Source organism: Asterias amurensis, chromosome 14 (assembly GCF_032118995.1).
Source record: "Asterias amurensis chromosome 14, ASM3211899v1".
Taxonomy (NCBI): domain Eukaryota; kingdom Metazoa; phylum Echinodermata; class Asteroidea; order Forcipulatida; family Asteriidae; genus Asterias; species Asterias amurensis.
This window is the reverse complement of record NC_092661.1, coordinates 10,266,437-10,410,615: the sequence shown is the minus strand read 5'-3', so window position 1 is coordinate 10,410,615 and position 144,179 is coordinate 10,266,437. Positions and strand designations below refer to the sequence as shown.

Sequence of the window (144,179 nt, the reverse complement as noted above, 5' to 3'; positions counted from 1 at the left end):
CAAACTGTGAGACAGCAATATGTTTCCATTCAAGGAGTTGTCACTACAAAATGCTTCAACCAATGGAGGATGTATATATCCATTGTTAACAGCAGTTGATGGCAGCAAGATCCTTACAAACGTTTTGTCATTCCTTCCATACACTCACTGCAAAGACTTCAGGAGATTGATTGATTGATTCTTCACAATGTGAGACTGCAAAGATAGAGTAGTCAATGATTGAAATCACATTCAACATCAACAGAACTGTCCGCAGTAACAACAGAAGACCTGTAAGACTGCAATTTGCTGCGCAGGAACGAAATGATATTAAACAACATCAACAGATCTAAGATGCCAGCAGACCCTTCAAAATGAGTCTGTGATGTGATGCTATCAAGGAATGGAGTTAAAAACAATGACAGCTGATGGCATCATGATTCTTGCAAATGTTTTGCCAGAACTGTTATCAATAGTGAATGGAGATGAAGGAATGCTCAACATCACACCCAAGACAGCGTTGAATTCCATTCATCCATTCCAATTAAATATTGTAATATAAACTATTGCATATGACCAGGATAGCTGTAAAAGTTTATGTAAAGTCGTAGCTTCAAATATTTAAAACATTTAAGGGGAAAGTACAAGAAAAACACATCGCATTCAAAGTTCTCAAAATGAAGACTTGCTGTTAATTTCTCACAAAATTAAAGTCCTCAACCTTTTATTGGAGTTTTCCTTAGAATTTCTTTGAGTAACATTACTAACAGATTCTACATTTAAGCAGGATCACATTATGGGTCTTTGCATCCAAACATTTTTGTACATTCCCTTTAAATGAATATTTTATATAGCAAGGACCTTTCAGGTTCTTATTTGGATTCACAGGTTGACTGAATAGTAGGATATTTGGCGAGGCATTGTCATTCGAAATTTTAATGACTTTTCACACATTGAAACTTTCATCATCACATAATTAATTTTATAATCAATGTAAGTGATTCATGTAGATTGAGAAACAAATGCTTCCATTCTTAGAAGGAAATTTTTTTTAAATAAATTAAAACTCAATCCATACTCATAATGATTGCCGTTTCATGACAGAGAGCAAAAAGTCAAAAAGTACATTCTGGCCTATATCCATACATAATACTCATAGGGTATCAGTACATTTCATTTCAAGATATCTTATCATAACACCAATTTTTCCAATAGATTTATTGCTTTCTACTTTTCCATTTAGTCTTTCAACTATTTTACTCGCATTTGCTTTGTGCAAAAATTAGTTAGCGGCCTAACATTTCCACCCTAGCAGAATCGTTCTAGAAGACTAAAAATCATTGTTTTTCTCATATGATTCTTTCTTTTCCCTCATGTCTTTCACCTCTTAATAACCAAGTTTGATAACTATACTTGACCATGACAAGAATGGGTTCCAAATCCCTTCCCGACCCGACTTCCCTTCCCGAAGATCTTGATTTTCCTCTCCTTTCTTCAACTGTGACTTTTATTTTGTTCATTCTTAAAGACCTTTTATCTAGTGTGTATACCAGTTTGGATTTACAATTTTGAAAAGGTGAAGTCATACAAAAGTGAAGTCATACAAAACATTACTCATTTTGTAACCCTAATCCCCTACACTTATGTGTATCATGTTGCCATGAGCCCATTTTCAAAACCACAAATGGAGGGGCATCCCCCATCTTTTATAATATTTACAGCTCTACACAAAATCAAGCCCCAACAAAGTATACAGTGTTTGAAAATGTACAAACTTCTCTTTATTCTCATTTGAAACTAATCATGTTTCCTAATTAATATCAATAGTGCAATGCATGAAAATAGTGGCAACAAAATGAATTTCATAGTTGACAATTCTCTGTTTTTATAATTCAATTAATAAAAATTACTTGACTGACCAATGCAAATATTATTATTTTTTAAGCTTTAAAATGGTGCATTAATTGGCCTGACATCAAGCAGCTTAGCAAAATGAGCCCTTTTAAAAGTTTAAGGAAGTTGAAATAATTACCATTATTTGGTAAGAGATTGTTTGGAAAACACCATAGCCTTTACGAAACTTTGCCCATCAACAAAGACACATGTAACGTCCGAAGCAACATTTTTACCTGATTAACCTTGTACAAGCCATACTATGGTAATTATTGGTAATGAAGAAAGTTACAAGACAGTTTGCTGTCTGTTTCACACCCAAATTCTCCATCAAACCCCATTCATTCCAAGCTTCATGTTTGGGGTGTTCACAATGAGTTGTTTATCAGTATTTCTCTTAGTACAGCCTAAAACTTCTGATTGTTTTCCTCTGAAAAGCTACAAAATTCACAGAAAAGTCTGATGTCACATAACAAAAAATGGCTGGCAAAAACAGCATGACATCCCTGCTGCGATACTTTACAAAGGCAATGTTTCATGTTAAAAAAGCATAGCTACATGTACTTGATTATCCATAGCTCAGCATTTGAAGTGTTCTTGTGTACTATAGTGAAACACAACATACAGAGTTCGGCAGATATCTGTTAAGAATTAACAAGGGAGCTTTTAACTTTAAAATTCTGTGTGGAGTACAGAATGAAGAATGGAAATCAAGCTAAATTGAGCACATTTAAGTTTGACGTTGTGCCATGATCCATCCTCAATTCCCCTTCGAACTCTCTCCTGGTACCTCAGAATTTCTAGAATATCACAATCACAATAAACTGCCTCAACTGGGTCAATGATCAGAGTAACTTAAGAGTAATTATTGTACATGTATGCTTAATGTGATTTTAGAGCTTGAGATTTTTATTTAATATAATATGTGTAAGTGTTTCAAATTGTTACAGATTTGAATTGATCAAGGCAGGGTACAGGATTTACAAATTCAAACTGAATTTGAAGAAGTCAAAATATTACTGAAATATCACCTACTTATGAGAGTTTATTGTGCAGCGCCATGAGCAAACAGTGTGGGAATGGCTCCTAAATGATATCAGTGATTGATGATGCATGGTTCATGAACTGAAGACCCTTCTTTACAAACTGCATTTCAAAACTGACTATTTGCAAACAAGTAAAGTGCTCAATAAGAACAACAGCAGTGACTGCAAAGTTTTTCTCCTAGAAATTTTTCATGCGTTACTAGCGGTTCTTTCTGAAATTTGAAATTGGACAACTTAATCTTGAAAGAGAACATTACGCGACCTCATCCTGTACCCTGTCTTTCAAAAACTTCATTACCTTGAAAATCTAATGCATTTATTGCAATTCGTTTGCAGTGAGCTTTTGGTGTAGAGGAGATGGATCAGCTGTGGATGGAACAATTCTTGATCATTGATGTCTCATCTCACTGGATCTTCAGGAGTGTTGTCTGCAACAGACTCTTCTAGTCTACACTAAAGCATCAAGGCAATGGGATCTAGAATGGTATAAATGAAATAGCAAATCCATGTCAATGGGAGGAGACTTTGCACTTTGGTGCACATCTCAACTTGAAATTCTATCATTTCCAGTTCTATGTGCGATTGGACAGTTATGTTAAGTTACTCACCAATCAAACTTGTGAGCAACAAATCTCTATCCATTAACACCAGTCATTGAAGACTGTTTGAGAATTGTGAGTTACTAACAGGTCAACTTTGAACCATGGAGGTAGAATTAGACTCTACCTCCATGTTTGAACCAAGGCTTGGAAACAAGGCTCATCGATTGTTTCCATCCTAGATCATGTGGTAACAAATCATCAAAGAGTCCACACTTTGATTTCAAAAAATATTTTCAGGCAAAAATTCAGGCAGAATTCTTAGCTTCTCTCCAGTACTCCATTAGATTCTCATTGACATGGATTTGCTTAAATTTGGTTCCGATCGGAAAAAGTAGAATATCAAATTTATAAAAAACATCAAATTCATGCCAGGCACATGGTAGGAAAGGCCCCTTGTTATGGATTCCTTAAGCTCAGATAATATTTATGTAATGTGAAATCACTTTCTGACTATTTGAAAAGAAGATCATCTTTCTTGAAATGTTAACTAAAAGTTTGACGTATCATCTTCCAAACAAACTGCCTCTTGTGACTAATGCTACAATTTTGTAATTTCTGTTCTGGCCAAACAGAAATTATAAACAAACAGTCATCCAAGTAGGGAAAGGATTATTAACAGCAATACATTCTCTTTGGTTTGAGCTGATGGTTAAATGTGAGCTAGAAACTCATTTGGGTAACTTTTCTCCATGTGCCTGTCTTAAAGCCAAAGCGCAGCATCCTTTAAAACAAATATAAGCTCCTCCGTTAAAGCAGTACCTGCAGTTGAAGACTGTATTGAAGAAACACACAGCAGTGTGAAGATATATATGTGTAAATTGCAGGGGAAGGAATACCCCTTTAACAATTGCAAACTGGACTGAATGATGCTGGATCAAATTATATATCTAATTGTCTTATTATTCCATTCAAATGTTTGGAATTATCGTGTCCTCTCTTAAAAGGACTTTCTCTATACAAGAAAAATGCAGATTGTCTGACACAGTCAGTTTTCTTATTTGGTGCACAAACATTGGCATGGTGTAACCCCCCCCCCCCCCCCCCCCCCCCCCCCCCCCCCGTTCCCCCCAGTAGTGTTTTCATTCTGTTTCAGTAATCTGAGAATTCAGTAAGGATGCTGTGCTTTGGCTCATTGCAAATTTGGTTTGACAATTTGGAGATTGATGCTTGAATTATCGTTAAGTGGACATTAGTCATGCCTATTTTGAATATTGCATAGAACAGAATTGAACAATGTGTAGAAATATTCCTATTTGACATAAAAATGTACACTGGCACATCATATTTAGTTTGTATGTTCTAATTGTATCTTTTCTGGTGAACCTTTGAGTATGTGAAGACGCAGTCTGGTATAGCAACAACCTCATTAATACAGTTTATAACAAAGCCGAAGTAGTACACAGCAAAGCATTGTGCATAAACCATAAAGAGCATAAACTTCAAATGTATGGAACCAAAATGGAACAGTTGTTCATAAATCACAAGCAGGGCACAACAGGATGCATTTGATGCAAAGCATCGCATCAGCCTATCACTTGAGTGTGATGAAGCACTACACCAAACAGGCAAGAGTCACTGTATTACAGGACTGGTCCACTCTGAGCAAAAATCAAGCAACAACCAGAACTTGTGCTTAGCTAGTTGCTAATACGAGCAGCTATGATTAAGGACTGATATTTGCTTAGCTTATTGCTTACAAGCAGCTATCATTAAGCACTGATATGTGCTTAGCTAATTGCTTACGAGCAGCTATCATTAAGCACTGATATGTGCTCAGCTAATTGCTTAAAAGCAGCTATCATAAAGCACTGATATGTGCTTAGCTAATTGCTTACGAGCAGCTATCATTAAGCACTGATATGTGCGTAGCTAATTGCTTAAAAGCAGCTATCATAAAGCACTGATATGTGCTTAGCTAATTGCTTAAAAGCAGCTATCATAAAGCACTGATATGTGCTTAGCTAATTGCTTACGAGCAGCTATCATAAAGCACTGATATTGATCGCTCTTACCTAAAGAGTGAATGAATTGTTCTCAAGAAGCATCTGATTGCAATGTTACAGAATCGATACAGCTCTGATTTCTGTGACTTTACAAATCAAGCAAACCTGCATTGACTGCAATCATGATCTACTCTACTCCCGCTGTCGTGTATCAAGCGTTGACTTGAGTTAGCTGACAACTTTATCCTTAATAATCTATAAGTTTTAACAGTACAGGGTGCACACACTTCCCTCATATGAAATAGTTTGTGAGAGGAAAAAAACATTGACATGTCAAGACGAAGACTTGTATTGCATACAAAAACTCTTTGAAAAATCTTTGAAACATTACATGGTACCAACTTGATTATAGCGGAGGTATATCTTGAAATAATCAACTCACTTTTCAGTTATCGAATCATTATGAACCAATGGTGGTGTGTGTACCTTTAGTAAAGGAATATGATGTGCCAGTGTACATAGTATTTAGGGAAATAAAAAAAAAGAGTCTGTTGTGTTTATTTTGTTGTCTGTTATGTGTTGGGAAGCATCTGCTTTCTATTTCAATCTTGTTGCAGCACTGGACCTTTATCACGCAAACGCCATCTTGTTTTTAGTACTGCTTTTTTTTCATTCAGCTTAACCTAGGCTGGAAATCAGATTCTAGCAATTTTGATCTTTGTTGGTGGATCTGTCAAGAAGGAACAAAAAACGTTATGCATAGCATTGAAATATTGCTTGTGTTGTCACAGCGATATTGCTATTAAAACTCGCAACTGTGGCCCCTCAAATTATTAGCATCACAGATGTGATTGGCAGAGCAGCATTGCCAGTGGCATGTAGAGCCTGCTCTTGCTGTTGATAAAGTCAACCTACCTGAGGCAAAGTTGTTGTTCCAAATACAAGTTGAAGAGAACAATCTGTTTTTAAACAGATGATGAAACATTGCCGTATCAGATCACCTGAGTGAGCATTGAACAAAAAATTCAATATCATATCATAATAAATTTTTTAAGGGCAAAGCAACGTCAAAAAGACAAGTTAGGCTTTTTAACAGAATACGTTCAATCTGTGTGTACACAAACAATGAAACAATGGCAAATCAAGTCACCAGAGCAATGACCTGAAAGTTCAACATCAGATCATTAATGAAGCAATATCAATCAGACAGTTGTTTCAAATGGACAGAAAAAATACTGTCCGAAACATTGAGTCAATCGGTTCCATTGGAACCACACATACTCAAAGAGAGATTTATACTACTCAGTGATATCACAAGTATCCTTACTTATCACTAGTGTCATCTGTTTGTACTTAGACGATGAAACCGCAAATCGGAACACAGCAAGAAACAAATGCAAAGTTTTAGCGTCACTTATTAGTACGCAATAATTACAAACATTTTTTACCAAAACAAGTTGCTTTGCCCAACAAGATGGCGTGATAAAGGTCTAAGACACTTCTTGTATATATGTGAACGGTGAGTGCAAGGGAAGGTACAATGTTAGAAACAATTTATCTACGACCAAAAAGGTCACAAGGTTCAATGACCTTAATTGATGGAAACAATTCTCCGCTAAAACTACAATGAGTTGTTGGACAACATCTTATTGTAACGCATGAAAACCAGCATGTGTGTTTTCTCACAAAATGGTGAAACTTCAAGGAGACATGTGTTCCTTTCAAATTAAGAACAACTTCTTGGAAAAATCAAATAGTGTGTTCTCTATCACTTAAAAAAGTGACTTACAATTCAATCAAATTTGTTATGCAGACTGAGCATTTTAACGCAAGCAACACTTGCGTTTATTATCTAAAAAACGTGTCTAACAGTTCCAACCAAATTTGTTGTGCTTTTTAAGCAAACTATTTATCTCATAAAGTTGTCCAACGATTTCAAACAAACTTCTTATGCTGTTTGAGCATTTTAGCGTAAAAAAACATGGCCGACAGTTTCAACTAAACTTGTTATGCTGTTTGAGCATTTGAACACAAGAAAAACTTGTGTTTTTCATCTCTAAAAGAGTCGCACAATTTTTACCAAAGTTCAAACTGAGCATTTTAATGCAAGAAAAACTTATTATTTTGTCTCTAAAAGATGCCTGACAATTTCAACCAAATTTGTTGTACTGTTTGAGCATTTTAACATAAGAAAAACTTATGTTTTTTATCTCTAAAAGATTCGCACAATTTTGACCAAAAAGTCACTGTTTGAGCATTTTAATGCAATAAAAACTTGCTTTTTTTTCTCTAAAAGAGATGTATAAAAAGGCGACAAATAAACTCTTTGAAACTTGTTAGACAACTTAAACTCCTTGAAAATAGTACCTTCCCTTTAAGTTCACATGTAAACTGGTGCTGCAACTTGTATTGAAATAGAAAGCAGATGCATTATGGGGGGCCTAGGGACTTTATATGGGGAGGGTAAGGACATAGAGGGCAGTACACACCACTTAGAGGGGCAGCAGAGTCTGAAATAAAGACTAAGTATACACCAGAGTTCATGTCTCTTGTTATTTATTCACATCTACTTATGAATATTCACGATAAAATTTAAATTTGACCTTTGACCTTTGACCTTTATTAAAAAAATGAACAGCACCCCAGTGCATGCAAGCCCCCCCTGGTTTTCACACAAGTGTTCCCCGCCCACAGGTGTCAACAGACTATGTCAGAGAGTGCCCTCTTTCAACACCATTCAGTGATAGACTTAGCTCAGTGTTCAATTGTCCCCAATATATATTAGTCTGTGTGGCCAAAGCCCCATCTGTTGACCATAACAAGGGAAGGATCTAATGAACTCTAATAATTAATTAACTTAACACTGAGTTAGATGTATCTATCTCCAACTCCTGACATTACATATGGAAATAATACCCTCAATGTCTATTCTGAACTTACATTTGCATAATTTGCATCCTGGTTTTTGATCCTATCAAATGAAATATCAAACAAATGTACATTTTTTGCAAGTGTTCTTTAATAGTTTGCCATGTTCAGATTAAAGGTCACGTTTTGTTTTCAACCACACCTATCGTATTTGCCAACGCCACAAAGAAGACCCTATTAATTCTCTGCCATTTTTAGGGTATTCCTAAGCTTGTTTTAAAACAAATATCTATTTATTTTATGACTAGGCTTTGCTACTAAACGCTGTTTTAATGATTTCCCACTCGAGGAAATATAAGTTGTCGTGTAATAATGCATTTAGCCTTGGTTGGAGTTCATCAGCACAAACAGTGAATTGTTTTTAGTATGTGTAATTAAAACACGACGACGACGAGGTGACTCTATTTAAAAGTTTTTTTTGCAAATGATTTTAAATGAATGAGCTTTTCTAATTATAGAAACTGTAAGAGGTATTTAAGTGCATTGGGGCCACTTTCTATCTACAATTTCAGTGAATAAAGACATATGCGCACATATCTTCAAGGATGTCAAAAACCAGAACATTTTAAGTTAAACTATTTATTTCAAAAAGTTTAACGTTATAGGTTGTGAATATTTTTAAAAGCTTTTGAAAACTCTAAGTGGAGTTTCTTATTGATTTGGTTGCCATTTCTACTTGAAGTTGAGTTATTTCGCCGAGTGTAAAGATTTGAACAGCAGCAATTCCTGCATCCTACTTTTGAGGCATTTTGTGTTAAATACAAGGTTCCAAAGTCCGAATGATTTAAATTGATTTGTTACATGTTATCTATGGTGCATGTTAATTCTATTTCACTGATTTCAAGCAGGTTATTATTTTTGTTCACCATTTAGACTTGAGTGACGTCAAACTAATTTTTAACTTGTAACTTCAGTAAAAACAATTTTTCCAAGTTTCTGGGGTGCCAAACTCTCCTGCTACTCAAAACAATGCAAGGTTCTCATGTATTTATGAGTCCAAAGTACTTCACTAAACAAGTCCAGTCCATAAACTGACATGTTTCCCAAATGATAGTTGGTGGTTAAGTGTGAGCTTCCATAACTTCACTTATGTTACTACACTTCAAACTGAGTTACAAAAGTTTATGCTTAGGTTCGAAAATGAGTTAACAAACTAAACTTTGCTAAGTTTCGTCTGCAAAGACATATGTTAATGAAGATTTTGTCTTCTTGTTCGCTTTTTGAAGCACTGACTTGTACTCCTGTACTCCAAATAGTTTGATACAATCATTTGTATTTTTGCTTGAACTTAGTGTAGACTAAATTTTGTCTTATAAGTTTCCTTCGCGCATCTTGATTGCCTGATGTAACCACTCATTCTTTATAGAGTGTTTCTTATTGGGTTTTAGTTTTTCTTTGTTTTCCTTGCACTGTTTTGAGTAGCATATTTTCTCTGTAACATGGTCCTGGGGTATCTGTTTGTGAGCACCATACTCAGTTTGTGGCTCAATTTTTGACAATGTGGTGGAAAAATTTAATGTGACGGATCCATGGGAGGTCCCGTCTTTTTGTGTTGGACCTCCCTTCTTTTTATTCCTTACAGTTTGCCGGAAAGCCCTGTCATGTCTATTTCTTCTTTTTCTATGTTACAATTGCCTTACTGTACTTTTGTACATTTTCTATTTTGTTCCCCTTTTATGAGGGGGGGGGGGGCAATTTACAGATTTTGTCACACAATCTTACAGTTAATCCCTTACAAGTTTCAAGTACTATTTTCCGCAATATGCAAAATACTTTCCTTATTAATTGGAATAAAGTGTAACAAATTACTTTATTGGTTTTATGTAGTATTTGAAAATACCGTTGGCTCATCTCAACGCATTTATAGCGTTATGATGACAACCAAAACTAAACGATCTATGACATGAAATTTAAGACACTTGCTACAAAACAGGCGTCTTGCTGGAATGTAAATCTTAATTTTCTTGAAATATTATAAAGACTACAAAAGTTAGTAAGTTTCAGTCTCATTTGGTGAATATATCTATAAGGTTTTTGTGTGATTTCCATTAAGTTCACTTCTACTATAAATTGTCCATCTTTGATTTTTATCACTCGTCTAAATGCGAAGTGCATTTTAGACGCAATCCTATGTGTGACAAATCCTAAGTCCCCCCCCCCCTTTCATGACAGGACCTCCGGCCAATTTCACCTCCTCTTTTTTTTCTGATTCTGGATCCGCCCCTTTTAAATCAGCCCCTCAGTATCAAGGGAAACTATGGTGCCTTTGGTGACACAGGGTTTGCCAGTCCTGCCTTCTTTTGTCCATGGTAAAATTAATTGAAGTTTTTACAAATTCATGCACTGTACATTTTACTATACATCCTCATGTATAACAGATACCTTGCACCTTTTAAAGCTCACATGTAAACAAATAGTAAACAGGCCCTGGGAAATATACCACAAAACTGCAAGTCAATTTGCTACGAATAATAACCTGTTTATAGTTTCTAGTCGCTTGTCTAATTATTACATTTCCTTTGAGTTGTTAAAGGATTGTAGCTTTGCATTTAGTTTGCTTTGTTAGTTTGCATTACAACCTACTGTGCTTTCTGATCAATCAAATAATCTTATTCTTCTACTAACACTAAAAGGAGAGTTTCATATTGACCAATCAATATCAACTGATTCTGATTGCTATTTTATTGTTACTTGAGGTTAAAGAACAAACAGTTCATCGAAATAACATTCAAGATTATATTATTGGAGTCATTAGAACTGAATGTGTATCTGCTGTGGGCAGATATTATACTGATGGCTAAAATGTTTGTTGTACTTCACTTTACCACCGTCGAGGACAGCAGTTTATTTGAATTTTTAATAGAACTATTCTTGTCTTCTATTTCAGCTCTACTTGAAGTAAAAGCATATAGCTTCATGTTTGATGCCTTCTTTTGTCCATTTTTGTTAAACTCCTCATAAAACTACCCTGCTTAAAACTAACAAAGATTTTTACAAGTGTTTAGCCCTAAATTTGTTTCTGCTGAGCAAACTGATTGGAACTAGAATGACAGATGCCTAAACAATAAATGTTTCTTCACTTCAGATATGATGAAGTGAATCCTTAAACAACAGTGTAGGCTTTCCCAGGGCCTGCAAGAGTCTCATGCATACAACTGTTCCTTTTGAATTACATTTGTACATCTTGTACAAACTGAACAACTATGGCCTGTGCTTAGTGTAATAGCTGAACATGCCTGATGTTGGGGTAGATATACTGTCTTTATAAGGAAAGCTATGCCTGATGTATTAAGGTAGCTACATTGCCTGATGCTATTATCTAAACTAACTCCATTTTCTGTGGTTGCAGCTTCTTGACATAAATTGATTATACCATCAATTGTTTCTTGAGCAAGGTGTGATCAAAAATGTATTTGTTATGTAATCCTAGTACATCAATCCACTTATCTTAATTTCTACCCCCAAAAAACAAAAAACACAGACTGATTGTTAACACTGTTTGCTATGAAGTAGTTTATACCCCAAGAAAGAACCCATACTGTAGGTCAATTAATGTATTAGTCTTTTTATTTCTATCTTTCCAGGACTGGAACTTAAAACTGAGATTTATTTGCTTCGTACATAGTTCATATGAAGTTCCTTTGCTGATCTTTTCCTATACTATACAGAATCTCGTATAAGATGGACCTTCAATACATGAGTGTAACTGATGAACTAATGAGTGATACTAATTACCATCCAGCGGGGTATCTACACTCCTATGATTAGTATGTACAGCTACTGGAATATTCCATGTACCAAGGTAAACAAATCTACTTTGGTTTATTAAGTTCAGCAATCCAAAAAGACCCGAGACTACAACTGTCTGGGCTTACATGTCTGGTATTTAAAATCATAGTAGCAAGGCCTTAGTCCTAGAGCTAGTTGTATGCATGGATATTGGATAGACTGTATACACCACTGGTTTAAAATAATAAGTAGTGACAGAGCTGGAATCCTATGGGTAATTACATCCAAGTATTTGGCTCAAATTACCACATGTGAACTTACACTCACAATAGAGTGTTAGTAAAGATATCCTTAACTTGTTTTTCACCTTCAGTATCTTTTTCAGTTCATCTTTAGGATTATTGAACTTGATGCAGTTTCATCTTTCTACTGTACTGATTCAAATCATCCTTCAAGATTTGTTTATGTTTTTGTGACAAATCTTTCAAAGTGACAACCCCAATGAATTTGAACACGGGATCCAGTGATCAAGTTCAATGTTAAAACTGACTTGTGCTAATGCTTTTGGCTCATTGTTTAAAGACAAGTTTGCGCTGACACTTTTACAGATTGATGTCTAAAATGATCTGGTTCTGATAGTTTTAATGCATTCCTTGAGATCAACAAAAGATGAATGAATGTTTTTTTTCCAGCTAAAATTTGTCTAAGTATGGGGTGTCACTATTCTCTGTCAACATTTGATGATGTGGTTTACAACTTTAGTTTCACCACTCAACTTATAAACCAGTGGTGTATACAGCCCTAAACATTACATGGAGCTTATCGATAGTCTTCAATCAAACACTATTGACCTACCGCCATTCATATTATGATAGCCATTAACAGTGCATTAAGCACATTGTATGATCAACCTGATCTACAATACTGGAAAGTGATAACCTATCGCATACATACAAGATGTATGTACTTATTCATGTACATACCTGACGTACAATGTGCCTCGCCATTTAGCACACAGGGCAATGAGATGTACTTATCCTACACGAAAACCGTACATGATGCTCATTCATGTGCAGTATGTGCTCATATTATTCATAGCATTTTCATCAAAAACACAAAAAAAATGAGCATTTTCATCAAAAACACAAATGAGCATTTTCCCTTTCTTTTTACTTTTCAAGCAGTATACATGTATGTAGACAATACATGATGGAACTCATACATATCCAATATGTGTTTCTTTATTCATGTAAATTTGCCCATTATTCTCTGACGAAAAAAGTACATCAAATGCCTGCTGTACACCCAAAAATTCATTTGCATCTACTTCCTGAGAGTGCTTGTTTTAACTAGTATCACTTATTTGTCCTAGATATGGCTGAGTTGAGAATGGCGATAGGTCAATGTTAATTACCTCGTTCCCATGGTAATCCATCACACAGTATTTCACTATGACATGGAACTGGTTGAATATTTGAGAATATTGGGAGTAGTGATTGCGTTTGCTGATCAATCACTTTGCCCATATATGGGCTGACAGGGCATTTTTATGGGTATAACTAAATAACTTGTAGTTTTGTGAACAAAGTGTGGGTCACCAATGATCAAACACTTTACCAACTGGGTCTTGTTGCAGGTTGTTGGTTGCCCAACAGGGGCTAGTGGTAAGAATTGTTGGTTGCCCAACAGGGGCTAGTGGTAGGCGTTGTTGGTTGCCCAACTGGGGCTAGTTGTAGGTATTGTTGGTTGCCCAACAGGGGCTAGTGGTAGGCATTGTTGCAGTTGCCCAACAGGGGCTAGTGGTAGGCATTGTTGGTTGCAACACTTGGGCTAGTGGTAGGCATTGTTGGTTGCCCAACAGGGGCTAGTGGTAGGCACTGTTGGTTGCCCAACAGGGGCTAGTGGTAGGCATTGTTGGTTGCCCAACAGGGGCTAGTGGTAGGCATTGTTGCAAATGCCAGACAGGGATGGTAGGCATTGCTGCAAATGCCCAACAGGTGCTAATGGTAGGCGTTTGTGGTTGCCCAACTGGGGCTAGTTGTAGGCACTGTTGGTTGCCCAACAGGGGCTAGTGGTAGGCGTTGTTGGTTGCCCAACAGGGGCTAGTGGTAGGCATTGTTGCAAATGCCAGACAGGGATGGTAGGCATTGCTGCAAATGCCCTACAGGGGCTACTGGTAGGCGTTGTTGGTTGCCCAACTGGGGCTAGTTGTAGGCATTGTTGGTTTCCCAACAGGGGCTAGTGGTAGGCATTGTTGGTTTCCCAACTGGGGCTAGTTTCAAGAATTGTTGGATGCACAACAGGGGCTAGTGGTAGGCATTGTTGCACAGTTGCCCAACAGGGGCTAGTGTTAGGCATTGTTGCAGTTGCCCAACAGGGGCTAGTGGTAGGCATCGTTGCAGTTACCCAACAGGGGCTAGTGTTAGGCATTGTTGCAGTTGCCCAAAAGGGGCTAGTGGTAGGCATCGTTGCAGTTACCCAACAGGGGCTAGTGTTAGGCATTGTTGCAGTTGCCCAACAGGGGCTAGTGGTAGGCATTGTTGGTTGCCCAACAGGGGCTAGTGTTAGGCATTGTTGCAGTTGCCCAACAGGGGCTAATGGTAGGCATTGTTGCAGTTGCCCAACAGGGGCTAGTGGTAGGTGTTGTTGGTTGCCTGACAGGGGTTTGCAGTTTGTCTACTGCCCAATAGGGGCTAGTCGTATAGGTGTTTTGTTTACCATCAGGGGCTAGTTGTAGGCTGGTCCACCCACAGGGGCTACTGTATGTAGTTGGTTGCCTAACATGGGCTTGTAGGTTATCAGTTGCCCAAAAAGAGGTTAATTGTAGGCTGTAGTTTGCCAAACAGGGACTAGATGTATGTTACTGGTTGCCACACAAATAAAAAGTACCTAGAAGTGGCCACTTTTAACCTAAACTTTGTTACTCATATTCGGGTCTAGTGGTGGATGTAATGTGTGGATCAATTAAGGCTGGTGTTGACCACTGTCACCTTGCCCAGTAGGGCCTATATTGGTGGATGTTGTGTATATAAGTTCACCTGACAAGGTACAGTGACAACATTTTTAAAATTGCCTACTCGGGTGAGGCGGGGGGGGGGGGGGGGTAATTAAGGCCGTACCCATTATTTGTGTCTAATAGATTACCATGTTTCCATAAAGGGTCAACAAACAAAATAACAACTGGTCCATTTTGGACTAGTTGTTGGGAACGAGGCTGGGCAATACCAAGCAAGGTTGAATAAGAAAATGTCCTGAAAGCTCTTCACAATATCTAAAAGGGCCACAACTACAAAGTCAAGCTTGCTGTGCTTTACTGGCATTTGTGATCTAAGTAATGAGCACAATGTTGTCTGATACTGATTAATATCCTAAGGACTTGGTTCATTCCTGGTTGTGATCAGCTTATCCTGTGTTTTTGGTTATTCAGGACATCACATTAATAATAATTGCTCCTGCATTGTTAGTGCCAACTGGAAGGCAACAACTTACATGTGATTGCTATTGAGTAAGTTGGGAGAATTGTTAACTGGCTCTAGAGCCAGGAGTGAAGTCAAGACTCCACATATTTCTCCTTATACTCAAAGGTTAGCTAAACTTTTACAAATTTACTGCATTTTATATCCAATTGTGTACATAAATGTGAAGAACTTTCAGGACTATTATTGTATAAGGTACAAACCTACTATCAGTTTAAGGACAAACCAGGCTTGGGGTTTTGTAAGAAAGTTAAATATTACCAACAAGGTTGGTAATACAGATTGTATGATTGACTGCATTAATTGCTTTTGTCAATACTATAATGAGTGGATACTTTCTAGTTTCAGACCAAGAGTTTGGAGTTTCCAACTTGTTGTTTGATTGGCAAAGAAAATTCTTTCTAAGAGTTATATTGGTTTCTTCAAAACCTTCACTGATTAAATGAAAGCAGTGATAACAAAAAAAAAATAACATGAAAACCCCAAGCCTGACTTAAAAGTTTAAGGGTGTCTAGAATTAGCAAAAATCAATCAAGGCATTGACCATTCAAATTAAGAAACCTCTGCATGAGGTTTTTCTGTTCAACTAAAAGGACGTCAAAGTGTCCTCACAAGTACATTCATGCACAGGTTTACTGGCAGTTAAGATGTTGACACTTTGCTTTGGGAAAAAAAGCCTCATGATGCATTCCTTGTTTTGGTGAAATTTATGACCTAGTTCTCTCGGTATAACTGACACTAGCTACTGGGCTAGATATCGTCCCTCTCTACCCAGGATATGGGTATCATTGAGGGTAGTGTCTGTATGACTTCTGCAACTGTAATAGCTCTTTACCCAGTTAGGGTATCTAGGTGGACTGTGCCTGCATTAGCTTTGTAACCCTCTAATGGGGGTATCAGGTTGGGCTTTGCCTGCCTCATGATAGCTTCACTGTACCCATCAGGGATATTTCAGCAATTTCATATCATGTATCATCACCAAAGGATTGCCCTGAATATGTCTACCATGCTGCATGAACATTGTCTGCAACAATGTTTATCTTCATCAAGTGAAATGTGGCCATCTTGGTTTGTTGAGTGGTTCAATAGCCGAGTTCAGGGATTTTTTACAGCAATTATCATGTTTGTTCTTGAGAAAAACTTCCATATTCAATGTAAAGATTGCTGGTTATAACTTAATTATATCTAAGATATTAATTGCAGGTACAGATTGTGTTTTCTTATATCTATGGAAACACACCGGTCTGAAGAAAGCCCGTCACAATTTCAAACCCTAAGACATTGGTCAATGCCTTGATTGATATTCAACCCTAACATGCTTGGTATTGCCTTTGATTGAAGACTATCAGTGCATGAGTGAGGATGTATAGTTACAGTACATGAATTCCTACTTCAATTAAAGTTACCATGGACCTATCTAACAGGACTGGGACCCCTGTGTCGACACCACAGTTTTACCGTCGAGACTGAGGGACCCACCACATTGCCCATGTGCAGCCCTAGTTTATAGTATGGTGCTATACTTTATCACCCCAGGCCATCCTTCTAAGAGTAGTTAAAAGAGTTTGGCACCCCATGCTTTCCCGGTGTTGGGATCAGTTCCACAGTTTGGCCAAGAGCCACTATTTCACAATGTGGCAAGGAACTACCATGAGTTAGCAATTTGATCAAGAACTACCATGGTTTTACAGTTTGGCCAGGAACTACCGCGTTTTTACCTGGCACAAGTATTTTACGTTACAAATACTTTTTTCTGAATTTTTACATTTCAGCTCAAATACTGACTATTCTTTGGAGTTACAAGTTAAAATGGTTTACTACGCCACTGAAATTGGATCATTATCCAAGGTAAGCAACTTTGATTTTTCTGATATTCAAGTCTATTTGAATCACATTGAAGCTCACGTCTCCAATAGACTGGTGCCCTTCTCAATCTGTGATTCTTTGATTGGTGATTGTTAACAAGAAAGCTTGTTTTCTGTAACGCATTGACACGCAGGATACAATTTGAACTGATTTTAAAATCTCCGTATTGATATTTTGCTTTTGTTTCTATTTTTTGGGGGGCCTGCTTTGAAATAGTGAAATAGACTTTCGAACTACCTTTTTTGCAGTTCTGTTCATTGTTTTAATAATTATTTTGAAACATCTTGTATCAACAGTTTTTTTTTCTTTTGAAAGAATTTGGTTTGCTTCACATCAAGAATATCAAATTGGATTTGAAGATTTTTTAAACATCATTTGGACTTTTTTTACAGAACCTAGATTTGTCTCTTCAGTAAGAGATAGTTTGAACAAACTTGAGTTTGTTGCAAAACATTTTGAACATAAGTTCAGACGTTACTCTTTTATGTTGAGTATGATTTAGCCTCGAGGATTTATTTTTTAACAAACTGCAATTTGGCAGTGTAATTTTTTAGTGTTAAGGGAGTCCACATCTTTTGAATTTGATGTATAATTTCTTAGTGCTATTGTTGAAATGGCAACCGTTTCAGTTCTAGTTTGACAAAACTTTGGTATCTCTTGTTTAGGACTTTTATTTAGATGTTTTTCCCCTTTATTTAACATGATGCTAGGGTGAATTTATGATTTTGTTTTCACAAAAAAAAGTTCAAAAAAATGCTCATTCACTTATATTTCTACTCATTTGTTATAGTAAATAAGACTGGTTATTTTTTTTGTGGATTATTGAAATATCATTGAGAATTAATTGTACAAATTTTTATTTGTTGGTTCGTTTTTACAATCATTTTACTTCATTGATTGGAAACGCCGTTGTTCATTGTTTGTGCTGATGAACTTGTTTTTCTCATTTGATTGACTTTAAATAGATTTATTTGCTTTCAAAAAAAGCGCGCTTTGTACATTTTTCCTTCAACTACAAAACTTGATTTTTGTTTTGCAAGGCAGAGAGTGGTTTAGGTTGTGATCGTTCAACAATTGATTGGCTGGTTTAAACATTGTGACCAAAATCCCTATGTATGGCAAACATCGCAGAAATACTTGCAAAAGTGTACATTTGTAGATATTCCATTCTCATGGATCAAAACACCAGAATGCAAATCATGAAATGTAGAGTTCAGAGCAGACTTGAAGGCATTTCTTCCATATGCAATGCCTGGAGTTGGCGATGGACACACCCTCCTCTGTGGAAAGAAAATTAATCATCATAGTTCAAAGGATCCTTACCATGTTGCAGTCAACTGTGGGTCTCTGATTCATCCAGACCGCCAAGTATTGGGAAGGTTGACACATCACAAACAGTCACACACCTTCAAGTGCATTCAGAGGGCAACTCACCAACCAGCCTGCCGACACCTGCGGGCGGGGAACACTCGTGCAAGCACCAGGATGGCTTGCATGCACCGGGGTGCCAAAAGGGGAGGGGTACATTCATGAGCTGTTGGTAAATTACAAATAACTTTTCGTTAGTAACAGAATTTTTCACTGAATTAGATGGGCAAAATAAATGTGTCATTTTTTACTTTTAAATGTAAAAGGAAGATCCAGAATTCAGATTTCAGCTTTTGTGGACTTTTTGTCAATGCTGCTAAAATTTCAGATTTTGGTGTACAAGATTGGCTAATATACATTACTTCGTAATGAGTTTTAAATTTGTAATAAGTAAATGAAGTTAAACACAATTTATTTTAATTTGAGATTTTGTCTCGTAAGCTTAGTTTAGAGAGCCACTTGGCCCCTACACTTCAATGCATAACAAGCACGTCAGAAAAGTGTAAAATTTGTAAATCTTTTTCTTTACAGGATGGCTCTCATTTTGGTTCCATTTTGAATACTTTTGGTACATGTGTATAATATAAAAACTGCAAAATTTTGACTAGCAGCATAATATCTTTGACTGAAAATTTGTTTGGTTGAAATCAATATTAATAACGTTCTGTTCCTGATTTCACAAAATTAAAAGAAAGATCCAGAATTAACATGCCAGCCAGCTTTTGAAGACATTTCGTCCATGCTGCTAAAAAAAAAAGATCAAGTGAAATTTGTTTTTGTCTTTTGCAAGGTTTTTTTGAGATCATTTGTAATAGTGGGGAAAAAAAAAGATAGTAGGGACAACAATTCCATCAGCTGTGCCAGCCAATGTGTTGTACCATCAAATGTTTGACTTTTTGAGTCTGACGGTTTGGAGTTCAGAAGTACAGTAAAGACCAATCTTGTACCCATGTTACCAACAGACCTTATAGAATAATCCCTCCACTCTCTAACTTACTTATTAAATTAGCTTACAATGTTTAGGACAGACAAGCCTCTCACAAAAAAGCTTCTAAAAAAATTGTTTCTCATGAAGTTTGAATAAGTTACAAAAAAAGAAATTTTGCTTATATGACACAATGCTAATTAAAAAGCTGAATCCAATGGAAATCTGATTGCTCGTTAGTTTTGGACAGAGTATTCAAATACTCTATTAACACACAGTGAACCAAAGTGTTACCAGAATAATTTGTTATCTTTGGTGGTCAAGGTTTTGCTTGACATTGCCTTGTCGGTTTTAGTTACTTGATTTATAAAAGTTTGGGTTTCTGTGAGAGGCTTTTCATTTCATAACTTAAAACTACAAGTACTATTACTTCTCTGTTCATGCATGAATTCCTCTGTGCTAAATTAACTGAGATACACTTAGATTGTAGGTCAAATTCAACAACATTATTGACAAGTAACTTCTGTACTTTCCTATTGTACAACTTGTGTCTTTCAAGTCATGAATACTAACATTGGTTAAATTAATTTTGAAACATTAAATTGAACTTGAAGTATTTCATTTTAACTTGAATTTTCTGCCCATTAAGTAAGACTTAAAGTCTTTGTATGGTAGGCCTACATGAAGCTAGAAGTTAGTAAAACTGATGGATATGACTCAAATGAATTCAATCTCTTTCAGGAGACGTTATGGCTGCGAGAAGAAGCAGGGTTGATATATTGTACAGTCTTGACATTTCTAGAAGAGTTTCTGCTAATGTTCATGTCATTGTTCATCTTGAAAAATTTACATGTGAATTCAAATTGATTAAGTGTCACTTATTGTTTCTTGTTTGCTGTAAAAGTACAGCTGATGTTAGGGAGAGTTGATAAAGTATTTATATACTATTCTTAAATCTCACCCATTTATAGCCAGCTGATGTAGAGCCAGGCCAGAAATACAATTTGTTTGAGTCCAATCAGTCACATAAGACTTTTGTTGGATTAAGGAGAAACGTTTGACAAAAGGTTAATGGAAACTAGTGGTAGCCTATTTTGAACTAACTATTTGGTTGTAGCCCTACATGTTTTCCATTTAGCGTCCCTGTTGCCTTTAGGAATAGAATGTATTAAAATTAATAGTTATACCATTTTTTCAAGTTCAAGCTATTGTACTACGCTAATCCTGTATGTTCATGCATGAACAGATGACTATACCCTGTTTTACTTTAATATATATTTGTCAAAGATATCGTCACCGTTTTTTACAAAGAGCACTTTAGCCCCTGCAATGAAACTATGTCTGGAACAAATTGAATTGATTTTAAAGAAACTATTAGTTTGGAGACTGTTAGTCACTTAATCTTTTGTTTTGATGAAACATTTAAAATTGAAGTTTTAGCAGTTTTTTTAGGATGTTTTTTTTTTATCAGAGCACATCTGATTATCTGAGACAAGATTTTCTCTTCAAGAAAACTTGTCACAGATTGTTTCCTTTCTGAAAATCAAGCACTTTTTTGGATTGATGTTGAAAATTTCATGTTCAAGAAATGAACTCAAAAATAATCCTCGTGTGATTTTATCTGTGTACTAGTATGTGTACAAAGCTAAGAATTTAAACAGGTTGAGAAAAATGTTGGTGTCACCAACATAAAAGTATGTAAAAAATAATATTTGAACCTTTTTAAATGATTTTTTTTTCAAACGGTGACGATAATCAAACTACCATTGGAAGTGTTGTGCAATGTCCACTGTAACGATTGTTACTTTTGAACATTGACATTACTTCATTAGTTTCTTGATACTATACAAACGATCTGCTCCTTGTAGGTTGATCACATTGAGGTTCCAAAGAGTGCACATTGAAGGTGGGCTCACAAATGTCTCTAGCCTTGCATACACATAGTGTCTTTGCAGAACTGATAATGTATCTTCCTCATCTCATTTGTATCTCAAGAGTTCAAAGAGCCTTCAGGAATTATGTCTCTAATCCAGGCTTTGAGATGTAGCCTTAGAGCTGCATCTCAAAGCCATTAGTGAGTTTGGGTTTAATTCAAGTCTGAATTGTTCACAGAGTCATTGCTGCAATGTTGGTTTCCTCCAGCTTGGCGTAGGATCTTGCACCATGGGTTGATGATGTTCCAATATTCAGAGATGTAGCATAAGAGCTGCAGCTTAAAGCCATTAGTGAGTTTGGGTTTGTTCATGTCCACATTGTACACAGAGTCGTTGCTGCAATGTTGGTCTCCTCCAGCTTGGCGTAGAATCTTGCACCATGGGTTGATGATGATTCACTGTTCAGAAAATCCTTGCAGAATTGATGTTATAATCTCCTCAAGCAGTGCATCTTGAAAATCTTCCTCCCCACTTGAATTCTTGATTCTGCAATTAAAAACCAAGAAAACAAAACACATTAAGTTAGCAGTTTTACAATATACCTTAGGATTAATATACAAGTATGATTCTGTAATCTGCATCAGCTTTATAGACAGTGGACACTATTGGTAATTGTCAAAAACCAGTCTTCTCACTTGGTATATCTCAACATATGCATAAAATAACAAACCTGTGAAAATTTGAGCTTGATTGGTCCCCGGAGTTGCGAGATTACTATGAAGAAAAAAATAACACCCTTGTCACACAAAGTTGTGTGCTTTCATATGCTTGATTTTGAGACATCAAATTCTAAACTTGAGGCCTCAAAATCAAATTCGTGGAAAATTACTTTCTCAAAAACTACGTCACTTCAGAGGGAGCCATTTCTCACAATGTTGTATACTATCAACCTCTCCCCATTACTTGTCACCAAATGAGGTTTTATGCTACAAATTATTTTGAGACCTCAAATTCTAAACTTGGTCTCAAAATCAAATTCGTGGAAAATTACTTCTTTCTCAAAAACTACGTCACTATAGAGGGAGCCATTTCTCACAATGTTGTATACTATCAACCTCTCCCCATTACTTGTCACCAAATGAGGTTTTATGCTGATAATTATTTTGAGTAATTACCAATAGTGTCCACTGCCTTTAAAGCAAGTGCTTTCTAGTGTATTTTTGAAGTGCAATTGAAGGAAAAGGACTGTTACCTTTTGGTAAATCAAAACTTATTTCAAAGAGTTCAAAGAGCAAAGAAACCGATGGCTTTTTGTGGTTTCCATTTTGTTTTAAACAATCCATGTAAAATTTGTCCGCATTGTATTTTTTCTGCAAAAGGGTATTTTTCAGCATTGCAAGGAACAAAGAACAAGTTGTTGTATGATTTCTGTTCAAATGAAAAGTTTCAAAAAACAAAACAAAACATGTTACTAGTTTATTGTGGGTACTTTATGGAAGCTGGGTGAAATGATTCTCAAAATAATATGTAGTCAGTGACAGCACTCCATGCATTTATTGGTACATGATTGCGACAAAGCTTTAGCACTAACGGTGTGGGGTCCAGGGCGCCCGTTCAAGGGTCCCTGTTGGGGTCCAGTGACAAAATGAGGGTTGGACTGATTTTAGGTTTTTAGCTTGTCTGGAAGCTTAAAGTACTTACATTGTGGGGTCCAGCCGTTGTTAGTACAAAACTCTTCCTTAAGACTTAAGACTAATCTTGGGACTTAGGGCAAGTTCCAATCCTGCACTGTAGCATGCAGACCTTAAGATTAATCCTAAGTTAAGACGAGTTACTCGTCCTAACTCGAGATAAGACGAGTCCTAACTCTATGTGAAATCGACCCCAGAGCCCATAAAAGTCTCCTGGTGGGGTCCAGTGAACAAGAGCGGCAGGGGTTGAGGGTGGACAGATTATATGTGTTTAGCTCCTCTGAATGCCCTACACATAGAATCATTGGTACTTGGCACTTGAACTCTTTACCCTCCATGTGGGGATTGAAAATAAAAAATGTGACACAAGGGAGACGCTTGCAACTGGGACCACTATAATGTTTTGGTTTTTCTGCTTTTGTAGCTGCCTGTGGGGTAAGGATACAATGGTTCTGGTTCATTCTAATCATACAACTGTACAACCACTCACCATTGAAATCCTCCTCACATCAGGTTGTGATGTAGACAGAAAGGCCATTGCAAATACAGTAGTTGAGATCCTCAAATGTGTGATGTAGCTTGTTCAGGTTGCTGGCTTTTCAGTCTGTAGTTTAGTTGACCTTGTGGCCACCTCATGTTGCCCAATGTGTCATGTCATGAGGAGTGTTGACAAATCAGTCTGGAAAAAAAGAAAATTGAGACAAAAAACTTAGATGTGTGAAAGATGATTAAGCAAAGCAAACCATAAAATAACTTTTGTTTCTATTTTAAAAACAAATTTGCCCATAATTTGCCCAATATTTGTGATGACCAATGCAAATTAGGTCAATGTGATGACCAATATAAATTAAGTCAACAGGGTACATGTACATGTAGGCCTCATAATCTAAAAAAAAAAACAGTTTCAGATTCTGAAGTGCACAAAATGAAGATATAACTGGGCCCAATTTCATAAAGATGTTAAGCAGAAATTCTACCTTTGCAAATATCTTTGCAAAGCTAAAAATGAGCAGGATACCAGTCACAGTAATGGTAAAATGTACAGTATCTTGGCTGGTAATTTTTTAAATTTTGTTTTATACTAAGCAAGAGTTTTCTGTGATTAGCAATTTGTTGTGCTTACAAGCTATGTGAAATTGGACCCAGGTGTCTTTAACACTTTTTTTTTTTTTTTTTTTTTTTTTGGGGGGGGGGGTAACTTTTACAGTGAAAATCTACATCACAAAATGTTTTGTTTCTATAACAGGTATTGTAGGCCTACAGATAGCATCATAAGCTTGGTAAAGAGTGTTGCTTCAGAGACCACCTACTATTTAAAAGAAAAATCTAACAAAAATAAGCTGGCTTTGACCTTTTGACCTAAAGCATGATTGAAAACATATAATGTTGGAAGTTCTGTATAATAAACAGAACTTCCAATATTATGTGTTTTTAATTGTGCAAATTTTACTTTTATTAAAAAGGAACACGTTGCCTTGGATCGGACAAGTTGGTCTATAAAAAGCGTTTGTAACCGTTTGTTATAAAATACATATGATTGGAAAGATGTTTAAAAAATAGAATACAATGATCCTCACAAATCTGCTCGAAATTGCGTGGTTTTCCTTTTATGGCCATTTGACTGGATAAATGGCCGACCGTGTTAGTCGACGAGGTAAAAGGAAAACCGAGCAATTTCGAGGCATGTTTGTGTGAATCATAGTATTCTACTTTTACATCATCTTTCTAACCATATGCATTTTAATTTTTATAACAAACGGTTGCAAACGCTTTTCAAAGACCAACTCGACCGATTCAAGGCAACATACGTGTCCCTTTAATTTGGCTTTGAGCGAAGGATTTCAACCATGAGTGAGATGTTTTAATTTACTGGTGCTCTACCAACTGAGCTAAATCCAGTCCTATATTGGCAGTTTCCCTACTTTTTCAATAACTTTTGTTTGGGGTTTCTTCTTTGAAATGACCTGAGCCCAATTTCATAAAGCCTGCTAAGCACATACAAAAACAGACAACATTTTATAACTTTCCTTTTTCTACTTATAAATAATAATGTAAACAGTAGTTTCTGCTTCACAGCTTTGTGAAATTGAGCCCTGCTGATTAGTCTAAAAAATTCCACACATTGACAATTTCTACAATTTGATGACTAACCTGTGCCTAATTTTACCTGCAAATTGTCTCTCCAAAATCACTCATTATCACATGGGTTGAGAAGTTGAACAAAGTTATACTATCAGCTTTAGAATGTTTAGTAAATTGGACTTTAAGAAAGATTTTACAAATTGTACCTCCACATAACTAACCACATGCAGCATCATGGCCATTTTAAAATGGAAGATATACATGAACAAATGGGGGCGCTGTAATTAACCCCCAAAACATCAGGAAGTCTTTTAAAAATAACATTATTAAGTTTCAGAATTATTTTAGTTCATTGGGCAACTGTATTTTTAAATGAAAGGGTCTAATTGTTTTCTATTTATTTATGATTATTAGTAGTTTTTAGACTGGTATCATTCTTGTGCAGTAAGGCTTTGCAAACTATGTAAGTCTTGGTGTCAAGACTTATCCAGCAGACTCTAAATGGTAACTGGTAGGTGTGACCTGGTTTGACCTCATCAGTATAGAGTCATTGAATGGGTCTTGTAGATTGCACCTACTGGTTATCTTTTAGTGTTTACTCTGTGAACAATGAAACACATGGGCAGGAGCACATGGTTGGTGTTATGATTGTAAATGACAGGTCAGAGTTTGTAAATAACCAAGTTTTTCAGGGTAATTGTATGCTTTATTTTAAGGTTAGTGATTTAAACTGAGATGAAGAATTAGTTTGTAGGTTTCATGATTGTTTATAACATTCTGATGTAACATTGAATGATTTTTATATAAGTTGTTTTTATTGACGTTTTTGTTTTGTTTTGGGGTAGAATGGGGCTCATATTATTAATTAACTTAGCTTAGCTTTAACTTAGCTATAGATTTAACATGATTTGATACGTATTTTCTTGTAGATTAAATGTTGTTTAAATTATTCCTTTTTAGACCCTTGGTCAAAATATCATAATGTTTTAATAAAAATAATATTGTTTTTGTTGTATGTTGCAAATATCATTTTGATATGCTTATGAGGTTCTTCACAAGCACTGCCAAAAAAGTGACTTTTTAATTATTTTACACACACTTTTTGGAAAAGAGAAGTTTTCTTTAAGCTGCATTGTAAAACATATTGTTTGAATTGTATTGTGTTAACAACAAAAGCAATTTCACCCTTGTTAAAATTGACTTTGCAACTTATCCCATTCAGCCTATTCAAGCCACCACCACTATTTCAAAACACCATTTATTATTCTGCAAAGCAGACATCTGAGTTGTCAGTCGTTTTGTTCTGAATCATATTATTCAATCAATTTAAATGTTATACCATTTTGTAGTCATTACTAAAAAATTAATGACTACCAAAACTTCTTGTTGGTGCAAAGCACTGGAAAGCCTTTGATTGTATACAGCATTGTTTGAAGCATTAACCCCTTTTGAATTTTTTTTATCCAGGGCCATGATTAGACAAATCTGGCTGGCTTGTGTTTTTCAGTTGAATATCAATAACTTTATATCAAATGTTGACTTTGAGTCTGATAATTAATATTTAGATTTTTTTCCAGAATTCATAGACTAATCTTCCCCTTAGCTAGTGCTTGTGCAAAAAAAAAAAGTTTAACTGTTTTTTACAGAAAATTATTTCTCATTTAGATTTTTGGCTTCTTCAAAGAGATTCTGGTCCTGTGAGAAAAAACTTAGCTCCCAATTTTATCCCAAATTTGAGCAATGAAAATGTGTCTACAATATTCTTGTTAGTTGTGAACCTTTTTGGATACTAGTTTATCTTTATAGAGTGTAAGGTCTTACCGCCAGGTCCCAAGTTCACAGAGCTTCTTATTGACCCCAAAATAAGCATATACTTATGTGCAATGGTAACCTTTTTCTGGTCAGCATAAAAACCTTGTTGTACAATTGTTACATTTTTTTTCTGGCAAGCATTACTTGTTTTGTGCTTATTAAGTAGTTCGTTGGATTTATGCCAAGAGCATAGGAATGTTTGTGGATCCTGATGTAAAAAAAGGAATTGATATTGAACAATGAAACGTTACTCGACTCACTACAAACCAAATTAGAGGGGGAAATATTATTTTTTGTAACTTAACAACCAGCCCAATATTTTTTACAAATATTACAAATATTATTAATTTTGTTCACAGAGATGGTGCATCATTTCCGGACCAGTTTCACCGCTGTTTTCACAAGTCTGGTGGTATTTCACAGAGTTTCCAGAACTGGTGCTACCCAAGATTGCCGCTTTTTCAAAGCTTCATATCATAAGCAGGTTACCAGAATAGTATTAAGATTTATATTTTTTATTAGACTTTGTATTGAATGTAATGTAACTCTTGCATATGCAATTCAGTGTAAATGAAAACAAAACACGGTGCACTTTAACAGGTCCCAATGTTCCCATAAGTATGTGCATGAGACTTTAACAGTGTATACACTGCAACAACTAGGGTGTTCTCATTGACACTATGTGTGCTATCAAATCATAGATACTCAAGAGAGAATCAGACTCCATTTGGTATTGGTGTTAAGTAACACCATTGAAATTGTGTTGGCAGAATTAGTGATATTTTAACACTCTAAATGTGTGTAACAAATTTGAACTATTTTTGGTATCAAATGTGACTAAGCTTGGGCGATTTATTTTATTCATGATATATCGCCGACAATATACAATATGTTCTAATGACCTATTCTTCTGGTTTTACTCCAAACCTATGGGGTGCAAGATGTCTCAGCTAGGAAATACATCGCGATATTACGATACTTAATCGATTTGCGATATATCACGATATATCGATTTTTCGATTAAAACCAAATCGAACCAATATTGAAATCGTTTCCAAATTAGTATCGCGATATTCGATAATATCGTGGTGTCGCCCAAGCTTAAATGTGACCACACCCATGGTATAAATTTTAACACCCCAAATGTTTCATAGTACATATAATTTGATTTACATTAAAGACAGTGGACACTATTGGTAATTGTCAAAGACCAGTCTTCTCACTTGGTGTATCTCAACATACACATAAAATAACCAACCTGTGGAAATTTGAGCTCAATCCGTCGTCAAAGTTTCGAGATAATAATGGAAGAATTGTACCCTTGTCACACGAAGTTGTGTGCGTTTAGATGGTTAATATCGAGACCTCAAATTCTAAATCTGAGGTCTTGAAATCAAATTCGTGGAAAATTACTTCTTTCTCGAAAACTATGTTACTTTAGAGGGAGCCATTTCTCACAATGTTTTATACCATTAACCTCTCCCCATTACTCGTCACCAAGTAAGGTTTTATGCTAATGATTATTTTGAGTGATTACCAATAGTGTCCACTGCCTCTAATATCATACCAAGATTTCGGAAAAGCAATATTTCATTTGATTAAATCACACAAATTGCTTTGAAGGTTTAGGTCATGATTTTCAGATAAATAATTTAGAATCTGAATCCAAAAGAGACTTACACTAAATTTACTGGCCTCAGGCAACTTGCTTGACTTGTACAGAGTTTACTGGCCTAACATTAAATTTACTGGCCACAGGCAACTTGCGTGACCTGTACAGAGTTCAGTGGCCTAATACTAAACTTACTGGCCTCAGGCAGCTTGCTTGACTTGTACAGAGTTTACTGGCCTAGTAATAAATTGACTGGCCTCAGGCAGCTTGCGTGACCTGTACAGAGTTCAGTGGCCTAATACTAAATTTACTGGCCTCAGGCAGCTTGCTTGACTTGTACAGAGTTTACTGGCCTAGTAATAAATTGACTGGCCTCAGGCAGCTTGCGTGACCTGTACAGAGTTTACTGGCCTAGTAATAAATTTACTGGCCTCAGGCAGCTTGCTTGACTTGTATAGATTTTACTGGCCTAACACTAAATTTACTGGCCTCAGGCAACTTGCTTGATTTGTACAGAGTGTACTGGCCTAGTAATAAATTTACTGGCCTCAGGCAGCTTGCTTGACTTGTACAGAGTTTACTGGCCTAGTAATAAATTTACTGGCCTCAGGCAACTTGCTTGATTTGTACCGAGTTTACTGGCCTAGTAATAAATTTACTGGCCTCAGGCAACTTGCTTGATTTGTACCGAGTTTACTGGCCTAGTAATAAATTTACTGGCCTCAGGCAGCTTGCTTGACTTGTACAGAGTTTACTGGCCTAACACTAAATTTACTGGCCACAGGCAACTTGCTTGATTTGTACAGAGTTTACTGGCCTAACACTAAACTTACTGGCCTCAGGCAACTTGCTTGATTTGTACAGAGTTTACTGGCCTAGTAATAAATTTACTGGCCTCAGGCAGCTTGCTTGACTTGTACAGAGTTTACTGGCCTAACACTAATTTACTGGCCACAGGCAACTTGCTTGATTTGTACAGAGTTTACTGGCCTAACACTAAATTTACTGGCCTCAGGCAACTTGCTTGACTTGTACAGAGTTTACTGGCCTAGTAATAAATTTACTGTCCACAGGCAGCTTGCTTGACTTGTACAGAGTTTACTGGCCTAACACTAAATTTACTGGCCTCAGGCAACTTGCTTGACCTGTTCACTGGCCTAGTAATAAATTTACTGTCCACAGGCAGCTTGCTTAACTTGTATAGAGTTTACTGACCTAACACTAAATTTACTGGCCACAGGCAACTTACGTGACTGGTACAGAGTTTACTTGCCTAACACTAAATTTACTGGCCTTAGGCAACTTGCTTGACTTGTACAGAGTTTACTGGCCTGACACTAAATTTACTGGCCTCATACAGCTTGCTTGACTTGTATAGATTTTACTGGCCCAATACTAAATTTACTGGCTTCGGGCAACTTTCTTGACTTGTACAGAGTTTACTGGCCTAAAACTAAATTTACTGGCCTCAGGCAACTTACTTGATTTGTACAGATTTTACTGGCCTAACTCTAAATTTACTGGCCTCAGGCAACTTGCTTGACTTGTACATTGTTTACTGGCCTAATACTCAATTTACTGGCCTCAGACAGCTTGCTTGACTTGTACAGAGTTTACTGGCCTAACAATAAATTTACTGGCCTCAGGCAACTTGCTTGATTTGTAGAGTTTACTGGCCTAAAACTAAGTTTACTGGCCTCAGGCAACTTGCTTGACCTGTACAGAGTTTACTGGCCTAACACTAAATTGTCTGGCCTCAGGCAACTTGCTTGACTTGTATAGAGTTTACTAGCCTAGTAATAAATTTACTGTCCACAGGCAGCTTGCTTGACTTGTACAGAGTTTACTGTCTTAACACTAAATTGTCTGGCCTCAGGCAACTTGCTTGATTTGTACAGAGTTTACTTGCCTAACACTAAGTTTACTGGCCTCAGGCAACTTGCTTGACTTGTACAGAGTTTACTGGCCTAACACTAAATTGTCTGGCCTCAGGCAACTTGCTTGACTTGTATAGAGTTTACTGGCCTAAAACTCAATTTTCTGGCCCCAGGCAGCTTGCTTGACTTATATAGATTTTACTGGCCTAATACTAAATTTACTGGCCTCAGGCAACTTGCTTGACTTGTACAGAGTTTACTGGCCTAACATTAAATTTACTGGCCTCAGGCAACTTGCTAGACTTGTATAGAGTTTACTGGCCTATACTAAATTTACTGGCCTCATGCAACTTGCTTGACTTGTATACAGTTTACTGGCCTTACACTAAATTTTCTGGCCTCAGGCAACATGCTTGGCTTGTATAGAGTATACTGGCCTGATACTCAATTTACTGGCCTCAGGCAACTTGCTTGACTTGTACAGAGTTTACTGGCCTAGTAATACATTTACTGGCCTCATGCAGCTTGCTTGACTTGTACAGAGTTTACTGGCCATACATTAAATTTACTGGCCTCAGGCAACTTGCTTGACTTGTACAGAGTTTACTGGCCTAAAACTACATTTACTGGCCTCAGGCAACTTGCTTGACCTGTACAGAGTTTACTGGCCTAACACTAAATTGTCTGGCCTCAGGCAACTTGCTTGACTTGTATAGAGTTTACTGGCCTAAAACTCAATTTTCTGGCCCCAGGCAGCTTGCTTGACTTGTATAAATTTTACTGGCCTAATACTAAATTTACTGGCCTCAGGCAACTTTCTTGATTTGTACAGATTTTACTGGCCTAACTCTAAATTTACTGGCCTCAGGCAACTTGCTTGACTTGTACATTGTTTACTGGCCTAATACTCAATTTACTGGCCTCAGACAGCTTGCTTGACTTGTACAGAGTTTACTGGCCTAACAATAAATTTACTGGCCTCAGGCAACTTGCTTGATTTGTAGAGTTTACTGGCCTAAAACTAAGTTTACTGGCCTCAGGCAACTTGCTTGACCTGTACAGAGTTTACTGGCCTAACACTAAATTGTCTGGCCTCAGGCAACTTGCTTGACTTGTATAGAGTTTACTAGCCTAGTAATAAATTTACTGTCCACAGGCAGCTTGCTTGACTTGTACAGAGTTTACTGTCTTAACACTAAATTGTCTGGCCTCAGGCAACTTGCTTGATTTGTACAGAGTTTACTTGCCTAACACTAAGTTTACTGGCCTCAGGCAACTTGCTTGACTTGTACAGAGTTTACTGGCCTAACACTAAATTGTCTGGCCTCAGGCAACTTGCTTGACTTGTATAGAGTTTACTGGCCTAAAACTCAATTTTCTGGCCCCAGGCAGCTTGCTTGACTTATATAGATTTTACTGGCCTAATACTAAATTTACTGGCCTCAGGCAACTTGCTTGACTTGTACAGAGTTTACTGGCCTAACATTAAATTTACTGGCCTCAGGCAACTTGCTAGACTTGTATAGAGTTTACTGGCCTATACTAAATTTACTGGCCTCATGCAACTTGCTTGACTTGTATACAGTTTACTGGCCTTACACTAAATTTTCTGGCCTCAGGCAACATGCTTGGCTTGTATAGAGTATACTGGCCTGATACTCAATTTACTGGCCTCAGGCAACTTGCTTGACTTGTACAGAGTTTACTGGCCTAGTAATACATTTACTGGCCTCATGCAGCTTGCTTGACTTGTACAGAGTTTACTGGCCATACATTAAATTTACTGGCCTCAGGCAACTTGCTTGACTTGTACAGAGTTTACTGGCCTAAAACTACATTTACTGGCCTCAGGCAACTTGCTTGACCTGTACAGAGTTTACTGGCCTAACACTAAATTGTCTGGCCTCAGGCAACTTGCTTGACTTGTATAGAGTTTACTGGCCTAAAACTCAATTTTCTGGCCCCAGGCAGCTTGCTTGACTTGTATAAATTTTACTGGCCTAATACTAAATTTACTGGCCTCAGGCAACTTGCTTGACTTGTACAGAGTTTACTGGCCTAACATTAAATTTACTGGCCTCAGGCAACTTGCTAGACTTGTATAGAGTTTACTGGCCTATACTAAATTTACTGGCCTCATGCAACTTGCTTGACTTGTATACAGTTTACTGGCCTTACACTAAATTTTCTGGCCTCAGGCAACATGCTTGACTTGTATAGAGTATACTGGCCTGATACTCAATTTACTGGCCTCAGGCAACTTGCTTGACTTGTACAGAGTTTACTGGCCATACATTAAATTTACTGGCCTCAGGCAACTTGCTTGACTTGTACAGAGTTTACTGGCCTAAAACTACATTTACTGGCCTCAGGCAACTTGCTTGACCTGTACAGAGTTTACTGGCCTAACACTAAATTGTCTGGCCTCAGGCAACTTGCTTGACTTGTATAGAGTTTACTGGCCTAAAACTCAATTTTCTGGCCCCAGGCAGCTTGCTTGACTTGTATAGATTTTACTGGCCTAATACTAAATTTACTGGCCTCAGGCAACTTGCTTGACTTGTACAGAGTTTACTGGCCTAACATTAAATTTACTGGCCTCAGGCAACTTGCTAGACTTGTATAGAGTTTACTGGCCTATACTAAATTTACTGGCCTCATGCAACTTGCTTGACTTGTATACAGTTTACTGGCCTTACACTAAATTTTCTGGCCTCAGGCAACATGCTTGACTTGTATAGAGTATACTGGCCTGATACTCAATTTACTGGCCTCAGGCAACTTGCTTGACTTGTACAGAGTTTACTGGCCATACATTAAATTTACTGGCCTCAGGCATTTTGCTTGACTTGTACAGAGTTTACTGGCCTAAAACTACATTTACTGGCCTCAGGCAACTTGCTTGACCTGTACAGAGTTTACTGGCCTAACACTAAATTGTCTGGCCTCAGGCAACTTGCTTGACTTGTATAGAGTTTACTGGCCTAGTAATAAATTTACTGTCCACAGGCAGCTTGCTTGACTTGTACAGAGTTTACTTGCCTAACACTAAGTTTACTGGCCTCAGGCAACTTGCTTGACTTGTATAGAGTTTACTGGCCTAAAACTAAATTTTCTGGCCCCCAGGCAGCTTGCTTGACTTGTATAGATTTTACTGGCCTGACACTAAATTTACTGGCCTCATACAGCTTGCTTGACTTGTATAGAGTTTACTGGCCTAACATTAAATTTACTGGCCTCAGGCAACTTGCTAGACTTGTATAGAGTTTACTGGCCTATACTAAATTTACTGGCCTCATGCAACTTGCTTGACTTGTATACAGTTTACTGGCCTTACACTAAATTTACTGGCCTCATGTAACTTGCTTGACTTATACAGAGTTTACTGGCCTTACACTAAATTTACTGGCCTCCTGCAACTTGCGTGACTTGTACAGAGTTTACTGGCCTAACATTAAATTTACTGGCCTCAAGCAACTTGCTTGATTTGTACACAGATTACTGCCTTACACTAAATTTACTGGCCTCGTGCAACTTGCGTGACTTGTACAGAGTTTACTGGCCTAACATTAAATTTACTGGCCTCAGGCAACTTGCTTGATTTGTACAGAGATTACTGCCTTACACTAAATTTACTGGCCTCGTGCAACTTGCGTGACTTGTACAGAGTTTACTGGCCTAACATTAAATTTACTGGCCTCAGGTAACTTGCTTGACTTGTACAGAGTTTACTGGCCTAACATTAAATTTACTGGCTTCAGTCAACTTGCTTGACTTGTACAGAGTTTACTGGCCTAATACTAAATTTACTGACCACAGGCAGCTTGCTTGACTTGGTTAGAGTTTACTGGCCTAACACTAAATTTACTGGCTTCAGGCAACTTGCTCGACTTGTACAGAGTTTACTGCCTAGTAATGCATTTACTGGCCTCAAGCCTATGGTCTAGTGTAAAATTTGAGCCTTTGGTTTGAATCAGTTATGGTTTGAGTGTCAATTTCATTATGTAAACTTCGATGTTTGCTTAAAGTGTGGTATTTTTATTCAATTGTTGACTTGTACAGAGTTTACTGGTCAGCCCTAATCTTACTGGCCTCAGGCAACTTGCGTAACTTGTACATAGTTTACTGGCCAGACACTAAGTTTACTGGCCTCTCTTCTGGCCTGCAGTTAAGTATAAATGGCAAGTCCTGGATTTGGTTCAGTTATGGTTAGGTGCACTTGGTTATGTCACAGAGTACTGTTTATTAGGAGAAATTGTGATTTCAGATTGGTATTTTTTAATTATATTTGGTTTTGATACATTTTTTTTAACATACTAATGGAACACAGAGTAAAGCTCCAATAGGAAAATAAAGACACTAAGGCACTTTATGTAAAACTTATATTTATATTATTATTATTTGTTAAGAACTGTTTTTAGGCTTAATCTTTCAGATGAGAAATACTTGATTTATGGGGCTTATTGTATCAGATTTTGGATATCGGTTATTAAAAATTACTGACATCGACGGACTTTAGCCAAGAGTCTTAGCCGTAGCCGCTACTTCGAACACGTTCTCAGGCTAATTTTAAATGCGGAAAACAAAACAAGAAAAATAGTAACTTCATTAGTTTTTATATTTTAATTTTCTTGACTTTGACTGTTTATTTGTTGGGAAAATGTTGGCGCCACCGCTTTTTCATACAATATGAAATAATGTAGTGTTTTTAATATACCTCAATGAGATATCCCTTTTTGAGTGAAAAAGGGGTGGCGCCATACGAAAAAGTATCCATTTGTTGTACTGCTACTGTGATATTTATTTATAGAATTGGAACAGATATTAAAATTAAGGAAAAATGTCAGCATCCTGTCACCACTTTTTCAATCGACATTATGAAATAAGTTAGAATCTTTTTTCTCAAATGAGATTTTCCTGTGGTGGAACCGAGTAAACTTTTTTTATTAAAAATTTAAGGTTGAGTTACTTTTTTATATTTTTACTTTTAAATTCTTAGTTTTGTATTTCCAGTCAAAAAAGTGTAATGTAATTGTAATTATCAAATGAGATTTTCCTGTTGTGGGAACGAGTAAACTTTTTTTATTAAAAATTTAAGGTTGAGTTCTTTTTCTATATTTTTACTTTTAAATTCTTAGTTTTGTATTTCTAGTCAAAAAAGTATAATGTTATTGTAATTATCATACTGTAAGATTGAGTAATAAATCAAAATATCTGAAAAACCAACATTTGCGTTCTGTCTTTAATAACACTTCCCCTAGGTGCCTCTACTCTTACCCCCTCCCCTCATGCCACGTCCCCGCCCACCGTCACAAGTACATGGTATCAGTTACCTGCAGTGTGACTGTACAAACCCTATGGCACGGCATTTTACGTGTATGGCAATACGTAGAAGGTTGATCTTCAAAAGGCCCAAATTTTACCTCCAAAATGACCAGAACTGAATTTAAATTCCCCAACGCGACCTTACCTGATTCTCTATGCATTGCATTGGTCTTAAACTTCAAACGTCATCAGAAAACGGAGAAAAAAGGACAATTCAGAATAACTGCTGGGGCAAAATTAAAGCAAAACTCCATTTTTGACATAGACTGGTTTCTTAAAACCATTTTTCATGGACGCAGGTATCTTTCCTGTGCATTTTTTTCCAGCATGACTACAGGATCCACACAAAACTAGGCCCAAGAAAAGCGCCCTCTTTTTTGAAGCCAATGTTGCCCAGTTAATTTGTATACCCCCCTCCCCCCCCATAATAAAAACAAAACAAAAACAAAACTTGAAGTTCACTTTAACTTCTCAACTGTTGATGAGAAAATAATAAAGATCCATCACTAACTTGAGTTAATTTATGCTATTGACGTTTACATAATCTATTGAAAATTATGCCTGCTTTTGCTCCGTAACCCCCTCCATAAAAAAACACAAGCTTGAGGGACTGTTAATTTCTCCATAATATGAAATTTATAATGCTCTACCATAAATTCAATTTAATGAAAGTAATGGACGTTCAAATGATCTGTTCAAAAGGAGGCCGTCTTTTTCCATATTATAACCCCCTCCATAAAAAACACAAAAATGACGCCATTTTTAAAGTGGGGGATGTTTAATTTCTCCAAAATGTGGTCCTTCCACAGTTGGTTATCCTTCCTATTCAATGTAACTGACGCTCATATCGAAAAGGAGGGGCTCTCTTGGGCATGTTACACCCTCCATAAAAATCACTTTCTTACTTTCTTTCTACTTTCTTAATTTTATCACTTACCGTCCCGGAAACACTGAAAAAAGGAAAAAGAAAATATGTATATATATATACCTACTGCAAAGGGAACCCAGCCCGGCCAGTTGGTGGGGAACGGAGCTCCGCCAGGCTCCATCAGATTGCCTCTTGAAATGCCTCCAACTAATTTACACGCTTAAAGAAAACGAAGTAGCTTAACCAGACAACAAAGTAAGTGCAAAAAAGATGGCAAAGATCAAAGTTATTGCTTAGCAGATCCACAGCTTTTGCAGTCAATATTTGCGTCCAATATAACTGGAAAACCCAAGGAACTTCAGTAATATGTTCAATTCGTATACCATTCCTAAAAGGGGCAGAGGTACCATCCCACTTTTGTCCCATACTTAAGCACAGTCACTGTTTTTCTGGGTGTACAGATTTACCCCAAAACTCCTCTTAATACTTCCTAAAAAGAAGGTGCAACACGCCTCTCTTAAAATTCATGCATGACGTCATAATTCTTACCCAAAATGAGGCTATAGGCGCACCTTAGCCACCACTTGCAATGGCTGCGCCTATGACCTCAATTTGGTTTATAATTGTGAAGATGTCATGCATAACTATGAAGAGATGCGTATGGATAGATTGCACTAGGTGTCACCAACCGCCATATTTGATGATAGTCATAGCAATATTGCACCGCTTTTACTTTTAGCCCATGATAGCCTTGCACGCGTGCACACTATTCATCAAATATGGCGGCCGATGACGTTTAGTGCAATCCATCTTAAGGGTGGGAGCACCTCCATGCCTTACATCAAGCCACAAATGCCTCAATCATTCTTCTTGAGAGAGGCTACCCCTTGCTGAATCAGAGAAACCCATCAAAAAAAGGGTACACGTTCTTAAAGACACTGGAAACTATTGATAAGTGTCAAAGACCAGTCTTCTCACTTGGTGTATCTCAACATGCATAAAATAACAAACCTGTGACAATTGAGCTCAACTGGTCGTCGAATTTGCGAGATAATAATTAATTTAAAGAAAAAACACCCTTGTCACACGAAGTTGTGTGCTTTCAGATGCTTGATTTCGAGACCTCAAATTCTAATATCTGGGGTCTGAATCAAATTTGTGGAAAATTACAGCTCTCCAAGTTACCAAGTAAGGTTTTATGCTAACAATTATTTTGAGTAATTACCAATAGTGTCCACTGCCTTTAAAACACACAAATACAACCAGACACAAAGTTGATTTCAAAACCTCATTATTTTAATATCAGTTTTTATTCGATTTCAAAATGGTGGACAATGAGCGCTGCACCAGGCATGCTTTTATAGCAACCAGAAACGTAAACATTTTACAATGTGTGATTGTGTCTTTTACATCCTGATGTTAAAGACCTACCTATTATGTTTGCACACTTAAGTAATTATACTAATCATAATCATAAAAGTTTTTAATAATTTGAAAAGCAATCATATATTCTTGTTTGCTGTTATTAAAATTACACATTGATGTTTGTTTTTGTTTGTTTTGAGCGTTGAGCATTGTTTATTTCTACAAGTTCAAGTTGGTTATGTGTAATACGGTAGGCCTACTATACTGCATGTTATCATGGCCCAATTTGTTAGAGCTTTTTTAAGCAATAAATATTGAATAAACAAAATTCTGCTAAGCACCATTAAGTACGATACCTGTCACAGATACTACCATGTGTTTTAGGTGGTGCTTGCATACTGTGCTTGTTGTGCTTAGATAGTTTTAATGCTTAAATGAGCTCTAAGAAACTGGGCATAGAACTATGTTATAGCTTTACACAACAAAATCTGTAGCATAATTTAGATGTAAAGAGAATTCTAAATCAAATAAAGTTACTTTGGGGGAACGGGATTCGAGTCAGATCCAAAAAGACAAATCATATAACATCATACTCCCATCAATGTCATCCAACAAAACCTTGAGTCAGCATTAGATTCTGGTCACTTGGTACCTGATCAAATTATGGGTCAGTAAATGTCCTGGAACCAAATTCATAGATCTACTGAAGCAGAAACTATTGCTTAACATATATCTGCAAAGCATCAAGACCATGATACCAGTCACAGTTGTGAAATGCAAATTTAGTTGGTTACCCTGTTCAGTTGGTAAGCACAAGTTTGTCGTTCATGACTTTATGCTTTGCAGCTCTATGCAATTGACCCTTGGGATCAGGGCCCAGTTTCATAGCATTGCTTAGCAGCCGTGCAATTTCTATTTCATAGCGCTGCTAACCGTAAGTACACGAAAAGGCAAGCTAGCCTTCCGGTGCTTACCGCACGAAAATAAATAACGTCACAATGCAAATCCACGGTAAACACGCAATATGGCCGCCCAATTTTTCTGTTAACCTGTGAAACACGCTAAGGCTTAAGCATTTTTTCTGCAACAGTAAGCACGCAAATTTGCTTACCGTTAAGCAGCGCTATGAAATTGGGCCCCCTGTTTACAACGTGACACAGAAATACGTCAAACTGACACAGAATCTAAGTTGAAGTCCACATTGTTTTCTAAGAAACACTTTCCGGGTTAGACTGACCCCAGGAATGGGTCAGGGGTCAATTTCACAAATATAGTCCTTACTTAGGACTTGTCCTAGGACTCTTTAGGAGTTGTTAAACACTTAAGGATAAGGATAGTCCTAAGTTAGGACGAGTAACTCGTCCTTAATCAAGATAAGACCTTTTTTTTCTGTGAAATTCAACCCGCATGCTCCATTGGAACTTGAATATAAGATAACTCTGATCTGGACGTCTTTTGAGTGAGTATTAACACAATTTTAAACAATTCTGCTTGATGATATTCAAGCAGTTGACATCCTGAATTCGCTAAAATACAACAATAAAACAACTCACTCCCAGTTGTTTTGCAACCAATACATTTTGCACGCATCAGATGTCTTATTAATAATCACTACCTTTTTGAAAACAAAGTCAACATAATCAATTATTTACCCTGTGTGTTTAGTTTATTTTTTTAATTTAAATAAACTCTGAAAACTCACATTTTGTATATTATATTATCATAGTTTACAGAATCAAATCAAAACAATTAAACAGAAAGACTATTTGTACACGCCAGTGATAAAAGCTATATACTTTGAAATATTAATATACAAAAGCCTTTTCGCCGTTTCACAAACGGCATAAATGTCGTAAAATAAATTACCTTTGACAATTTATAATTAATTAGATTCAATTGAACTCTGCTGAAAGGGAAGAAAAATGGCGCATAAAATATTGTTTTATAAACCTACGAAATTTACCTTAATTTGAAACCAAATTGTCCTCCTTTTTGACACAATGCTTCAAGAACATTATAGTAACTTGCGTAAGAAGAATACAACGAGTTCAATGTATTCAATACAAAGATCTTTTTCACAACCGAGGATAAGGGGTGTGACCTGGGCCCAATTTCATGGATCTGCTTAACGTAAGCACAGAATCGGCGCTTACGGAAGCAGGGAATTATGTGCTTACAGCAAGCGTATTTCACAGGATAGCGGCGAATTTTGGCTTCTGCACGTGCGTACTCCGCGCAGAAAATCGTGATCGTAAGCAGAATTCGGCGGTAAGCAGAGCCATGAAATGTGGCCCAGCTGTAGAATGACGTCACAATCACCAACGGATAGCCCTAGATGCCACCCCACCCCCTTGTCTATTAATTTCATATTCACGTGACGTCATCACCATCCATAAATGTTAGTTTGGCCATTTTGGAAGTCGGCTTTCCGTTTTGTTTCTTGCGCAGTGCATAATTTTATGAGCTGACGGACGTTCAGTTACAGACGCCATGTCATCATACACCTCTCTATCGCAAAGTCACAGCCCGAGTTTTTTTGGCAACCGGGGTTAGCAAACAATGGAAAGCCATTAATACAAAACAAATCAAATAGCCACAGTGTGTAAAAATCTCAAACAACTAGTCGAAATAGTGCTGAATTTGTTTTTGGGAAAAAACAACCACGGGAGATATTTAGTTTAAAATTTGCTAAATGTTGAATTTGGTCAGAACAAGTAAACACGTCCCGAATAAATGTTTTACTATCATTAGGCCGCCCATGAACCATCGTGGTTTGTTTATCAACAATGGGAAACTTTAGACTTTCTGCCAATCACCAAGAGAGGGGGAATAATGAAAAGCATGTCCATGTGAGTGACGGTCACCGACAGCACTTGTCAATAAGTACCCTCGTAGAAACTATGCAATGGACACCCCCAAAAAGCATTCCGTGTGCAAAATATGCAATTAGCGATTGTGACGTCATTGCCAGGGATCAAACGCCGGTGCTGTCTCGTTATATCGTTTAATTGATCAAGTATTAAGTGCCTAAGACGCAACAACCCATCTCTGAATTTGTATAAGATGGTCACACAACCTTTACCAACTAATTACATATCTCTGTTTGCATCTTAACAATTAAAAACCTTTTATAATACAACTCTGAATTTACTCTCATATCAATCATAATTATAGAAGATAAATAGCAAGTATCTTTATAGTTATTTGTGTACAAAATTAGTGGTTTTTATATAAAAGTGTATTTATACTTTACATTTTTTGTTTGTATAGTTTTTATACAATGTTGGCCGTTGGACCCAATCGGCCGATAGGCCTATTGCTGAAATACATTTCAAAGTGTTATGCATTGTTATGTACAAAATAAACTCTGCAAATACTGTCCGCTTGCCTGGCGTTTCTTTTTGGTACAGACTTGCTCGCAACCCCCATAAAATTCACTTGTTCTGACAAATTTACCGGTTGGCTTTAGTTTTTTGAAGATTACACTTAAAGCCTTTGGACACTTTCGGTACGGAAAAAAAAATTGAGCCTAAATTTTCACAGGTTTGTTATTTTAATAGAAGTTGTGATACACGAAGTATGGGCCTTGGACAATACTGTTTACCGAAAGTGTCCAATGGCTTTAAAGCGAAAATGTATTCAAAAGTCAGTGATCAAAGTTATGAATCGGCGCACCCCAACACGCACGAAAAAAGACCGCGTGCGCCTTGACTAAAGGCTACCCAATTACGTGACCGGAGGCAACCAAGCGGTCTAGGCTTCGGCTACGGCTTTGACTATTGACTGCATGGGAAACCCTGTCTGGCCAGAGCCACTGCCCAATCCACTGCGCCGAACACGACACCATCATTCACTGACGTCATGATGACATGTACCGAGGGCGGATTTCAAGATGGCGTCCGGAACAATGAGTGCTACCCCACTCGTTATCAATGGTCCAATGACGTTACATGCATGTAACATTTCATACAAATATTGATAATGCTAGCATCATTTGTAATGAAGTACTGCAAGGACAAGAGTTTAAAAAGGTATATCCTTTGATAGACATTTGGTTCATAATTCACCTTCATATTATTAATACAACCCCTCTAGTCTAAACGCACCACTTGATAAATCAAGTTGGCATAACAATGGGTTTAATTGGTTCCAACAATTCCAGTCAATAGAGGGCGGTTTTTATAATAAAATACAGTGTACTTACTGTGAATACATTGCGTTTTTTTCATAAGCATTAACTTTGCAACGGATTAGTACACAGTAATACTTATAAACATTAACTGAGTATTTGTTTTCGATTTGAGAGTTAGAGCAATCTGAAGGGGAAAAAATTCGGTGGCAAAATAGAAGTTTGTTTTCAGCAACTGAACAAATCTATAGCGACGCCACGCGCCGAGAATATTTTGTGCTTTTGTTTCATCAACTCTCATCTGCTTTGGTTCGAACATCGAAACAGGTTGGAACCAAAATAGAAACACATTGTGTCCGCAGGACGGTAGTGGTATACTATAATGGAAGACTTTTCTTTAAAATAACACTTCTGAATTTAAAACACTGTTGTATTTATAAACTTATCGGGTATTGCAAATTCCTCAAATTCTTGACTGAACAAAGAACACAAATGCAGGCCAATTTTGCATGATGGTCCCGTTGATTAAAACTCACATGATTAGAGAGAAAGCTTTCTGTCGAAGCTGTTTTTTTTTCACTCAGAGGTAGCACTTGCAGTTTTGCATATCAACATGGTAGACAAGATTTGGGGTTTGTGACACAAACTCTGTGAACATTTGAACTACAAGACTGAAAGGAACATCCGTTTGAGAAAACTTTCCGTATGGCGCCACCACTTTTTCATTCGATATGAAATAACATAATATCTAATTAACCTCGATTAGATGTCCCTTTTGGTAAAAATGAGTGAAAAGGTGGTGGCGCTTTACGGGAAGTTATCCTCAGTTTGCTCTTTGTTGAAAATAACTAACTTCTAAACCATTCAGTTTTTGTTGACCTTTTCTCGTTTGTGAATCCACTATCTGTTTAACACAATGCAATGATTTTGGCATTATTTTCCCCCTCCCCCTTGCAAGGGCTCAAAACATTGCAATGTGCTCTAACTTTAAAATGTCGCAAAGGGGGATACTCGTTACGTTGCTCTTCCTGAAATAGAATAGAGCGGTCTGATTTCTGTGTTGGAACTTCAGACAGTTTCTGCCCGTGGTAGTTACATCTGTTGACATTTTACTGAAAGTCTGGGAGAAGTGAAATATATATTGTAATGCTTCAGTAGACAGCATTATTTTTGTATGGCTCATTCGTCAGCGTTGCATACAGTAAAAGGTAACAAATTGTCGAGACTAAGCTGTGTTTTCTTTACTTCCCTTGACCTAAAAATACTGTGACATTGAACATGGTCCATTCAGTAATATCCACTAACTTGGTCATAATACTAACACAACTTTGTTACCAATTTTGAATGTATAATATTTTAATGAGAGCACACTTAAGTAATCTTAAAACCCAAGTTATTGAAACTATCGTTTGCAGGCTAAAAACGACCCCCTTTTAATCATGAACTGTGTAACAAAATAAACACACTTTTGACCAACTTTGAAAGTAACTGCTCCAAAACATCGTAGCATCAAGTCGGAAGCAGCTAGTGGTCTATCGGTGAGCGCATCGGTCATGTGGGTCTGGGGTTCACATCCCGCATCCAACGTGAAGGACTCCTGTCTCTGCAGGCGACAAGCCACTCACTCATTATAAATTTTAGCTGGTAACATTCTTTTTGACAATTGAGAACATCATAAGCATCGAAAGCGGCGAAGTTACTCTTCCAATCAGCGCTCCTGTCGGTGCAGGTCCTATTTCGGCCACAAATAATGGTAGGCTTGCGGTCAATCACAAGCCCAGGTTAGACTCCCCGTTGCAGTAGCACTGACGTATTACCAGGGCAAAGTCAACCCTGAAACAGTAGCGTTTACTTTGTTCCAAACCTCATCACAGGTTGAAAGATAGCTGATAGATTTTTGCATCCCATCCAATCTCGTTTGGAAGTCCGCATTCGGCACCAACCAGCCTAGCTGGATAATAAATTAAAACTCAAGTCGTACTTGCATCATGGCGATGGCTGGTTTCCCCAAGTAAAGCACCAAAATAAAGCAACGTATACACGGTGCTTATAGCTTCTATGAAAACAAACTGTACATTACATCACCTATCAGAGTTTCTTGCTAACTGAGAAACAACTCAGCTGAGTTTGTTTACCATCAAGCTACCGTCTCTGTCATTTGAATGGCTTGACCATTGATACTCGCTGTTGGAAACGCTGTAGCTGGTATGTACTTGTGCTCAATCACAGGTTGGCTGTTTCGTCGTTTGTTGCAGCGACACGCAAACCTCAATTCAGCCATCATCTCACCACAAAGGGATTTCTACAAAAGAAAGAAAATAAACATATTGATTAAAATGGCAAAGACAAGCAAGAGACATCTTAATTAAAGTATAGCGCCACCCTGTGGTCGTATGCAACCAATGATACTTGTCGGCGTTGGTAAGCCTACCCTGTTTTGGCTTAGAACGAGTTTCCTGCGCAAAGCAAATTTTGTGCCTACTTACTTGTCATTTGGTTGCCGGTGTCCCATAGAATTTTGTCCCCCTGAGGTTCTATCCCTATTCACATGAAATTAACATTTGTTGGAAGAGGATGGTGGGCCTTTTAAAAGAAACTCGTACACAGTTCACCATATGGGGGACATAATCTCCGGGAAGGGGGGGGGGGGGTTGGTGGGGAAACGAGTGATTTGCTCTCATCAAGAAAATGAACACAATTATTACCCAGTGCTTAAAATGTTGCCTAATCAGAGCTACATTGACTTTCTGTTGACTTACTCTGTCTAGATTAGCGTTTTGCCTTGACTTCCAGACGAACTCCGCCACGGCTGCCATGACGCCCGCTACGAGACCCGATATGAGAACCAGGAAGATACCCCCGATGTTCTTGACTCCCAGCTCGCTGGCATCCTCCTTCTGATTGATGTTGGACTGACAGTTACTCGTCTTCCACCATTTATCCTTGAGTTTGAGCAGGGTATCATCCTCTTGCAGTATGAGGATGGCTTTGGTAATTTCATCTCGTATGCCAGATTCTAAATGAAGAAACAAAATGAAGAAAGGGTCAATCTTAGGTTTTTATGACATGGGCCCGATGGTGTCCAGTGGCCTTCAAGAAAAGCACCAACTGGCACAGCCTAGTCCTGATCCCAAACCGTGGTTACGAGGTTGTACACAAGTGGCTAAAACACCAGTCATTTGGTAAAACTTACGTAATGGTGTACCGATCCCATAGCCCCTGGAATTAAGCAGTCCACCGATCAGCGTCAAGTTACTACAGTGCTGTGAGATCCTGTACTCAGCCGTTGTGGACTCCAGCAGGAAGGCGTAGTTCTTGCTGTTTAAAACACGCTCGATACCCTCGTCGTAGGTTTTTGAAAATACATGAGGCCTGGCACTCATAAATTCATACATTGTTTGGTACGTTGGTATATTGGAGCGCTGTGGTAAGAATCAAAAACGAGAAATGAAACTTGTCAGTAGAGGGCGATAAGAACATCTGTAGTTCTGATGTGCAAGGGAAATATGTCTGCCTGTAATTCTGCTCCTATATGGGAAATTAACATGGGTAATGGCTTTATTATGTATATACATGTACGTCGGATTTAACTGCAAATCTTCAGGACCATGAAGGTCATGTGAAATGAATGGGAGGTCAATGGTGATTATGGACGTGGGCTTAAAGGCAGATCTTTAAAAAAAAGCAAAAAAAACAACAAAACATTGAAATGGTGAAAAGATAATTGTCTACTTACGCGGAAAAATGTTTCCGTTGATCCCCCGCTTCTTGTGCCGTATTCAATCTCTGTCTGTTTAGCGAGGTCATCGGCGCTGCTGATCGGCGATACCATTCTCTCGACGGTCAAGAAAGCAGCCAGGTTCGCGGTGTACGACGAGACCAAGATCAAGGAGAAGAACCACCAGAAGCCGCTCAGAACCCTCGTGGAGAAAGCTCTCGGGTTGACCTCCGACCCCTGCTGCATGAGCCCTCCAAACGCAAACCAGAGACAGTTGGTGAGATTGAACTGGTTGGCCACCTCGTCGAAGGCAGGGTTGCAAGGATGCGAGTTGTACCACTCGTAGGGGCTGAAGCGAGCCAGGAGGAACAGCGTGATGCTGACCGTGAAGAAGGCGATGACAACGTAGAGCCAGACATCGAAGGAGAGCGGGTTGAGAAAGGAGAAGACACCCGGGTTCTGAGGCTCGGGCGCCCGGTACAGGATGGTGATGCCGAGATGCATGTACGGCTTGGAGAAGTCTACCACTTGTTCTCGACTGTATGTTATGGTTAATGGAGCCACAGCCAGGTCTGCTTTCTGTTGGAAAATACCGTAAGAATAACAGTTCCCAATAATATTTTCAGCTTTTTCTTCTTCTTTTTTTAAAAGCAGAATCTGGTTATGATGGACTTATTTTTTGCTTCCACAATGTTCCCACAAAAATTAATTACAATATTCCTTTTTATAGAGGGTTTGAGTACCTTTTGCACAACACAACGTACAAAATTTAAAAGATTTTCCCATAAATTCACCCGTTTTAAAGATAATGATGGTAGAAATTTCCCTTAAAATAAGTTTGTGAGAAAATATTGAGTAAAACATTTCACGAAAATTATTTAAGCATTTACAATGGATTTAGGCGACTCCCCCGAAAACATTGCTCTGTGAGTTTACCTATTTTTCTCACAAAAACTTGATGACTAGTGAGGGTGAAACTTCTAACATCTTCATTCACAGTGAGTAGGGATTCATGTCATGGCCCAAAACTTGATACACAAAAGGTATCAAAACTCTTTAACAATATACTTTTTATTTCTTTGCCCTAAACTGTTAAAGGCAGTGGACACTATTGGTAATTGTCAAAGACTAGCCTTCACAGTTGGTGTATCCCAACATATGCACAAAATAACAAACCTGTGAAAATTTGAGCTTAATCGGTCATCGAAGTTGCGAGATAATAATGACAGAAAAAACAGCCTTGTCGCACGAAGTTGTGTGCGTTTAGATGGTTGATTTCGAGACCTCAAGTTCTAAATCAGAGGTTTCGAAATCAAATTCGTGGAAAATTACTTGTGTCTCGAAAACTATGGCACTTCGGAGGGAGCCGTTTCTCACAATGTTTTATACCATCAGCCTCTCCCCATTACTCGTTACCATGAAAGGTTTAATGCTAATAATTATTTTGAGTAATTACCAATAGCGTCCACTGCCTTTAAAGATGATTTTTTAAGCCCTTACCCTTTCCATGAGTTTGCCGACCATGCCGTTCCATGTACCGTCTTCCATTGGTGAGCCATAGTTATTGTCATCAACCTCAACGATCTCGTACTGGAAGCCAACATGTTTGGAAATAGATTCCAACATGTCAATGCAGTAACCATAGTACCGGTCGTTACCCACAAGGAGCTCTCCATCTGCGTTTCGTTCTTTCTTCATGACGTAGGGTAGCTCCTGCAAGTTGAAAAAAAAATGTCATTAGAAGGTTTTGGTATGTACCACACATAACACCATGTACACAGATTCACACTTATACGGTTTGAAGATAAGGGTGGTACATATAGAAGGCTTCCCTTTAAATATTACTTGCTGAGGTGATGTAGTTTTTGAGAAACAAGTAAAACAATGTCACGAAAAAATAATTTTTGTCTCAGGAGACGAACATTTATTTAACATGTACTGCCAACGTATTAACGCGACTCTCCTGGAAACATTGTTTTGTAATTTTACTTTATTTTCCTCACACACTTCCTCTAAAAATGAAGCTGAAACTTCAGCAGGTAAATTGTGTAAGTGTTTAGAGATTAGTGGTAAGTGTGTAGAGATTAGTGTCACGGCCAAAAAATTGATCTACAAAAGGTGTCAACATGGAAAGGCGCCCTAGCCAGGCACTAGCTTCATGAATTCACTAAAACAATATTTTTGACCGCGTGAGGGCGCTCTCAATCACTTCCGGGGGTATATTCATTCATACCCAAAACAGATATGAAATACCGGAACACATTTACAACACAGACATCTAATCCATCACGGACAATAAGACATTTGAAGGAGCCGATACAAACCACCTCTAAAGCAACTTAAAACTACGGTGCAACAAAAGTGACAGAAAATACGGCGCATTGATATTCAGCACCGGGCCATGCCAGTGGCCTTCCTAATACCCCATCAATACTTACAATAATAGTTGTGACAATCAGTGTCCTGTTGATTACTGATGCATTGTTAACAATCAGTTGTTTGTCTTTAGGCCTGAGATAAACACCATCATCATAATTCCAGTATCCTCTCTATGGAAAAAACCGATCATCATAAAAATATTATCTTTCTGTGAAAGTAAATGATCTGTCCATAATAACCTGGGCTCAATTTCAGAAAGCCCGTAAGCACTGAAAAAAAAAAAAAAAATGGCTAAGCACTCTTTTGAAACCTCCTCCTCCAGCTCATGTTAATTTCCCATGTGGGGGACAGTATCTCCGGCGGACGGTATTCCCAGGGACACGGGCAGAATGACGTCAATGTGTAAGGTAAATCGAGTCTGATGCCACCTAGCAGTTAATATCTATTGCCCAGTCTCACTCATGCATAATGCCCATTTCCTTGGTGTTTGTTCGTGTGATTACGTTTTTGTTGTCCTTGTCTAATAGGGAATTCATCACTGCAATCACCTATCTTTCTGAAGTTTGTTTATACTCAGCGCCTTGAGTACCTTGTTTGGTGGATACGTGCGCTATATAAGACTTCGACCTAATTATTATATTATTATATCAAGAAGGAAAAAAAGCTTTTGCTTCTTCTTTTTTCCTACATGTTAATGTCAAACTGTTTTCTATTTAATGTTCATTAACTGGATTAAGCTTTCCTTACTACAAGTTATTATATAATTTCTGAACAATGTTATCACAATGTGTTGATTGACGTTGACAGGAAATACATGTATCTGAAATGAAATGAAATGAAAGCCTCGCAATATTGGAATGGCTTCGTGACTAGGCGCAGTTGGGTATGAATGTTGTTTGTACCTGTTCCATTCCGTGGACATCAGACAGCTCTGATATAAATATCTTGGGTCTGTCTCTTTCTCCGTGGGTATCGAACGCCACATGCCCAGTCAGTCCCTCACGTAATTCCACCTGCAATCAAGTGAAACCATCAGGGTAAAAAAACCAAACACAAAACAAAGCTATTATTTGGTCAAAGTCTGTAAGCTAAATAAACTTGCTATAGGCACAAACAAGGCAGTGTTGGTAATTACTTAAACTCATTGTTAGCATAACAACTTGGTAACGAGTAATGGGGAGAGGTTGATCGTATAAACATTGTGAGAAACAGCTCCCTCTGAAGTAACGTAGTTTTCAAGAAAGAAGTAATTTTCCACGAATTTGATTTCGAAGTTTAGAATTTGAGGTCTCGAAATCAAGCATTTGAAAGCCAGAACTTCGTGTGACAAGGGTGTTTTTTTCTTTTCACTATTATCTCGCAACTTCTATGACCGATTGAGCTCAAATTTTCACAGGTTTGTTATTTTGTGCATATGTTGAGATACAGCAAGTGAGAGACTGATGTTTGACAATTACTAAAAGTGTCCACTGTCTTTAACAGAAACTGTGCGCCAGCCAAATTTCCGTATGGTTTACATGTTACATCTGGTGACCCACTGCTTAGCAACGTTAGCAAAGTTATTACTGAGCAGTGCTCTCTGCTGAATAGCTTTACGCAGATAATTATTGCTTAAAATGCGGCTAGTTTCTTTATTCTGGTATTGAGTTATATCCAAAATTAAGACTTACGCTTTTGAGATAGTTGTAGAAGCTTCGACCGTCATCCCAAGACTTCTTCTGATCACCGTGAAAGCATGCCATGGATTGCACGGTCATGTTTCGGCCGACAGACATCGCCAGCAGGCCCTTGGCCATAACGTGCACTGCGTCGTACATCAAGGCAGACTCCAACTGGTTGGGAAATGTCACATCGAAAAAAAATTGATGAAAAGGGAATTAGGTGCACAGTCACTTGTGCTCCCTAGAACATTCTAATTTTATAAAGCAAGTAGTCACAAAATTTGCTTAGCGCAGAATACTCTTTCTAAGCCAAAACAGGGTAGGCCTACCAGCCAAAAATACAATACTCGATGCGAATGGTACCCCAATCATTTCTTGTTATTTAAGTAAATGAATTTGTTAAGCAGAATCTTCTGTTAAACAGCTTCATGAAATCGTGCCCAGGTTGCCACCAAAGCCTCTCTATCTTCGATTTTTTGTAAGAATATCTCAAATGTCCAGCAATAAATATGAAGAATTATTAGATGGAATTTTGCATCGGGAAATAACATTTTGGCTTTACCCATAGTATACACCGATGTGTATAGCACTGTTTACTTAGAACTTTCCCGAACTCAGTGAAACAATTATTACAGGCATATTGTTACTCGGGTGGGAAATAATAGAGATATTTTTTTTGTATTGGTCCTTTCCCCCTCTTACCGTAAGTCCACGCTCCATGGGGTTGGTTTCCGACCGTTTGAATCTCGCTCTCCACTCGGCCATTATTCTGTGGAAGACCGCGCTCTCTCTGTCGTAGAGGTGAAAGGCCGTCAAGTTGACTCCATCACCTGAATATCTAGACATGTTCAGCATTGTAACATCCTGCCAAAGTGAAGAGAATTACTCATAAAACAAAAGACTCATCGTCTGATTTTCTAAAATTGACTTTCTGCTCATTCACTTTAAAGCGATGGACACCTTTAGGTAATTGTCAAAGACCAGTATTCCACCTCGCTGGGTAGACCAAAAATATTTATAAAATAACAAATATGTGAACATTTTGACTCAATTGGTCATCGAAATTGCAAGAAATTAATGACTGGAAAACACCCTTTTTGTGTGCTTTTAAACCCCCTAAGAAGGCTTCAGGCCTGAAGTTTTAACATTAGATTCAAATATTTAAGTGAGAAATAATTACATCCGTCTTAAAAACTACGTTACTTTTTACGTCTAGTATACGTCTAGAAAAGGTAATACGGAATGTTGCATTATTTTGTTTTCGAGGTAGCGGCTATGGCTGCGGCTGGACTGTAATTTTATCATGCATTATCAAGCATAATAGGTCAATAGATCCGTCCATAGCAACGCCCTTAGCAACATCCATAGCCACGGCCGACATTTTGGACCATCTTGCTTGTGGCGGGTTATTTTTAAAAAACCAACTCACCATTGATGTAAACAAAAAGTGATAGTAACTTCTCAGCATTTGAACCTCCATTATCTGTTAAAAAAATTAAAAAAATATATTAATAAAATTACTGTCCCCTAGAAGGAAAATTACATGGATGAGGATGAGTCAAAAGAGGGCGCTGTCAGAGAAGATACTCAGTTCGCCACATGGGAGGACAGAATCCCCGGGGGACACCGACTTAGCTTTGAAGTGACTCCTTACTATCGAACATTGTGAAATGTCTCTCTCTATTTGAACATAAGAATGCTAAGTATTCCGGAGATTGTTTAACTGAAGTCTTTCTGGGGCTTCTCACTGGTTGTTAATTGGATAATCTTTTTGTTTTTCCAAACCCCATGGCGCGCGTGCGTTCCAACCAGAACCCAGCTCCTCGGCTTTGACGGAGAGAGGAAAATGCTGGTGGTATTTCTTGCTGAAATCCAAACCATTTTGCCCTTGATTGACAATCACTTGTGCTGGTGCCTTTGGCGTAAAGAAGAAGTTTACAAATGTTCCTTTTTTTATAGTTCCGGAGCACGCGATTGTGCTTATCCTTAAGTCCTATCTCTTAAAATGTCTGCCCCTTGAAATTAGTATCAAATGTTTGAGCCAATAAGGTAAGTGAGACTCGAGTATGTAGACTGGCACAATCCATTTAGATCGTAAGTGGAACAATGCGATACGATGTATTGTAAATCGACGTTTTTGAGTGCATTCTAGAACCGTAATGAATAGTGCTGTCTGCGGTTGTATCATATCAGATGGACGGCATTATTTGGCTAATTTGACAAACGTGTGGCGGGTTGTATCAAGTAATGTTGTAGCTCTTGGCCCAGTTTCACGTAGCTGCTTAAAACACAACATTTTGCTTGCTTAGTAAAACAGAATACCGGCCAAGACCCCACTCAATCGTTACGCTAAGTAAACAATAGCTGAATAAAGGTCAAAAGCAATGTATACGGCATCAAATTTTGGCCAGTAACACGTGTAAAATTAGCAAGATATTTTCATGCTTTAGTATTTTGGGGGGGTTTTAAGCAGCTCCATGAAATTGTGCACTATGGTTTGCTCGATTTGTCAACTAGGCCCAGTATAAAGGACTACGTGTTTGATCAGAATTTCATCAAATAAGGCGTATTTCTGATATTCTCAGTTCGAGTAGTTCCCTAGTAAAAACCTTAAAAAAGGGGGAGCTCAAATGTGTTAATGTCTGCAAACATATTATATTTTATATTGGTTTTTATCTGAACACCCTATGAATCTATCTTGGGTATCTATGTGTGACAGCACCCATTGCGTCAATTTTAACACTCCAGTTGTGACATTTTAGTTTTTAAATTTCAAAGTGGCTAAGCATTACCAAATGCTGTTTCTTTTTTTATTCTTCTTAACAATTATACCTTGCCATTCTAGCCAATGGACAACGCAACAGCTCAAGATATTGATCAATCCTGGAAGATGATGTTAACATTGAAAGGTTTCGGCAAGGAGGGGCTGTTTTCTTTGGTCGCTGGACGCCATTTTTGGTCCACATGCAGCACAACCATAAGTGCACTCTAGTCTGGCACCCTATTTACGCCAATGCGTTTTTACGCCAATTGCTTCTACTCGCAAGTTGTCACAACTCTGGCCGTTTCCAAACTGGCGGTAAACAGCTACAGCTACGGCTAGATTTCTGCGTCATCATGCTTTTGATGTTACACGTTCTTAGGAACACCCTTAACAACAGTCGTAGCCGTATACGGCCTTTTCCTACAGTGTACGGATGTGAGATATACAGAGCGCCACCTGGTGGCCAAAATCAAATAGGCTCGGGGGTAAACAAGGTCAGGCAAAATAAACCTGGCCCGCACATTAAAAATGCAGCCAAAAATCCCCTTAAAACAAAACGATATGGAATAATGTTTGTTTTATTCATTCATCCCAAGGACACACAAATCCTTATGACATTCCACTGGCCTGTGATCACTCTCACCCATCGCACTGATGACACTGTGATTGTCAATTAGAGCTGAACTTAATCGTTTTCCGGCCCTGTCCAAGCCACCATAACGCCGTTTGATTAATACATGTACTCAGTGTTTAATATAAGAGGTGCAGAGAGCCCACGTCAATCGCGTCCCAACTGCCTGTAATTAGCTTCCTCATTAAAACTTCAGAAGCTCATTAAACCAGTGTACGTAACGGGGAATTATGTAAAGAATTATAAAGCTGCGTACATCGCTAAAACATTGTAATTAGTAGAGAGTGTTCTGGTGGAACTAATTGATACACAGCGGATGCTGATGACCATTAAAGTGACATGAATGCAGCATTTTCATCAACATAGCGATGTTTTTTTTTTTTTTTTTATGCTTCGTTCAGATCAAGAGAATCGTATTAACCAACATTGCAAATGAGTTCGGTACATATCGTGTAGGGGCAGTTGATTCCGGAAGACTTTTAACCAAGGTGTGAAATCTTATGTGATCGACGTAGACGGAGGACTCGAACGGAAAGTGTCTCCATTAACGGTCCAGTCATAGATAAAGGACCTGTTTGGGCCCGTCTGAAGGCCCCGGAAGTGTCACGAAGTCAGTCGCTCTGCGTTCATGCCATTGCTTCCAATACTCCTCTCTTAATATTTATGCATGACGTCATAATTCTTACCCAAAATGAGGCTATGGGCGCACGTCCCCCATCACTTGCAGTGGCTGCGCCCATCGCCTCGTTTTGGATTAGCATTGTGACGTACCTCATGCATAAATATTAAGAAATGCGTATATAACTCTGTGCTTATGTCTCGCTGTGAAGTGACTGTCTCTATGGTCAGTCATAAACGCCTACTACTGCGGTAAGGCCCAAGGGCCAATAAAGGAATTGCTTGCTATGAAAGACAGGGCATAGTTTCAACAAATTTGTTTAGCAGGAAACACTGCTTAGCAATCTTTGCTGAATACAAAAAAAGGAGTGGGGCACCAGTCGCAACAATGTAAACTTTAGGGAATATTGGGCTGGTAACCTGTTTCTGCTTAAGCAATATATTTATGTGCTTATCATATTTTTATGCTTACAGACAGAATGAAATTGAGCCCTGGTGGACAGGTGTGGTGCACTTATAGCGTGAATTAATGTTTGATTCAAATAAGAAACACGAGTTCACACGACAGCGATTCAACAGGGGTGCCTTGTTTAATTTTAGCACGGTTTAAAATGTATCACTATTTGACAAGATTTTACACTGGGACATTGGACAAAACATGTCGTTCTCTCACCATGGGTTACATGTTTTAAAGATTGTACAGTCATGCTGCAATTTAGCAGGGGGACCCTTGCTTAATTGCTCTAATGTGAAAGGGGCTTAAGACAACTTGGTTGGATCGACACGAATATCCGGCTGAAGTATAATACTTCATACAGCGCAATAATTTTATGAATGCTAATAGTGCATATTATCCGTCTGTACCATAATGTCCACACGCATTTTTAAAACACATGAACATTAATTTAAAAATTCTTACAGACGGGGAACATTACTATGAACACGCCTTGAACACCCAGCATGATATGTGCGCATTACAAGTCTTATTATCTACTATTATTATCATTATTATGAAGACAATATTGAGGGCAGGTCACCAGACAAGACTCAGAGTGCATCGCACTGACTTCAACATGACATATCTCTCTATCTCTCTAGATACATCTATCGTCAAGCATCCCACATTAATAGTACAAATCAAATTAGGCTAAATATCGAATTCCTCGCAGTGCTGCCATTAAGTTGTAATTTATTGTCGTCAAATAATAAACGACTGTTGCACAAAACAATCTGGTGACCGCTGGCAAGACGCACCGGTTGTCGGATTCGCGAAATGGGAGAATAATTCAGGCTTAACCAACTATAAGTTTGAATTGAATATCAAACTTAAAATAAACCTCCTTGTTGCTACGGTGGAATATGGCAGAATGTTTGGGCATTATGGCCGGTATAGTTTGCAGGGAGGGAAAATGCTTTATTAGGTTTCCTTATATTTAGACGTGTGTACAAGTTGTTAATGGTTTGTCGCAGTGAGATGGTCGAGTCGTGGTGGTGGAGTAATAATTCAAATCTCCTCGATCAAATTAACTCTCGCGAGATAGCTGCTCTCGCGCGAAGCTGCTGGCTGCCGACTACTCCCCGAGTAGACTGTAGAGCACGATACACGATAGCAGTAGTCTCGCGGGGGCCAGCAATCTCGCGAGAATACCGTCAACGTCGCGGAAATCGCGGAGACAGTCGGAACGCTATCCAGCGACAGACATTTAACGACTTGTCCACAAGTCTAGTTTTCTTGTGAAAAGAACCGATGCAGGAACCAATTGGTGTTCTAGAATGGAGATGGTTGGTTTTCTAGAACGGAGATGGTTGGTGTTCTAGAACGGAGATGGTTGGTGTTCTAGAACGGAGATGGTTGGTGTTCTAGAAACGGAGAGGGTTGGTGTTCTAGAACGGAGATGGTTGGTGTTCTAGAACGGAGATGATTAGTTTCCAGCGGCTAACTTGAAGGGTATGCGCATCGGTTTGTGTGTTTAGCCGACGCGGTCCGTCACAACCGAGGGATTGTATCAGGAACACACGTGGAAAAGCAAGCTTCTTGCATAGGCAGGCAGATAGGATGTTTTGGAAAAATGTCTTGATCAACAACCTTGATCTTAACTTGCTTGACTCAATAAAACAATGTATATTAGGCCAAAAATACCACACAAATTTCTTTCCAATTCATTGTGCCAGTTTCGATTTGAATTTTCAGAATCAACTCGTCCGCGATAAACTTAAAGACTGCACGAAAAGGTTTTATTAATGTGAATTTGCACAGACGGGATGATACGGTAGCCAAGAAAGGACATCTGTTCACAAATCACTTTAATTTGTTATCTATCTAAAGTGACTATTCTGTAAACTTTTAGGGCCCAAAGAAAACGAAAAAACAAACTACATACTTCCTATAATAGCCAAGACAATCTTAATTCTACACCACGGTGGTCAAGAGAGAACACTACTGACCTGTTCAAGAAGGGGATATAACATCTCACTCCGGCAGTCAATAATGATGTGCCGTGCCCCGGAGGTCTTTATCTCCTTCAGCAGGAGAGTCCGAACATCCGGTTGGTCGGTAGCTTATAAATAGTTAAACTTAATCTTACGTGGTGCTGAGGCTCGTAGGACCTCTTGTAGACGCGTCAGAGCTGGTTGGTGCAAATAAAATGAAAATTCCGTTTTAGAAGGACTGGACACTATATTGGCAATTACTCAAAACATTTGTTTAGCATAAAACCTTACTTGGTAACGAGTAATGGAGAGCTGTCGATATTATAAAGCAGCGTGAGAAACGGCTCCCTCTAAAGTTACGTAGTTTTATTTTGAAAGAAGTAATTTCTCACTACAATATTTGAATTTGATTTCGATAATTCAGAAATTGAGTTTTTAAACTTATTTCACTCCTTCAATCATGGCACTACACACAGTGAGTCTGCTGCCACCTAGCGTCAAAAAAAAGTCTCATATTATATCTACTGTACTTGGCAAACTGCTGAACAACTATTGTTAAAACCTCTTTACATGTGCCAATATTGTGGGCCAGTCCTTGGGGATCAAGTCAATTTTCAAGAGGTGAAAACTACGGTTTTGTTTATTACAAAGGTGTTGATTTGAAACTGAATGGTAAAAAGTTATGGAAATATATATATATATGTTTCGTTCTGCTTACCGCTATCGTCCTGGTAGACAATAGTTATTGCCGACCACCTATAGTAGTAAACAACATCCCGTATAGCCCTGCTGATCTGCCTGTTGTTGGGGTGGAGGTTGATGGAGGTCACCATGCTTCCACGTTCCCGGTAGTCCCACCTCGTTTCCACTAGTGGCATGTCCATGGAGTTACACACCGACGCAATGGTCTCTGAACTCTCCCTGGAGTTCGGGCCAAAGACGGCAGCCACGCCCTTCGAAAGCTGTCGGCAAACTGTAAACAAAAAAATAAAATAATAATATATATCAATATTCATGAAGATGACTAGAGCAGGCCAGTCGAAACGTTGAAACCAATTTATGGCTCATTCGTGGCAGTGAAGTAAACGGGAATTCCCCTCGACACACACAAAGCAAACCTCCGCAGGAACAGGACAGTCTATTTCAGTTAAGCAGTCTCCAAAATTCCGAAATCTAACCCGCGGCAGTAGAAACACAGTGAGACAAGTTTAAAAAAAAAATCTTCGCAGCAGAGTAGAACACAAAATAATGTTTTGCCAAAAACCAAGTTGCTCTATTTGTCAAGGTAATAGATTTCACCAAACCGAAATATTAACAACACGTATATCAACAATGTTAGGTTTTATATTTTAGCGTGCCTTTTTAGACCTATCCAATGTACAACCATCTCCCCATTAACAATACAAATTTTTGAAGTCAGTGTCCCTGCAACCTCGTTACTCTCTCGATGCAAAATAGTGAAAAGGCACTCTTTGAAGAGCCATAAGAGGGACATCTCTTTTTTAAGTTGTCTTCCACTCTTTTAGATTGAAGTTTGCATTTTTTTGAGTGATTTTTCACTCTGTACTGGAGTGAAACCCATCTAAAAGAGTGAAATAACCACTACTCTTTTTTAAAGAGCCCTAAGAGGGACAACTCGAAACGTAAAGAGTGGTTTGTTTCACTCTTTTACACTAAGAGAGTACCAACGAGCACCAGAGAGTACCAACGAGTACACCTCGCCATTTTGTGTTCTACCCCGCTTTGTCTTGCTCATTTTACGAGTGATGAGTATGAGTGGTATCGATACGGGAACGAGGTTGGCATACCCGCGTTCTCTACTTTTACCGTTCATTTTTTTTGGCGACGCGGCTTGTACCCGCTTAACGTTATTTTTGTTACGTGCAATATTTGTTTCTCAAAATGGCGGTCATGGCAGACAATACCACGTGTGAAGTTGCTGCATATTTGGGTCAGTAGAAAGTGTGGAAGGTAAATTCCATTTTCATAACCCTCGGGATACGGATCACTGTTGACTCAGTATAAACTGAAAGTGGCAAGAAATTATGGATTTCACGGACACTGCCTCTTTAAATAAGTTCCCTTCAGATTAAGACAAAACCGTGGTTATGAAACGAAAACAAGAAGACGGTTTAAGGGTGGATTAAGGGGGGCTTACGGCCCTCTACTCCCACGGGAACATCGCCACTCGAGGCAGCAGCAATTTGTACACGGATGATAGTCAGCTATGATTTAGTAGAAGTACAGGAGTAGGCCTACGTGAGGTTGGTTTGTAATTGGGGTGAGGAAACGGGGTCTTTCTTGCGCTGAGAGTTGAGGGAGTGTTGAGGAGGGGGGGGGGACACACCTATTTGTAGTCGACCTGTAGGCGTTCTCTAATAAGTCTGATATTAACAACACTGCATAATTAACAACTATTAGACTATTCGTTTAATATGGGTTACACTTTCAATTTGGGTTAGAAACGTCATGTTTTCACGATGAGAAATACTAAAGTACCAATTTTTATCACCGGATACAAAGCATGTTTGGTTTTCTTTGTCAATGTTTCTTCTCTCCTTGCAGTGTTAAAATTCCCCAACTGTTTTTGCCCGAATCGGAGGTTGGGGGGGGGGGGTCAGTGAGGGTGAGCTTGTTCTTCCAAGATGGTTCAACACACATCACCTCCTTTGCTGTGTTAACTGTTATGCATTATAGACGGTACATGTCGTCACAGATATCGCTAATCCTTTTACTTCCCGTAAACAAATATATCTTCACTTTCGTACCAAAGAATAATTCCACATTACTGTACAAGACACACAGTCCCCCTTAGTTTCAATATCGATCTTGCATTGTCATCTTAATGTCACAGGAGCAAGATGGGTTTGCATAACTAAACGGATGACAATTGCCACCATTTTCATCCTTCTAATATAAACACAGATAGTGTTGACATAATTTCAGGTGGGACAGAAATGGAGTGTGGCGGTTTTTTTTTGCCAGTCCCCTTTTTACAGCACAATGAAATGCCGTGCAGAAACTGCCTACCAGCAGTATGTTCAACCATGGAGGAAGAAAATAGGAGTCACAACGAAATGCACTTCAAAGGTTCAATGTATTTTGCCGTGGTAGTAAAAACACCAGGCGCTAATGTTCTTCCTCCATGGTACAACCATTCAACCCTCACACCACACGCCAGGGGGCGTCAGTTGTTCCAGTGAGATTTACTAATTTTCACACCGGCTGATTCAATATTTGATTCAAGCACACACGCATTATTGTGGTCGATGGGAACTATATAAATTACCAAATCATGTCTGATGCCTGCTTAGACAATTTGAATACAGCAGGGTAAATAAACTATTCATTAGTCAAAAAAGTCATTAGTATGAACGGAAACAGCACATTACCATAGTTCGTGTTTGAAAAGATTGTTGTCAATAATGTCACACCGATTGTGTACGCAATTGATGCTGTTGAGTTTTGTACAGCCCCTTTCTAACGAAATCACTGACCACTTTAGATTGACATCCCCTCTATGAGTGTGGCATGGTCCACATTAGGGTATCATGACATGTGAACTTTACCAATTACGTACGATGTGGTTAAGACAATGGACAAAACGTCAGCATGGATTATACCTGCCTATCGGTGCTGAACTTTGAAGAAAACAGCTGATCGATATTGAAAAGTTGCTAAACACCTTTGCTCCCTCTTGTTTTTATTCTTGGCACCTTTTCTTGAAGCGAGAAGTGTATCAGATCATGGAGCATTAATCTAGTTTATGTAAAAAAAAAATTCTACTTTGTATTGTGTGTGGATACATATTTTAGGGGGAAAACGGTAATTTTCAATTTATGCAAATTATGCATATTTCCACTGCTTACTTTTTAATTTTTTTGGGATATGTTGTTTAAAAGGGTTTCAGGAGACACTTGCAAAAAAAATCATTTATGTTGCAATTTTGTGTAGGTCAAACCATAGGTTGACTAGACTATTATGCACGACAGAGTTCTAAGCCTGTCGGCCCAAATTCATCTTTAATGATGCACGAACATGAATGTGGAATAATTATGACCAAATGGTTCTGAATGTAGTTACATTTCAACACGTCTTTATCAATGTCACATCCAAACATGTTCCAGCCAGGTGTGGCCGACATTGTTTAAACACATGTTCTGCAAATACATGCTTGCCATTGCGTTGAATTAGGCGAGTTATGCAATGTGGATGTGGCGTCTGGCATGAAAATGATCTCAGGTGGATTTAAGGGGTAATCTAATGGTCGTGTCCCCTATGTCTGCAACCGCAATCACACGTACCGAAATTGGGTCAGACTAATATATCTTCCCTTTTAACCTCGTTCTGGTTATATAATGAGCTGAATGTCTGGCCAAAGTTTCTACTTGCCCTACATTATTATAACTTTCTCCCAAATGGACATGAATGAATGCGTATACGTCGGGTACGGTGAATTCTGTTGTCCACTCACAAAATGGCTGGCACTCCAGAAACGGACCTCTATATACAGAAATAATGTTCCAAGTTTCACGAGTCTTTTTTTCCCGTTGGCATTATGTACTCCCATTACCCCCCCCCCCCCTCCCCCCCCCTCCCCCCCCCCCAATCAGCTTGACCCACGGTGTACCCCTTGTTTGCATGCCAGGATCATTACGTGGGTATCCGTTACGGGATTACCCAAGTCATATAGCACTTGGTGATTTAAGCCTACTCACCGGCAGGACTGCTCGTTGACAATAAGAGACACAGGGAGAGAGACAGAGGGGGGGGGGGGTGTACATGGTTGCGTTATTGCTCCATAGTCTCCAATCGTTTTCTTTCCGAATGTCCACAAATAGGACCAGCGAATGACGTCAAGCGTCTTGTTTGCGCATTTTCTCATCTTGGTCGTGGAGAGGCAAGTCGGGTCTTGGTAAACGATTAGAACCACAGATAGGACAATAAGAGTTGGTTTGCCCTCAACGTCTCCTAACCTTCCATAATTGTACCGTATTAAAGTATATAATATGGTCAAATTTCTAAGCATCGGTTGGGTTTATTATTGTAAGAGTCTCGTCTTCGTTTGTTTACTTCTGGTTGTATTTGTAAGAATGGAATTAACATTTATTACATATACATGTAAATGTGCGGGGGGGGGGGGGGACCCAACGACACTAAGGTGTGGCCGTAACGTGACTTGCACTCGAACTCGAACCAAAAAAGTAACTCGGACTCGACCCAAATGACTTGTGACTTTGACTCAAGACTCACCCTAGATTTGATTCAAGTCCCGTTCTCGTGCGAGAGTTCCCTTATTATATCCGCCGTCAAAATGTAGCTAATGCGGCACAGGCTTGGGGAGTCTTCTGATGTTGGCGATGGGTCTGACACTAAAAAGGTCTCTCACGGGATTGGGAGTTGAGTCAAGTCTAACTTAACCCTATAATGACCCATGGCTATGGACTCAGACTCGACCCGGATGTCTCGTGACTAGAACTCGAACTCGACCCAAATGTGTCCGACTTTAAAGGCTTTCACTGAGGACTCGAACTCAAACTCGGAGTGGTAAAATGCTTGACTCTTAAAGGCAGTGGACACTATTGGTAATTACTCAAAAAGAATTATTAGCATTAAACACTTGGTACCAAGTAATAGGGAGAAATTGAAATCATAAAATTTTGTGAGAAACGGCTGCCTCTGAAGTGAAGTAGTTTTCGAGAACGAAGTAAATTTATATAAATTTGATTTCGAGACCTCAGATTTAGAATTTGAGGTCTCTAAATCAAGCATCTGAAAGCACACAACTTCGTGTGACAAGGGTGTTTCTTCTTTCATAGTTATCTCGCTACTCCGACGACTAATCAAGCTCAAATTTTCACAGGTTTGTTATTTTATGCATATGTTGAGATACACCAAGTGAGAAGACTGGTCTTTGACAATTACCAATAGTGTCCAGTGTCTTTAAACAAGAATTTTTATATTAAGCGACAAACCAATCCGAAAGTGCATTATTAAGGCCTGCATTACGCGTGAACGTGTTGGTACACTATACAGGGAACGATATGCCTGGTTGTGTACAAGTGTATACTTGTATACAAAATATTAAAAATAGATTTTTTAATAGGGAAAACATCTGAGCGCGTCCGCAATTAGTTCACTTCACAGCTGACGAACAACACAAACACAAAGTTATTCTAGTTTTTAAAATTGTTGTATCAGCGGAAGGGAATTTTGGCTCGTAACAGACCGTCAGTTGCGAAATAGAGTCTGCTTAAAAATAGGCGCCATAAAATAAGCTGGGTTTGCACTCAAGGCTAATGTACCATCTTAGGAAATAAAACGAAGCACTGTGGCATCACTCAAACCATCTACTTTAATTAAACACATCGCAACAGGATAACACTTTATTATGTAAAGGAGTACTTAGTTTATATCGCCTATTGAAATACTTAAAGGGGCATTCCTTCTCAAATAATGCAAAATAAATATTTGTAAGGATCCATTCTGCCTCCATCCTCCAAACTCAAGCATTATGAGTTCAAGTGGGATACCAAACTGACGCAAACCACCCGTTTAATAAACCAATACGGGTTATATATGACGCCTACACGCTCACATCCTCCAAATCATCAAATCGTCCGGTTGATTTTGAAAGATTCAAGAAAAATACAGTCAACAATAGTTCAAAGTCTTTCCAATAGCAACATCTTATTTTGTATTTTCAATTTTGCTCAAAGTTGTTTATAGTTTATCACCAATCGACTGCCCTGGAGTTTGTGTTGCAATAAAATAACATCCGGCCTTTTGGTCAGGCAATGACAAATGTCAAGGGGGTGGGAGAACAAATTAGAAGAAGAACAAGAAGATACACTGCGATGCATTAGCGACTGTCACAGCAAAAAAAAACCAAAGATGGTCAAACGCAAAACCATTAAACTTACAGTAAAGGTCGTCCATGCTTTTAATTTAACGGACAACAGTTTTCATTAAAACTATAGCCTCGCCATACCCCCAGAAAAAAACATAAGCGATACAGATAATAATTGGACAGGAAATTCCGTTACATATCGCTGAGCAATTCATAGAAGTAAATAAACCAAACATCCCCGGTGATGCTTAGGAGCACACCGGGGCCAGCCGCGCGGTGGCCCGGGCACACACACACACAAGGCGCGATGAAAGCAGCTGTTACAATAAACGGAGTTATCAAACCGTGGAATATAACCTTCCCAGATTATTTGTGTTCAAGATAATTATGCTGTATGTTTTCTCTTTCGCGAGGAACGGACGGTATTTCTTTCAGTTTTATATTGCCCGTTGTTAATATAATAATGTCAATAATAATGTCAATGTCAATTACTATACACCGAAGCCAAAATGGTTCTACTGTATGGAGTTTGGTGGATTTGGTGACTGCACAATTAACAAATGCAAAAGAAGAAGACCAATCATGTACTTTTAATGGTAAAAATGGCAGGGTATACTTTTTTGTAGTTACTCGACAACTTAATGGCCGTAAAACTTACTTCGCGAGGAGCCGTATTGTTAAAATATTGTAAGAAACTACTCTCTTTGAAGTAGAGCGTGTGTTCTGGAGAAAGAGGTAATTTTTAACCCCCCAAATTACTGGGTCATATTGACAGAGATTCGGGGCCACACTGACCCAAAATTTGCCCGGAACTGGGTAATTTTTTCCCGGAAGTTGTAAGAGTGTTCAACATGAGACCTTATCTCGGTAAGCGCGCGTTTGGCGTAATTAGCGCTTGCACAATGGATACATGCGATAGTCCTAATTCTCCTGTTTGTAATGGACCGCCCCCACGCTACTTTCTTTCCACAGCAATTTTCGCAATGAAAGACAATCGGTTTGTTGAAGGTTTGGGCCTTTTTTAATATCATCGGATGAGTTGGTCACGTTTTTGAGGAAATGTCAATATACAGGTCAAGATCAAGGACCACCATTCCAATGACGTCATACCATGCTCCATCCTTCAAGAACAAGTCAACTGCGGCTGCGCAACAAGAACACCTGTTATTAAACCTGTTATTGCTGGACGATAGCAACAATTTAAGTTAAACTGCAACCGAATATAACTAATAGATATCGATTGTTAAAGCCGTAAACGCGCCGGCCTCGGGCACAATTACTTCAAAAAAATAACCGTCACACTGAGCGTAATAGGTCGATAGAAGGCGCTTCTGTGACGTCATTAGCTCTGTTTTAGAGGGCGACTCACCCTCGAGTCGTGAACTATTGGGATTGGACTGGGATTAGACTGTTTCAGTATAAAAAGTGAAAACAAACAATCATACATCTTATCAAATACAAACAAACAAACAAACAAACAAACAAACAAACAAACACCCCAACAAACAGCCCTCAACAAACAGACAAACAATCACCCCAACAAACAGCCTCCAATAAACAAACACTCCAACAAACAGCCTCCAACAAACAAAAACCCCAACAAACAGACAAACAATAACCACCACAAACACCCATGTGAATTCTCTAACAAACAAACAAACATCATACAAATACAACAACAAACAAAACAAATACACCAACAAACAAACAAACACCCTATAACCAGCACCTAAAACGAATGATTAGAAACTAGATAGATTAGAAAAATAATGCTTATTAATGTATCAATTCACTGACAAAATAAATGGTTATCTGATAGGATCCCGTAAGTAACCAATTTGAAACAAAACCGATCAGAACCATTCTGTACAAAATATGGAGGTCCAGTTTGATAAACTCAAATATTTGCTAGGCAAATATTATAAGAATTCTGTTTTCACGGGCATTGCATGGTGAGGTATCAGAGTAAATCCAGTTTGTGGTACCCCAATTCAATTCGATTCAATTACTAGATCCAAAAAAGGTTGATTAAAAAAACACTGACCATGGAGTGTATCCATGGAGGTAAATTTGCTGTATTGACGACGCTGCCCTCTATGGGAGGGGAAAACTGTCAAACTGGGGGGGGGGGGGTCCCAACCAATGTATTATACGAAACAGACCTTGATGACTTTCCAAAAGGCCCCCAAGGGACCTCTCAGCATCGTGTCCTTTAAGTCCCAAAACAACCCTCTCCACTGGATAAACAATTCCCTAATCCTATGATTCGTTTAAAAACGTTGGCTTTATCGATACTTTATTACCGCCACAAAGGGTTTCAAATGGTATCTCACTCCAAGCGCCTCTTTGGCTTAACTTTAATGCTATTAGATCGAGTGGCTCTATCCCAGAATAAGTGTTTGGGATTGGGTGGAAAGGACGGCAAGACCACTTGACGGACTCTGAAATCGATTATTAGATTTTTTTGTTTGGATTTTTAAAAGTAACCGTCGGTTTAAGGCCCTTTGTTGCTTGCTATGGCGTGACTATTGATCAATGAGTGATGAATAAACCAACAGATAGGTGAATGATGGTGCCCTTATTCGGAACCCAAATGTACGTCATTTCATATTCCAGTGACAACAACTGGGCAGGTTCAGGACAATCTGAAAATGAAGAGTATTGTCTCTGAAACGAGCAGTTTTCAGGTACCTCGACGTTTCGAGCAGTGTAGGCATACACTCCGAAGAAGAATTGACCCGGGTACGGGGTCCCACCGGGGCATGGCCATTATTGGGTCACTATGACCCGGAATCTTTCTTTCTCTCTTTAAACAGAAATGTAGTCAAACTGACGCCGAATCCAAGTTAAAGTCTCATGTTATATCAACTTTCCATGACCGCCTGAGCCTGAAACTATAGGCCACTTGGACCTGGAAAGCTTTGTCTACTAAAAAAAAGGTTACCATGCGGCAAACTACTATGTACCATGTGCAATTTGTGCGGGTTTCCTTCTTATGTTTAAGCATTATTTTCTGCTTAAAGGCAGCGGACACTAGTGGTAATTACTCAAAATAATTATTAGCATAACACCTTACTTGGTAACGAGTAATGGGGAGAGGTTGATAGTATAAAACATTGTGATGAAAGATGGCTTTCGAGAAAGAAATAATTTTCCACGAATTTGATTTCGAGACCTCGGATTAGAATTTGAGGTCTCGAAATCAAGCACCCGAAAGCACACAACTTTCTTTCATTAATATCTCGCAACTTCGATGACCGATTGCGCTCAAATTTTCACAGGTTTGTTATTTTGTGCATATATGTTCAGATACATCAAGTGAGAAGACTGGTCTTTTACAAAGCAGCGTTATGAAACTGGGCACATGTTCGTATATACAGCGTATATCAGACACAGTTTGTTTTGTTACCATGTGACAAGTTTGTGCTCATTAACAATAATTAGTTCCCCAACATCTGCTGCCAAATTAGTGCTGTATATTTAGCTCAGTCCGGTTTTGCCGGCAGGAGATTATGCCCCGCCCCCGGAGATTCGATTATGGCAAATTGTGTACACAATTCTTCTGAAAGCGCCCTCTCCCCCCCCCCCCCCCCAAGTCCATAGAAATGAAAATGAAAGAAACAGAAAAAAACGTTTCCATGTGGGGGACCGAATCTCCTCCGACAGACAAGATTGCTTGGGACACCAGCAACAAACCGTATACGAAGTGACGTGGACAGGTTCCTATACTCTATGGGATATCTATGTATTGGTGTTATTGGCAGTTGCGAATATAGGATCGATCAGCCCCTTCAGTATTTCTTTATATCTGGAAGGGTGTGCGGCCACAGTCCATTCTCTCCCTTACCCCCAAGCACTGTCCCCCCTCACGCCCGATTACACCGGGGTCTAAGGGCCGCTCAGCCCCCATGGGGACCGTCCCCTCAACTACGGTTTTTATCATAGTACTCTCGGGCCCTCTTCATTCGCACTTTCTTCTGAGAAGATTAAAAGGCAGTGGACGCTATTGGCAATTACTCAAAATAATTACTACCATAAAACCTTCATTGATATACGAGCATTGGGCAGAGATTGATGGTATAAATCATTGTGAGGAACAGCTCCCTCTGAAGTGACGTAGATTTCGAGAAAGAAATAATTTTCCACGAATTTGATGTCGAGACCTCAGATTAAGAATTTGAGGTATCGAAATCAAACATCTGGAAGCATACAACTTCGTGTGACCATGGTGCGACAAGGTTTTTTCCTTTCGTTAATATCTCGCAATAGACGACCGATTGAGCTCAAATTTCAACAGGTTTGTTATTTTCTGCATATGTTGAGATACACCAAGTGATAATAGTCAATCACACCTCGACATTTTGCAGGCGGAGGGGGGGGGGGGGGTGGGGGTGGGGGGGGGGGGGTGGATACTAGTGTAAAGTGTGCCATGGTAACGTAAATAACATCTCCTATGAGGTCGGCAGTGCATAAGCTAACTAATGTTTACAACTGGTAGCCATGGCTGCACATATCCGGGCAGACTCATAAAAATTTAAACAATGTGATCATAATCATATAAAAACTTTGTCCTTGAAAGAATACCCCAAGTCATAAAAACCATGGAGGTAGAAATAGATGTAAAAACACAAAAAGGTAGCGCGAGAGAGTTTTTTAGCGACAGAGTCACGTCGTTTTGCGACCACGTAGTGTCACACGGTCTGCTTAGGGCCAGTTCCCTATTCAGCTTTGGCCCCAAGCCGTAGGCAAGTTCCTTTATTTAGTTTTTAGCCCCCAAGGAGAAGACTGTACAATGAATTTACCAAATTTTTCAAAGAACCTTTTCAATTGAAAACTGATCAAACAGTAACTACTAACTCAGTAATGTGCCAAGCTTGAATGACCTTTTTATTTTTTGATAACACAATTTGTAACTCTTCACTATGCAGTTGGTGTAGTCGGCCTCAATCCTTTTTTTTTTCTTTGGGGGGGGGGGGGGTACATAATTATGTGTCACACTCAATTTGTAACAAGTTGAACTTCTGTGTCCTTACTATTACCTCTGTGGCCGATCGTGGAGTGCGATTTGTACGACTACTGAACATAAACTATCAAGTGGGAAGTAATTTAGTAATGTTATGCCCGTGCCGACGCAAATTTTTAAAAAACCTCGTTGCAAATTTTGAACGAAATCTTTTTACGCTTTCGATTTTGTAAAGTTGGCCACTATACTATTAACTGTGATCATAACTGCGTTTTATACTATTTTGTCCACACTATTTTGTCCACTCTCAACAGATACATATGTATCAAGTATTTGTTTCGAACAGAATACTCTCGTCGTCTGCAGGAGAAAGCTGACTGTTGTTAGTGATACAGCTTTAAGTGTTGGTTTACCTTTTGTAGCACACAAAATACACCATGTCCACAGATTTACCTTAAACTTACACAGTTTACACAACTTCAAAAACTTCAGCATTTTCATTTTGTTTTATTACCCATATACACCGATGTGTGAAACACTGTTTTATACTCAGTACTTTCCCGAGCTCATGTGAAACCATCACAGGCATATAACTTGGGTGGGATTCGAACTTAAGACCTTTGCGATTCTAGAGCAGTGTCTTTTGGTAAAACCAAAATTAGCGTTCTTTATCCACGAAGCACATTTCAGCGCGACTCTCCCGAAACAATTGCTCTGGGATTTTCACTGTTTCCCTCAAAAACTTGACGACTACCGAAGCTTAAACTTCTACATTGTGTTATTTAATTATTACGACTCTTTGTTCACAGTGAGTAGGGATTCATGACATGACCAAAAACTTGATCTACAAAAGGTATCAAAATCCTATAAATAAATAAAGATACATATATACCATCATTATAATCTCTATTTTATTTTTATCCAAAATCCTATAAATAAATAAAGATACATATATACCATCATTATAATCTCTATTTTATTTTTATCCCCACGACCTCATCTGGGCTTGCAACTTTATTATAACGCCCATAGACACAATCCCCTAATGGCAGATCTGTTTACTCTGACCCGAATACCAGAATTCTCTCAAATTCCTTCACAATTCTCTCTTAAGTGTCAGCACTTAAAGTGGTATCATGTAAGTTTGCTCGCGATGTCTTGAGGTGGAAATGAAGAACTGATGATGCGGGAGTATAAAAAGATGTGGGAAAGCATCCCGTGAATGTTCTTAACGTGGCGTGTTGGTTTTGAAACGAGAGACGTAAAAGAAGGGACGGTTGGAAATAGAAATGCTGTCACGATAAAGTCTTGCATTCGTCTTTAAAGGTTGTATACGTGATAATTATAATCTGAAAGCTTGCTGATTTGTGAAGTTCATACATTTTTCTTTGACATATCTCCTCTGAAATGAAGTCATTTTCAAGAACAAAAATTCTGCAACCTACCTCCTCTCCCTCATACATTATATGTATTTTCTTTTTCGTTTGCTGTTTCTGTTATTGGCGGTTCGTCCGTCCGCTGTTAAAACAGTAAACTAAATTCGTGGAAAATAAAACAACCGTTCCAGAAAACTGCTATTTTATTTAATGTCAGTTCGTGAAATCTTAAAATTCAGAGAGCTTTACTATAAGTTTAAAGGGACACGTTGCCTTGGATCGGTCGAGTTGGTCTTTGAAAAGCGTATGTAACCGTTTGCTGTAAAATGCATATGGTTGGAAAGATGTTTCAATAGTAGAACACAATGATCCACACAAATATGCCTCGAAATTGCGTGGTTTTCCTTTTACACTTATGGGAGTCAAATTTTTGACTCCCATAAATGGCCGACCGTGTTAGTTCACAAAGCAAATGGAAATTCAAGCAATACCGGGGCATTTTTGTGTGGATCAATGTGTTCTATTTTTAAAACATCTTTCCAACCATGTGCATTTTATAACAAACGGTTACAAAATGCTTTTTATAGACCAACTCGCCCGATCCAAGGCCGATCCTTTTAATACCAAAGTAAACACATAATCCGACCATACAAAACATATAGCCTAAAGGACGAACACAAAAATAAACATGAATTTGTTTTGTTCAGTGACAAAAACAAAGTCATAAATTGTGCAATCTCATAAAAGTGTTTGCAAGCTTTTGTACCATGCGGTAACTGCATGCAATGATAGTGAAATGTTTTGTTGTATCAATCACGACACGCAATTTTCCCCTCGGGCCAACTTTGCAGACGCAACATGAGTAAACAATACGTGACACCATTATCACATGTTCCTTGTCCATAACAATGTAGATTTAGTCGTTTTAAAATAATTATTTTTCTGTCACCTGGAAGCAATAATATTAAAAAACAGATATAAAATGTTGGCGGTCGTTTTGAACAATCCAAGATGGCCGCCGTATTTACATTAAGTTTGATTGGAAAATGGTTTTCTGACTCAGTGTGCCCCATAGATTCCTAATACTTACAGTTTGGCGACCCCCCCCCCCCTTGAACGAAAATAAACAGCAGACCTGACTAATAACAACTTGCACATTGTTGACATTTTCTCAGCTGACATTCTTACAGACAGCCGAGGTGTTTCACCACTGCAGGTTTCCACACTAATTCGTCGAATAATTTCTCTAAATGGCAAGTTCTCCAAACATAAATTGTTTTGCTTAATTACCAATTGAACCTAAACACATTTCAATTTGTTCTCTAATGGTGATGTTAAACCAAATTGAGAACTGATCTCTTCGGGCCTGATCGTGTTTATGTTTGAGTGAAGAAAAATAAAGTCAAACATAAAACAGTATGCAAAAGAGCGCATATCACTCATCACTCATCACTCATCAAACAGTCGTCAGTTTTTACAGAGATGACCACGTGCGTCCTTCTGACATTTGGAATAAACATTTCCCGTTATTATCTTTTCAAATTCATAAAATAAAAATGACAGCTGTTTATACGTGGATGAAACAGTGACAGATGAGGCAGTGTTTTAGCAATATGATATTAATGCCAGACCATTTCTGTCTCAGAAATTGTATGGTTGGAATGGGGCATTCGTTTGTTGTAATAAAGGGAGCTTGGATGCTAAGGTGATGCATGGAGCCCCATGAGCCGACCTCATGGCTTATTAAACAAGTTTGTTTGAAGTCAGCTAAATTCCGGGTATTAAAACAAAAGTGGTGTATAGAAATGCACAAACATCGAAACATCATATATAGATTGAAACGAACATCATAATAAAAATGAAAGCTATTATACGAGAATGGTTTTCAATTATGCATGAAGATGAAAAACAAATATCTTACACTGACGTAGGCCATACGGCGTTTCAGGTGATGGATGTTTATTTTCATTTAAATGGTAGGCTAGAGAGTTTTTATGTCCACGTTATCCTGATTTATTGGCAAATTTATAAGGAAAGATAAAGGTCACAAGTGAAAGTTACAGCCGCATCTACTTGCTGAGAAAACAGCAAAAATTGTCTCAGTACGAATACGTTGAATCCATCCGCGTTCAGCAAGGTGGGAGCGGGTACCAACCCCCAATGCGGAAAATTCTCATTATTTTGGCGTCTCTCTACTTTGTGCTTTTATAGGCCTAGTCATATTTTTTTGCATGGAGAGTTTTCCAATTCATGACCCTACCTTTAAGAATGAACTAACTAGTTTAAAAAGGCTATGCCATCCAAGGTGTTTGTCAAAATTTCATCAATATGAGGTACTCACGTTTCAAAGAAAGCACCGAAGCACGTTTTAAAGACACTGGACACTATTGGTAGTTGTCAAAGACCAGTCTTCTCACTTGGTGTATCTCAACATGCATAAAATAACAAACCTGTGGAAATTTGAGCTCAGTCGGTCGTCAAAGTTGCGAAATAATAATGAAAGAAAAACCACCCTTGTCACACGAAGTTGTGTGCTTTCAGATGCTTGATTTCGATACCTCAAAATCTAACTATGAGGTCTCGAAGTTAAATTCGTGGAAAAATACTTTTCTCGAAACCTACGTTACTTCAGAGGGAGCAGTTACAGTGTTTAATACCGTCAACAGCTCCCCATTACCCATTACCAAGTAAGGTTTTATGTTGATAATTATTTTGAGTACCGCCCAATAGTGTCCACTGGCTATACTGTTTTGTCTTGGATTATGAGCTTGATTCGTATCGACCTTAAATTTCTATATATATCACAGATGAATGGTTTGTTTATTATTATAAAAAGACATCACAATCAGAACATTGAGTTGCGTCTAAAATTACAATAATTAAATTTAAAATTTCGATCGAAAATTCCAAAAGTAACAAACTTAAACAATACAAAGCAATAAGGAAAAGGATTGTTTTAAATACTTGACTGAATATTGAATACATTGTCCAAAAATGCGAAATTGGCATTATGGGTGATCAAAAGGAATGAAGGAGATTTAAAAAGCCATAAAATGTTGCAGCAATCGGAATTAAGAAGGGAGGATTTTAGGTTCCGAAAGTGATTCTGTGTATTCCTCTGGAGGATTGGGTACCGGTTTGAACTTTAAAACCAGCGAGCCAGATTTAAGCCAAATAACCTTTGCTTTTAATGATTTACCTTCAGTTTATCTTGAAGAAGATTCGTTAATAAAGATTTGAAGTGAAAGGATCAAGTGGAAGATGAAAATAATTTATGGCCTATAGAAATTAATCTCATGGGCAACTTGCCATATCGTAATGGATTTTGTGTGTGTGGATGTTTTTCGTTTTGCGAGGCATCAGGACAAAGTTGGATTAGGGGTGATATAATTGATTTGTTATTTTATTTTGACAGTTAAAACGTTAACCTTTAGGATCTATGACGTCATGTGACGTCATAGATGGTATTTGTATTGTATACATTGATAGAGACATTAAGAATACCGAGTGTTTGTTGAATCTAGCGTAGTAATCAAAACATCGATGGTAACAGACTTCATCAGAAATATTTTCTGTTCGTTCTGATTTCTTTGAGAGAGTTGAGACATAGAGGGACCATCACTCTTAGGTCACACGTGGGCTGGACGCCATTTTGGGTCCAAATTGCAGCCATCTCAATGGGTAGACCAGTCTGGCACCCTATGTTCGCTCTTGCGGTGTTTCTAAGATATAAATTAGGGTGTCGTGGCCGAGGGGATAAGAGCACTGAACTCAAGCTCTGATGCTTCTGTTCAGCAGAGTGTGGGTTCGAATCCCGGTCGTGACGCTTGTGTCCCTGAGCAAGACACTTGACTATATTTGCTTCTCTCCACCCAGGGGTAAATGGGTACCTGTGAGGGCAGATATGGTTCTTGAGATTGATTTAGCCGAGTAGCGCATATTAATGTTGCACAGGCTGCATACTCCCCACCAGGGAGCTGAGATGGTTTAAGGAGTGATTTAAGGCCCAGTTACCATGGGGTAATAACGTGAAGCGCTTTGGGACGCCCTCGGGTGTGAAAAGCGCTATATAAAAACGGGTTATTATCATTATTTTTGAATTTCCAAAAAGTACTTTCTGATTGACACATTGATTGCATTTGGAATTTCTTCATATAGTTTTGTTTTCCATAAAAAAGCCGCTGCACAGAAATAAAAGGGGAAAAACATACATAATAAAAACTAACTTAATAAATAAAAAAAATCGAGGAATCTAGATCACTGGATCACAGCGATTATATCCCCAACTTCCAGAATTACGAAACATTTCCCTCTTTGAAAGACAGAAGAAAAAGAGTTTAAAACAAAAACAAAAACAAAACAAAATCTGGCACGCGTCTACGATGTAACCCAACTCCAAAGCTGACAAGTCGGGGCGGGCGCTTGATGAGGAAGTCGCACCGCACATGCAGCGATTAACTCGGGGTGACACCCCCACGCAGCTGCCGCCGGACACGACGAGACTCCCAACATATAAATCACCAGGTCCGGCCGAGTAGATGCTTTCTGATGAATCTCAGCAGTTCCGGTTACTACGGAGCTCTGGAGGTGCCATTCGACATACTGAGATCCCGAGATAATTATGTCGGGAAGTCGACATCCTAGAAGCATTATGTCGTCTTCCTGTGATGATATATCTCGGGAAGTCGACATTCTAAAAGAAGAATTTCGTCTTCCTGTGATAATTTTTCTCGGGAAGTCGACATTCTAAAAGAAGAATGTCGTCTTCCTGTGATAATTTATCTCGGAATGTCGACATCCCAAAATCGCTGAATAATGTGGCGATAACGAACTTTTATCATTTTGAACTGAATGCTTGATTTATTATCTAGAGGTAAATGCTTGAGGCCGGTAAGAACATCGTGCACGTACACCATGTAGTTTTTGTTGGAAACCGTTTGCTAACATCCATTTATGTTACCCTTTGAAATGAAATCAGAAAATTTATAAGTTTGCTTGTTGCATAAAATTAAATTGAAGATGATGCCTAATGACGTCAGCATCAACAGGAAGTTTCAACAACTGTGTCCTCTCCTGCTTTCAAAAACACCAACATGATTTACATACGACGTGCTGTACACAGACTACGTTTGTACAGCTTTCATGAAGATACTAGCTTCTTGTTAATTGATTGTTAATTACTCGTTAATTTAAATCACGTTGTGAACCAAATTTGTACAGATCTGTATGAGTTAATACAATCTACTTCCATGGCATGTAAAATTTCAAAGATTAAAAGCTTAACAGTCTTGATTGGTTTCATCTAACTTTGGGTGCACCTTTATCAAGACATAAAGGTTTGGCTGCAGGGGACTTTGTGATGAACTCGGAATCCCGTCTTTCAGAGATGTCACATCTTTGCCAATTCCGTATATTATCCGAGTTGTTATATCTTGCATTCCGTGTTTTCGCGTAGAGTTTCTTTGAAATACGTGTTTCCGCAATTGTGTATCTTTGAATTCTATGTTCGTACTTTAAGAATGTCGTCATCCCGAGATAAATTATCACGGAAAGACGACATCCTACTTTTAGGATGTCAACATCCCGAGATGAATTATCACAACAAGACGACATCCTACTTTTAGGCTGTCGACATCGCGAGTTTAATGATCACAGGAAGACGACATACCACTTTCAGGATGTCGACATCCAGACCTAATTATCTCGGTTTGTCGACTTATTTGCGTTTATGATGTCGTCATCCGGAGATAATTTTGTCAGGATCTTAACATGTCGGATGGCACCTCAAGAGCTCCGTAGTATACGTCCGAAATGTTGTCTAATAACTTAAATCTTTACGACAGTAGAGCAGTAGAGTGATCAGTTGTGATTTCAGTTTTAAAAGGCCAGTGGTCACTCAGTCAGGCGCAAGGTAAGAGCGATGCCTCTCGAGAGACGAATATTTTTTTTCTAAGTGTAACCGTGTTCTGTACCTGTATCGTATTTCCTGAGTGGGGGATTTTGCAATCACCAGACGAAAGGTTTAGACAGTGCAATTACACACATTCTATGATTGATATAGCGTAAAGTACCATGACGTATCAACATTGAAATAAGAACAGCCGCACTTTGAACAATTTGAACTCAGTTTTAAGGGGAAATGTCTACAATATTATTTCCTTATATTCCCTCCCCCCCCCAAAAAAAAAAACCACACCATAATACCATTAGACCCAATATTGAATAAATCCGATATACACAAACCACACAAAGCCTCTGCCGAACTTCATTGATTTCAAATGAAAGTTGCCAATGGAAGTTCAAGGTACGAATAAATAAATGAACAGTAAAAAAAAAACAGCAACTTTGGGAGGGGAACGTGCCGGGCTCAACAAGGGATCCGAATTTTACATATCTGTTAATTAACATAAAATGTTTGCTAAAAAAAAGTACTTTGCTACATTGGACCCAGTGGAAATAAGTATGCATAACGACACTTGCCTGGCAATGGAATGCAGCTAAGCAGGACATGTTCGGTTCGTAGCCAGTTAAAATATGAAACTGGTGCCTTGGTAAAAAGACTTCCAATCCATCACCAGTGATTCTGAATGATCTTTAAGATCTTAAGATTGACTGCCGGAAACGATAGCGTTCTCAATGTACTTCTTACCATAGAGAAATGACCCATTAAAGTTCGCCTTGAATGAAGAGAAAGATGACTCTAGACAGAGATTGGCATCGGCTGTGATGGGGATCTGGTGTTTTTATAGTCGTATGTACAAGAAATCATCAAAGCTTGACAGATTAATGGGAGATGTGACATTTGTCTTGATTATTGGAGCTATTGCCACTTCAGCCTCGTGAAACCAATTTACTTGACCTGTATGAACGGTTGACCTGCATGATTAAGGGAGGCAAACTGGGGCCACGGGTACAAAACACTCTCCTCTCGGCAGTATGATATGTCGAGTAAAACTTCTCAATGTTTTTCCTATTTGACTGTTCAGCAGTGACGTAGCTGGAGGGTGGGTGGGGCATGGATGAGGCACAGGGTTTAGGCAGACTGGGGCAGGTAATGGGCCACGGGTATGGAGCAGGGGTAGGGTAGAGAATAGGGCACACATGGTCGAGCAAGGGATGGGGCAAAGGGTTTAGGCAGGGTTGGCTAGGGGATATGGTATATGGTGCATGAAGGCAGGCTGGGGCAGGGGATGGTGAACAGGGATATGAGCTGGTCTTGGCAAAGGTTTGGGCACATGGGGGAGCCTGGGTGGGGCAGGGGATGAGCTAAACAGTATAACTTAATACAGTTTACTTTTAAAGGTACATTGTTAACTTAAAAAAGTAAATTATTTGGATGGTTTGCTTTAGTGACTTGGTATATACGACGCTTCCGTCTTGATTGCTTATGTTGTCAAAACAAAATGGCTGCCATGACATGCCTAACAATATAAGCACTAACATTGTTTTTGTCGGCACACACCTCTACCCTAAAACACCATTGATTTCCTATCTCAAAATCAATAATCCGTTTAAATCAGTCCACTTGTAACAATTGTAAATAATGATTTAGGCGGTCTGTGTGCGACTCATGTAATTAAAGTCCATTTGATGTGGTCTAAGTCTTGAACAGAAGGGGTGGTGCTCTGGATTAGCACGTTTCAAAACGTGTACGTGACCCAGTGCCCAACTGACTGGCTGAACAGGTCCAGCTACAATATCGACCGTTGCAACTGTCTAAATTCCCCCACCATCCCACTCGTCGCACCATAGTAGCGAGTATACACATCTTCGTGCCTACATTTCCACATTCGATTTAGCTATCTATAAGCAAAAGATGAGTTAAATGGAAAGATCTGGACTAAATGCACATCAGGAAAACACACATAGTTTCATGTTGGGTATAATGCGATCGTTTGGACCGGGGGCACGTTGCTGTGTTTGAGGAATTGAGCGCGAAAACAACTCGGCACAACTGGCACTCTACACGGCACAAAAAAACACCGAGTTGTTAACACGTCAATCAAAACTCTACAGATCTTGATTAAATCTATCGGGGGTGTTGCGAGATTTACTCTACAAGTGATATTTCAATTTTATTGAAAATGTGCCCTTTCAAGATAAAGTTTAATTGTATCAGAGTTTTAAAGGAACACGTTGCCTTGAATTGGTTGAATTTACCTCATCGACTAACACGGTCGGCCAATTGCGATATAATGAAAGACTAGAACACCATTGACACACGAAGTTGTGTGATTTCAGATTACCAAGTAAGGTTTTGTGCTAACAATTATTTTGAGTAATTACAAATACTGTCCAGTGGCTTTACACTGTGACGCTAATATGTTTAACAGTGACGGCAAAACCAACACTCTATTACCAGGCTACGCACGGCTGACTTTTTGTTACAGATTCCTCGAGTACATAAATTCAAAGCTAATGCAGAAACCAGCCTGCGGATTTGAAGCAAATGACCCGATTCCAATTGCAGGTCAATCCCTATGGATTATATAGAACTAGTTATTTAGTCAGTTGTATAGTCTAATAAATAAAACCAGGGTGTAGCAAGCAGTGGTTGATTCTCATGATGTCCTATGTCATTGGTCACAGATGGGCGCGTGTGTCTGACATCAATAGGTAACTAGCAACATAGGGGCATATTAGACATGACACCTGTAAAGCACCATAAAGCTGGCTAGCATTGATATTGCCGAAAACTGATGTGGCAAACAAATGAAAACTAGGGACTCACGTTTGGCAAATTAACTCAAACTTTCTGCTCAGGCTTGGTTAAAGTAGATTGGAAATAGGTATGTGCCTGAATAGCCAGGACTTATCAGGTCAGAACATCCTCGCAATACTTAAAGGCCACGAGAGGACGATGTGCTGGTCAATGGCCGAACTAAGCTGCTTGACTAACTGTCTGAATCGACAAGCAATTCAAGCAATCCAAACTAGCCTCACAGTGCGTGACGTCACGGATCAGCATTCTTGGTCAGTTTCATTGATGCAGTATTTGGAAATATATTACACGTTGGGTTTTCTGCGCTTATTTATCACAATCGCTGCAGTTAAAGTCACCTGGAAGTGGTATTTTTTCAAAATAAAGCTTTTGTTACTAATATATGTGTTTTGATAAGTGGAATGTGAATAAACAGTTAACTAAGGTTTTAAAAAATCAGTTCTTATGTTATTTACAAATTTAAGAGTAGACCCCGACCCGAGAGGGCGCTGTTCGTGACGTCAATCAAGGCAGACTTTGCCTGTAATGCGTAGAGTAAACACAATTGCAAAGTACATGTACGGACCAAGTCGTGAGTTTGTACGTTTCAAAAAAATGCCGACCAGGTGTATTGCTGCTGAATGCAGAAAAACACTTTTTGAAATGTACCAACTCACGACTTGGACGTACATGTACTTTGCACGTGTGTTTACTATACGCATTGCAGGCAAAGTCTACTTTGATTGACGTCACAAAAGGGGTAGGCGGAGTCAGCCCCCCAAACAACTTTATATATTTTTTAAACATATAAATCGTGACAAACACTTACTAAGAATATTGTTTTATTTTTTGTAAGCATATACTCTTATGTTTGAAAGGAAAAAAAATTCTATTTCCAGGTGACTTTAAAGCTATCTAACCCGTCAGCCATTTAGGTGACGTCACTGAGCAACTTTGCAATCACTAAACAATTTGGCGTCAATCAGAGTGTATTAATTTTGTAAGTTTGATTAATATTTCTTTTTTTTTTACGATCGTTACAAATTAAGAGTTGAATCCTTGTAGCGTCTTAAACTATCGATGTCATCAGATTGATTCCTAAATATGTGTAGGTGCACAGCCACAACCATTGATGCACTTTTGGTCACAAAGACACCAAACGAGCAAGAGATAAGTATTGGGCAACTCTTTGCGGATAATTGCGCAACTCTTTTTATTTGTCTTTGACAAAGCGATTATTAATTGATATTATAATAGCAGTGGTTTCCAAAGAGTTGTTCATACAATTTTCCAAACAAATGTGTACACATTGTTGTGGCTGGACACTTATCTATGCTTCTTTGATGAAGTCAAGGTCTACGTCACTTACCTGTTTTTGTAGCTTCGAAACTGTCGTTTCGCGCCACGTATCGAGTATCCGGTACGAGGCGACTGCCGTTGGAGTACGGCGGTGAGTTTAGCCTGTCGATGGCGAACCTGAAAGCCCTCTCGGCGTTGCTCATCTGAGAATGAAATATTCCACCTGTTGATCGAAAAAACAAATAAAAGAAAAATCAATTAAAAGTACGATTCATTTTGATATAATCGGACTATAGCGCCCTCTACGGATGTTAAACGAAGGATTTGTGTTCGTTTTTCATACAAGATGGCGGTATGGTGACGTCACTGCACAGGTCCTACACCTGCTGCACCAACATTTGGAGTGCAACTATCAAATTGAGCTATTACAAAATGCATGCAATTGTGTAAAACAGATTGAATGCTGGGAGGGGTCGGGGTATAGGGTGGGGTGGCGGGGTCCTCGATGCTTCATTATTTCTCTTTGCTAGACGATACTTTAAGGTCATCGAAACTGACGTTGCATCACAGCAATACAAATAATCGTATGTCGGAAGTCAACAGTTTCGTAATCGAGTAATTTGTAAGTCCAGTGCTCGACTATTATTAACTACCGGCACAAATAAATTAATTACCCTATGGAGAAACAGGGCCCGTGTCGTCGTTATTATTTGCATAATTACTTTACCTTTTGTTGTATATTATATGCCAAGGACTTACACTAAATTAAAAAAATTACATGTAAAGGTCTTTCATTCAGAGTATATTTTGACGGACAACCTATGACATGTACACATGTCATGGTGATTAGAGCGACTATGTTAATAATGTATGCGTTGTCTGTGCCACACCGGGGAATTTCTCTTTTAACCTTTGCTGCAAGGCACACAAATCCACATGGGAAACTTTAGATATAATGACTTCAATTTCCGACTGTATGTTAGAGCATCCTTTCTCTATGGTTAGAGCAAGATCAATTATTGAGTTTACGGTAACTCGACATTTCCAGGGCAGCTTTCATGACAACAAGAGAAGAAAAGGGAAATGTGGACTTGGTTTAGAATTAGAATTATCAATCTCAATCAATCGAGGGGGAAGGGGATGTATAATGGAAACAGGCCCCTCGGGTGTCTCGATCCATCTACTGAAGTAGACTATGGTGTCCTGTCAAACTAAGACAACGCTGACGTTGACCTTTATCACGCTGTCACCATCTTGGTCATGTTCCCTATTTCCAATAACCGTAGTGAATGCTATAACATCCATTGCGCCAACATGGCACTGACTATTATTTCGTCCAGCCTCAGTTTGGTTACAATGAGTTGGAGTGGAGTAAAATGAAGATGACCACACCGTGATATATATCTATAGCCTCATCTGTCATTTATCCGTATAAGAAGACGAAGAAAACAATGCCAGACAGGAGAGTGTGATGTACGGAAGGTTTTTTTTTTTCACACCTAGGTGACACAACATAATTTATTCAAAATGGCTGAACAATATATTTGTGTTAGTGTATATGTTGGTGCATGTACAATGGTTACCAATAAGCGAGCCGTCTGTTCGTAAACCTTTGATATTTGCATACCATCATAAGGGATATCTTTGTGTACACTACCTGGTTTTCTAGTCTGGTACCCTGTTTGTGCGCATACATTTTGTTTATTTTATTTAAGTGTTGGGTTGCTTGTTTTTTTGGTATATTTTATTGTTTTATTTTATTTTTTTAGGTGGGGGGATTGGAAAGGAACCATTGCTTCTGTTTTCTAATTGCAAATTGTCGCACAGCTATTACGCGTGACTGTTTGTTGTTTTTGTTATTTAATTTCCACTCAGATAATCATTCACACAGAAAATTAATACAAAATGGCCAATACAGTAAATACAATCATAAAATTAAGTACCATAGAAATGAATAACTTATGAATGGTGGTGAAATCCAGAGAAGGACTGGCCTTCTGTTAAAGGAACACGTTGCCTTGGATCGGACGAGTTGGTCTATAAAAAGCATTTGTAACCGTTTGTTATAAAATATATATGGTCAGAAAGATGTTTTAAAAGTAGAATACTATGATCCACACAAATTTGCCGCGAAATTGCGTGGTTTTCCTTTTACTTTGCGAACTAACACGGTCGGCCATTTATGGGGGTCAAAAATTTGACTCCCATAAATGGCGGACCGTGTTATCCGACGATGTAAAAGGAAAACCGTGCAATTTTGAGGCATGTTTGTGTGGATCATTGTATTCTACTTTTACAACATCTTTCTACCCATATGATTTTGATAACAAACGGTTACAAACGCTTTTTCAAAGACCAAGTCGACCGATCCAAGGCAACGTGTTCCTTTAATGGAGCATCCGAAATTCCTTTGCGCATCTCCAACACGCATACATCATACATTAAATTTTCAAAATGGCGCGACCAGAGTTGTTGTGATGATGACGTCAGGTGAATTGGGTCAATCATTTCGACAGACACAACATGAAAATTCATCAAAGTTCTTGTCGTCATGTTTTGGTGAAAACAACGTTTCTTGGTTTTGGTTTTTATCAGGGTTCATGTTTATCATGCAGGGATTGTTTCGATTTTAACAGATGGTGATTCGTGGGGGCATGAAATGCTATTTCGTGGAATTCGGAAGCAATTGCATGCAGACGTAATTAGTCCTCTTGGGGGATTGGTACTACAAATAAGATTTCACTGTCATTTTAGGCTGAAAACAATAATGTTTTGGGTACCGATCTTCCTCTTTGTCTTTAAAGGCACTATGGAATCTGTAGGTCACTGTCAAAGACCAGTATTCTCACTTGGTGTATCCCAACATAATATTTATAGAAAACATATAAATGAAAATTTAAACTGGAGAACAGTGAACAAAAAACCCTTGTTGCTCAAATTTGTGTGCTTTCAGATGCCTAAAATTTGCTTCAGGCGTGAAGTTTTTTAATATTTGAGTGAGTAAGTACCTCTTTCTCAAAAACTACGTTACTTCAGAGGGAGTCGTTTCTCACAATGTTTTGTACTATCAACCTCTCCCAATTACTCGGGACCAAGTAAGTTTTTATGCTAAAGATTATTTTGAGTAATTACCAATAGTGTCCAGTGCCTTTAATGCGAAGTTATCCATTACCTCACGGGAACTGTTTTTTTTATCAAATTCATCCAGACTATTGAAGTCATTCAATTACAAAGTGTACTATTTTTATGAGTACTCCTAAATTAGAATTTACCCCATAAATAATCCCAGTGGATAGATTCCTATTTTAACTATAGTTTCGAGATCCGGAATCCGGGTCAATTCTGACCCGGAAGTTGTTTGAACAGCTGACATAAAAAACCTCCAAACAATCTCAAATCATTCTCAAACGGTTCATACAAGATGTGAACAATGAAATGTATAAATCACGTTAACAAGACTCACGTGATTGGCTTTTCATCCCAAGGCGAGGGGGTCAGAGTAATACGGGTGTTTTGATTGGCTAACAATTTCTGACGCAATCTGATTTTGGCGGCCAATTTCCAAGACACCTGTACCCAGGGGATGGCAATCATTCAACGGTACCTTTATAGCGCGCTGGGACAGCTGTCTGTCCTGTTGGTTTGAATAACGCCTGGTGTAGCAGACTATACGCTTTGCGTTTTACATGTGCACTGCATACACACTGGCTTGAGCGTTATTCCGCTCAGAACTCCTGTTGTGTCACAGGTGGATATTCTGTTCTGCTAAATATGTATTTCAAACTAACGTATTTAAAATTCTCAACTATTGAGCAACCACACATTGAGGGACATGTAGTCTATCATCAACAACAATACCAATATCAATCTTTTTTATCTATCATTAACTAATTTTAGAGCTTCTGGCTCACGAAGGAGTTACCATTCGGTCATGTTTTTTATTTATTTAATATAGTTATGTTTCCTATTCAGACTGAACGATATTATTTTATAACAAAAAATAAATGCATAAATTATTTATCAAGGATTACGGGAAAAAATCCACAACGGCCAACGTTTGTGATCGACCACTCTAACGAAGCAAGTCAAGTCAGACAAAAAGCTCCATCCACGCCCGTTCCGTCTAATCGAAATTCCGTTTGATCAAAATGACCCCTAAACATGCCCGAATTACATCCTGCTGGCGTCCTCAGAGTTTCCTCGATGAAAACCAGTGAAGATGTTCGTCTCGAGTTGGCAACTTGCTGAATCAATTGAAAGTCCTCTAAATTTGTTTGTCATAGTCAGTTTTTTTAAGAGCGATGTTGTGAGTGTCTTGCTAGGGAACGAGAGTGGAGTTCCGTTTTCATTCACAGATTTTATATAGGCCATATGTTTTTCTTGGACAAGCTCTGCTGGCTAAACTAAAATATAGTTTCCGCTCGCATTTCACTTTACATGAGCCCCTTTTCAGAGATCTTTTTATGTCAGTGTATATTTTACAATTACTATATAATAGTGTTTTAAAAGATAATCTGATATTGTTTGCGTATGTAGTTATGTACAAACAATTTTTGTTTCCGAATTACTATACTATGCTACAAAGGCATTTATAAAGCGCTCTTACAAAAAATGTATCACAGTGCTTTACACAGAAAGAAAGAAAAACCAAGATAAACATACAACAAAATTAAGAGTCATATAAATAGGTTTTGAGAGCTTTGTGGCAAACACATTTTCTAAATCATTGAAACTATTGTTTTAGTGTTATTTTAGTGTTTTCTCAGCTTAGGCTGTTTCCAATTTAAAAAGCTGCCCAGAGGCGAAAGCGGAGCCTAATTGGCGGCTAGAGCTAAGACTACGACTGTTGCCAAGGGCGTTGCTAAGGACATCCTATACCTCAACGCACGATGACGCGGAAATCTAGCCGTATCCGTAGCTGTATAGCCGCCATTTTGGATACAGCTTAGTAAGGTTTTTGAAAAAGTCCTACAATAACGTTGGTTTAAAACGGTCGTCAGGATATAAGATACTGAGGAACTATCTTCACAAAAACCACCTCCAAGATAGAAGCCATTGCACTTTATATATTTGCCACTAGTTAATACTGTAACTAATCATTACAGTCGTTTCATTAAAAATGGTTCGGAACCATCACTTCTCAACAAAGCTATTTCAACCATGGATGCCCGCAAGTTTACAATCTTTTTTTTTAGTAACCATAAAATTTAACATACTAAACCATAAAACATTTTTATTTCAAAGTACATTGTCTAGTACAAAATGAACTTTCTATATTTTTTTTTATAACTAGGTCAAGTTATACTTCATAATTTACTGTGTGTCACTAAATGTTTTTTTTTTAATTAGCTTGGTATGTTCAGCAGTTTGTTGTTTAGATGAGTAGCTTTCAAATTGAATTCAATATTTCTTCTGAGGGGGGGGGGGTCCCATGGGAGAGGTTTGCTACGAATGTTAATGTGAACACTCACTTTACACAATCCACTGACATGTATATGCAATTCTTGCCACATCACAAACTCCTTCCATATAAATCTCATAATGTTCTTACACAGGCCTACACTTTTTAGGTCAGGTTTGAAGGATGTTGCTAACGTAACGACATTGCAATGAACACACTAACATGTCGACCTGCACACAAACCCTAAAGAGATTATCCCAAACTAAGTTCCTAATCTATTAAAACCACACTGTCCTTGATTTGGATGTTACTTTACGCTCCTAGCTAGCATGCACGTTTTAGTGGAATTGATGTTGTGTGCTGATGTGCTTGTCTTTAGATTTAAAGGCACTGGACACTATTGGTAATAATGGCTCAAAATAATTGTTAGTATAAAAACTTGCTTGGTAGCGATCAATGGAGAGCTGTTGATAGTATAAACATTGTGAGAAACGCCTCCCTCTAAAGTAACGTAGTTTTCGAGGGAGTTATACTTCCACTACAATATTTGAATTTGATTTCGTGAAACCTTAGAATTAGATTTTGAGGTCTCGAAATCAAGCATATGAAAGCACACAACTTCGTGTGACAAGGGTGTTTTTTTCTTTCATTATTATCTCGCAACTTCGACGACAAATTGAGCTCAAATTTTCACAGGTTTGTTATTTTATGCATACGTTGAGATACACCAAGTGAGAAGACTAGTTCTTGACAATATTACTAACGTAGTCCAGTATCTTTAAGCCGACGTTTACGCAGTCATCGAGGGCGACTAAATCCTTTAGTTTCCGCCCAAGCTTCCCAATATTAGGAATATCTATGATTTAGTTTCACCTCGTATCAATTCCAATCTCAGAAATGGACGTTGACGGATGACGCCCCGAAGCTGTTTTCTTTTCCACCCCACCCCCTCCCGCCATGAATATGTTGCGCATCATTCTGTTATCCTCGCGTGTGTGTCACGGTGGGGGTGTTATTTATTATTACTGCTTTTGAAACAAGCGGCGCAAATCTAGTAGTGCGTGTTCGCAGTCAAAGTGAATGGTTTATATTCATTCACACGTAAAAGCAACACAAGTGGGAATTGAATGTTTCTACAAAATGGACGGTTTACATTATAGTCATACTGAACAAAAATGGATTTTGTCTTTCCTTTTGAAAGAGACTGCAAACCTCACATATGACTCTTGCCCATCCCTATGCAAAAAATGCATGTTTAAACAAAATTTGTATACTCTACAGCATGCATGATGATCTACCGGTAATGAATTAAGCAACGTTTGCAATGAGAAAAAGCTCTTAATAGCCTAACCGTATATTATTTTTTGAGCATAGCAGTTTCTTTTTCAAATCTTACCTTCGTATTATCTTACGGGAATGTGAACAGAAGAAGCCCCCCCCCCCTCCCCCAATATGTTCAAGCTATCTTGAGTTGTCCTGCTGTGTAATTCAATGTAATGAAACCGAGGCCGGAAGGGCAAACATAGGGTGGTGCTTGTCGTATTCATGTACATGTGAATGTTACATAGTTCGGGGACGGGGAACATGACAACGATGAGGGTTAACATCGTTCAGAAACAATTTACAGACTGGTTTGATTTTGGTTCAAAATAATATACATAATGCAGAAAAAGGCCCCATATAAATAACTCAACCCACACACGTTTATAAACAGCTCCAACTAAATCAACAAAATTGTACTTGAAAATGAAATAGGCATGCACGCTGACAGAGCAACTAAATGAAATAAAACTGCTGTATCCCACGAAGCATCATGATCTTGCATCCATGCACACACACGCACAGATAAATGCCTTTTGATTTCTGCTATTTGTGTAAGGCGAACCAAAACACATTGAAGTGACACTACATGAAGTCAGTTTTCGTCTCTACACTCGCCTCAACAGCATATTGTTATTTGTACTGACAGCCCTTAAATTGCAATCATTTCCATATCAAGTTACTTAAAGAGTTTAACATCCTACACAACTCAATCACCCACTAATTCGCCAAAACCCACAGATCACTAAACAACAGCCAGAGCAAAACCGATTTGAAGTAAAGTCTCAGATGTGTTTTCCAAGTAGTATTACTCAATTAATAAAGAACTTCGAGATATCAACGTATGTTTTCTTCATCAGTTATTTATATCGGACAGGGAAACCATTCTCTCTCTGAAGTTAACAAGCAAAGTTCAACGAACCAAGGAATTTCTTTCCAATTTGTTCATTATCATTCCACCCACAAGACATATGTCCTTTTCATTTAAAGGCACTGGTCACTATTGGTAATTACTCAAAATTGTAATATTGTAAGCAGAAAAACTTACTTGGTAACGACTAATGGAGAGCTGTTGATAGTATAAAACATTGTGAGAAACGTCTTCCTCTGAAGTGACTTAGTTTTTGAGAAAGAGTTAATTTCCCACTCAATATTAAAAGACTTCAGGCCTGACGCTTTTTATTATGCATCTGAAAGCACACATATATTTATGCATCAAGGGTTTTTCTTTCCTTCATTATTCTCTTCAAACTTTGATGACCAATTGAGTCTAAATGTAAAAAAAAATATAAAAATATATTTTATACATATGGCGGGACACACCAGCAAGAACACTAGTCTTTGAAAACAAAGTTTTTTTTTAAATAACGGGAAAACGGACAATATTGGCCAGATACCTGTGACAAGGTTCCTAACCAATCATAGGCCCTTTTTGAATCCACGGCTTCGGCTTTGGATTCGGCTTTAGGCTCCGTTCTCTCGTCTGAAGCCCTGAGCACGTACGCAAAACACGCGCAAATTGTCAAAACAACCGTGGGCGCCAAGCTAGCCCGAGTCGAATCTGGAGCCAAAGCCATGGTTTCGAAAAGGGTCATAATATCCTGATTCGCAGATACTCTCTGACAAGACTCGTTGAAAGAAGCCATCGTCTGGGTCACTTTTAATTCTCGATCATAAAGCCCATTTATGGAGGCAAATTTTTCAGAAACATGAATAACTGATTACAGTATGACATAATGGTAACTATTGCATAACTCTTGTATTATGGAAGTGCACATTGTAGTGCACATCTGATTGTCAAACCATAACCCTAATCTGAGTTATAGTAAGTATAACTGATCACGGCCCAATTTCATTAAGCCTGGCAAAAATAATGCTGAGCGCAGGCATAGTATTGCTACCAGAAACAGGTGACCAGCTTGAACTTAATTTTTGGACTGTTGTGGCCGGTGCCTCACTCAGTTTTTGCTCAGCCAACAAATCTGTCGGGTAGTATTTTCTGCGCTTTATGAAGTTGGGTTGATAAAAAAACAACAAAAAAAACAACAAAAAAAAACAGCCCAAGTTAGTATATTGACAACTAGTAATGCCAAACCGGTAAATAGACTGGTTCAGGCCATTACAAAAACAACTTGTCATGATTTGTGCCTCTTGAGACAGAGGGCGAAGATCTATCTCTGGAGGTGAAGTAAACCAGCAATGAAATCTCAGATGTGTCCATGAAATGCTTTATTCTATCATCGTCAAGCATTCTTCACCTTCTCTGGTCACAGCGAAAGAGTCGAACTGTTTATTTTGTCAGGTCCCTCGAACTTGCTCGGGGGGTTTACGTCAGTCAATATCACGTGACCAGACATACACCAGACAAGGTTATTGTTATTCGACCATCCACGCGATATTTGATTTTTCTTTTTGCCAGTAAAACAAAATGGCGCACTTCGGGCTGTTCGTATTTTCATATCGCAGTAACCGTATTCCAAAGGGCGAAGCCATTACCTCACCCGTAACAATATTTCTCTAAAAGGGGACCAGACTACTTCATCTCGAAGATTGTGTCTTTTTATAACAGAACAAACAGAATGGTAGCATGCTGTTTATGCCTGGGGATATGACTTGGTAACTTTATCACATTGGATCCTACAGCCATTGAAGCAGTCATGTGATCATACCACCAGCCAATGAAATCATGCGCGTGTCGCACCCAAAGCACTTAGTCACGTTGCTCTATACCACAAGTGTGAAATTTCATACCCATTTCATCTCGCAACTACCCCCACAATCACCCCGGCAGAACAATAGATACTCGTCAAGAACATTTTGAAGGATGACTTCAAACCTCGAACAAAATTTAGTGTCACCTGTTACATCATCGTCCCCGTAGAACTGTGATTTCCCCCGGGGGGGGGGGGGGGGGGTGGGGGTAAGTGGGCATTCAGTCCCCATCCCACCCCCTGGCTGTGTTTGCTTCGGTTCCGTCTTGTACCATTGTTTCATTTTGAAGTGAGTTTTACAATGGTACTGATTTGAAATTGTTGTAGTCGTATCTTGGTATGACGTCTGGATAGGAACACTATTTTCACAGGGTGTTATTTATCGACCAGTTGTTGACATAAACCCGTAGCTTCCTTCTGTCCCACATACACGTTGAATTGCATAGAAAGACGCTACTTTGCTTAACCAAACAATATGACCATCTTTCCCGGAAGATGTGCACGGTTGTGTCCTCAGGCACTTTTCAAAAAATAAAAAGACACTCTATTTATTTGTAGTCTCCGTTTTAGCCTGATCATCAGACACATTGAGGTCGTGACAATGCAATTTTAAGATATACTTGTTTACCTTACGGGTGAACAAGTCTGTCTCCATTTTCTTTCTAAAACATGCAACGCAATACATTGTTGAATTTAACACAAGGTATGCTGGCCATGTGCTTTTAATGAAGTAACCTTACAGTTAAGGAATATCCGAACATTCAGGAAAGCCAAAAGCACTCTCCAAATGTTGGCTGGACTAACGAACAGAATTGACAACACGGTTGAAAATGTGAGGTACGGTGGCCTATAAAGGTCATACTTGTTTGTCAAAATTTGTTCATGAGACGTTTTTTACACTCGAAGTTGTTTTCCCCCAAACTATTGGAATGATTAACATGTATGTCAAGAGAACACACTTACATAAAATTGTATAATATTAGACTTAGACAAACAGTCCCGATGGTTATGGGTTTGTTTGCTAGCTCTAGTTACGCCAAAAGTGATTTTCAGATATTAAAACATTGTCTGATCACCTGCAGCCCTCGTCACTATTCCAATCCTTCGGGTATTCCCCTCAGCAGTTAGATCGCCTATTCGAAAAAATCTGCTAGAATTGAAGAAAAACACTGCGTGAATCTCATGATTCTGACACCATACAGGACGACCAAAGGAGAAAGGAACAAGAAGAAAGAAAATGTTTTTCAATGATTGCTTCAAATCCAAACACACGTTACAGTGAAATTAAGACATGAAGACTTACAGGGTGTTCAATACTTTGATGGTATAAAACTCTCTAAGTAAGAACCTTCGCTCTTATATGGAACTTTTATCGCGAACTTCAAGACTCCTTCAACTCTAAACCTAATCAAATTTAGGAACAATCATTCAGGGTGTTTCTTCTTTTGAAGTTTTTAAAAATTCCCGGATGAAGTTGAAGTTGATATTTTGGGGGAAGGAGAAGGATACTTACCTGGTAGAAGATAAAGCGTTCTTTAACCCCAAATCATAACAGAAAACCCTAAAATTACATTTACTCGAAAAGAAGGCCGATGGCAACATATTCACAGAAACACATCAGTGAGTGAATGTTCCTTCCGGGGACTTCAGAAAACAGACGCCGAAAATCTTTACCACAGCCCTGGAATCTGCATCCCCATAAACACCCAAATACGTTGAAAAAACCTCCTCTTCAATTTGAGATATCATTCAATAGAACACAGAAGACAACGGCGATCCCACATTACGAATGTCTAAGTGTATATTCTTCCGGGCTGATGTATTTTTATCGATTATTTTTTTCTCTTTTAGTTTGCTGGCCCTTTTGCGCAACTGATCGATTTCCGACTATGGTTTAAGAAAACACATTTCTTTCAGTGGTTGTATTTAAAGGGCCGCTGTTGCACTCGTTACAATTCCTTGTGCTTATAAAAACTCCGGAGGCCTATGGTTGTTTTTACTGGGGCGGAGTATAACTTAACTATACTCGGTTTGGGAGAGGGTAATGGTATAAACTAATGGTACGTCCCGATCGTTAAAGATGCTTCCGCCTACTGTGAAGTTTTCATTTTCAGGAGAAAGTTTTTGTAGTTTATACATCTTCGAAGTTGTAATGCAACATGAGCCGGTAAACCATTTCGGTGTAAGTGTCTTTATGGGTGGTTGAGTGTGTTCTTATTTCCAAAGTGCATCAAGGAAATGGAATACGGTTCCAAGTAACTGTGGCGGTTATGGCTGCACTGATGTGTTTTAGTATACAGTCTAGCGATGTTGAAGGTAGTTTATAATAAACCTTCAAACCACAAAACAAATTTCCAAACCTCCTAAACAAACCCCAACCCTCAAAACCTTTGCACTATGACATATTATATATTATATTTCTATAATTGTATGTCATTTTCCCGTTGCAATATTGTCTTGCTGATTTTAAAACCGATTTTGTATACAATTCTTGTTAGTTATGATGATGATCTTGTGTTTAAATGATTTTGTCAATGCTACTTTCGACGCACTATAATGGAGCATTATTTTGTGTATGGATTTGGCGCTATATAAAAATGTGATATTAAATATTAATATCATTATTAAACCTCCTAATAAACATCCAAACCTCAAAACAGACCTCAAAACCAAACAACCAAAACTACACGGACCATGTGCCTTAACATTACATGAATGCTCCCAGGGCAGAACCGCATTTAATTCAAAAACTTAAAAAAGAGGTCGATGTTGACACTGATCGTATCTGTATCTGAAGACGCGATCACAATCTTAACATTAACACCCGATTCTAATGGCACCCCAAGCAGTGTTAAATCATTAGTGGGATCTAAACAGAAAAAAAGTTGGACCATCTCTAATTTGTCATATACATAGGAACGAGCAAAGAAGTTGAGTAGTCCCGGTGAGCTGTGAGTTTAACCAGTCAGATCGTAGAGTGTCATGGCCGGGTGGTTTAGAGCATCGAATTCAAGTTCTGGTGCTGATTCACCGGAGTGTGGGTTCGAATCCCGGTCGTGACACTTGTGTCCTTGAGCAAGATACTTTACTAGAATTGCTTCTCTTCACCCAGGGGAACAAATGGGTACCTGGGAGGGTAGAGAATGATATTGTGAATGAAAAAGCCACAAGCGCCTTACAGGCAGCTCAGGGCTGTATACTCCCAAGGGAGCTAAGAAACATTACAGGGATGTTTTTGGCCCTATGACCAGGGCACTAATGTAAAGCGCAATGATACGGTTATTGTGAAATGCGCTGTATAAGAATTTATTTATTATTAGGTAACAAGTTGAAGTAACTCTTAGCCCTATTCGAATCCACGGCTTCAGCTCCAGATTCGGCTCAGGCTAGCTTGGTCCCGCGGTTGTGTTAACATTTTGCGCGTGTTTTGCGTAAGAGCTCAGGGCTTCAGACGACAGGACAGAGCCTGAAGCCGAATCCAACTCCGAAGTCGTGGCTTAGAAAGTGCCATCGGAATAAAAGCAACTGATGCAGAGTCGCTCTCGGTTGCTGTGAATTTAACAGGTCAGTGATTCTTATATCATTCTTGGAACACAGACAATACAGAAATGATGCGGGTCAAATCAACTTAGAGGATTATCGGCTGGAAATGGCAGAGTGTCGATAAAAGACATTAAAGACGTGTAGAAGAAGATGTTTAATTATTTAAACGGTATTTAGAGATAGACCAGAATCGAGTAATACGTCATTTGGGATCGATCCCTACAGTATTTTGAATCGATTAATACAACGTCTCGGACTGATAAATTGACAATAACATTTCTTCTTCTTTTGGGGGGTGTGTATAAATAGCTCAGCTTGTTGTCATTTTGAAAATATCTTTTGTTCATTTTGATTCATTGGTTTCAAATCTGTATGTCATTCTACAGTAGATTAACTAACCATCAGCCTTCGTGTTTGAATTTTGAAGAACTACTGAGACTGCATGCCCAAGCCTAAACTTTGGAAAGTTTTAGTCACCGATATAGCACAGCCTAGCAATGAATGAAGACAAGTGGGTTCATGGTTTATAGCATAATTGCATTATCCTTGCATAGCTCAATGAAGATGTACACATGCAATGCTCTTTAAACCACGTTGACAGTCTCATATTAGGACTGGCTCCGTTGGGATGAGAGTTTAAAATGGAAAATGGACTTGTTTAAGCCAAGCCATGTAAAACCAAACATGAGTTTTAGCATAGAGCAAGGATAAAGCTCAGCCTAGCAATGAACGAAGACAAGTGAGTTGATGATTTAGAACATAAGTACACTATTCTCCCATAGCTCAATGATAATTACACATGCCATGCTCTTTAAACCACGTTGACAGTCTCATATCAGGACTGGCTCCGTTGGGATGAGCGCTTAAAATGGAAAATGGACATGTAGAAGCAAGTCATGTAAAACCCAACATGAGTAAACACAGTTGCTGTTTATCAACAGAATCCGTAGAGAGACTAGCGACAAACAAAATGACAGTTGCATCTAAGCTTATCGCAATGCATTAGGCAGCTTATCTGACATACAAGAGTCTGCCATGGCACTACCAGAGCCCCCTCCCCCACGGACTTTCTTAGCCTCGGTACCCATTAAGCCGAAAGTCTGATTTGTTACGGTACAAGCAGAGAGATTATCCGATTGCAGAGCTGTATTCAGATGGCAGATTTACGGTCATATAATACAAGGCAAGACTTGTCTAGGATCTATCAGTGATAAAGAGGAACTAAGTGTTGTTTTCCTATCAGATGCTCACTTAGTGATGGGCCCCCCGGTATTGGTGGACATTGAATCATGAGAATAATTTGTATTTTCCAATATTCCCAGTGTATATGCTTTATAGAGGAACGATACGCCTTAGCTTGGTGAAGATAACTTCCTCTTCCATCCTCCATCATTTCAATTACACTACTGCTAGCAATCAACTCATAAAAGCTCCACAAACTTAGGTGGTCTTGTTTTCACGACAATACCCCAAAGTGGTTAATTGAGAGAGTGGTTTAACTTTTGCACACGATCTCAAATACTGGGTCCAACTTCAAAGAACTAAATTTTCGTCACAAATTTTTCGTGTGACAGTATAGTTCTGTTAGAGTAATTAGTTTGTGCTTAGCTGCTTTTCGTGCTTTAGCAGCTTTATGAAATTGAGCCCTGGTGTTTTTATACATGACACATCCAAATATCAAAGTGAAGGATTCAGAAGGACTGGAGCTAGCAAGCCAAAACATCAAGCGCTTACCACCGAAGGCCAGGCAGTCAAATTTTCAAAATCTAACTATTTGGTGTGAAGAAAAAGACATTTTGAGGAATTGGGCCTCGGCTAGATTTGATATGAAGAAAGACTTTACGAAAATGTGTACAAATTTCAACGCTGAAGTGATTTGAGCATTATTCTGTGTAACATTAATTAGACAAGATGTGTAAAAAAAACCACAAAAAAACCAAAACACGCCATAACAAGCTCACAGCACGTTACATGATGGGACCGAGCATTTACGGGGTATACCAATGAGGGTGCATGATACGTTTGCCCATCCCAGCGCCTTTGGTTAAGGCATTCAATGTACCAGGGACGAGCGAACAACAATATTGCACTTATACGCTCTTCACATTGTAAAACTGGCTTTACGAGAATCTAAAACGACTTGACTACAATTAATTTTGGCAAGATTCTCAATTGGGAGAGACACTGAAGGCGTCTCTACTCTCAGGACAGATCGTAAGACGGTACGACGGTAAGTAACCACTCTATACCGACGCGTGCAGAGTGTCTGTCAAACATCATGTAGTATTCTTAATTTGAAGTCGAGAATGTTAGAGAAAGCATACCTAGTTGTCTTGTTCCTTCCGAAGGGACTCAATCTGAGTCAATTTGTAAATATTAATAACATCATCCTGGAACGCAAAACTCAGATGTCGACCCTTGAAACTTCAACTTTGATTTCTATTTTTAGCCGAAGAGGAAAAGAGGGAAAGGGGGAGAGAGCAGGGGGTGAGGGACAAAACGAAAAAAATAAAAAAACATCGAAGATTTCAGAAAACTATCGCCATAACTACATAACGTCACCATAAACTGCAAAAAAACACGACTCGATCCTCTTTGAATTCTTTAAAGGGGGTGTCTGCATGTTGCGCCTAGGCCCGTTTCAATAATAGCGGCTGCGGCTACAGTTACGGCTGTGACTTAAACATCACGTTAAGAAAGACTTCCCTTAGCAACAACCTTGACAACGGCCGCATCCGAGATTTTGTTTCCAATCGCAAACGATCACCATTATCGGTGCTCATAGAACTTATGACCTTACTCTATGGTATGACACAGGACATTTGCTTACCATTGAGTAGGTTTACCATTAAGTTTGTTACCATCTATACATGAATTATACAATTAGACTGGTGAAATAGTCGCATCATACATTGTTCTTCTTTTTTTTTGTATGATCAACTATTAAGAGTCAGTTCAGGTAAATAGTTGACATACTTGCTCACGGTCAAAAAATGAATTTTTTTTATACTTCGTTGGTGGAAGGGCCTTGGGGTGCAAGTAAACAAAATTGCATTTTCAATTCTACATATAGCCCGTTGCCATGGTTACGGCTCATTTTGTTTTTTGGCCATTTTAGGCCGATTTTGGGGTCTGAAAAACTGGTTTTTAGCTCATATTTACAACTCCACCCAACCAAAATGCAACATTATTTCAAAAAACCTTTTATATCACTAAAAAGTATCATCCTTGGCCTTCCTTGAGAAAAAAAATTATTGCTTTAAATAACACCCTTGTGCTATTTTTGCATTATGCCTTACAGTATGTTTTTAGAACTTGCAAAATCAACATTTTTCCCTATTTTTGGACCCCAAAATGTCAACTTGCCAGGGGTCTCAGAAAATTTCCCTTTCGGCTGTGATTAGGGCCAACAGTGGTCTTTCAAAATCTGGTGTCAAAAAATTGGGCAATTGTATCCTGTTGTGACAGTACTGCCTCAAAACTAGACTTTTTTCCCCAAAACATGAAAAATGCCTTCTTAAGGGTCTTTTCCCATAATATCGAAATACGTGTCCACGGTAAAAAAAAAATATATATATTTTTCATTTTTGTGTGGATGGTAGGATGGTAGGGACTTGGGGTCCAAATAAACAACATTTCCTTTTAAAATCATAATATAATACGTTGCCATGGTAACAGTTCATGTGTGTTTAGGCCACTTTAGGCTGATCTTGGGGTATGAAAAACTGTTTTTTAGTTAATATTTACAACTCCACCCCACCAAAAAACAAAATTATTTCATAAAACCTTTTACATCACTACAAAGTATCATCCTTGGCTTTACTTGAGACAAAAAAATATTGCTACAAATTTCCCCCTTGTGCTATTTTTAGAATGTGCATTAGAGTATGTTTTTAGAACTTGCAAAATCAACATTCTTACCATATTTTTTGCCCTCAAAATTTCATTTTTTCAGGGGTCTCAGAATATTTTCCTTTCGGTTTTGATCAGGGCCAAAATTTGTCTTTTTTATTTCTGGTAAGAAAAACTTGGCAAGTGTATCCTGATGTTAACAGTAGAAAAATCAAACAGAAAAATGCATTTTGAATTGTTTTTTTTTTCATATTGAATTTCTAACATTAAAAAGTAATAATTCTATCAACCTTGCAGCTTTTCCTTAGCACTTAGTGGATTACCCAACATTGATCAGGAACTGTTGATGACCTTAATTTTACAATTTGCCCGGCCCAGCCCCAATCATATTTCTTGACATTGCATAAAACAATGTTTTGTGAATAGCGCCTCTTTTTGTGAAAGTGTTCCCTTTCGGTTGTTATTGGTGCTTTCATGTCTTCTGGGTAGAAACACTGTGTTTATTGTATCCTGTTGTGACTGATCATGCCTTAAGTATAGTAATTTTTCCAAAAACAATGCATGCTTGTTAAAAATCTGGCACTGTTTCCATGCCCTTTGAGTAATGAATACAAAGTTTTTATTTAAACATAATGGTGTCCAACCAAACCATAACCAATGCTTTGCCACTGAGAGTTCTTGATTTGGCTACTTTACCTATTGTACAGCTATGATTCCCATTGCAAGTAGAGTGCGATGAGCATTCTTTACAAGTTGTCTTTAATACAGGGCCTACTCTCCTTGGTCCCTGCCTGCTACCAAATGTAAAACTTTTCTTAGAGATAGAGATCATAATCAATGTAGTTTCTGTGCTTGCGGCAGATGGTTTGGAGCATCCAATCATGTCCAACACAAACGTGGGAAATTAAAAAGCCCGCTTAAAAGTGTTGGAAAAGTTTGCCAAGATCTTATTAAAAACAATGATACTAACGATTTGCAAGATGAGCGTAAGAGATTATTTAAAAGAAACACGTTGCCTGGGATCGGTTAAGTTGGTCTTTGAAATGCGTTTGTAACGGTTTGTTTTAAAATGCATGGTTAGAAAGATGTTTTTGAGTGATACTTGTGTGGATCATTCTATTCTACTTTTAAAATATCTTTCTAATCATATGCATTTTTTAATAAACGTTTACAAACGCTTTTCAAATACCAACTCGACCGATCCCAGGCAACGTGTTCCTTTAATGAAACAACATTGAAAGAAGTTGTAAAAACTTGCACCTGCTGAACATAAATAAGTAAGATGCATTTGCAGTGACAAAAGTCTATTCAGGCTAGTTTGATATTTTTTCCATTCACTATCTTACTAATTCATAACTATTATATATGTCTCTGAGAACGATCAACAAAAAACATTGAATTGTTTATCACGTTAAATAAACCAACTCTTTTATTGTTTGCAACAGTACAATTGAAAGGAACCCCACCATAGATGGGGGAACTGCTTACAGAAGGCCAAAGCAGGTGAATGGCCATTTAGCCGTTTAGTCCCTGCACCACCCGAGTTTGCTGAAATCCAATTTCTCAAGAGTCTTGCAGTAAATTACTGGAATCATAGTCCAAATTTTAAAAGATGCACATTTTTGAACCCTTTCGGTTATATTTGTATAAAAGTTCTCATGGGAACAATAAATGCCTCTCGTTAAACGGCTATGGTAATTTTTATGGCGAATATTTTTGTGCACGGATAAAATGAACACAATAGCTTTTCAAGGCTTTTTTCTGGCTCAATGTTCATACTGATTAAATGCGAAGGCGTTAATTTTTGACAGTATCATAAATGATGAACAGTTTCCTGTTTACTAATGAGCGTTTTATTTTTCGTAAGAGCTAAATTATTTCATCATCATTAGCTTCGACAAGTCAACTGTGAAGGGAGAATTAATAACGATCTATAACAACTAGATATATTAACAAATGCGTAGACCTACTAATGACTATCGAGCTTTCTTTTGATGTTCCTTTTTTTCTACAAACACAAGCTAGCGAGGTTTCCTCGTACCGCATACAGTGTATCGCTATAATGCGGCTGGGCGGTACGGCGGCTAAATGGTTAGATACTTTGGATACAGTACTTGCTCACTTTTAGAGCCTCTTTGTTCTGATTGGGATGAAAATGTTTAGTTTGGTAGCGGGCAAGGGACCAAGAAGACTGTTATAAGGCCATGTAAAGACAAGAACAGTAAAGCTTGCTCATCGCACTACTTCTCTTCTTGCAATGTGAATCATACCTGTACAACTAGGTAAAGTAGTTATGACAAAACAAGAACTCAGTGGCTTAAAGAGCATGGGAACAGTGCCATATTCTTTTAACAAGCATGCTCGTTTTTGTTTTTTATCAATTCAAACTAAGGAAAAACTTCAAAATGCATTTTTATTGTTTTTGGAAAAATTACCATTTTTGAGGCAGAAGTGTCACAACAGGATACAATAAACCAAAGTGTTTCTCCCAGTAGACATGCAAACCATAATGATAGCCCAATCAAAACAAAAAGGGAAATATTCCGAAAACCAATAAAACATTAAAGACAGTACAAACTTTCTTGATGTGCAAGGGGAATTAAAAAATGTGACTTTCAAAAAAGAGGCGCTGTTCACAAAACTGTTATTTCATGTTATGCAATGTCAAGAAATATGATTGGGCCAGGGCCGGGGTGGGGCAAATTATAAGATTTAGGTCATCAACAAGTCCTGATCAATGTTTGGTAATGCACTAAACCTACAAAGTGCTTATAAAAAGCTGCCAGGTTGATGGAATTATAGCTAACTTCTTCATGTTAAAAATTCAAAATGAAGCAAATATTTCAAAATGAATTTTCTCTATGTTTTCGGGGAAAAGGGTCTATTTTTGAGACAGTTCTGTTACATCAGGATACAATTGCCCGAGTTTTTCTTACCAGAAATAAAAAGACAAATTATGGCCCTGATCAAAACCGAAAGGAAAATATTCTGAGACCCCTGAAAAAATGGAATTTTGAGGGCAAAAAATATGGTAAAAATGTTGATTTTACAAGCTCTAAAAACATACTGTAATGCACGTTTTTAAAATAGCACAAGGGTGAAATTTATAGCAATATTTTTTTGTCTCAAGTAAAGCCAAGGATGATACTTTGTAGTGATGTAAAAGGTTTTATGAAATATTTTTGTTTTTTTGGTGGGGTGGAGTTGTAAATATTAACTTAAAAAAACAGTTTTTCATTCCCCAATATCGGCCCAAAGTGGCCTAAACACAAATGAACTGTTACCATGGCAACGTGTTATATTATGATTTGAAATGTTAATGTTGTTTATTTGCACCCCAAGTCCCTACCATCCACAAAGTATAAAAAAAATATTCGTTTTCTTTTACCATGGACACGTATGTCGATATTATGTGAAAAGACCCTTAAAAAGGCATTTTTCATGTTTTGGGGAAAAAAGTCTAGTTTTGAGGCAGTACTGGCCCAACAGGATACAATTGCCCAAGTTTTTGACACCAGATATGGAAAAACCAATGTTGGTCCTAATCACAGACGAAAGGAAAATTTTCTGAGACCCCTGGCAAGTTGACATTTAGGGGTCCAAAAATAGGGTAAAAATGTCGATTTTGCAAGTTCTAAAAACATACTGTAATGCATGATGCAAAAATAGCACAAGGGTGATATTTAAAGCAATAATTGTTTTTTCTCAAGGAAGGCCAAGGATGATACTTTGTAGTGATATAAAAGGTTTTTTGAATTAATATTGCATTTTGGTGGGGTGGAGTTGTAAATATGACCTAAAAACCAGTTTTTCAGACCCCAAAATCGACCTAAAATGGCAAAAAATTTAAATGAGCCGTAACTATGGCAACGGGCTATATATAGAATTGAAAATGCAATTTTGTTTACTTGCACCCCAAGGCCCTTCCACCCACAAAGTATAAAAAAAATTCATTTTTTGACCGTGAGCAACTATGTCAACTATTTACCTGAACTGACTCTTAAGTAACAAACCTGTTAAATGTTGGGCATCGTGTGAGTCAGGAGAAATCTGTGATTTTTTTTGATACAAATTTGTTAATTAAATACCAGAGGCCAATTTCATAGAGCTGCTTAGGCACGAAAAAAGCTTTTTTCCCCCAGTTACTGGCAAAAATGTCATGCCATACACATTGCTTGTGACTGGTATTTAGCTGTCGTTTACTTAGCATAGCAATTGAGTGGAGTCTTGGCCGGTTATGTGATTTTACTTAGCAAGGATTTTTTCGCTAAAGCAGCTCCATGAAATTGGGCCCAGAAAAACCCTTACACTTTAAACAATTATTGTTTGAACAAGCACTAACGATATAACAGAAGATGTATCCCATTTGAATTATGGGTGATTATAGTTACACTCAACAGAGTTGAACGAGATTTATCAGACTCAAAGTTAATACTTGTACATCTTATTTCCTTTAACACACCCATGAGTCGAGTAAATAAGCAAGGTACTCTATTTTTAACCCTCCATTATCATCCAAGCAGACCTGACTGTCTCTGGCTCATCAGCTTTAAGAAAACAAATGCCCACCTTTCTTAATTAACCTATGTGTATTATCAGAAGGCCTTGAGATGGGAACAAAGAGTAAGACGGTTCGTAAAGGAGAAGATAAATCTCGAGCTAAGAAAGTACAGTGGCATTCCATCTCGAAGGTTAATCGTTGGCAATAGTTGGTTTCTAATGTCAACATTCAACTATTTTTGGTCGTTACTTGTCATATTCATCCGATAAGATGATCTTGAAACTGTGAACTCTTATGAAGCCGGTTAGAATCCGGTATGAGATGGACAAAAGTAAAAGCTTGCAGAATGTAAACTGAAGGTTGGATTTAAAACTGTGAAGATGGTGGAGAGTACAATCTAGTAAGTTTTGCAGTAACACCATATTATTTATATAAATAGGAATTGAAACTTTGCATGGAGGAGATACGATCTAGTAAGTTTTGCAGTAACACCATATTATTTATATAAATAGGATTTGAAACTTTGCATGGAGGAGATACGATCTAGTAAGTTTTGCAGTAACACCATATTATTTATATAAATAGGAATTGAAACTTTGCATGGTGGAGAAACGATCTAGTAAGTTTTGCAGTAACACCATATTATTTATATAAATAGGATTTGAAACTTTGCATGGAGGAGATACGATCTAGTAAGTTTTGCAGTAACACCACATTATTTATATACATAAGTAGGATTTGAAACTTTGCATGGTGGAGAAACGATCTAGTAAGTTTTGCAGTAACACCATAAATAGGGCTACATACGTAGGATTTGAGGCTTTGCATATGGTGGAGATACACTCTACAACGAAGGTATGTATTTCTACCTCCATGGTTCTAAAGTTCGCAGTATTAACGCCATGACATAAGATTTCAAACTCAATGATTATTAAGCAACTGAAAATCCTCGCCTATTAAAAAGTACGTGACGACCTTGAAATATTTTTCCCAATTAAAACAAATAATTAGTTTTTCCTTATTAAGAATGCGGGTACAGCTCGACCATATGTTTTGAGTGTCATTCTCACAATGCTTAAACAATACAATCACTATAATGAACTTTTCCCGTGAATAATTAAATTCCTCATTACACTAAAGACATCTAGATGAATTGTTAATTGTCTCTGAGTGATTTGAGTTAGGTTGTAACATCGCATAATTACGATTGATACACATTTAAGATCAATATTAGCTCCTTGTGACATCGGCCCCCTTGACTCTGAAAGAATTCAGCAGAAAATAATATTGCATCAAAAATAATGTTCTGTTGAGCTTAAATAAGCAGGACCATTCACATATACATTTGTTTTTGTATTTTGGCTATGTAACTTTATTTTGGGATGCATACTTTTGTTGCGCTTCGCTAGGTTTATGCTTAAAGACACTGGACACTATTGGTAACTGGTATAAGACCAGTCGTCTCACTTGGTGTATCTCAACATATATATATAAAATGACAAACCTGTGCAAATTTGAGCTCAATTGGTCGTCGAAGTTGCGAGACAATAATGAAAGAAAAACACCCTTGTCACACGAAGTTGTGTGCTTTTAGAAGTGGTTGATTTCGAGGCCTCAAATTCTAAATCTGAGGTCTCGAAAACAAAATATTCGTGGAAAATTACTTCTATCTCGAATTCTATGTCACTTCAGAGGGAGCCATTTCTCACAATGTTTTATACTATCAACCTCTCCCCGTTACTCGTCACCCAGTAAATGCTAATAATTATTTTGAGTAATTACCAATAGTGTCCACTGCCTTTAAGCAGCTCTATGAAAATGTGCCCGATTGGCAAACTGAGAAAATAACGCTATTTTGTGTGGGGCTGATAATGGCGTGACGCATACGCGTCTCGGCGTCCGTCTGCTCAGTTCAAAGTTCAATATGGCGTTTGCTAATACATAGCGTCTGTACACGCAAAAACCACGGCTGTTGTCACATAAAGATACCAAACAGGGAATCAAAATTAACATCAAATGGTGTTAAATTGACACTAATATAGTTATTTGTGTGTTATTTAACACCCTGTAAATGATCCTTTTGCTGGTTAAATATTACAGAGCGCTCTAAACGCTTTGGTGAAACACCAGTGGTGTAAATTTAACACCCAAACAATTATTTGCAATGTACACATAAATGAATGTTTATTAGCATATTTCATGGAAAAGGCTACCTATGACTGTTTTTATGGTAGATTAAAAACAAAGTATAAAAACACAATTGCCTCGAGTATACTGGAATTAATATTCAGCACCAGTTGTTTGGTTGTCCTGGATGGACCAATTACTCGAGAGGGGGGGGGGGTACATTTCTTTACAAAAGTCCTTATCCCCCGCCCCCCACATTATGTTAGGTTCGTTTGGGTGATTATGCACAACTTGACACGCGATACCACAATTTAACGTTAATAACAAACACCTGTTGGTTATCAAGTAATAACTTTTTTGTATTTGAAACAACGTACATATTGTGTAACACAACCGATTTAATGGGAATAAACAAACAAACAACCGAACAACCGAACAAACAAACAAACAAACAAACAAACAAACAAACAAACAAACAAACAAACAAACAAACAAACAAACAAACAAACAAACAAACAAACAAACAAACAAACAAACAAACAAACAAACAAACAAACAAACAAACAAACAAACAAACAAACAAACAAACAAACAAACAAACAAACAAACAAACAAACAAACAAACAAACAAACAAACAAACAAACAAACAAACAAACAAACAAACAAACAAACAAACAAACAAACAAACAAACAAACAAAACAAAAACAGACAGACAGACAGACAGACAGACAGACAGACAGACAGACAGACAGACAGACAGACAGACAGACAGACAGACAGACAGACAGACAGACAGACAGACAGACAGACAGACAGACAGACAGACAGACAGACAGACAGACAGACAGACAGACAGACAGACAGACAGACAGACAGACAGACAGACAGACAGACAGACAGACAGACAGACAGACAGACAGACAGACAGACAGACAGACAGACAGACAGACAGACAGACAGACAGACAGACAGACAGACAGACAGACAGACAGACAGACAGACAAACAAACAAAACAAACATCATACTATAGACACACTGCACAGTGTAGGAGTCACTGTGTGGACAATCCTTTGTTCTACATTTAAAGGAAACCCTATTCTTCATCATTGTAAATAACACTGTTAGGGCGTGTGTCAGTCCACATAGTGTTTCAAGCCACAACATTATGTGGACCTCTTTTTTTATCAGCTCCGACTTCGTATGAAAGGGTTAAAGCACAAAAACACACATCCCGTCGTGTTTGACGTTAGAGGACACCTATTGTACTTTCTGCTGAAGCTATCGCTATTGATGTTGTACACAAATCACTATACAGAGGACCCCATGAAAACAAAGAACCGACTAGTGAGGACCTGTTGTCCATATTGAAAAATGTCCTCGGATGGTTTGCCATACAAACACCAACACACATGTTTTAGAAATCATGCACGCGTTGTGTTCTCCTTCGACACGAATCGTGTGTCGTTTACCTATAACCAAACGTACTAGCTCGATTTAGCCACTTCCCATAAGCTTAACAGATAATGCAGCCTTCTCATTGACTAACAGTACTCCATATTTATATTATGGTAATGAGATGCAAGGGAATATAACACGCAAATAGTACAGTCCCATCCCTCACAGTACAAATATAACTCCATGAACTAAACGTTGGCGATAAAACAAAACAACAATTTTGTACGCGTAAAACAACAACTCCGACGGGCTGAATAGTGCGTGCAGGATAAATCATGCGGAACAAGTTGGCTGCATTCCGAGTTAATGATTTATGACAATTTAAATAGATACGTTTGTGCAGAGATGTCATCAGCCTAAACTTGAACGAAAAACATTCACCTTGCTACTTATAGAACTGTTAAACAAGGGCAGTCGCTGATTAGATTATCGGATATGACACACGAGAATGGCAGATTCGGCCTTTAGTATCAATTGAATTTAATCAACTTAGGCATAGTTTGATTGTTGTTTGAAAATCCAATCAACTTGTGGAAACGTCTTTTACACAAAGCAAAGAAGATGCTAAACAAAATCAACGCAGAAGAATGACGGCTGGTTTCCATGACAACGGTAATTCAATCAATATGATATTGTCGAGCTCTAAAATAGAGAAAGAAAGATATGTATAATATATACAAATCGAAATTGAGAAATAGAGCAATTAGTTCAATGGATAATAATCAAATTACTTATATTTTCCCTGTAGGCGACCAGTGAATAATAAGAAGATTTCTTCATCTGTGGGCAACTATCAATCAAGCTAAGAACCTACATGGGACAGATTCCAAATAATTAGTCCAAACCACATTTTCAGAGCCCCATTAAACAACCTATCCAACCTCTCCTGAAGCAAACGCAGACAAATGTTTTTCACAAAAAGGGGAGATCTGTGGCAGTAAAAAAAAAAAACCACACAAAACAACAACGCAGTGCTTTCAATGTCTTTGTTTTGATCAGTGTGTCAGTTTAACGACTGTAAATCCGCAGGCTAGTCAAGTACGATACATAAAAGGGAGGTAGAAGAATAAATCTTTTCCACAATTAGCAAATAAGACAAAACTGCTGAAACTATTTCAAATCATCTCATAAACATGTGGATTGATGAGTCATTTAATAAAGGCTTGTTATGGCTAGTCAGTTTTAAAGGCAGTTTTGCACCTTTTTTCAACATCTCTCCATTACTCATTACCAAGTAAGGTTTTATGCTAAAACTTATTTTGAGTAATTACCAAACCAGTGCTTTTAAATGTGCCATTTTTTGAAATGCTGGACTTGTATATGAAACTTGTGAATAAGCAAAAACAGGCAGGATACAGTCGTAGTCGGTACAGGCATATGACTCTGATATCCAAATTCTGGTAAGTATTTGTGATGTGCTAAGCTACTGTGTGTTCTTATAAGCAGCTCTATGAAATTGGTCTAAGAAATTGGGCAAAGCTTTTTACATTGCACTTTTCTTGTGTTGTTTGGTTTTGTGTGAAATAAATTACAGACTTTGTTTTGGTAATGTGTTCATGCTGAGTGATGTTTATCTACTCAGATGTAGGGAGAAAGCTGACAGTGTGGTAATTAAAACTAGTTTCATATCAACGGAGCACGGGCAGGCGGCTTATGGAAAATAGGGATGATCGGGTAAGCCAAAGACTGCATCAGAAAGTTAAGAACCGATTTCGCATTGGTAATTCTGACTGTTTCTGGGCCATTAACTGTACCGAGTGTCCTCTTTGAGACACATTGGCACTCTGTCAAGGCACTCGGGTAAAAAGTTCAATTCTATTCTGTCAGCTATTTCTTAAAGAATGAAAAGTGGATAAACAGAACAAGGTTGGATTTCCATCCGGTCAAAAATGACATATTATTGTCCGGTGAAAAAAATCAATGCGTCTGGGGATGCAATTACCAAATGGAGAATTATCTTTTTTTCTAGGAACCGAACTCGAAGTTATTCTCCTAGCTACCCATATAGCAAAACGTAATATGTTTCTACCAAGAATTTAAACTTAGCGAATTTCATGGCTCTGCTTACAGCCGAATTCTGCGCTTAAACGATCACCATTATCCACTTGCAGTGCGAGTGCAGAATATCTGCGCTATCACCTTGGTAGCGGAAAACGCCTAAACGCGGAGTGCGAACGCACACGAGCTAAGCTTACCTGCTTATCCGTGAAATACGCCTGACGTAAGCGCACAATTCCCTGCTTCCGCAAGAGCCAAATTTTTGCTAACGGTAAGCATGGAGCCATGACATTACCTGATCACCAAGGATGTAACCATTATAATGACGCAATTTATATATATAAATAGTGATATCATCATGTGTGACTGACGCCTGTCTAAACAGGTTTTAATCAGTATGTGCGAAATACGGTCGTCCGTCAACGGGACGCAGACATCGTTTGGAAACACGGCCGAGTTCTTGCCATTTTTTTAGAAAGACATTTTACACAATTCGGAGAGGACCGCCAGACGGTGAAACACAAGGCAATGACAATGGGGAAGCGTCGTCGAATAATGACTTAAAACAAACACCAATCAGTGGAATTAGTGTGAAAAGTTGACAAAACATTCAGATTTATTTGTTCTTTCACATAAAATTATAGTTGAGTATTTGCTAAAGACACTGGACACCTTTGGTAATTGGCAAAGACTAGTCTTCTCACTAAGTGTATCTCAACACTTGCACAAAATAACAAACCTGTGAAAATTTGAGCTCATTTGGTCGTCGAAGTTGCTAGATAGTAACAGAAAAACAAACCTTGTCACAGAAAGTTGTGTGCTTTTAGATGCTCGATTTCGAGACCTTAACATATAATTCTGCGGTCTCGAAACCAAATTGAATTACTTCTTTCTCGAAAACTACGTTACTTCAGAGGGAGCCGTTTCTCACAATGTGTTATACTATCAGCAGCTCCTAATTGATTGTTACCAAGTAAGTTGTTGTGCTTACACTTATTTTGAGTAATTACCAATATCCAGTGCCTTTAGGCAGAACATGTTGCTTATAATGTTGTCTTCTTAGCACAGCTATAAGCAGTATATAGTTACATTTTGTACATGGTGGTGTAAACGAAACGGTTAACGACACTACGCTCTTCGTATCCCTACTTTAAGAATGATTTAAAACAGGCTCAATCCTAGGGATATATAGCCAAGATGTTGCCATGACGACGAAGACACTGAGTTGTTTCAGGGAATGAACCACGCAAGGAATGATGGAGTACGATCCCGTGCCGTTATCCTCCCACGGGAAAAGTAAACACAGATTGCAATGTTCCGTGTCAATCTGAAAGACCTGGATTAAGAGTCGTATATCTGATATCTTGGTACCAGTATTTTGATAGGTCATATTCTTAAAGGCAGTGGACACTGTTGGTAATTGTCAAAGACTAACCTTCACAGTTGGTGTATATATGAACATATGCATAAAATAACTAACCTGTGAAAATTTGAGCTCAATCGGTCATCGCACTTGCAAGATAATAATGAAAGAAAAAACACCCTTGTCACACGAAGTTGTGTGCGTTTAGATGGTTGATTTCGAGACCTCAAGTTCTAAATCTGAGGTCTCGAAATCAAATTCGTGGAAAATTACTTCTTTCTCGAAAACTATGGCACTTCAGAGGGAGCCGTTTCTCACAATGTTTTATACCATCAACCTCTCCCCATTACTCGTCACCAAGAAAGTTTTTTATGCTAATCATTATTTTGAGTAATTACCAATAGTGTCCACTGCCTTTAAATGGTTGATCTAGCAGGAATGTTATTATCTGTTACGAAATGCATTGCGGCGTGATGAGGTCAAATCGATCACAGAATAGAACTTGCCTACACAAGTTTTTTATCATAATCTGAAAGATATTTACAATAATTTGTCTGGCTTTTTTGTTTTTATGTTATCAAGCCCACACACAAAAATAATGACAATTATGTGGGAGACCCCCAACAAAAGGCTCAGTTGGTGAAGCGCCGGCACTTTAACCCGGGGGTCGATGGTTCAAATCTCACTACAGTAAATTTTCAAACCCAATTTGTGTATAAATTAGCACAAAGGCAACTAGCTTTTTTAAGGAAGATCCGGCAAGATATAAATGTGTTTACAACTATACCACAATTCGTCTGAGTGAACCCACCTTTAACAAAAGTTACCTCTGCCTGCATACCTAGGTTTAAAAAAGTTTGTCAACTACCTATGTCCTTTTTCGACTGCGAGTAAACCCATTCAATACATTCCAAACATAATAGCCGTACATGCTCACGTGTTTAACATGCTCGAGACAAACGACTTGAGTGTTTGGAGCTAAAAGCATTACTTGAGCGTCACATGTCCAGACCATTAATTACAACCGTGAAGGGAAATGCCTACACCCCCGAAAAAGAAAAAAAATTTGCCAATGAACACATTATTACATACGAGTGCACTACGGGTGGTGCAGGGCAACGACTCGTTTAAATGTTTTCCGGAACTGATCCTTTTTTCTTTATTATATCAAACTTACCGTGGCACTAATGCTTGTTTGCTTATCTGCGGCCATTTTATTGTGTTATCCGCAAAACAAAAACAACTGCAGTAATTAAACGCCCTCACCACCACACACCGACCCCGCCCACAATAATGTTTGCGGTAAAGAACAAATATCTTTGTCCAAAATGTTCGAGACACCTATATATTCTGGGTTCTTTTTCACTGCGATACCAAACAAACTCACTGCGATACCAAACAAAACCTTCCCTTACCATTGGTAATTTGTAAATGGATAGCTGAAACAGGATTTACGAACAAGACGACCGCTATAGCTCGGTAAAGGTCTAGCGACCCCAACTACCGTCTGTCAACATTGCCACTTTCAGTCAATTGAAAGAAAAACCAACAAGCCACAACAGGACTCGGGAGAGCATATCAATGCTAACACACATCGGTGTATGGGTAAAAACCAAAATAATGTTCTTTATCCCCGATGCAAATTTAACATCTCTTACAGCAAGTTACAGACATCGTTTTCCAAAATATTCAAAATTTGCCTCGCTTCGAGATGTTTCAACGAGATATTGCAACGTCGACAGCGGTCCCCCCCCCCGCCCGTTTAGGCCGTAATTCTTACAGTCAAGTCTTAAAGGGCACAATATATCTAGACATACAAACTGTATGATCAGACAAAAAATGAATGACTTTTTGTGACCATTTCAAGGCTGGCAATCACATCTTCCGGTGTCCCATTCTACACACACCTTTAACAGTCCTTACGAAATGCCCGCCTGCCTGAGCTGGGCCTAGTCGCGTGGTAGCCACCCGGGGGTTTGAGTGGCACGCGCCCCCGCCAAGACGCAGTTTGAATTTGATAGAGCACGGGCAGCTTGCATAATAAACCACCGGGTGGCTAACACAGGGTCCCTTATGAACTATAATGCAAACCAAACTGACTGTGTAATTGGAGGAATAGTTGCCAGTTTCATTGCGGAGGTCATGCGTGTCTCATACACTCAAGAGTTCGATCACCTTTAAAAGCTGAAGTACGTTAAAATATTGGGTTGTCTGAGTGTTGCATGTGGACGTGCAACTTTAAATCCATCCCTAGAAACAAACAAATAAATATAACCCCCCGAACACTGACAATTTTGTTCCACATAGGCCTACATTGCTTCAACGTGCCAGAGAAACAAACTTGCGCACTTTAATATTATCTCTTCAGTCTCCTGGCGATGTCTGGAGCAAGCTAGTCGAAACGATGAGAACTATTTAGAACTCAATCTGCGGTAGTGCAGATAATAACGATCATCGTCATAGCCAATTTGTCGTCACAGCCAATTTTCTATACCTTCCGCACAGATAGTAGTTAAAAGCAGGACGGTTCCTTTCAGAACTGAGAAGTCTCCCGAACATCCGATAAATCTACTCCGCGGTAGGAGAATAAAGAAAGACAGTTCTCTAAAGAACTCTTCGTGGCAAGAGACTTACACATGGTGTTACCGCAAACCAAATATTGATACCCACCATGCAATGGCTCAAATCATGTATTTTATAAATCGGTTCAAAATGTTCAAAAAGCGCACGAAGCTCGCACACTATACGGAAACAGGGTGATTGATGGTCACAGTTCAAGATATAAAACGTATCTTTTGCCTGGTTTCCACTGCACTTGTGCTGATGCTTACATGTAGGCCTATGTTGGTTACCGAAGCATGGAGCTCGACTAATTATTGCGTTATGACGTGGAATCCATGCTGAAATAATGACCACTAACGACGTGAAATACGGGTCATCGGGAAAGATATCAGAATATTTTAATGTCAAAGCGTAATCAAATTATGTCTTTAAAGTGCACGACGTCAATTTTCCCTATTATTTATGCAGGTCTGTATATATATATATTCTGGAAACAAACTCTCTAATAACTTTGAATGAGGTATTCATAATAGGCTGACTGTGGGATAAGAGAAAATTTTATCAATAAATGAACAAGTAAACAGGTACAAAAACAAACACAAGAAACTAACCTAGTCAACCAAGCGACCCAACAATCGTTACAAAAAACCCACACAATCAGTCAATGCTGCCAAACATCTGTATCTTGCAACCAGAGTGATCATAATGCGAAATTGAGTTAGTTGGAATTTCATTCGACCTTAAATAGGGGGAAAAGAACAAAAAAGAGAGTGTTTGACATTGTTCATCAGACCTGGGGGTTAGTTTAGTTTCAGAATTAAACATTCTGCATATTTAAATCAGGGGGAGTCCTCAGTTTGGCGTCTCAGTTTCAAAGGCTGGTTATTCCTCGCAAAAACTATCAAACACGGTGTCTCATTATAGAAGGTGTCTCATAATTACAAGAAGGAATATAATTGGATGCATTACACCAGCTTCACAACTGTTACAGAACTCATACCTTCCCAATGGGGTCTGATCGTCGATAGGCCCTTTTCGAAACCACGGCTTCGACTCCAGATTCAGCTCAGGCTAGCTTGGCCCCGCAGTTGTTTTGACAACTGCACATGTTTTGCGTACGCATTCTGGGCGTCAGACGAGAGAATGAAGTCTGGAGCAATCCAAAGCCGAAGCCATGGATACGGAAAGGGCCATAAACTGTCACAGACTTGACGCTTATTGAAACCACGACTATGGTTTACTATCTGCAAATATGTGCTTTCCCTATTTGGGTTTTTAGAGCCTGATGCCAAACAAGGCGTAGTTTCGATAAGACCCAATGACAACCATGGAGTCCTACAGTGGATTATAAGCTGTCACAGACTTGACGCTTTTCGAAACCACGACTATGGTTTGCTATTGGCTCTGTCATTTATTTAGGAAACGTGTGCTTTCCTACATGGGGTTTTAATCAGGCAGGTGGAGCCTGATGCCAAACAAGACGTATTTTCGATAAGACCCAATGACAAACATGGAGTCCTAGTGGATTATTAGCTGTCAGTGGATCCCAGTTATCGAAAACCTCATCAGTTTTCTATGGATACATCACAAGATCCGATAAGCCGATTAACTGACTGACCTCCGTTATTATCGATCACAAAGACCGATCCTTACAGCATTCCCATAAAAACCGTCGGCCCATCGAAGGCATTATTTTTTTTCATAAAAGGCAAACACTTTACAAAGTCCACAAAGCCTCTTCTCTGTATCTTTTTGTTATCTTGCAGACGACTAGCCACTGAAGCCGTTCAAAAATTCTATCCCAACATCCTCAAGACGACATCTGTCAACCGTTGGTGTCCGGTGTTTGACTGTTTGCAAAACATTGTGGTATAAACAAAATGTAGATTAGAAAATGCCATACAAGGATATAACCTACAATTTTAGTAAAGTTAAAGATGTTTCACCTACCAACCCAAGTCCACATTTCCCCTCTTGTCCACATTTGTATATAATATACAAAACAACTTACAGTGCTTTGTCAGATTTTTGGCCCCAAACATTAAAAAATAGATTTTTTGCGTGAACGGTATTTCAAAGAGTATCATCGGCTCTAACGAAAAAAAGTTTAACTTTTACTTTTAATGGTCAGTAACCATGACAAAAATTTAAAACGTTTCTTCTAAAACACATAAGAATTGGTCACGTGATATATTATCGGGATCTCGACAAAAACTAATTTTGAGCACTTTATTTCACTGCTACTAATAATTGACGGACTGTTTCGAGCAATGGCTTAAATGAAAGCTTGTAACTTTCTCGACCCCCATCGAAATACCTATTGAATTTTAAATCAAAATTTTTGGGTCAAATCGGCCAAAAATCTGGCATAGCATCTTTAACAATTGAACTTCGGACAAGTTAGTATACGTCGATAAGAAAGGGTCTAGGATCGTTCTCAAATGAACTGACCACTTTGGATGGGCACTTTTGGCGTTCAATGATGTGCATTTTATGACTGATTGAAGCTTTCGTTTTGAAACTTCAGCTTGAAATGCTTGCACCAGAAGATTTATTTCCCAAATTAATGAGATTAATCTCTAGGAACCAAAAAGGATTCATAATTATGTTAATGATACCAAATGAGAACAGTAAGTGTCCACACTGCTTATATTCAATTAGTGCAAATTAAGAGCGTGCAATTATGTAGGATAATGGCCTTAAATACAGATGTCAATTTTTTAAAACAGATTCAAGTGATTTCTGCTTTCCCGGTTACGCCTCCCGTTAGAGGACTAACGTCACAGTAAAACTCGACACATGTTTTCCGTTTGGTGTCAATGCGATCATTGGTATCTAACGATGGTCGATGAGGATGCTTGATTACTGGCCTAATGAGGTCCAGTGGGCTTTGTTGGGGTGGGTGATCGAGGGGGCAGACGCCCTCTACAAGGCTGCCATCTGAGCATGATCCGCTTGTCAAGGTTATATGAAATCCTTTTCTGGGGGTATTTTTTCTCAAATGACAATGCGACTTTTAATCTTTATTCGGCACAATACGGTGTGATGAGGCAACACGATGGGCGGTCTTATCCCCTTATGAGAGTACCTTGTATTGGGGGGGGGGGGGGGGGGGGGGTGTTGAGGGTGGAGGGGTGTGGGTGCTTCGACAAGCTTGCCAAGCTGAAGGTCTATTTGTTTCAGACTTCCTTCGAACTTTACTAACCAACACAGCACATCGGAAGCGAAAACATGTTCTTCAAGTTCTTTCCATTCTTTAGTGAAAACCCAATGCGGCCCATTTACGGAACCCTTTGACACAGATGTCCTTTGCCAAACAATGTGTCCCGAGTGTTTAACAGTGTTTAATACAGCACACACACAACCCCATTTACAATCGCACAAACCCCTTTCCTAGGTACGATCATGCTTTGGTAATGACCCCGAAGAACTGTGTAAAAGTTTTTTTTTCCGAAATCTTTCTTGTTACAAAGATATTAATGATATAATATTTGGGAGATTATTACGTCTAAAGTGCTCCGTTGACTAAATGAAAGAATGCCGAAAATTCAGATCTCAAAAGCTTGCCTCAGGTTTTTGAGGTTTGAATATTCATGGTATCCGCTCGTGAATGCTGCGGCCAGATACGCAGTTGATGCCCACTGTCACCTCTGTAAACGTGATAAAAATACCATGACATTTTAAAGTTTTTATTTTATTACGATTTTTCAATGAATAAACATTATATTGAGCATAAACTGTTGCTTTCATTTCATATGCACTGTAACACTAGACTGGAATATAAATCAGCAATAAGCTGACAAAACTAATATCCGATTCGACCATAAAATAAACCTATCAATTTCTGAAACATTGTAAATTTAAGCCTTGATAAAAAACCGATTGAGGAGACACGATACTTTGTGCGGTTTGGTAAAACAGAAACTGCTTCAATAAAATACACTGAAGAGGTAAGAGAAGAGTGGGCTTGTTTATAGGGGTTCAGAGGATCCAGTTCAAGTCAATCAATGCTCTGATTGGTTGTGTGGTTGGCGGGCTGTGTGAGAAACCCCTTGTTAAGTTTGTTGTTAGAAAATTAGTCCCGGAACTTTTGACATAGTTTTGTATCTAGTGACATTTCAAAAACAAAAACAAAGTCAAGATCAAGATAAAAAATATCATTACTAGGCTATATTGATATTGTTCTCCTTTTGTTTTATTTCATATCGTACTTTTTGTGTTTTGATATAATTTCAAATTGTAAAATTCAAAATGCAATTCGTTCGTTGGACCGCAAATTGGTAAATGTATTAAATATAAACCAAAAACCATAAACCATATATACGACGACTTTGGTTCTTTATACAAAGCACAGTTTGTTCAACCGTCAAGTTGTACCAATAAAACATAATGTGTTATTGGGCTGGTAGCCGGGTTGACAGCATATCAACTGCGATCCAAGATGGCGACTTACCATTAAGGCTTCTATGATATACAGATATTTCGAAATTGAAACCGTGACCAGGCGTGCGAGTTTCCAATCGGATGTCGGTTGGGTTACCGATCAATGACTGCGATGGCTCCCTGAGGATCGGGACGGTTATAAAGCTGGTATCATGATACACCAAATAGCATTAAAGAGGTGGTTTTTAAGTGGGCTTCGGGGCTTTACGGTACATAAATACATATCATTGTTGTTGTCGCCAACAACGTTTTTTGATAAACACATAATAATCGTTGGCGCGGTATTTTGAAACATAATTATTTTGTTTGGTTAGATCTAGGTGGGCTAGCCCTATATAGGACTCTTCCTCTGTACACATATACAGTGTCCTAACTATTAAGGCCCGTTTCTGGGCCGGAACATTTCCAAAGCTTCATAACTCAGAAATGTACCCTGATATCCAGGACGTCACTGTAGCACAATACGAAAGTGTAAGGCCGCCAGGGCTATAAGTGGACGTGTTTAAAAACAAATATTTTAAATCATCTTGGGACAAGATTCCATGTATACATTTGAAATTGTCCGGCTCAAGACAAAGGTTTTCAAATGTCATCATAGATGTGTCAGGCCTCATTACTACCAAGATAAAGATAAAATAAATGATTACAAAAAAAGCAAGAAAAAAACCTAAATAACCTATTGGAGACGGAATGAAAGAACAAAAAAAAAAAACCAATTACTAAAACAACAGAACCTGATTAAAAAATAAATCGTTCACTCGAAGACAGTCAAACAAAAAGGTCGCTCATTCTGAATTTAATAAAGGTTGTAGCGCAAGTCTAGACTGTGAATATAGAGCTTTCTCTATGCAATAACAATCCAAGTAAAAACAATGATATGAAATGTTGAGTCAGTTTCAGGACACAGAAATGCAAATTGTTCTATTGTCGTTGTGTGAGCTCCGTAAATGTTAGTAATATTGAAAAACATCTACGCATAAACTATGGTAAAAAGGACGGTCGTGGTGGAAAGCTTCTCTTAAAATAAAATAAACAAAACTCCATTCAAAGTTCTGTAGTGCATTTAGCTGCAGTTTGTTTCATCAAGCCTTTCCCAAGAAAACAGCACAAAGTGCATCACTTGGGCTCACTCCTTCTCTTATCATGTACTTTTCCCTTGAAAATTAGTCAAGACCTTTATGAAATTATCAGCAAGTTTTCTTGTTAGAGCTACAGCGAAGTCTACGGTTCGTAGAAAGCTCTTTTCTCCGGAGCCATTATTCCGGTTTTCTTAATTTTGATTGCGTATTAAAAACAGGGACGACGCGACTCCGGAAGGATACGATGCAATTAATTGGCGTGAAGTTGTGTAGTAATTGCACTCAAGTCCCAAATAGATTGCAGTCAATCGATCAAGCTAAGCTGCGATGGTGGGGCTTGGGAGGCGATGAGGTTACCCGGGTAAGAACGGCTTTAGCACGGCATGTTTCTTCAAAGGAGACAAGGTGGTAGAAAAGTCTGCTGAACTGTAGAGACCTTGCCCTTAACCGATTCCAAACCATGACCAAATGTAACTGAGACTCCATTGAACAAATTCTTAAACCGAAGAACGGTGCCACAAAGGTCTGCTAAGAATAGGTCTACCTTTGGCCCCAAACCGAAAAATTCCTAGAAAGACTCAGATTTTACAGAGTATCCATTGAAAATTAATAGTTTGGCACCTTTAATTGGTTACAGAGTGAATCAGTCTAATGATAGGTACTGACTACAGGGAACGGAATGCAGTTGCCAATGGCATGGTTTATGATTTTTTTTGTATATACATGATTTCATGATTCTCAATGTGGGCACCCTCATGTTAATCTAAAATAAATATAGTGATAAATAAAGAGTCTTGTTTCAATCTCATTACTGATGTAGACCATAATGTTTTCGTTTATTATGAAGGATTTGTACATAATACATGGTTCAGTATTTGTAATGATTTGATTTACACAAATTCATTTACGCAAATAATGTTCAAATACACTAACCAGTTGGTGTATTGTTTGCTTTTTTTTAATTTCCAGCCATTACATGTAAAGCTATCAAAGCCAGTATCTACCAAGTACAGCTACCGCCAATAACAAGGGTGACGACGATGACGACACAAAAACAACAACAACAGTAACATGAAAGACACCAACAACACCATCACCAACAAAGACAACAGGTCATTTTACACCCTCAATCGCTCTTGTTAACCAACGCATATGTTTTCCACCGCGAACCCCAGACCTTTATCCACAAGACATACGGAGACTGGAATCTAATTAAGGCACAAGTTATTAAAATGGAATTAAAATACAGATATATATGTATGCAAACAATGGATTAAAATGCATTGTCATTATAATCTTCTAGGAATACATTGAGTAATGCACACAGAGCCGTTTACAGCACGCTGTGAAAATAAATTGCTTTCGCCACGCTCAGCTGCATTTCGTTTTTGGAAATTGATAATAATTATGGAAAGTGGAATAAATTACAAATAGCAAAATTACAAAAAATTTAAGGGTCTCGCGAAGGTTGTACAATCAAAACAAATCGGACAGAGTTAACCACAAAGTGATCATTTTTTTACCCCTCCCCAGCCCGAAGGCCATGTGAACTCAAATCCTATTTTTATTTGAGATGGACCCCATTTCCCCGTGTCCTGGTCACATCAGGCATCATATGAAATGGGACGAGCAATATCCAGGGGCTATCGCGGACGGTGAGAGCGAAAATTATTAGAGAATTTGTTATCCAATTAGATAGAATGGCATGACTGCCTGGTCATTGGCATCGGGTATTACCAACAAATCTTGCTGAAGCTTTAGTTTTTCTCGCTTGAATGTGGTGAGCTTTGGTATGTCTTCGTAGTTAGGATTACCGATTTACGAGGACTGGAACAGAAATATGGGCATTTGAAGAAATAAACGAGCTTTGCTTCATGGGATAAAACAGTATTTATAGACCGATCATATTTCACGAGAAATACTGGAAACTAGCATTCTGTTTGAGCGACCACTTTATCTGAATATCATTATTAAAAAAATAATATTATATGTTAAAAAAAAACCGCTTCATACAAAGTGTGGACATGAGAACAAAAGAGATCCACATAATGTAGGGTCTTCGAACACTATGCGGACTTAACCACGTCTACACAGTGTTTTTACAATTATACAGAATACGATTCTCCCTAACCTTTTAACCTTTTTCCCTAATGAATGTAAACACACAGCCATGTGTGTGGTTTGTGTGTGTTGTTTGCTTTCATGGATAAAATAGCCAATTTGTTAATTGCCTTAATGACATGAACAACATCTAATGCATACGGTAGTGATTTTCTGAAGAGGATTCCTCCCCATTAGCCACATTATTTCAACTCGTTATAATATTCCAGAGACCATTATTATACAGTGCACTAAATGAACACCGATCATATTATATATGGCTGCCATGCAGAGAGCCATCACATTGCAATAAACTTACAATCCAAGGTAATGCATATGTTGGACACGCGTTTGTATTAAAGACACTGGACACCTTTGGTACTATTGTCAAAGACCAGTCTTTTCACTTGGTGTATCGCGACATAATATGCACAAAATAACAAGCCTGTGCAAATTTGAGCTCAATATTGGTCGTCGAAGTTGTGAGAGAACAATGGAAGAAAAACGCCCTTTTTGCACAGTTTTGTACTTTCAGATGCTTGATTTCGGGACCTCAACGTCTAGTTCTCAGGTCTCAAAATCAAATTTAAATAATTATTTTAGTGACACTTCTGTCTCGAAAACTACGTTACTTCAGAGGGAGTCGTTTCTCACAATGTTTTATACTATCATCAGCTCTCCGTTGCTTGTGACAAAGTAAGTTTTTATGCTGACAGTAATTTTGAGTAGTTGCCAATAGTGTCCACTGCCTTTAAGGGATACCACTCCATACGATAGCAACACGCTTAGTATAGTCACATGGAGTAAACCGTAACCACGTGGCAATCTACACTCCGCATACAAATCTTGTTTCGATTCAAAGTTTAACTGTAGCCTTTCAAGACTTGCAGAAAAAAAAAACACTCAAATCAAATCAGGTCTGAAAATCACACATGGTGTAAGTTATAGCAAGGAATCTGCCGGCCATATTCCATTTGATGGCCTTCAGGTACCGAATGCTTTAAATATGGTACACGTTATAGTCCAGCATAGTCCTGTTTTTAATTTTTTTTTTCAAGGGGAGGTACACGTTCTGTAAGTGTCAAAGACCAGTCTTCTCACTTTGTGTATCCCATCACAACCCTAAAATAACAAGCCTGTGAAAATTTGGGCTCAATCGGTCATCGAAGTTGCTGTGAAAATTTGGGCTCAATCGGTCATCGAAGTTGCGAGAAAATGATGAACGAAACAACACCCTTATTGGACGAAATTGTGTGCTTTCAGATAAGAATAAAAGACTTCTATCTAGAAGTCTTTTTTTATTTTAGAGATATTACCTTTCTCAAAAACTATGTTACTTTAGAGGGAGTCGTTTCCCACAATGTTTTATACTACTAACAGCTCGTTACCAAGTCAGTTTTAAGTTAATATTTTTTTGAGTAATTACCAAACGTGTACCTTCCCTTTAAATATTGAGTCGTATTCCCATGCACTGAGTACCAATCGATTATTAAGCTGTTTTTGAACTGTTTACACTGTACTAGATGTTTGCTGTAAAACTGTACCGATATTTGATGAATCAAATTGTATCCATACACATCGTTTTCTATTTAGTTATCAATATCTTTTTTTATGCAGCAGTGTGAACATTCTTATGAAACATGTTTTCAAGTTGCCTGACTTCATGCCCGAGGTCCGAAAAAGTATTGGCAACTTCCAAGTGAATTTGATTTTTATCTCCTTACACAAATGAGGAAGTTACAGGAATTGTTTTGTTCATGTTTAAAACAAAGTTTTTCGTACTTTTTATCAGAGACCTAGTGACACAACTTCTCAGAATAACAAAAAATCCTTCTTTTTTTAATGCGGTGACAAACTGGACATGTTAGCACACTTAAAGGCAGTGGACACTATTGTTAATTATTCAAAATAATTATTCGCATAAACCCTACTTGGGGACAAGTAATGGGGAGCTGTTGATATTATAAAACATTGTGAGAAACGGCTCACTCTGAAGTAACGTAGTTTTCGAGAAAGAAGTAATTTTCCACGAATTTGATTTCGAGACCTGAGATTTAGAACTTGAGGCCTCGAAATCAAGCATCTGAAAGCACACAACTTCGTGTGAAATGTTTTTTTTTTTACATTCATATCTCGCAACTTCGACGACCAATTGAGCTCAAATTTTCACAGGTTTGTTATTTTATGCATATGTTGAGATACACCAAGTGAGACGACTGGCCTTTGACATTTACCAATAGTGTCCACTGCCTTTAAACTGTTGAGCAGAAATGCACAAAGTAAAAGGTTGAAACATGCATTTCCAATACTAAACGTACAGTTTTTCCCATGTCAGGAATGTGGTTGATGAAGTGTACCTAATTGCAACCAGTTCATTATTCAAACAAAAGGTATCAATTACAACGGTATTTGTACTATGGTTTTCGAATTTCTCCATCATCGATTTCGAAATCGCGTCTCGAAACAAAATGAACTAATAATATTATCCGGCTTATTTTGTTGTATCTAAGTTGCCGGGGGTCGATCGAGTCTCGATCGGTATGTCGACTGAATACACAAACAATGATTGGGGTTCATAATCGACATCATTCCTGCATACCGGTCTCTGGCATTACAGAAAGAGAGAGAGAGGGAGAGAGAGATAGAGACGGTCCGAGATGACAGGACTGTGTCAACAGGAACTGTGCCGGGCGCGAGAGAGTTGTGTCTACCCACGAGTTTGCCCTACGCCATCACGGTGTGTCGTCACCCTCCAATTTGTTGCTTGTTGAGTATGAGGGGTTCGTTAAAGCGCAGGGTCTTTTCAAATTTGGTGATAATTTAACTTTACCCTCCCACATTCAAATCAACACCCGGAATTATGCAAAATAAGTATGAAACAAATAATAATAATAATAATACCAATTAATAAAGAAACAACTAAAACAGAGAAGCCTTAAAACAACGAAATTAAAAATAAGCCTTAAACAGAAACCCAAAATAAAAAATTAAACAAATTATAAAAATACACAAAAGTCAAATAATAAATAAGGCGACGATTGATTTAATCACGCGCTCAAACACCACAACACACATAAACCGCTTTAACAAACAGGCAATTTTTAATCACCCGCATATATATAAAAAGGTTAACTGTTCGATATTTTTACGTTTGGTCATTTTATTTTTATTAGTTTCAAACTAGGTAAAAAGTCAAGGATGCCATTTTTAAAGAAGGAAGCGCATAATGCATGGACGAAAATAATTTAAAAGATCATCAACAAAAAAACCATAGCATGAAAACAAATGACCACTGAACAATGAGCTCATGAATATTTATGTCTTACTTTTACTAATTATGTAAAATGTAGTTACAGTTCGTTCCTTCAAATTTCAACACAATTATCATGAAAGGAACACATGTAATGAATTAAATGGTAGTGTTTATATCATGCTTTGTGTATCAGGTGTGTTTTTTCCCAAAAGGAGATTGAAGCATTCGAAGCCGATTTTTTCTTTCTCCGATGGTAACTTGACAATTGCAACAACACTTCAACTAAGTATATTTAATTCAATTGCATTATTCCCCTACAGGGACATCGAATAATTGCCTATTGGTAGTTCTACACTAATTCAATCTGATTGCTTCGCATTAACTTAATACACGAATAAAGAACAACAAAAACACGAGAAAAAATAACATTTGATTACGTTCCGGGAAAGCGTAAATCTAAATGAGTTTGCTTAATAGTGCTTGACGAGTCTAGTTGAAGGTCGAACGACGTAATTTGAGTGTCCTGCATTATTGCCAAATCCAGTTCAACCTTAACACAATCAATCAAGCTTCTTGGTAAAAAAGAAAACCTGAAAAAGGATAGTCACAGCAAATAAAAAACAATAAATTATCCTGACCAGTTATTGGCACAAAAATATGCAGCGAAATAAATAATTATACGAGTTGGGCTGGAGTGGTTATTTAATCAAGTGAGAATTCACATGGGAAACGGATGGGTCAATTTTAATTAAAAGGATACTGGTTAATAACAACATTAATAGTAGTAAAAAATAACAATATGGCAATCTGTAATAGAACATAAATAATTACAAATTTATTAGATTTGGGTATTGTTGCGAAAACTATATTACGGTACATATTTATTTTTGTGTGAAATTGCTGGCGAAACTGGTTAAATATGCCCCAATGTTATACACATTACACCCTTATTATGACATGGGTGGGTGAGATAAATTAGCGGCTTCACTATAGTATAGCTTCACAGCATCATAAGCTCTATAGTAATCGTTTACAATGCCTCAAAAGCCTGGCTTTGACTTACGGCTATGGCTTAGGGGGTTTAGCCATAGACGAAGACAATCTAGTCGGGTACGCAACCTGGATAGATGCATCTTACGTGTACACACATCTGAGTTCAAATTTTGAAAAACACCAACAAAGTGTCATGCATTTGACAATGTTGCTTAACCGGAATCCATTCGACTCACCGTCTTTGACTAGTTTCATGCCAAAATTTTGTGAGAATTTGTTAGCAAAGTTATTCAACACCGTCCAGTGTGATGTTGCTTTGAAAGATATATAAAAACCGTGCCAGCCTGCCATATGAAATCATGTGGTGAATGCATCTACAAAGTACACAGTCAACCCTCCTACTGCCCGACCATTCAATATCATCCACTGTGGTTTTAACGATAGGTAAACTATACCAGCCTGAATTATTATGATATATATTGTGATGATTGCATCTACATAATTTAGTAAGTCAACCCTCCTACTGTCTGACCATTCAACATCATACACTGCGACATTGAACTCATGTCAGCTTGTGCATCTTTACATTAAATGTTTCGAAACCTCAAAAATCAGGTGACGCTTTGCAGTTATCAAACACCAGGTTCTGTATACGGTAAACGACATAATATGAAAGTGGCCCTTTGGCCATAAGATAACAAATATGCCATCCAGCAATACCCTTATAGAAGCAGTTCATGTTGCTAATACGTCATAGCCATTGGTTCTGATCACAATTCATTCAGTCTGTAAGTAGCCCATCACAGACGCCCTCTCGGGTTTGACTGTTTGTCTTGCTCCCCTCAGACACTACACTATACACTAAAAGGCATCTTCGATGCATCTCCAATGTTCTAAAATTACTTGGAATGTGACCACAACTTTTGTTCGACCGGAGTTCCAAGATAAATCCCCTGCAGGGGTTCTCAGGCGATGTTCCACCCCTGCCGTTTACACAAGCGTTTGAACCCTCGACGCAACGTAACACTTCAGCTGAAAATCATGTTGTCACACTCGTTCTTCCTCAGGAAGGATTCCAACATTTCAGTTTCATATTTCGCAATATTCTATGACAGAGGCATTTTGTGGGAACATTATGTTCAAGTATGAAGCTGGAATTCCTAAACATGGAATGAGCACTACTGCAGTTGACGGGTCAATAAAGCACAGAACAGGCGAAGATTTCCTGTACAGCCATTTGAATTATAATTTTATATATTACAAAAATCGTGAAGATCAAAGATTTACATACAACTTAGAAGGTCTAATGATTCCTCTCTGAAATTTCATATTTGATGGGAAATAATTTCGCGTTTGGAGTTTATCGCTCATTGAGCCTTTTATTCATTTTTGTTTTGGCATCGATGCAATGCAAGATTTGTAATCCGTTTTTCACTATTCTCTCGTGACCCAGATGGCCGATCGATCTCGAACTTCTACAGGTTTGTCAGTTTATGTATATAATTGATAACATAACGTGCTTACACTGTCAGCAACGTTTCTGCTAGCAAAACCAATTCTGTAATGTTCCTTTAACAATTATGGTCATTATTGTTGCAAGTAATGAATGAATCCCATGAACATGCATGGAGCTGAAAAATATAAAACCTTTATGTGCGTTTGCTGTTTTAATGACAGCAGGGAGATATCAAGCATGTAAACTAACACTCCATTACACACTATGGTGCCTGTAAGGTTTGGTCGTTCAGATGAAAGCGAAGTGAGTTTTTATTTTTCTACCTTAATGTGATTATCCGTTCGGAAGCACATGAGGCAAAAAAAAAAAAAACGCTCTAATGACACGAAACATATCTACAGACTTAAAGGCACTGGGCACGTTTAGTAATTGTCAATGACCAGTATTCTCACTTGATGTATCCCAAGATATGCATAAAATGACAACCTATGAAAATTTAGGCTAGATTGGTCATCGAATTTGCGAGAGAATAATACAAGAAAAAACACCCGCGTTGCAATAGTTTGTGTGTTTTTAGATGCGTAACAAAAGGTTTGGTATTTTATTATTTGAGTGAGAAATTCCATCTTTCTCAAAACTGTATGTTACTTCAGAGGAAGCCGTTTCACACAAATCAACAGCTCTCCATTGCTCGTTACCAAGTCAGTTTTTATCAAACAGTTATTTTGAGTAAATATCAATAGTGTCTAGCGCCTTTAATGTGTACATGTACATTACGTACACAATAGTTAACGTGTACGTACATGATATCAGCTGAATTTTGTACACATTTGGCTGCACAGGGCTTCCGTAATTCTGACATAATTTGGAGTACTGTTATTGCAACGTATAGCTAGCCCCAATGCGGTTGACTTGACTTATTTGTATTTACTATCTACATCGTAATGGCAAACACGGATCAGCTAAAACACACGCATGAATTTTAAAGAAGAAAACAGGCGGTTTTCGAGTATCGATGTACGAGGTTGTAAAGTGGCACATACCCACAGTTGTGTATAATGTACATGATGTATTTAAAAATACATATCGTGCATACTATACAGATGCTCAGCACTAATTTCTCCTGAAGATTTAAATCAGCATGTCACGGTACCATTGTTTAAAAGAATAATATTGTACATTCCAGGGCCTTTCTGGCCGGCAAGATGGTACACTGGTCATGTGACGTCACGAGTTCCATAATTCACAAGCATGATGCTGCATAGAAGCAATGGAGGAAAATGCCCCATCCGTTGCCCAACGTCATTGCGTTGGTACCTCTTGAAATGTTCCAGTAGAAATTTACAGTTTCCTCACATAGGTGAGGAAACTATCCCAAGGGTACATCGCTTCCAAAACCCCGCCCTTTCAAAAAAAAAAAAAAAAATGAGGCATCATGGCTGATGGACTTCTTTGTGATTAACATGTATTTGGTCCACATGTTATAATAATAAACAAAAAATCCGCAACCAAAAAAGGTTTTATTGGTTACACCAAATGATGTCTCTGCTTCGAGGAAAAATTCCCGTCACAGCCGACGTGAGACGATCTAAATGCACTTGAAGGCTAATTATCGACTCAAATATATAAACCAGACCACAGTACACAAAGACTCAAAACATTCTAGGGATGTTATTTTTGCACGACAAGTGCAGAAACATGGAATACCATCATTTCTGATGACGCTGTCAATCTGTCTGGGGGAAAGTGACGTCACCGGTTAATACTGAATAGTCATACTCGTCGAGCCAAACACATAGGCAAATGAATTACAGCTATATCACGTCAACAACATCACTACAGGCCAGGGCCAAATTTCATAGAGCTGCTTAAGCATAAAGCACATCAAATTTGTGCTTACCAGAATAATGTTACCAGCCAAACTACCATGTTTCATTCACAATTATGTGGTTGGTATCCTGCTTGTTTCTAGTAAGCTAAACATTGTTGAGCAAATTGTGCTGCAGCTCAAGCCCAGTTGATTTATGGGTCATTGAAGCAGGCGATTGCCTCGGTGCCCTCTGGTCACTGCCTTTATGCCCTTCCTTGAAATGTTCCAGTAGACATTTACAATTTCCACCTAAGGTGCCATTTATCAAGGAGAACATGCTTTGGTGCCATTGCCCTTTCAAAAACAAAAATCACAATATGTTTTATTAATGTTTAAAGCCATTGGACCCTTTCGGTAAACAGTATTGTCCAAGGCCCACACTTCGTGTATCACAACTTCTATATCAAATATCAAACCTGTAAAAATTTAGGCTCAATCGGTCATCGGAGTCGGGAGAAAACAACGGGAAAACCCACCCTTGTTTCCGCACGTTTCGCCGTGTCATGACATGTGTTTAAAATAAATCCGATATATTCTCGATATCGAGAATTGATATTGTTTTAATGTTTTCTCAAAGAGGAAAGCATTTTATGGAATAATATTTCGAGAGAAGTCTTTCACCATTAACTTCTGTAAATCCTGTAAGTTATTTGTAAATCTGTGAACTTTTGTTTTTGTTCTGTACCGAAAGTGTCCTATGGCTTTAATTCAAGTACAGAATTTTAGAAGTTGGTCGTAATTCAGTGTTGTGGAGATTTTAACCCCCATAGTTTTTCTAATAGACAGGCTCTGGTGAGAATTTATGTTTCTTTTTCCCTTTTCCCTCTAAAACTATATGGCCCAAAAAATGCTGGTGCACATTACAAGCGAAACGTAAATGTGTTTGCTGTTTTATTTCATATGCAGTTTAACAACGGCCCACTCCCATGATTTAATAAATTCTGAAACCTAATAATGTTTTCAAGGTGTGTTTATTGTGTGTCTTACAATAAAGTGAAACTGTTTTTCATGCGTATGAGCGCAGCGAAGGAGCATGAAGTTGCTGTTTTATTTGTCAGCACCAGATGCCATCAGATTACCTTTATGATGTATTAATGATACGTATCATTTTAGTAAAAGATAAATTAAAGGCATTGTAACTGTATATCTGCATGGCTTGAATGAGTTGGAAAAACAATCATCCTTTTATATTACCTTTATGATAGCAATATAATGCTAGGTAAACTTACAATTTGGAATAATTTGACAACCATCAAAACTTGATATATGGCTACGTAAATTGAAACTCACCATACATGGGATTATTGGGTTGTTTCATTTGTTTATTGGTGATAAGCCACCATATCAAGTCAAATGGACCAGAGCCTCGCACGTCGATTTGGGGTTTTCAGTTATACATTAAAAGCAGTGGACACTATTGGTAATTACTCAAAATAACTATTAGCATAACACCTTACTTGATTACGAGTAATGGGGAGAGGTTGATAGTGTAAAACATTGTGACAAATGGCTCCCTCTGAAGTAATTTAGTTTTCGAGAAGGAAGTTATTTTCCAAGAATTTGATTTCGAGACCTCAAATTTAGAATTTGAGGTCTCGAAATCAACCATCTGAAAGCACACAACTTCGTGTGACAGGGGTGTTTTATTTTTCACAGTTTTCTCACAACTTCTACGACCAATTGAGCTCAAATTTTCACAGGCTTGTTATTTTAAGCATATGTTGAGATACACAAAGTGAGAAGACTGGTCTTTGACAACTACCAAAAGTGTCCAGGGTCTTTAAGTCCTATAGCTGTTTTGTTGTTTGTCCTTATTGTTTCGATGTTTGTATCTGTGTTTTTTAAATATATAATGTCCCCCTCTAAACCAGTTATAAGTACCTGTTCAGTAATGTCTATGCGGTACCATGATGCCATCATATCTTAGTTTAACAGTTCAAACAACTTTATTGCTGACCTCTATACTTTCCATACACTACATGTAGAAATTATTAATGTTTTCAATGTACGTCAACCTGTGCCTTGGAACAATCGTGGTTCTAGTCGACCTCGCGGATTCCAATCTACAGCTACAAACAAGATTTCTCATCTATAAACCGTTCCCTTAAGAATAATCGGTTAGACTTTGACGTATCGTGTGTCAATGAAGAAACTCTCTCGAATTCATTGCAACATCAATATTACATCTCAGTGCCAATTGCAACATTAATGGTGAGAATTTGGACACTCGCGTTAACCTCTTTGCAGACGTATTGGTTTTTCGAAAGACTTGCTGTGAATACATCCAACCATGGACGTAGGATTCGATCAACAAATCAAAGCTTTTATTTTAACACACCAATTTTCTCGGATGAGCTATCTTCAACGTTAAATTTGTTGTATGAGTATTTTATTAATTTGCTGTTTTGTGCTATAATTATGACCATACTATGTTTGTTGTAATTTTGTTCGTCTACTCTTTTGATATGTTATGTAAACATGATCATTCTTGCACTGAAAATGGTTATATCAGCTATTTTGTAGCTGTCTATTGCGTGTTCTTAGTATAAACAAAAAAGTATTAAAAAAATATTTATCTACATTTGAAATAATGATCAATTTGACAGACCTTCTGTACTTGAAAGCGGTCAGGAACGTCAGCCGTGTTCACCTTCCTTTTTTGAATCAATTTCTTTTTTCAATCACCTGATTTTTAAATTAAATTCTATACTTTAACTATCTTTACTGTAATATAAATGCAATATAAATATAATTTAATTTAAATAATTGTCGGTCTTTAGTTGACAGGACACACACAGACAAGTTTATGACAAGCGAATGGTTCGCAGTTCCAACGTGCATTTAAAATTGTTCAATAAAATATACTTAGTTTTAATAACTTTTCATGGATCATAATTGGTACATACGTGTTGCATTGTGTTCTAAGTTTTGAGTTGAGTTAACAAATTTCTATTTGTAAACAGAAACATTTTACATCTTACATCACAAGTCACAGTTACGCTGTGTGTCTCTTAAGGTCATCAAATTACCATAAAACACATGTTTCATATGGGTTATTAAAACTTGGACTATGTTTTTGATGCAGTGTGTGCTCCAAGAGACCTATGGTGTATAAACTATACGCCAGCCCCAGACGGTACGTGACCGGCATGAGTGGTCTGTACATGGACGGACGGGGATCAGCAAATAGTGGCGAAACAACAACGAATGTGTGCTCGCGAAGTGTGGCAAACATGTAAATAAAAGGAACATGTTAAGAATAATCCCATAGTCGTGGGATTATAACTGCTTACAACATGTACAATCACCGTTAAGCACATAGACGAGGATACAGAGCAACTAAACATGTTCTGTTTGACATCTACAAGCTAGAACACGACCCAAGAGCCCGCGCCGGCCGGTATAGCACAACTTGCGATTATGCCCCCTAAACTTCTAATTGAATACATGAATAGAATTTTGAGTTGGGTGTGAAACAACCGAAAGGAATGAGACAAGACTTGAGACAAAACCGGTGACTCCACGATTGAAAAAAACCGGAGAGAGGGTTATTTCCGGAAGCGGTTTCCTATCCCCGGACTGTCTCTCTGTTTGCATTCGATTAGAGAACCCTTAGTCCACTCTTTCATGAGTGTCTTCCCCTGTCATCTACAAGAGCATACTTCAACAGGCATCTTTTTGTTACTCAGTTTTAAGGCCCTTCCCCCCAGGGGGAGCAAAAACCTCTTGTAATTGTTTCCGCTGATCCTTGAGAGACTTTCTTATTTTGAAGATCTGATGAGGAGAGAGGAGGCCCCGAAACAACTCAGCAGGGAGTCGGGCTTGCTGTTTGTCAGAACATTATCGACTACAACTATAAGGTAGTTCATTTCTGATTGTTCTCTCTACATTCAGCCTACGCGGTTCGAATCAATACCGTTAAGAAAACGGTAAAAGTATAATTTGTTTAAATGACGCAGTGCAAATAAGTTAAGAGTTTACAGTTCAAAAAGATCACTTACCCAGCCTGACGGATTCCGGGAGAGAAAACGCGGTTTGGATGCACAGAAGCCAAAGGAAGATCCAAATCCGATAGAAATCCATGGCAGAGAAACAGAATAAAGCCGTCCTTCGACAACAAATAAAAAAACGATGTTCTGGATTAGCCTCGGGCAATGAAATGGCCTACGTAACGCCTTTGTGGTTGAACTCTTTTGTTGCGGCTTTTTTGGGTGGAACACCTCACTTGTAATATTCCTTTAAAGGTTACGCTTCCACGCTGATGATGTAGTGGAATCCCTCTCGAGTTGCCAAAACGTCCTGCCACGCCCTCCGGTCGTAAAACTGAAAGTGGTGGCTATCGTACCCCGATAGCAACGAACTCTACTCTCGGTCGATTTATCTCTCTCGGTATGGATCCGTGATGTGCAACACACTGCTCTAGGCGTCTATCCTGTAAAATAAGCCCAGTAGAAAAATAACATGAGTCTGTGTGTGAGTGCTCACCATAGGGCATATAGCACGCTAATGAATGAAGAATGAGGCAGAGTAGAAGCTGGGATAGAGAGAGTGATAGAGACAAAATTGTAGCGTGGGATCTAGACGCCCTAAAGCGGAACCGTGCTCCCTAGCCTACTAGTAATTAGATCAAGGCGTGTATTTGATTGGCTGGTCGTACGGAGGGATGTGGTATGGACAATGGATGTATCACTGGGATGAACCTATGGGAGATGGGGCCATGCAATCGATAAATAACGGGAGAATGGGGAGGCATGGACAAATGTATTAACGGTTTAGTTACTGGGTGACGATTATTTACTTGTGTACACTATTGTCAATGAAGCAGGGCGGTACTGCTGTCAGCTGTTGCACAATAAACATGTTAGTTGTCGAATAATGTTATGTATGCTTGTTTTTATTTTTGGTTTTTGCGAGTTATACAAAACTTAAATGAAAACCAACAGTTAAAAATACACTTCAATTCTATTAATAGGAAAAAATGTTGATGTTTTTTTTCAAGTAAGATAGAACTGAGCACAGTCCACTAGTTACTTGTTCGGATTCTGTCCATTGTCAAATATAAATATTTTAAGACACATTAAATAAACATTTATTAATTGTTTGGGGTGCAGGGAAATTGACATGAAAACCTATACTGTCAAAAGATACGTACTCCACTTCTTATAAAAGGGAAATGACGTATATTATGATGATGTATAGGTTGTAGTTCAAATGATCACAATGCACTAATTATCAATAAACATATACAAGTACCAAACCAACTTATGATAATAGCCCTATTGTAAGGTTCCTGTCATAGTCAAAGTATAGACATTCTTTAGGCATAATAGAAACGCGCATTTTGCGAGGTATACATGTGTGTAAATGAAAACCAATGTTAAAAGTACACTCCGCATAATCAATACGCGTTAAAGGAACACGTTGCCTTGGATCGGCCGAGTTGGTCTTTGAAAAGCGTTTGTAACCGTTTTTTATAAAATGCATATGGGTAGAAAGATGTTGTAAAAGTAGAATACAATGATCCACACAAACATGCCTCGAAATTGCGTGGTTTTCCTTTTACTTCGTCGACTAACACGTCGGCCATTTATGGGGGTCAAAATTTTGACTCCCATAAATGGCCGACCATGTTAGTTCGCACAGTAGAAGGAACACCACGCAATTTCGAGGCAAACTTGTGTAGATCATTGTATTCTACTTTCAATACATCTTTCCAACCATATGCATTTTATAAAAAACGGTTACAAACGCTTTTGTTTTGACCAACTCGTCCGATCCAAGGCAACGTGTTCCTTTAAAGGAACTGGGGTCGATTTCACAAAGAGTTAGGACTAGTCCTAACTAAGGACTAGTCCTAGGAGATATACAAATTGCATGGATGGTCCTAGGTTATGACAAGTAACTGGTCCTAACTCGAGATAAGACTAGTCCTAACTCTTTGTGAAATCCACCCCTGGAACCTTAAACCTGAAACCTGAAGACACTTTTGGTTACTACTAAAAGAAAACTGTAAGCATAACAACTTACTTGGTAACAAAGAGCAAAGGAGAGCTGTTGACAATATAATACATTGTAAGAAACGGCTCCCTGTGAAGTATTAAACGTAGTTTTTGAGAACGAGGCAATTTCTACATTTTTTGTTTAAAGAGACTTCTAGATTTGTTGAAAACCACAGACAGTAATACACATTATGCATTCTTCCCGGAATAAAACAATGACCAATTACACAAGACTGGTGGGCCACTTGAAAGCCTCTGTATTAAAACAACCACTTTTGTTTGCCTCACAACTTCGACAAAATCTGCCAACACGTTTCTCGAGGGGTACATAAATATAAAGCTAATATTTACCCGAGTATGACAGGCTTGCACGAAAGGGCAAGTGAAATGCGCTCGATAGCGGAACATCCAGCTGATGAGAACAGCTACGGTACACACTTCACTCTCTGGACTTCAAAATTAGAAATCAAACAATATTAGACTGTTGGACGTTAAACAAACAAGGCAATTTGAGTTATGGCCCTGTATGTTTTATTTGTTGTTGGTCTAGTGTATATTTCAAGAGCCCAAACAATATTGATCGGACATGCGTTCAGCATTTTTGTGAACTAGGAATGCTCCGTAAACATTATGCATATCGCTTGTCAAAAGTGAAAGGTTTGTCTCTAAAGAAAGACATATATAAATGCCTTATGTTGGCATAGCTGTAATAAATGCAATTTCCAATCAAGTATGCCTACCACTCTACATAGTCTTAACTCTCAGAACAGATCTGTTTAAAGAATGTAATTACGAGGACTTTGTGCATTGAAGTCATCATTGACTATACGTGCGGCACCCATGGATCAGCCAATAGGGTGCCCTATTCAAATGACGTCATGAGCAGAATGTCTGTGTCTCTCTAAACATTCAATGGGTTCAAAAGTACAAACATATACTGCAAACCCTTTCAAGGCAGTGGACACTATTGGTAATTTTACTCATACTAATTATTAGCATAAAACCTTTTTTGGTAACAAGTAATGGGGAGAGGTTGGTAGTATAACAAAATGTGAGAAACGGCTCCCCTGAAATAATGTAGTTTTCTAGAAAGAAGTAATTTTCCACGAATTTATTTGAGATCTCGAAATCAAGCATCTGAAAGCACACAACTTCGTGTGACAAGGGTGCTTTTTCTTTCATTATTATCTCGCAACTTCGACGACTGATTGAGCTAAAATTTTCACAGGTTTGATACTTAATGCATAATTATGTTGAGACACACCAACTGTGAAGGCTCGTCTTTGTTACCAATAGTGACGTGTCTTTAATAATGACCTACCGGTACGATACCAAGGCATTGGCACAACACAGTAAGCTTCTATATTGACCAAACTTTTTGTTTCAATGGACTGAAAATCTCCTCTTGCCATAGAAGCATTTCACAGTTAAACTGCAACAGCACATTGGGGGGGGGGGGGGCTCTTCAGTGAGCTATTAATGTATGAACACATTCCTACATAGTTCATGTCATACCATGGTAACGATAGGTACACACGTGTATAGCATATTGGGATAATCTTTTGGAATCATCATTATTGAGTCATCTTAGGTTTTTTTGTGTAATTAGTATACTCGGTGTAATTACTAACCAAGGCTGAGTCATTACACCCTACGCGCTGCGGTTGTAATTAGCAGGATTATAAACATGATTGCTGCATTAATGACCTAAAGACATTCTGCAGCTGCACCGGTATGACTGGTATGGATGGCAACAATTGGATATTTGGTTTTATTCATTTTATTCATTATATTCATCCTTTGACCTGTGATTGTTATACACTCAGTGTTCGGAACCGTCACAGTCACGTCCAAATGTTCTGTACCCGAGACCCAGAGGTAAAACAAAAGTACCCCGTAAAAAAATTATGACGGCCAGGGTGCTCCACAAGAAATTATGTGTACAAAGTCTATATGGGAAAATGTTATGTGAAGGGTCAATCGAAAGAAAAAGAGGGATGCATCTTTTAGATTAATTAATTTATTTATTTAGTTATTATTATTTGTTTAGGGGGCTGGTCACTCCTCTCCTGTTTACCGATTTCAGAGCCTGGTAATTATTATAGATTCCAGTGAGTTGCACGGGGATTTGTAAAGAATATATATATATATATATAAAATTAACGTATAAAACAATATTTCAATCTTTGGAAACTAGGGTACTGGTACAATTTAACCAAACTAATTAGTTCAGGTCTAGACTCGCATTATTTTGTACAATAAAGTACACGATACCTCCTAAAGGCACGCTTTCCGTTATTTCTTTGACCGACATCCCCCCGTTCATAAAGCACCACTTGAAGCCTGGCCCCGCTGCCAGTCAACTCAAATATGGATCTAATCTAAGAGGTTTCGTGTTTCCAAGGAAAATTACTCCTACCTTTTAGTAGATTTTTGTGTGTAAAATATTATAAATTGCACACAAAATTGCAGATTTAAATTTGTATAATTGAAAATCTTTACTTATCAATGTTGTTGTTGATAAGTTTTTGTAAACTATTAAGTAATGCTAATAATATTTATTGTTATTAACATTTAGCATTATTATCAAGCAACAACTCGTGAAGCTGCCTAATACATGATATTTGATATTTGACCCTTATGAAACCGTTCGAAAATTTGTAGTAAGAACAGGGGCTTTTGTATACCCTGGACAACTTTGGAAAAAGTCAAAGACTAGTATATTTTTGGCTTGGTGTGTCCCAACATAATTGTATATATATATGCATAAATCAAACAATCTTTAAAAATTTGGACTAAATTGGTCATCGAATTTGCAAGAAAATATAGAAGAAGAAAAAACTAATGCACACATTTGATTTATATCAAAATGAGTATCGTGGCTGTTGAACCTGTTAGACAATAAACAATAATTTTATATTCGATAACTGTCACAGCTTTTTTCAGTCGTTTTGAAGTTTACAGTTTGGCAATAGGCAGCAGTGGGCATACATCAAACTGCACACGTGTCCTCTCAATCAAACGTCGACACGATTTGACCAATGTCAGTCACAACTGTGTTCTTGACGGGAATGGCCGCCACGTGTGTACGGCAAGAAGCACTTGGCTGTCTTAAAGGCAGTGGACACTATTGGTAATTGCGCAAAATAATGATTAGCATAAAACCTTACTTGGTAATGAGTTATGGGGAGCTATTGGTAGTATAATACATTGTGAGAAACGGCTCTCTCTCTCTCTCTGAAGTAACATAGTTTTCGTGAAAGACGTCAGTCATTTCCACGAATTTCGAGACCTCAGATTTAGAAATTGAGGTGTCGAAATCAAGCATCTGAAAGCACACAACTTCATGAGACAGGGGTGTTTTTTCTTTCATTATTATCTCGCAACTTCGACGACCGATTGAGATCAAATTTGCACAGGTTAGTTATTTTATGCATATATTGAGACACACCAAGTGTGAGAAGACTGGTCTTTGACAATTACAAATAGTGTCCAGAGTCTTTAATACCAGTTTAAATCAATTTGTGTCAGAATAAACTATAAATATAAACTTGCGAATACAATGATGTTATCATCTATGCTGGGTGAGTGTCTGTTTTTTTTTTTTCACACTTTACAAAGATTCAATTATTGTTGTCTCATAAATATTGACAATATTTTGAATATCAGAAGGGAAATATTTTGCTACAAGACATTATAATTTCAATCAAATAAAGCTTCCGGGTCAAAACGGACCCAGATTCTGACCTGACCCATGTTTGGGTTAGACTGACACTGAAAGTCATTACCTAATGTAGCTCAGATTCTGCGTCATCATGACACATTTTTGCGTTATTTTCAACGTTTTTATTTTATTTACAAGAAAATAAGATTAATCCACGTTATAGCGACTTGACAGCGGGTACCAACCGCATTCTCTGGCCGCAACATTCGTGAATGGACACCAACCCTTAGAAATCTGAGAAACAACTCACGCGTACATCATTTCTCAGATTTTTTTAAATTTGATTCTTTCAGTTTCATTCTTGACGGGCAACATGTAAAATTGCTTGATATGTTTAAGAAGGCGTTGGAGACCAGGCACTCGGGTAATCTGACAGCTCTATCAGGAAACTGAATATCTATCCTATCTTGAAAGATAAACCCTATACCTCCCCGATGTCTGATCCCAATGCCTCAATTCCTCTCTAGCTACGATAACAACACAGAATCACATTAGCGCTACCGGCCGGCCTCCCAAAACACAGTCCCGGTAGGGACAAGATTCTAACGGTACTTGATTTCCCCAGTGAACACATCCCAAAAAGTCTTCCCGGGGACACAATTTTGCTTGCGAAAATATTTTCATAAAAATGTTCTTGAAGGGAGATGACCCCGTTATTGTAACACGGAGACCCCTCTTGGAGCAAAGCCTAGCCGCACTTTCAAATTCCGCTTATTTTTCTTTCAATTCCGGAGAGCTGAGCTGACAAGTGTTTTTCCTGAAGTAAACGACTCCACAGAACGCGATCTTCACAACAAGACGAAGCCCACCATTTAAAGATCATGTTACAGATATATGAGGGAGCCAATTCTCCCAGTTTGCATATTCCAACACTTGAATAACCTAATGAATTTGGGAAATGCTGTTACTAATTTTTCACTTTCACCTAATGTAAAGGCAAGTTCAGAGACGGTGCTAAATGTTTTGTTGTTCTGTTCCTGTACATCTTGTATTTTAAAGGAACACGTTGCCTTGGATCAGACGAGTTGGTATATAAAAAGCGTTTATATAACCATTTGATATAAATTGCATATGGTTGGAAAAATGTTTTTAAAGTAGAATACAATGATCCACACAAATTTGCCTCGAAATTGCGTGGTTTTCATTTTACTTTGCGAACTAACACGGTTGGCCATTTATGGGAGTCAAAACTTGGACTCCCATAAATGGCCGACCGTGTTCGTCGACGAGGTAAAGAGAAAACCAGGCGTGTTTGTGTGGATCATTGTATTGTACTTTTAAAACATCTTTCCAACCATATGCATTTTTTATTAAACGGTTACAAACACTTTTCAAAGACCAACTCGACCGATCCAAGGCAACGTGTTCCTTTAAAGGATTTGGGTACTTTTTAAAAATGTCCATAGATTTACTTTAAACTTACATGGTTTGGAGATAATGATAGTGGAAAGCTTCCCTTCAAATATTACCTACTGAGGTGTTGTAGTTTTTGAGAAATGAGTAAAACAATGTCCTGAAAATACGTTTGTATAATGCTTAAAATAATTTTGGTATCATGAGACCAAAATTATTTTCATGACATTGTTTTTTTTTTACTCATTTCCCAAAAACTACAGCACCTCAGCACGTAATATTTTTAGAGAAGCTTTCTACTATCATTTATCTTCAAACTGTGTAAGTTTAGTGTAAATCTGTGGACATTGTGTTTTTTGTCCTACAAAAAGTACATACACCCTTTAAACATTTTTCGTAGACTTTGTGTTTTACGTTTTTGCAGATCGTCTAATGTGAGCACTTGAAAACATGAATTTCACACTGTAAGTGTATTAAAGGGTTTGAGTACTTTTTTAGGACACAAAACACATTGTCCACAGATTTACATCAAACTAACACGGTTTGGAGATAGTGGTGGTAGCTTCTCTTAAAATATTACTTGATGCATGCAGTACTGTAGCTTTTAAGAAATGAGTAAAACAAATAATAACGTTTGTCTCATTGATACAAAAAGTATGTTATCATGTACAAAAGTATTTACCAGTATTGGTATATAAAATGTATCACTAAAATAATATGGTGCATGGAAGGGTTAAAGGAACACGTTGCCTTGGATCGGTCGAGTTGGTCTTTGAAAAGCGTTTTGTGACCGTTTGTTATAAAATGCATATGGTTAGAAAGATGATTTAAAAGTAGAATACAATGATCTATACACAAACATGCCTCGAAATTGCGTGGTTTTCTTTTTACCTCGTCCAATAACACGGTCGGCCATTTATGGGAGTCAAAATTTTGACTCCCATAAATGGCCGACCGTGATAGTTCGCGACGTAAAACGAAAACCGTGCAATTTGAGTGATACTTGTGTGGATCATTATATTCTACTTTTAAAACATCTTTCTAACTATATGCATTTCATAACAAACGGTTTCAAACGCTTTTTATAGATCAACTCGTCCGATCCAAGGCAACGTGTTCCTTTAAGCAGCTCTATGAAGCTGAGCCCTGTCTATACCAAAGTAACACTATCTTCGAACCATTTCGTCCAGGCAGTCAATGTCATGTTGCTTTGGAAACATCATCCATGCATTTCCGATGCCACGACTGGCACGACGCATTACTGTCATAACTTGAGATAAACCATCGGCTTATAGCTTCACAAAATAAATCTCAATAAAGATACCGGAAGAATGTCCACAGTCAACATAACAAAAAATATAAAAGGCAAGCCCGGAAGCTTGACTTTGTAAAGTAGTCGGAATGACCCCCCAAACACAAAACCAACCTCGCTCTTATCCGTGAACTTGACGCAATATCTTTTCACCGCCTGCCGAGAAATACCGGTGCTGATATAATACCAGTCACGTGTTTGAGGGGGGGGGGGGGGGGGGCTGGTGGTGATTTGGGGCTATGTCAGTTCCATGAGCTTGATCTTGAGCCGTCAAATATGTTGGTTTTTGAAATGAAAATACTGATTGCCGAAATCACAGAATAACAGTACATAGGGTAAATGAGAGTACTATTTTTTTTTGACTGTTTTTCACAAATAATTGTAGTATTTGTTATTATTATTATTATTATTATTATTATTATTATTATTATTATTATTATTATTATTATTATTATTATTGTTATTGTTATTAATATTATTATTATTATTATTATTATTATTATTATTATTATTATTATTATTATTATTATTATTATTATTATCATCATCATCATCATCATCATCATCATCATCATCATCATCATCATCATCATCATCATCATCATCATCATCATCATCATCATCATCATCATCATCATCATCATCATCATCATCATCATCATCATCATCATCATCATCATCATCATCATCATCATCATCATCATCATCATCATCATCATCATCATCATCATCATCATCATCATCATCATCATCATCATCATCATCATCATCATCATCATCATCATCATCATCATCATCATCATCATCATCATCATCATCATCATCATCATCATCATCATCATCATCATCATCATCATCATCATCATCATCATCATCATCATCATCATCATCATTATTATTATTATTATTATTATTATTATTATTATTATTATTATTATTATTATTATTGTTATTATTCATGGTTTATTTATTAAAACACTGCAACACAGCGGCTACAAGCCGAAATGCACAGTTTACAAAATATACTTAATAATATAACGTATGTATTAAGCACTAGTGGTGTACTCATTTCAGTGTCTCTACTTTGTGGTTCAATTTATTATAAGTATATGTGTTCAGTTAGTAAACGACGACGAATGTGTTTGGGGCCGGCCGGCAATTTCTTTTCATACGGTCCAATAACTGCTACTTCATGAAAAATGAAATAAAATGGGGAATCAACCAGGTAGACAAAATGGTATCACTTGGGACTTTAAGTGAACTGTTGATGCCATCAGTCTGTTGAAAAAACAAAGTTTGCACTGTGCTTGGTTATAGGGTAAAAAAGTAAAGCAACTATTTTGTCTACACAAGTGTTTTCCCGGTTATTTTATGCAGGCCACTCAAATAGCCTTCAAATTTCCCAGAAATCTCTAGTTGTGTCTACATAAGCTGGATAACACGAATACCGGTTACACGTGGCTAAAATGAACGGCTGTAAATATGTTAAATATAATAACAATTTGCATGCCTCAATATGAAACTGAATGATAGGTTTCACTGCAAAATGGAGGCAAGAACGCCTTAGGACGAACGCACGTAAAAGGGGTCAAGTGAAAATACAGGCTCTTTTGATTGCCAAAAGGGTGGACACCTGAGAACAAGGGAAGTCCACATGGTGTATGGGGTTCGTGTGGACTTAATTACACAAGTCCACACATTTTTTTTTATAGTGTATAAAATTAGGTTATATTTTCATTACAGACACTTGACACTATTGGTAACTGTCAAAGGCCAGTCTTCTCACTTGCTGTATCTCAACATATGCATAAAATATGCATAACTTATGCATAACATATCATAACATATGCATAACATATGCTCAACATACGCATAACTTGTGAAATTTTGAGCTCAATCGGTCATAAAAGTTGCGAGGAAAAACAGCTTTGTCACACGACAAGGTTGTGTGCTTTCAGATGCTTGATTTCGAGACCTCAAATTCTAAATCTGAGGTCGATTACTTCTTTCTCGAAAACTACATTACTTTAGAGGGAGCCGTTTCTCACAATGTTTTATACTATCAACCTCTAACCATTACTCGCTACTAACTAAGGTTTTATGCCAATAATTATTTTGAGTAATTACCAATATATGTGTCCACTGCCTTTAAGTATACATAACAAAGGAATGTACACAGAGTGACTGCAACTATGTTCATTTATTTGTAACCTACCGAAGCGACTTGATTGCAGACTGAAAATAACTATTGAAATAACTATTCTCAATAATATTACAAAGTGGACTTAAGTTCCTGCGCCTACGTGAAACAACTACAGTGTATCCCCTTTACATTTATAGTATTCAGAATGGAACCACGTTCCAATAGTTCTCAAAATTGTAATAATGTGTTATTCGTGTGGCCCCAAACCCCACTAATGTTAACCTGCAAAAGACATTGACGTTATTTTTACGAACGGTGGAGTTTTGACGAACGCAAATCTGACAGTCGGTAGATCGTTGGTGAGGCCAGTCACTCGTCGAGGCTTATACTCATTAGGGAGCCCCCAACCCCCAACCCCCGCGATCTACATTAGATCGTGGGCGTCCAACATGGTTCTCAATAACCTATAATGTGATTGAAATGATCACATTAAAGGGTGTGCACTTGGAGGATTGGGAGTAAAAATCATGTTCTCTTCTCCACATATTTTTTTGTATTCTGCTCTACCAGCCAGGGCAGCCGGCTCCTAGTGGATGATACCCATGCCATCTTCATGGAGAAGTGGTGACTGTTCATTTGGCTGGATTGCTAAAATCAGTTTAAGTGATGTAGCCCTCACCTTGAAGTGGCTGTTCAGCTATTTAATACGGCGATCTCTCGTTTAAAACTAAACAACATTGGCTATGAAATTACACGGCTTAAAAATGGCTAAGGTGGAAAACCACACTGAATAACTTTTCTGTTTAAAATGCTTGTTTTTTAGAAATGCGTAAAACGTCTCCTTTTGAATGATCACGAGTCCACAACTTGATGTTTGAAGTCTGTAAAAACTTTCCAAGTTTTTTTTGTACGCGATCGTTGCCAGATTTTGCGTCACAAAAATGCGTATAAATAGGTCTAAAGTAATTTGCTAGGTAGTTTTTGTTGTTGTTGTTGTTTTTTTGTTTCTTTGTTTGTTAAGTGCAAGGACTTTTTTATTTCATACATTTGCACTCACAACAAACAACGAACATACAAAAAACAGAGGACAAAACGTAGAAACATTGTTGTTGTTGTTGTTGTTGTTGTTGTTGTTGTTGTTGTCATTGCTGTTGCCGTTGTTGTAGTTGTTATTGTTTTCTGTTGCTGTTGTTATGGTTGTACTTGTGGTGGTTGTTTTAATATAACTTTTGTGTATATTTATTTATTTTAAGGCAGAAGTTACCGTAACGGTTTTAATAGATCTACAGTTTGGACCAGGGATAAACAAATGTAACCATAAACCAATGTGTGTTAGGCACTGAACATAACATGCAGTACTTTCCAGAGTCATGAAAACAAATCACACGCATATTCTTAACTAAAGCTTATAATCAGTTTAAAACAGTGGTGGGCTTTATAGAATAGTCATTACGATGAATCATTACTTCCGCATTGATACACTTAAAGTCACTGTGTGTCACACTCGCACGCACTCGCACACCAGCAGAGAGAGAGAGAGAGAGAGAGAGAGAGGAAGCAGTGTTTATCCGTCACACCGAGAGACGTGTGTGGAACTCTTCCCCGCAAGATGATGTTCTAAGAAAATGCACTTGAAGAAGAAGCAAGAGAGAGGACAAGCTGGAAGTGGAGCTTATTTGCCTGACGGCCAAATTGCTAAGATGGATTACTCATTGACTAGACGTGGAATGCCGCGACCCTCTTGACAATTCATTATGATTCCATTAACTATATAGAGTGAAGTCGTATAATCCTTAAGATGCGGCAAAGGAGGAAAGGAAAAGATTGGGCAGAACGGCTGCTTCGGATGTAGCGTTAGTACTACATCAACCTGTATATCACTATTAAACGCTTTACACTGGGTTGAACCCGTAAACTGTCTACTGTGAATACAGTTGTTTCAATCAGGCTAGGTTTAATCGAGGAAGCATTTGATTTGATTCAGTTATGATTCTAAATTGGGATAATCTTAATTGGGTTTTCTAAATCGGGAATAAGTTCACTTGACAAACATTCGAATCAATGCAGTAAATTGTTGATGCTAACTTGATCATTTTCGCAGCTGGTTTTTGCAGAATGGTGGTATGGCTTTTCAGCGCTTATCTCTGGTCAAAGTATAGCAGTTGATCTTCTTGGCCACTGTACTATTGACAAACCGTACAAACGGCTGGTCTTGGATTAAATGTATTGGTGTCAAGATGACACCATTTTGTCAATTTAGTAATGACTTTAAAGCCATTGGACCCTTTCGGTACAGAAAAAAAAAGTTCACAGATTTACAAATAACTTACAGGGTTTACAGAAGGTAGTGGTGAAAGACTTCCCTTGAAATATTATTCCATGAAATGCTTTACTTTTTGAGAGAACAGTAAAACAATACCAATTCTCGTTAGCGAGAATTACGGATTTATTTTAAACACATGTCATGACACGGCGAAACGCGCGGATACACGGGTGGGTTTTCCCGTTATTTTCTCCAGACTCCGATGACCGATTGTTGTTTGATATAGAAGTTGTGATACACGAAGTGTGGGCCTTGGACAATAGTGTTTACCGAAAGGGTCCAATGGCTTTAACAACACCCCCAAAACAGCCAACAAAATACTGGGAAAAAAATCATAAAATATAATCAAGAGTAGGTAAATAAAACAGTCAACATTCAAAGCAGTTTAAAAGTAAATAAATTATATACATCCCCCATGTTCCATCCTACAACCACATATTTCAGATATGTTCATCGTAAAATAATACACTTGGTGAAACATCAAGACTGTTAATGATAATTTCATTGCACTGTTAGTTATCAAACTTCAGACGGAAACATATGTTATGATGGATGGAATTTGACCAATGTGAAAATTCCTGAAAATTATCTTTGTGTGACTGTTTTACTTCTTTAGAGGAAATATGAAGGCGAAAGAAGATTTTGATAAAACCCCAACAAATAACAATAGAAAAAGTTAGACGTTATGATTTCTTTTTAAATCATCATCATTCACAAGCAACTCAATCCGTCAACCATTAAGTAAATCAGGCCTTCAAGAGTATTACAAAATCAGTGTATGATAATATACTTGCCATGTAAGTTATCACACTTCTTTGAAAGGTGGGGGGGGGGGGGTAGAGGTCTTGCCAGAGGGGTTAATATTTCCTCCTCGTATATCTTAATAGCATTCCGTAACCTCCAACCAAGCTTGTAAAATAATACCTGCATCCATTTACGATCCGATTAAAATTTGAGGCTGAAGTAGAATTAAAAACTCGTGGTTCGGGACCAGAAATTAGGACTAGACGAGGGAGCGGGGACGGCAGTTGATGGGGAAATATGCCCTGGAGCACGGCATGACCATGGAGACGCTCACCCGCTGGTGATAAGTTGAACAATTGTTTCGTCAACAGATTATTGGAGAGTGGGGGAGAGTGGAGACTGAGCAAGACACTAAAACTACACAATTTTTATGAGATTGAAAAATCAGAGATTAGTGTCAGGGGGTACCAAACAATATTTGGGACTCAAAAGTGAGACAATGGACGGGGTTTGAAATGTTAAAAAATGTGTACGTGTAATAAAATTGCATGCTTCCATCTGATGACTGTAACTTGTGATTTTAACTGACATCACCCTAAAATGTATTTTCGAAAAATAGCATCATCGTGGGCTTTACTTATTTGGAACACATGGGACAATTTCGTGGAGTTTGCAGCCGTGCACTCATACCGACATCAAACGAGAAATAATAGTCTGGCGTCTTCGTGGTTAACGACCGGACCAGAAGTCGCTGGGTTCGAACGCGTGTAC

General features: G+C 38.2%; 1 protein-coding gene across 1 annotated transcript; it reads right to left on the bottom strand.

Annotated features, from left to right (window-relative positions):
* Positions 1-38,227: 38,227 nt before the first annotated feature.
* On the bottom strand, positions 38,228-130,301 carry LOC139947215 (glutamate receptor ionotropic, kainate 2-like). Its single transcript, XM_071945087.1, is given in 14 exon segments — positions 38,228-44,692; positions 45,150-45,406; positions 45,584-45,812; positions 46,127-46,687; positions 47,609-47,821; positions 48,547-48,657; positions 49,390-49,500; positions 50,158-50,319; positions 50,851-51,012; positions 51,578-51,631; positions 56,607-56,788; positions 57,310-57,564; positions 79,851-80,003; positions 129,812-130,301. Coding segments are annotated over 14 exon segments (2,697 nt in total). The 5' UTR covers positions 129,894-130,301; the 3' UTR covers positions 38,228-44,527.
* Between the last annotated feature and the right edge of the window lie 13,878 nt (positions 130,302-144,179).